Source organism: Sciurus vulgaris (assembly GCF_902686455.1).
Source record: "Sciurus vulgaris genome assembly, chromosome: 1".
Classification (NCBI taxonomy): Eukaryota; Metazoa; Chordata; class Mammalia; order Rodentia; family Sciuridae; genus Sciurus; species Sciurus vulgaris.
The window spans coordinates 100238473-100382651 of NC_136461.1; the positions used below are offsets into that span (position 1 = coordinate 100238473).

General features: G+C 40.7%; 5 protein-coding genes and 1 long non-coding RNA gene across 7 annotated transcripts in view; 3 read left to right on the top strand and 3 right to left on the bottom strand.

Annotated features, from left to right (window-relative positions):
• Positions 1–21968: 21968 nt before the first annotated feature.
• LOC306666561 lies at positions 21969–83342 on the bottom strand. Of its 2 annotated transcripts, none has more exons than XR_013765330.1 (3): positions 83303–83342; positions 64069–64155; positions 21969–22104 (listed from the first exon to the last, which is right to left on the bottom strand). It is a non-coding gene; the product is annotated as an uncharacterized lncRNA (long non-coding RNA). The 2 variants fall into 2 exon arrangements; XR_013765331.1 differs by lacking the exons at positions 21969–22104; positions 83303–83342 and adding exons at positions 74259–74377; positions 83094–83252 and having other exon boundaries at positions 64051–64155.
• On the top strand, positions 27051–73380 carry LOC306666548 (acidic mammalian chitinase). Its single transcript, XM_079148703.1, has 12 exons — positions 27051–27098; positions 62016–62095; positions 63408–63437; positions 63965–64166; positions 66922–66978; positions 67689–67854; positions 70195–70319; positions 70498–70621; positions 70910–71095; positions 71579–71698; positions 71784–71925; positions 72658–73380. Exons 1-12 carry the CDS (start codon positions 27082–27084, stop codon positions 72918–72920), a joined length of 1512 nt encoding a protein of 503 aa, XP_079004829.1. The 5' UTR covers positions 27051–27081; the 3' UTR covers positions 72921–73380.
• Positions 74382–91290, top strand: CIMAP3 (ciliary microtubule associated protein 3). Its single transcript, XM_079148715.1, has 6 exons — positions 74382–74577; positions 83739–83878; positions 84872–84970; positions 85723–85853; positions 88221–88338; positions 89410–91290. Exons 1-6 carry the CDS (start codon positions 74412–74414, stop codon positions 89476–89478), a joined length of 723 nt encoding a protein of 240 aa, XP_079004841.1. The 5' UTR covers positions 74382–74411; the 3' UTR covers positions 89479–91290.
• Positions 91291–111874: 20584 nt separating this feature from the next.
• OVGP1 (oviductal glycoprotein 1) lies at positions 111875–122329 on the bottom strand (the record flags this gene model as incomplete). Its single annotated transcript, XM_079146112.1, has 11 exons — positions 111875–112501; positions 113433–113568; positions 114687–114803; positions 115991–116176; positions 116276–116384; positions 118106–118230; positions 118671–118836; positions 120099–120155; positions 121188–121392; positions 121759–121788; positions 122311–122329. The coding sequence occupies 11 exons, from the start codon at positions 122327–122329 to the stop codon at positions 111984–111986; spliced, it is 1668 nt and encodes a 555-aa protein (XP_079002238.1). The 3' UTR covers positions 111875–111983.
• Positions 122330–127324: 4995 nt separating this feature from the next.
• WDR77 (WD repeat domain 77) lies at positions 127325–137894 on the bottom strand. Its single transcript, XM_079133963.1, has 10 exons — positions 137620–137894; positions 137187–137372; positions 136102–136243; positions 135760–135809; positions 133210–133280; positions 133066–133120; positions 132546–132617; positions 131929–132037; positions 131338–131406; positions 127325–130697 (listed from the first exon to the last, which is right to left on the bottom strand). Exons 1-10 carry the CDS (start codon positions 137732–137734, stop codon positions 130538–130540), a joined length of 1029 nt encoding a protein of 342 aa, XP_078990089.1. The 5' UTR covers positions 137735–137894; the 3' UTR covers positions 127325–130537.
• A 91-nt stretch (positions 137895–137985) lies between these two features.
• ATP5PB (ATP synthase peripheral stalk-membrane subunit b) overlaps positions 137986–144179 on the top strand; it is an 11004-nt gene continuing 4810 nt past the window's right edge. Inside the window, exons 1-4 of the mRNA XM_079133964.1 lie at positions 137986–138134; positions 138405–138441; positions 141973–142118; positions 143742–143905. Of these exons, the coding sequence (XP_078990090.1) occupies positions 138095–138134; positions 138405–138441; positions 141973–142118; positions 143742–143905 (387 nt within the window). The 5' untranslated portion in view covers positions 137986–138094. The remainder of the gene's footprint in view (positions 138135–138404; positions 138442–141972; positions 142119–143741; positions 143906–144179) is intronic.

Sequence of the window (144179 nt, forward strand, 5' to 3'; positions counted from 1 at the left end):
GTGTATTCACTAGGTGATTTTTATTTGCACTGTACACTCAAGCACTTCTCTTTATATGTATGAGACTTTCCTTCAAAAATGTTTTTTAAAGTACTCATTAGCTAGGACATTCAGGTGACATGAATGACAATAGTGAAATGGAAGCAGAAGTTGGTTAAGAATGAAATGGAGAATGATTGGGATTTGAGGAAATGGAGTTAGCGAGCACAGTCCACATTTTTGCAAAGTATGAATAATAAGAAGTTGTTGACTGGTCTAGAGTTAGGGGGAGATTTGGGTTTAAAGTGGTGAGGGGCTTGGTAAAGATCAGAGTTTATTATGGGCAGAGAGATAGGAACCAGGGTGGAGGTTTAGAATATAAGAGGGTGTGCAAGTGGAACCAAGGTCTGCAAGGAGAGCGAGGAAGTGCCATCAGAGGCTTAGGTAGGCTTTAAATAGGAAAAAGGATCTTTAGCTGAGGGGGCAAAAAGCTGACAATGAGGACAGCACTGATAAATGTGTGGATGAGGAAGTGGGAAGGACAGCACAAGAGGCCTCAGTCTCTGCTGGGAGAAAATTTCTTTTTCTTATAGCTTCCATTTCTCACTCTGTCCCTGGGACTATTCTCCCCAGTCTTGCCATGGGGTGGCAGACAAAAATCCCAACCTTTCTTTTTTGAAGGTCTTGTGAGGATACCCACAATTGTTTCCTTCAGGGAGGAAGCTGACACAATAGAATGAGGTCAGGCACCTGAGCCACACCTGGATGTGAGCCCCACTCTGCCTCTGACCTGCCCTGCAGCCTTGGGTTGGCACGTCCCTGAGCTCACTCTCTTGAGATAATAAAATCCACTCCTCAGGGCAGGATTGGAAAAAAACATATTCATAATCCAATTGCCGAATTTCTCATGTCCCTTTAGTCCTCAGATTGCTGTGGTCTCAACTCCACCTCTTTTAAATGCAAAAAGTAGTCCTATCAGGTTTCTGTCTCCAAGTTTCTTCCTGTTTCTGAGAAACTCCAAGAAGCACACCCTCTACAGACCAGTTCTGGCAGTTACCTGTCACTAGAATCCACCACTGGGATCCCAGTTATTGTTTTCTCCCATCTGCAGTTACACACATTTGTCTTGAGACAGAATGTTCCTGTTCTGCCTTCTGCTGTTTTGGACATTGACCCTGTCTTCAATTTCAAACAATGATAGTTGAGATCAGGAATAAGGTTTGCAAAAACTTTGCTGAGAGTTTGTTAAGACTGCTTTGTAATAAAAGCAGCACATTAGAAAGGAGAACTTAAAGCCAAAGTAATACCACTTCTAGGGGCTGCACAGGGGTCCTTTCCACCTATCCCTAGACTTGTCCCATGTTGCTGCCCTTACTCATGTGGAAATGCCCTGGAACCCAGCCCTGCCTCAGCATCCACATATTCCAGAATGAGTGACAGTAGCAGTGTTTGCTCCATTCAGAGGTAACCGTGTCCCAGACATAGGCTCCAATCTGGTCCTTAGACACAAAGGCACTAGAACAACAACAATGAAAACTATGTTCCCTCCTCCGGGATGACATCATCGACAGTGCTGTACAGTGCCTTTCCTCTTGAGAGCAACAGAAGCATAAGCCCTGATTCCTTCAAGCATCTCAAGTCTTGGCTTTTGATCTCCTCTGAGAAACAACTTGAACAGTAACTTACACATCTGCCAGGAGTGATCAATGACATCCAGAGTTAGGAAAGAACATCTGAATATTGGAAACAAGGATGACCTTTTACACGGCAACAAAGAGATCCTGAAGCCTATGCTCTCAAATGTCTCACCTAGACGAGAGCCTAGGTTGCTCTATGTTGGGTAAATAACCTATGCCTTGAACGAAGTCTTGATGTAACTTATCTATCCCTCGTTTCTTCTCTGGCCTCATCTTGTGCCACCTTGTCCCTCCTTATACCATCATCTTTAAGTGCTATGATCTTTTCAATCCCAACATTTTGCATATGCCGAGCCCTCCACTCAGAATGTTCTTCCTCAAAATGCTCACCTCCACCACCTTTCACTCATTCTTTGTATCTTGCTTAAGATATCCTTTCTGAGAGGAATTCCTTGACTTCTGTCCCCGTTCAATCAGATCCTCCCAATCACACATTTCCCCCAATCACACATTTCCTTTGTTTCATTAAAAGCATTTATAATTATTATAATATATCTAGTTCTATATACATTTCTTTGGAATTACTACTCCCTCCTTTTCTGGAATCATTCCCAGGAGGCACAGGCTATGTCTCTTTTGTCATCTCTATGACCTGTTGCCTAACACGGGGCCATGCCCACATTAGACCATTAGTAGACACTGCTGAGTGAGTGAACCAATGAAAGAACGAATGGATGAGTAGTCTACTGTAAGCATCTATCTCCAAGCACGGCACCTCCATGCTGCATCCAAACATAAACACACAGAGTATATGAATAAAACAAGTTCACGGTGCAATTCCACTCCTACCATGTACAAGTTGGGGTTTCCATTCTATTATTGCATTTTAAAAACTATGCCATTTGAGGCATATTTTTAAATGCTCTCACCATCCAAAATATGTGTTGTACTCTGCAATTTAAAACACTCTTTGGTTTTCTGGTACCTTTTCTGTAAATGTTGGAGTAGACCTTCCTGAGTTGTCATCTCAACTCTGCCAGTTATTGCTTGTGTCACACCAGACAAATTTCTTTGCTCCTCTGTGCTCATGTGTATTTGATGGGGGTAATATTAGTACTTAACCCAAAGAACTAAATGACCTACTACACATAAGCATTTGGAATAGGAAGCTGCTGGGAGGTCTAAACAGAATATTGACATGATGCTACAAAGATGAGCAAGGAAGAAAAGGTCCATCTTCATGGAACCAGCGTTCTTATGGGAGATATATAATATGGAGGTACTGGGGTCAAGACAAGTACAGAATAGCCCTGGATCATGGACAAGATGCAGGCATCCAGCCTGAGGAATCAAATATACTCCAGGGAGACAAAATAAACTGTGAAAATTCTGCTTACTTTTTTATTTAACTAACAGACTAATTTTTAGAGTATTAGGTTTACAGAAAATGTAAGGGAAAGTGCAGAGTTCCTATATCTCCCTCACCCTCACCCCCACACATTGTTTCCTTTATTGTTAACTTGCTTTAGTGTGCTGCATTGGTTAAAACTGATGAGCTAATATTGACACACTCTAACTAATTAAAGTCCACAGGCTGCAGTAGGACTCACTTTGTCTTGCACATTCTATGGGCTTTGACAAACATGATGATGTTTATCCACCATTACAGTATTGTATGGTATAGCTTCACTGTCCTGAAAGTCCTCTGTGTTCCTCCTGCTCATTCCCACCCTACCTCAACCCCCAAGCTTTTCACAATCTCCATAGTTGACCATTTTCCAGAATGTAATATATACTTGGAATCTTGCAGTATGGAGCCTTTTCAGATTGTTTTTTTCCGCTTATAAATTTCTACTTACCTTTTGTTTATTTATTTCTTGGTACCAGAGACTGAACCCAGGGGCACTTAACCACTGAGCCCCATCCCCAGCCCTTTTTATTTTTTCTTTTGAGACAGGGTCTCACTAAGTCGCTTAGAACCTGGCTAAGCTCCTGGGTTCAATCCCCAGCACCGGAAAAAAAAAAAAAAAAAAAAAAAAAAGAACCTAGCTAAGCTGCTGACGCTGGCCTTGAACCTGCAATCCTCCTGCTTCCGCCTCTGAAGCCTCTGGGATTACAGGCTTTCACCGCCATGCCCAGCTCTCCTTTCCTTTTTAAACCCTCTGTGAAAGCAGAATACACTCATAAGAAAAGGTCCCAAGAGCAAAAATTTCAAAGTGCATTTTTCAGCATTATTTAGGGCTTTGAGCAACCAGTAGGAATAACCAAGTCCCTTCACAGGAAACTGCTTAATAAATATTTGTTTAACAGATGAATGAATGAATCCCCAGCTTTATGAGTACACTAGTAGTAGATGATCAATATGTATCTGTTGAACTGAACTGTATTCCCACCATCTTGATTGCACTTAGGGGATTCCCAGTGCTCCTTAACCATTCATGGAAGAGAAACAGTCCTCATGGGAAGTGTTTTACAAACACTATTTCAAGTCATCCTTACCAATAATCCATTGAACTAGATATTAGTATTCCTGCTTTACAGAGGAGGAAACAGGCTCAGAGATGTTAAGGAACTTGCCCAAGGTCACCTAGCAGGCAAAGTGAACAAACCAAATGGAAACCTTATCTCCAGATTCTTGGAAAACTCTGACGAGTCCACCAGGACTTGTTGTGGAATCTTCTGCGCAGCTGAAAGTGGTCCAGCACTGAAAGCTGCCTGTGAGGACTTCAAATAGATATCCTGTTTGACTACAGTTGGTTCAGCCTGCTCACTGCCATTTCTATTTTCTACCCTGAGGAATTCCCCCCCAAAGGGTGGAGTTCGCTTTGTCTGTTTTGTTTTTGGTCCTTGCGTGGGGCACAGGTTCATCATAACAGGTGTCACAGAAGCTGAAGTCCTTAGAGAGGCACATGACCCCTAGAAATAAAACAGACGCCTCATTTTACGTTAAACTGGGGAAATGAGCACAGCATTCAGCAGCACAGGAGGAAGGAAGGAGCCAGAAGATTATGCGGGATTTTGTGAATTCATCAGATTCTTGGATATTTCTATTTACAATTAAAAAGGTAAAATGCCTGGTTTTCTCAATATTTCAAACTTACAGCAGAGAAGATTTAACAACCTGAACAAGAAAAATCTTTGCAGGTATGTAAGCAAGTTTGTCAAATGAATAAATTTTCACCTGCAAAACTGTCAGCAGAGACCATTGTTTACCTGAGTGAACACACTTGTCCACAAGTACCGATCCCAGAAGAAGGACCCCAAAAGCAATTTATGATCATCTCTCTGCTTATCTTTATGATTTCCCAGAACTGCACGTTGCTCCTAGTCAGACAAGAGAAATTTAAGCACCAACCCAGGCTCATGATTACAGTAACTGAAATTCCAGAGTCAGGATTTGGTTTGAGACTCTGATCAGGAGAACAAGGCTCAATTCCAAAATCATTCTAGATGAGCCATAAGCTTACCAACTGAACCCTCCTTCTGGTAATAAAACTTCCTAATCCTATAACTTTTCTTGCAACAGACTGTATCTTTAATTGCCTTTTTTATTTTTTTGAACAATAACACTTTTACCAAGATGTTTGTTTGTTTGTTTGTTTGTTTATTGGTATTGGGGAATGAACCCAGGGGCACTTTACCACTGAGCTACATCCCTGGCTCTTTTTAATTTTTTATTTTGAGACAGAATCTTACTAAGTTACTTAGGGCCTCACTAAGTTGCTGAGGCTGGCTTCAAACTTACAATCCTCCTTCCTCAGCCTCCCCAAGTTTCTGGGATTACAGGCTTGTGCCACCACCTAGCTACCCGAATTTTAACTGACTAATATGAATTGAAATTCTCTTCTCCTTACTTGAGTTGCAATGAAATCTGTTCATTGCCTGCGTGGTTTCCACATCCTCTGTACTTATGTGTCTCATTAATCACCATAGTCCTGCCATAGTCCTGACAAAAAGAATCTAGAACTGCAGAACAAGAAGTCAGAGGGACAGTGTCAGAGGCAGTCATATGCCCCAGGCTGATGGTGCCATGTGCTGGGAGCTCCACAGGGCATGGCTTTGGCAATGGAGAAATAGCTGCCATAAACACTTAGCACCTGCCAGCCCCTGGCCTCCCTGAGGGTGTGAAGCCTCATCCCCATGCAGCCAGTTAGAGGCTGTTAGGCTGGAATCCAGGAGATATCTCTGCCCAAGCCTCTGTCTTCAACCCAAGGGAGGGCTCTGCTGGGTACCCGCCTTCTGCGATTTTCTTCCTTTTCACTCCATGAGCAGAGACAGACAACAGACAGCAGACAGCTGTTGGCACAGGCCTAGAACACAGGAATCAGTAGATCCTTGTCAGTTAACTAACACCCAACCCTTCTCCAGGTTCAGCCTAATAACAAAGGCCAAGAAGGCATCACACCCATGCCCCCATGCCCCGCATTCCCTTCTTTCCTTCTCGCACCCCAGTCAGGAAGGAGCTGTGCTGAACACTCCAGCTAGAACAGTTGCCTGCTCAGTGACGTGGCATGCCGAGGAGACCAAGGAAATGACTAGAAGCATTCTTTCAAAGAACGACAGGAAAAAAGAGGGAAGGTTCAAGTGAGCAAAAGCCTGGAAGGAAGAGAGACCGAGGGCAGAGAGGCAGGGTTGACATCCCGTCACAGCTGAGGTGCCCATGTTTCAGAAATGACTCTCTCCTCCTTCCCTTTTGGCTGCTACAGAGCATCATTCCGTCTTGTGTTCTATGTCTTATTTAAAGAGACGATGCACTTCATATGTATATATAGGTCCCCTGAGCCTATTTAAGTATGTGCACCAAATTAACACCTGTCCCCAAATTGAACTCTGGTGAATACAGCCTCTCAACTCCACGGCCTCAGGGAGCTTGCACTCGGAATTCTAAACCAACTAGAGGCCAAGGAGCAGCCTCAGCCTCCCCGGATGATCTTAGCTGACTTTTCTAGGAGCCCCAAATGGCCAGCCCACTCTGTCATTTCCTGCTTCTTTGTTCACCTTTATGTCTTTTTTTTTTTTTTTTCCCGACTGTTAACAATGTATTTATTCATCAGTAACATGTGGACTAAAACATAACCAGAAATTGAAACATTGGAATTCCAGGTTATCAAATGAGTTCTATGAATTTTCTTTTTCTCTCTCTCTTTTTTTTTTTTTTTCAGGGAGTGCGGAGAGGGACAATGTTTTTTACTTTTACTTTATACACCTATGTCTTACCCTAAGAAGTCTGGAGGCAGCTGTCATTTCCTGAGTATCACACGGCAGGGTGCTGGGATTGAACCACACAAACCTGCCCTCAGCTCCAAAAAGGTATCGTCCCAGCCCTCCACGGAGTCTTCACATCCAACAGAACTTGCAGAGTTCTTGCAAAGATCAAGGGAAATTTTAAATAGAAAAATGCTTTAAATTATTAGAGTCTTTGAGCTAATATTATTACCCTATACGACAATGGTTTATTCAACAAAGCTTACAAGAGGCCTAGCAACTGAGAGGAAGCAGAATGTACTAGTAATTAGCTTTCTGAGGCCACATGAGGGGTAGGAGGTCTGAGCATCAATCAAGTTGTAGATAATGTGAGAAATAGGGAGCATCAAGTTTCCGGGGTGAATGGGCTATGCGGTGCTAATAACTGTTTTGTTTTGCATTCAAAGGAAACCAAATGCAAATTGGTACAGATTGTCTAGGACTCAGATCAAGAGATCAGATCAAAGTTCTCAGTTGGCCTAGCAACAGAGGTTTGGTTGCATTACACTCAGCTGAGGGACAGGGTTAAGGTTGTTTATCAGCTTATTCTAGAGAAGGAGGTGGAAACATCACCCACACCACCAACCAGCGGAAACGGCCGTTCCCAAGGTGGTTGTGGGACTTCCTGCCAGCATGGTGAGCCCTCACCATTGTCTCTATAGGTAGAGATGGGGAGTCAGGAGGGCTTGCGAATCATCAGCAGGCTTCAGCCAACTCTTCCGGGTCGACACTGAGCACAAGGCTTTCAGTCAGGAATTCCTGTGTTTAAATCCTGGCCTGCCTGTTAAACTTCTTCCATGTACAAAGGGGAGAGGGTGTTATGTGCAGGAAATGCAACTTTCTCTCCCATTGCTTAAGTACTCCCCTTCCTTCCCAGTTCCCAGGATCCCTTTAACCCTCCTCTTGTACTAATAGCCAGAACTTAAGATTCTGCTTATTTTATTTTGCAAAACAATTTAGTTTTTTGTTTGTTTGTTTGTTTCCTTGTTTCTTTCTTTCTTCCTCTGAAGATCAGATCCTGGGGGCATAACTTTTCAGAAGTAAGTGATCATCCAAATGTTTTTCCAGACAAACAAAATGATCTCTAAGGAGAATTCTGCCTCCAGCTATAACACACACACATCCCCCCCCCCCCCCCCCAACGTGTTAGTTTCTCACCAAACGCCCCTTGTTGCTCCAGGTAACCAGGCTGATTGCCATCTTCTACACAGACCCTGAGGGGCCTGTCTTTCCAGGCTGTCCCTGCCGCTCCTGCGTCTCAGTCACCTTAATTATGAAGTCTTCCCTAATCACAAGGCCACTGTGCCAGCATCCTATCAAAACATTTAAGGTGTACATCCACCAAATATGGGGCAAGGAGGAGCTATTTTGGAACAAAACTGCAAAAAGCAGTCAATGGTAAAAATTACCCATTCCCAACTCAACATCCCTCCTGCCATTTCCAGGTCACTTCTTCCCTGCTAACAGGACCCCTGTTTGCAAGAACCAGTAGAATCCCCTGACTTCCAGGAGGAGAGAAATGTAATTCACCTACATCAGATTGTCAAAGGACAGAATTACAGTTTAAAGATCCTAATTTGCCTTACTCTCAGTTCTACAATCGAGCCACAGAACTTAAGTGTTCTCACAGGCTGGGCGGAAGAGATTGGTTATATAGACAGAGAAGGGCTGCAGAAAGCAGCAACAAAGAACAGAACAAGATTTGGTGGTTTCAAAGTGACTTTCTTGTAAGTCAGAGACAGGAAGGCACAGCAATACAAAATAACTAATTTCAGGTTACTCTGCAAGTAAAGATTAAGGCAGAAGAAACCTTGTCATAGTGCCAACTGAAACTAGACTGGGAATTTTAACTGTTATCTCTTTTCTGATTTCTTGGAAAGTAAGATAACAGTTTCTGTTTGACTTTAGTTTGGGTGACTCCATTTTAATTTTAATCTATTTTATTGGGACCCAGTGTAGGAGATTAGTCTAAAACCCCACCCTCATCATTTTTAACAAAACATACAAATGTTATCCTCCTAAGGTTGGCCACATGACCCAGTGAGTTATGACAGGGAGTTTGCTGCATGTGCTTCCAGTAAAGTTTTATTTTCTGGATAAAAAAGGAAAAAGCTTAACTGGATGGGCCACCTTTGTCTTTCTGCAATTTAATTTTTCCTGGAATACTACCATTACACCTGGAAGTACAGCAGCAATCTTGGGACCAGGAGGCAAAGGAAAAAGGACAAAGAAACAATCTGTTAAAGTATGATTTAGCAGAAAGATAGCGAGAGCTTCTAGCAATCTTGAGTAACTGAGGAGCCCTGGCCTAGCCAGGTATGAGATGGGGAAGCTTCAGCTCATATAAGTCATTAGTTGTGTTTCCTACTACACATTACTAAAGTGCATCCCTAGTTCTTGCCCTCCAGAAATGACTAAGGCCTCAGTATATATATATAGGCATCACTTCACTCTTGTTCCAAAATCCAGTGCATGATCAAATCCTATTCACCCTACCATCCAACTATAACCAGATTCCAACCACCTCTCACTGCTCCCCTTGTCATTAACCTGATCTACACCACCAACATCTCTCACTCATAGTAATACAGTATTAATGTCCACTTATGTCAACCCCTTTTCCCTTTCATTTTAATCTCAACACAGTAGCCAGAATTAGAATTAGTCCATCAAAATATGAAGCAGATGGTATTGCTTCTCTCATAAACGCTCTCCATGGTGCTTCTGTTACTCAGATTGGAGATCGAAATCCTTAAAATGATCCACAGGGCACATAAATAATTTGCATCTGCTCTGTTGAGTTATTTTTTCCCCCTCGATTGTTTGGGTGTAGGTAGTTTCTATTACTTTGTCTTCATATTTACCAATATCTTCTGCAGGAACTACTCTTATGAAGCTCATCTAGTGAATTTTTCATTTTGGACATTGTATTTTTCAGTTCTTTTCCATTTTTTTGGTTTTTTTTTCATAATTTCCATTTCTCTCTTCAATATGTCCATGTTTTCCTTAAATCCTTTAACATATTTATGACAGCTGTTGCAAAGTTCTTGTATGATCATTTCTGTCATTTCTAGGCCTATTTTTATTGACACATTCTTCTCCTGGTTATGAGTCAGCATCCCACGCAATATTAGAAGATAGACAATGAGAAGTTAATTGAGGGTGAAGGGGATACTCAGAGCAGCTCAGCTGGGGAGAAATGATGTGATTTGAGCAGCAAAGAATAGTTTTGGGGATGTAGAACCTGGACTCTACTGGTAGCTTTGTCTTTTTTAAAAAAATTGTTCTAAATAGTTATACATGACAGTAGAATGCATTTTAACACATCATACATAAATGGAGTATAACTTCTCATTCTTCTGGTTGTACACGATGTAGAATCACACCAGTCATGTAGTCATATATGCACAAAGGGTAATACTGTCTGATACATTCTGCTATCCTTCCTACCCCCAAGCCCCCTCCCCTCCCTTCACTCCCCTCTGTCAAATTCAAAGTACCTTTATTATTCCCTAGCCCACCTCCCCTTGTTGTGAATCAGTATCTGCATATCAGAGAAAAACCTTTCATTTTCTGGGATGGCTTATTTTGCTTAGCATGATATTCTCCAACTCCATCCATTTACCAGAAAATGCCATAATTTCATTCTTTTTTAAGGCTGAGTAACATTCCATTGTGTGTATGTACCACATTTTCTTTATCCATTCATCTGTTGAAGGGCACCTAGGTTGGCTCCAAAGTTGTCTTGGGTTTTTTGTCTTTTGTTTTCAAAATGGAGCATACCTAGAATATTTTTTTATTAGATGCTGAATGCAATAAATGTTATATAGTTGAATGTATAGATTTTGTTGCCAGGCAGTTAATTTACTTAGGACAGGTCTAGAGTAGTCTTTACTCTGGGGCTGGTGTCCTTTACTAAGGTTCAATCCTTCTTGGGCCTTTATATTTCCTACTTGCTCAATAAGGACTTTCCAGGGCTGGGGAGATAGCTCAGTCAGTAGAGTGCTTGCCTTGCAAGCACAAGGCTCTGGGTTCAATCCCCAGCACTGCAAAAAAAAAAAAAAAAAGGACTTTCCATTCTGACCGGTCTAAAATTCAATGTCCCCCAGACATACCTCTTAGAATTCAACCAAAGTTCTAAGGGGGGAGGCTGTGCAGGTTTCTAGAGCTCTTTTTCTGTATTGTTCCCTTCTCTCTGGTTTCTGTGACACAGTTTATGCACATCTCAGCCTCCTTAAACTCAGTCCTTGTCTCCTCAGCTCAGTGGGACTTCCAAGCTGTCCCTGGGTCTGTCTGCCTTGTGCTGCAGTGCAGACATTGTCCCAAGGCAGAACACTGGGGTAGCGGTACGACTCGCCTCATTTGCTTTCCTCCTGTCAAAGGCCACAGTACTGAGCTGCACGTTACCCAATGGTTTCATAACCATGTGTTATGCAGTTTTCTGGTTTATGCTGTGAGGCTTACTCAGTTATGACTGACGGTGACCACACCAAGTATGTGAAACATTTCAGCCTCTATGCTAGTTACCAGGGTGAGAGAACACAGGCTTGTGGTAGAAGAACTGAAACCCAGGGCAGGGAAAATAATTTGTCCGCATCAAAGCTGTTGTTGGGACTCGGAGCAGAGTCCAGGAGTTTTGCATGCTCCTGTTCTTTCCCTGATCAAGTCACATCATCTCTTCCCCAGGGTAGCTGCTCTGAGCTCCCCGCCCCTTCTTCTCCTCAGTTCCTGTTTTCCAGCATCACAGGGGATGCTAACTTCTTCAGCCAGGCTCCCCGCTGTGCTCCCCAGGCCCCATTCAGACTAGATGGAAAGCGTATCAGACCACTCAGGACTGACATCCACTGGCTGCACCGTGAGTCAGTAGGATGAGCTTTCTGCCCACTTGGGCTCTGCCTCAGATTGTCTGAAGGCCCCTCACCAACACGCAACCTGTGACCACGTCTGTGAAAGCGTGCTGCAGACGTGCTCGTGACCAGCCGCACGGGAGGAAACGGGATTCTTCAAAGAACAACGTGAAGAATAAACATCCGCCTCTGTGCATCAGGCCCCAACAGGCTGAAGGTCGTGAATAAAGATGCCTCCATAAGGAGCAGCCTTCTAGAAACTTGTCACCCTGCTGTGGGGCTGCTGTTATCAGAAAGCCTCCTGTTTTTTCAGGGTCTGCCTCTAGCGTTTCTATCCCCCTTGCCTAGGTCAGGCCCTTACCAGGGTAGACCATAATTGGTTACTGAATGAGGTTGGGATATAAAGGCTCAGGAATTTGAGACTGAAGTGAGAACTTGCTCTCGGATGTCACTTGCTCTAGAACTTCTATGGAGGTTGGGTGAAGCTTTGTTAAAACTGCCTCAAAACTCAGCTTCTTCCTGCCACCCAGTCCTGTACCCTCCCTTCCTTTCACAAGTGATGACTCCTGATAAACAGCTTGTGTTCACACTCGGAATCCACATCTGCTTCCGAAAAGCCCAGCCTGTGACACAGCGAGTGACCACTGAGCTGTGACAGCTAAGGTCCAGCCCAGTTTCCCTGCAGCCAGGGAGAGGACAGGCAGTCGACTTCTGCTCCTCACGGTGCTCCACCTTTTTTTCTTTTTAAATGTGAACATCTGTAAATTCTTGGAAAATAATATTAAATAGTATTAAGTAATAATCATTGAGAATATAGTCTGAACTGGGTACTAGGATAAATGCTTCATGTACCTTATCACATTTAATTCCCTCCAATAGTCCTACGGGGTGGGGTACTTTTAACATCCCCATTTTATCCTAGCCTCTCTCTTGGGAAGAGCTGGGGCAGGGTCACGGGAGGATGGTGGATGGGTCCGGCCCCATCTCCTACAGCACAAGTCCCTGTGGGCGGCTGCATTCTCAACACTGGCTGGGGCTTACATCCTCTTTTTCTCCCTTCCTCCCTCAACTCTCAATTTTGCAGATCTGGCAACCCCTGATGAGGCCCCACTAACAGATCAGAGATATTTTCAGTACCCAACCCCCACCTTCAAAAATAGGAAGAGGAGATGCTCTCAGCCCACATCCTGCATTTAAGCAAAGTTCCCACAGGTAGGTCAACCCAAGCCTTTTTGAACATCTTTCAGCTCGCAGTCAGTTTAGCAACCACACAAATTATGCCTCCAACAGCTCACCTATTCATTCACCAGCAATAGACTCCCAACCATGAACCTGTTGTAGACAGCGGTCAACTGGAGGTGCACAAATGAATGATCCATTCACTTATTCTTGCACTTGTTCATTTAACAGTGACTTACTGAGACCCTATTTTGTTTGAAGCACAAATCCTGAAGTTATGGCAGGGACCAAGAAACAGCCTTGAGCTCACATTCCACTTAGTGGAAGAGAGGAGGATTAAAGTTCATTAATAAACAACTTTTTAATAGTCAAGCCATGCACACACAAAGTCCAAAATAATGTTTACAAGAGCTCTGAGTTCAGGTTTGGCAGGAACTGCTCATTTATAAAGGGTTCTAAGACCAGCTAGGCCTCTGGGGCCTCCTGTAGTTTTTCCTCCATCCCTTGGTTCTTTACTGGGCCTGGTTTTACTTAGACTCTCTGGGTGACTCACAGGCCCACAGCACTCATCAGCTCTCTGAATCTGCTGCTGTATCTTCTATCCTCACGTGATCCTTAAGGAACCTGGCCCGTTTGCCCCTCCCTCTGTGTCTTGCCTTGTAGGTGGTCCTCTTAGCAGGTATCCCAAGTGCTCCATGCTGACAAATGCTAAAAGAGCCATCTCTGCCTCAGCCTGGAGGCTCATGAACAAAATCCCCTTTCTGTTATACCAAGCTGAGGCCTGAATCAGGTCCCAGAAAGCAAGACAGGAGGTTCCAAACCTTAGGAATGCAAATGTGTTAGGGCAAACTAGAAAAATCCACTTTGCCATTTCTTCTTACTTATTTTTCCCATTTGATCTTCCCATTTGATGCTTCCACTTTTTTTTTGTTGCAATCTATTTCCACAGGGAGCAAGGTCATGACGCAATTCCTCTCCCCCTACCCATCCTTCCCAACTTTTCTGAGACATCCCCCTGCCAGGAGAAGGAGAAGTTGGAGGAGACCATACCTTCCCAGAACACTAGCGCAGAGCAGCAGGTGTTGAGCTGCCCACCAATCACCACCAGAGGGCGCTACTCCCCCACGTCTCCTGCTAATGTGTTGCTCGCTGGAGCGGTTCAGACTCTGGACCCAGAATTGTGTTTCGATCTGTGACCGTGACTAATAATTAGCCACCCTTCTCTGTTATTTCCTCCCGTGACAGAATCAGATTCCGATTTTTCTCTTCAGGTTAAACCTTAAAGCATATTTCTGAGCTAACCTTGGATAATAAGAACAGTTTCTCTCACCTGGGTCCTGAACAGAGCTAGAACTTGCCTTCTCAGGCCCCTTGTAAATCGAGGTGACCCAGGGCTGGCTTTTAAATCTGATATGCCAGGAAGTAGACATCCTGTGCCCTCCTCATTTGGTCAATCTCAGTTCCCACGACGCCCCTATTCACACGGGTACCACTGTTCTCCTCTGCCACAGGTAACTGTTTACCACGCAGCAGTTTCACTGCTGTCTGGCTGCAGAGGATGTTAGCTCTCTTCTTCCTGGCCAGAGTCCAGACTCTGGACCCAGCTCAAAGCTTGCTTTCTGCAGGAAGCCAGCCTGGATCCCACAAGGGCAGTGAAGAATTTCCACTCAGCACTGCTCTATGTTCTGCCTGCACCAAGGCATTGTTTAAATTTTAATTCTCTGCTCCTTTTTCCTGCCTTTTAGGTAACCCTCACCTATGTCCTCTTTCCCCAGCCAATGGAAGAAGCTTTAGATGAAAATGGACAAATTGTACTACATCAAAAACACTTTTTAAAATTGCACAAAGACAATATAAGCAAAATAGAAAGTTTTTTTTTTTTTTTTTTTTTATAAACTGGGAAAGTTTTAATTCTAGAAAATTATAAACTTGCCCCAGAATGAAAAGAGGAAATGTCAATCGGATTTTGACTTTCATTATCAAGGTCATGGATTTTTTTCAGACCATTCTAGTAAAGAAATGTCTTACAGTAAATATGAGAAAAGATTAATTTATATAACAAACTCCTAAAAAGTTATATCAAAAAGATGTGCAATAGAAATGGACAAGCAACTAGAAAACAAAGAACTAGTATTGGCCATAAATTGTGGAAAAGATAGTTGTGCAGCTTTTAATTTTAACCAAAATTAAAATAAGGCATTCTTTTAACAGAAAAGCTATAAAGACTAATAATATCCATTATCTATGGGGGAGGGGTAATAGGCATGTTCCACACACAGTACAAGGGAGTACAAACCAAAGCACATTTTGAAGGGAGGGATGGTAAATAAATGTTCTTTTATACAAATTCATCCTGCTGCAGCATTATCTGGGGTTGAGAAATTTGGGAAAATTGAAATATCCAGTGGAGGATGTGGCCATTGAAAAAGGGCACACAGATTGATACATCTATAGTCACGCATCACTTAGCAATGTACTTGTTCTGAAAATGCATGGCAAGGTGATTTTATTGTTTTAAGAACATCATAGTATCAGGTATGTGTCTGTCACTGACAGAAATATTATGCAGTACACAACTGTGTTTTCATGACATGAAAGAATGCTTTGCCATAAATCCTTGAGTGTGTGTGGAGAAAGAGGCGGGGTGGCAGATGAGCTAGGAATGATAAATAACAAAGTGATGAGGATGTTTCTGTAAATCAAGCTCCATGTTGACTGTTAAAAATGACTGAGTCCAAGCTCCTCTCTAATTCACAGATTGATTTTGTAAAGTGTTATTTTTCCTAGGGCACATTCAAACACTTTTAAAAGTGACATTTATTGTGTTTTCTTCCTGATTGCAAAAGTAGTTCACTGTCACAAAAGAACACATGGAAATTATTGGCTTCTGAATTCCTTGAAGATACCAAAGGGCAAGTCAATTTTCCTCTTCTGAACTCTTCCACCCTGCCTGCTCTCAAGATTCAAGATGGATCTTTCTGCCTCCTGACCTCTCTTGATCCAAGTGTGACTCCAAGAAATAGCTTAACTTGTTGACCTCTACACGAAAACTACTGCCCTTTGTGTGCCCTGTCACCTACAAAAACCTGATGAACTCTTAGGTCATCTTTAGCTTTACTATTCTATGATTTGCTAACCATACAAAATGACTCAATTAACACTTCATTGCATTTAATTATTTTGGGGATATACATCATATTTAACTCTTTAGGGAGTTCCCATGCAAAAGAAAATGTTCTCAGGAAACCTATAAGTTACCATAGAACATTATACCATTTAGAAAGCAGAAACAAAGGTATATATGAAATGTGCCTCAATGTCAAAATACACAAAGAACAGAATCTGGGGACAAAGAATCCAGAAACTTACCCAAATAAGTTTGCCATTTGAATGTGGCATTTTCAAATTAGTAGGGCATGGATGAGGTTTTAATAAATGACATTGAAATATCTAATTAGCTCTTTGAAGAAAGTTTAATCCCGTTTTTTAAAAAAATTACAGATAATTCAAAGATTAAAATGTCAAAAATAAATAACAAAGTATTAGAAGAAAATCAGGTGACTTTTAAGAATATAATCTTGGATTAAGAAGGGGCATACATATATCAAAATATTATTTTGTAAACTATAAATAGATACCATTTTAATTTATATTCATACCTTAATAAAATAAGAAAGGGAAGTTGGGAAAAAAGAAAAAGAAGGTGCACACACGTTTAAGCAAGATAACAAAACCAGAAGTCATAAAGAAAAAGACCGACAGGCTGGGGGGATGTAGCTCAGTGGTGAAATGTCTGCTTGGCATTCACAAGGCCCTGGGTTCAACCCCTAGCAGCCCCCAAAGACTGATTGTTAACTACATATACATTTAAAAGCACTATGGGGAAAAGTAATAAAAACAAAAGATAAACAACCAGTTCAGAAAATTGCATCATCTTGGACAAACTTCTGATTTATTTACAGGGCTGAATGAACTGTTCTTCCAAATAACAAAAGAAAAACCCAGCAGAGCAAAGGATGTATATAGGCAGCACTCTAAGAATTACAAGTGACTCATAAATATAGACAATCATTTAACATAATTCAAAGGAGAACAATGAGGCAACAATTTTTTTACCTGTCAGATTGGCAAAGATAACAAAATCAAATGATGTAAAATCTCTCTGGAAGACAGTTTTGCAGTAGCTTCCAAAATTTAAAAAATCAAATACCTTTTGACCCATTGATTCTGCTACTGGCATTTTGCCTATAGATTAAACTCTGATGTGTATAATAAATGCAAACGCTCAAAGATTGATTGAATGTTGCATCAGCCCTGCTTCCCCAGCCAGGCCTGCAGGACTGCCATTGCAGCCTCCTGTCTTCTCCCTTCCCTTGCCTTACCCTTCCACCCCTCATTTTCCATCTTGCTTATTATTTCTGAACCGGCTTTAGCCAAAGCAAGAGGAAAGAGAGGAGTCAAGAGAGGAATAGGACACATGGCACTTGACTGGATGGTCTAAAGACAGCACTAGGGCTCCTGGGCCGGGAAGCTGCTTTAAGCTGCCCTTTCCCTGCTGGAAGAAGATTTGTAGGTTCCTCAGAATCGCCTCTCCCACGTGCACACCGGAGGTCATTGTCTGCAGTGAATTTTCCTTTTGCCACTGTTCCACATCAGTATCTGCTTTCCTGGCACATCCCTCCAAATAGGAGACTCTCTGTTGGGGTTCCCTTGTCCTTCCTCAGGCGGGATTTAAAGAGGATCCAGACCATTTTTTTCCCATGGAGCTAATGCCTGAGAAGTGAAAACTCGCATGAAAGTCTGAAAGGAGGCTCTTGGGATCAATGTCAGTGAGAGAACAGAAACAGAAAAAGTGAGAGAAAAGCAAAGACATAGAAAGAGCCAGCCATACAAAGGGAAGCTGTAGAGGTAGGCAGGGACCAGAATTGCTCACAGCCTTGAGGATCTGAATCTTTGAATCAGGTACAGGTCCATTCCAACAAGTTAAGGGAGGATCTTTAATAGACGTTTGTTGAGTTTCTTTGTTTTTGTTTTATTTTATTCTTTCATTTCATGTAGTTCTTGTACTTAAGAACTGCACAGTCAAGTTGGGGCAACAGACATGTATCCCAATACTTTACAATACAATGTTGAAATGGAAAAGAACCAAGTAACACCATTGTGTTCTGACCCGACTCCATTGTATGCTTGCTTTTAATGTTTTCCTTTCAGCCTCCTGAAGCTGTATCTATGATGACAGCACAGTAGGACCTTCCCACATCCCTGATTGTGGCCCTAATGTACAACAAAATGACTCTGAAGTGTATAATCAGAACAATTCTCTCATGTAATCAAAATATCTGTCTCCACAGGGTCTCTCTGACCTATATGTGCCTCAACTGTTCTTGTGGGTTTTGCCTTTATAAACTCTGTACTTCCAAAATTCAGGGGCTGGGAGTTCTTTGAGGCAGTAGCCTGCTCCCAGTGGCTTGCCTGGCATGCTCATTAAAGGACCTTTTTTTCCCCCGTTTCAATCTGGCTCAATATGTGAGGTGGTTTGTAATTCTCGCACACTCAGTGACAATGTGAAGATAAATAAAGACACAGAATGTGCTGTGAACAGAAAAACCAGCTTGTTCCAGTCAGGGGAGAAATGGACAAGGCTATAGAAGTATCATATGGAGGTGCCAGGTGAAGAATAGCTGCCGAGTGGGACAGCTGAGATGGAAGCCCTGTCTTGTTAAATGACAAAAAACAAACAAACAAACAACAACAACAACAACAAAAAAAAAACAAAACACAAAAACTCTCCAAGAAGAACAGGGCTGATTTGAGTACAGAGAGAGGTGAAGGAAAGAAGAAGAAAACAAACCTTAGATAATGGGGAAAGGCATTTGGGGGCTGGAGGAAGAGACAGGGTGGCAAAGTCAAAGTATCACTTCCCTTTTCAGGGACAGGTTCCTTCAAGGTGAGACTAGATGAAAGAGTCCCTTCAGTGTCTGTTCACAGTGGCTCTTTTCTGACAGATTTTAAGTATTGGCACTGCTCAAATATGGGCTTCTTTACTTGGAAGTTTCATAAGACAGATTTGCCAGGGCAAGTCCCCGGAATCTTCTGGACTTCTTGCTTTCTTCCAGAAGACCAGGCTGTTGAAATCTTAGAATATAATATATGTGTATATACTGTGTATTCCAGAATAAACTGGCCAGAAAGACAGGAAACCACTATGGGCCAGAAGTCTTTCATGGGGCTGATAATTCTGCAGGAGAGTTAGGAAAGAGAGGTCACGCAGACCTGTGGAGGATCCAGCTTTTTTGAGTCTCCAGTCTCTCTTCATCTCAGTATTGAAAATATCAAGCTAACACAACTGTCCTGGGGAACTATCTGACCTTTCCCAAGTGGACAGGAAATCAGCAGTGGCCAGAGTTAGCAGATTGTCACAATCACAAGATTTGAAAGTCATCAGCCTAAGAAATGGCTATTTGAAGTTGAAGTACACAGTGAAAAGTGAGCAGGGCCCAAGACAACACCCAAGGACCTCCTGCACCTTCACCTGAGGGTATTCAGAGGAAGAGGATTCCATTAAAAAAAAAAAAAAAAACCTGACAAGGAGCAAAAGAGCAATGAGAGAGACAGGAGGGACAGGCAGCTTATAGGAATGACAAGTGTTGTCCTGCTGATTAGACCATCATTTCTCCCTGATCCTCAATCTGGGGAAAATTCTTTCAAGCCTAGGGGAAACTAGAAATCTAATAAGAAGTCAGCTAATAGAAGCTCTGGGTCACTCCTGTATCCCTACTAGATTCTGTGGAAACTAGAAATAAGTAATTCTCTATTCTTTCTCAAAGTTTATCATACAGGTAGACAGAATGCAGACTATAAATATAACAAATGGAGGATTAAAAACAAGACAAATGTAACATTCAATAAAAATACAGAGGTATTGCAAAATAAGTTGTGATTAAGTGGTCAATGAGTGACAATGGAGGCCATAGGATCCAAGATGGGTGACCAGAGAAGCCTCCATGGAAGAAGAGAGATTTGTCCTGGGACAGATGGAATGGAGAGGAGTTTGATCAGGTTGAGAAAGGGGTATAATCCTAAATCCTGGTCTCCCCTTGTAGCCCTAGCCTGCCATACCTTGCATGCCTTGGTTCTGTCATGAGCCCATGCCAAGCAGCTTGGCATCCACTGAGGTACCCGCCAGTGTAATGCTCAATCTTCCCTCACCTCAGGCAGGGGAAAAACTGAAACACCATCAATTCACTTGGAAAAGGAAAAGAGGTATCGGTCGTCATGGGAGTCCTAACTAAATCTCAGGATGCCTGAGAGATTGGAGGGGGCAGAGAGGCTGACCCTTCTATCCTTGGGTAGTCTTAGGTCAACAGCAACAGCACCTTAATATTAAGGGACAAAAGAGGTCATTGCTCATAATCTGGGGTCAGGGTTTTAACATGGACCACTGGCTATACACATCCCCATCTCATGGAAAGTTCAATTTGATTGTTCAATTTCTTACCTCAAGTCATTATAACTTTGATAAGTTGATATTTGCTTAAATATTCAACTTTCATTTTCTGCTTTCATTGGGGTAAACATAAAAATGTAAGTAATTAAAAATTAATTTTATATGTGATGGTAAAATTTTTTACCCTGAAGATTTATGTTTTTAGTAGCTCTTACTTATGCTAACAGGAAAAGATAGTAGCTATGACAGAATGGGAGATCTCAAGACAGGGTATATTGGGAATGGGAGGGGACAAAGGGGAAGTAATGGGGTTGAAGTGCGAATAAGACACAGGTAGGGAATGAAGTGATGGTCGTCATGGTGCTTCACATTTGTACGGAAATTTACTATTTTCAAAAAAATTATACATTAGTTCATTTGATTTTTGTTGTTGTTGTTGATCCGGGGATCAAGCCTGGGAGCTCTTAACCACTGGGTCACATCCCCAGCCCTTTTTATATTTTACTTAGAGACAGGGTGTCCTTAGGGCCTCACTAAGTTCCTGAGACTGGCTTTGAACTCACAATCCTCTGACCTCAGCCTCCTGAGTTGGTGGGATTACAGGCCTGAGCCACCACGCCTGGGAGTTTATTTGATCTTAACAACAATACTGTAAGGTAGGCATGTAGGAGGCATTAGCATAATTATTTCTACTTTTCACATGAAGAAAAGGGAAGATTTATTGGTCAATGTTGGGGTCTGATCTGGAGCGGAAGGATTTTCTGACTTCTAGCTCCTTGTGACTTCTGATGAGTCCTCAACACAGATATTTCCCAGTGATCACCTTGCATCACCCATTCTGTAAGATGTATGGGGTCATTTCTCAGGTGTGATTCCTAGGATGAAGAGTTGGATATTTTCCCCAATTCCCTAATGGCTAAAGTGCCCTGTCTATCTCATGATGTCTCAAAAAGGTCCATTATTTACCCTCTTGTTCCTCTTTCCCCCACCAAATCTGCCAACTTCTGCAAGGAGCTAAGATCACAAGGCTCTGGGATCAACAGGTTCCCTATGCAGTCAAAGGGAACCACTGGTGAGTTATGAGGATGTAGAAAATGTGCAGACCAAGGTAGGTGGCAAGGGGCTCTGGGACAGGGATGCTCCTTTGGGTGGAGAATGTGAAGTATGGCAAAGTGCCTCAATGTTCAAACAAAAAGCTCTGGGGTCCCAGACTCTAGAATGATATCCAGCATCCTCAATGGCCCAAGACTAGCAGTGACCCTAAATCATACTTTGGGAGCAGCTGTGATACAGGCAATAGAGTAGAAAGAACTCAAGAAAAAATTGCAAATAAGTGGAAAATTGAGGAGTGGAGAGAAGGGAGGAGAAGGGAAGGGGAACACCAGAGACATTGCTAATTACGCAGTGTTCATCACCTTGTCGACTCTCCAGCCCTTCTCATAGGTTAACCATCCAGGAGGATTCAGATTAATGAGTGAAGGGTTATGGAAAATAATATTCCTACAAGACAGACCCCAGGAAGAAATGGAAAGAATGGGGAGGAAGGAGGGGAAATTAGCCAAACATTAAACCTCTCCCAGCAAATCTTTTCCCAATAACTATGGGCCCCTGAGAGGAAAAGCAAACTTACATCCCTTCCTGGCTTCATCCCCAGCATCTCCACCAAAGCAAACATTCACCCCTTCTCAACCTCAGTGGGTCCTGAAAAGAGGAGGCGTATGCTGAAACGTTGGGCCCTGGACTTTTACCCTTTCCCATTGAACAATGAGTCCTGGAAGGAGAAAAGCAAATAGTGAAGCTCTAGGTAACGATGGGTCTCATAGGAAGGAGAAAAGCAATGGGCAGGATTTGAGTATTCATCCCTTGGGATCTGAGCTCCTATCTCTCCTGGAAACATTGAGTTTCAAATTTTTTACAACTGCCTTCCTGAGTTAAAATTTTAACCTGCACAACTAGGTCTCTGACTGTCCAAACAGCATGTTTGCAGGTTCCAATGATTAAATTCACCCTCATTGTAAACTATAAAACTCAGACTCCTTCTGTAACCCGCAGACCATTTCCGGACCCAGAAAATAAATCCTCCCGTGCCTGGTTGATTCCGCTGCAGAATTTCAAAAAGCTTGCTGATCCATTTGAGGTCTACTTCTGTCCCGGTTTTTTGTATTTTCATTATGGTGCCAAACTGTGTTGGTTATTTTTGCTTATAATGAGTTTACCTGTCTTAGACCTGGGCAGTACATTGGTTTGGCTTAGGGCATGAAGGAGGCAAGAGTGTAACAGACAGCCTCTAGGCGCATGCCTTCCTAAGGGCTTCCTAGTTTTTACCCTTATCTGGAGAGTTTTCAAAGCCACTAAGAATACTGGACCTGAACTGAGCAAGAGTGAGAGGTAGTTAATGATGAGTGGCTGTCTCCTTCTCTCCCTGGGCCACCTTTGCTTCAGGGAATCTCTAACTTCAGAAACTAAATAAGTCTGATGCTGCATTCTAAGCTCAAACCCCCATTTGAAACTAACTTGATCATGGACATTTAAGGCCTCTTCTAATTTCCGTTATGTCTCTCTCTGCCTCCCACAGGTTCTATTTCTAAAGAATTTAAACCTTGGAGGGGCCATGATCTGGTTCACTGACCTGGATGACTTCACTGGCAAATCCTGCCTCCAGGGTGCCTACCCACTTGTCCAAGCTGTCAAGAGGAGCCCTGAAGGTAACAGAATCAGGGGCTGGGTGGGAGCAGGCAGAGAGGCGGGCAGAGTTGGGCACAGGAGACAGGGAAGGGAGACCATCTTCACAGATTTGGACTAATCCTTTCTCATGCTCCTTTACATTGGCCTTGTTTTCTTATCACTCAGGCTGGCCTTTTGGTAGGTATCCTCAGGCTCTTAGGATAACAAGAATAATAATTTTGGCTCCTGTTTATTGAGCAGTGTGCACTAAGGACTTTCCTGACACATAGAACGGGGATAAATATTGATGCCCCCACAGTTTTTGGTAGCAAAAACACCAGCCTATTTTAATTCTAATTTCCTAAATCAAAATAAATCTGAGGGGCTGGGATTGTGGCTCAATGGCAGAGCACTTGCCTAGCATATGTGAGGCACTGGGCTCGATCCTCAGCACCACATATAAATAAATAAAATAAAGATCCATCAACAACTAAAAAAAATTAAAATAAATAAATAAATTTGCCCCAACTCCTCTGGTTGATGAGAAATCTATCTCAATCATTACCTAAGGCTCCCTCCCCCTACTCACAATTGATCCTACTCAGTTTAGACAGTTGGGAGGTCATGGTCATTAGTGATGTGCTCTTGCCTGAGCCTACCTACTACCCTGAAGCTGCTCCATCCCTGAGCCCCAGGCTCCTGGGTGCATTGTGCAGCCTCCTGTGGGTATGACGGTTATTATTGGCCAACCAGTCATGCAGAGATTCATTGGTTCAAGGGCAGAAGGTGGAGAAGCAGAGGGCCGCAGCCCACCCAGAAGACAACTGACGAGGACCAACTATGCTGTCCAGATGAAGGGGCCAGACCATTTGAGAAATCCTGGCTAAATAATTGGGTAACAGCCTTCTACCTCTGAGAAGCCAAGGTTTAGCAACTCGATTCAGGCATCAGGTTATTGAATTGGGCTTTGGAATTCTCCTCTTTTTAAAATGGAGCAGGCAAGGTGACCTTGCTATCTGCTGCCTCTGCAAGAATTCTCCTGTGGATTTCCACTCCACTCTGGCCTCCAGATCGCTCTCTTTCCAGCCTTTCCTGACTTTATCCCAGACCTTGGGAAGTCTTTCCTGACTTTATCTCAGACCTTGGATTGGCCCTGGATTTGTTTTCCTGCAGCTGTTGACTTGTTGCCCTGCAGCACAATTAAAAAAAAAGCATTTTGCTCCATCAAATATGACCTCATGTGTACAGTCCTTGATGCTGTGGTATCAGATTGTCCTACCCCTTACTATTTGTGAGGCACAGGGATACAGTACAAATGGAGGCTTCCTATCATCTGTTTAAATATTAAAAAAGCTGTATACTATTAAAATATGGCTCACATTCCTACATGAACAAATTTGTGCAACACCCTAGAAGATCAAGTTTGACTTTTTTTTTTTTTTTTTTTTTTTGGAGTAGACAGAGGTTTATTTAGGAAATAGATACATATTCAAGGTCAAGTTTTAATTTCAAATTCTCAGACTGCATAATTCCACACCAGAATGTGACACCACTGCCCTCAGCTGTCAGTCTCCACACAACCCCCTTCTCTTCCCACCTTCAGCTCTATCTCACAGAGCAGGTGCCTCATGCACATACTTGTGGACATCTTGAACTTTGTATTCAAGCTTCATCTACACCTGACCCTTAGCCTCACACACACACACACACACACACACACACACACACACACACACACAGAGCCTCTGGGCTAAGTATGAGCACACCAGTATGTGGTCCACCCTCCATGATGATGGACCCAGGGAACTTGTGCAGACCCTGGAAAAAGCACAGTTTATTTGTGCTATTAGGGTAGGAATCCTGGGTACCCAGAAGAGGAAGCCTGTGGGTTACAGGTGGAAGTGCCCCTCTCCCCTTCCCCACAGCCTTCTCACCTCATGGAGAGGGGTGCAACTGCAAGACCTCTGAAGTAGGGCTCAACAAATTATGGCCCAAGTGTCAAACCCAGCCCATTGCCTGTTTTTGTAAATAAAATTTTATTGGAACACAGCCCTGCCCAACTTATTTACCTATTGTCTGTGGCTGTTCTCTCTCTATAATGGCAGAGTGAGAAATTGAGACATTTGGTAAGGACTGCAAAGCCTAAAATATCTCCTACCTGGCCCTTTACAGAAGTTTGCCTTCCCTTTCTCTAACGATGGTGACAGCAGGGACCAGTCTAGCTGTTTCTAGAGGTGGACAGCTTAATTTCAGTATTACTTGTCTTCCTCCATTCTCCCACTTCTCTCCCCTCAAGGTATGGAGCTGGCTGGAAGGAGTGTCAGATCTGCCCCTTGGAAATCCTCCACAGCAGTACAATGCATGGCTCTGAGGATACCAGGTAGGCCACCACTATCCATCTGTCCAGTTGCAGGGCCTGGGCTGTCCCCACTATCTCCAGCAACAAAGGGCAAATGAATGAAGTCCTCAGTCTTTAAATGTTGCCCACTCTTCTTCCCATCGGTACCCACTTGCTTAACTATCATTCTGTCACCACTCCATTTAAAAAAAAGAAAAAAAAACTGCTATCAGAATAATCATCTGAATTCAACCTGTGTCTACCATTATTAGCTGGTAGCAACATTTCATGAAATGTTTTCTATTAAACACTAGATTTTTGCAAGCTACTAATAAACTAAGCACATTTTGGGAAAGGCCATACAAATGCTATGCATGGACCACAAATTTGGTTCTGTATTTCTGATAGCCAGTGAAAAATAGGAAATGAAAGTTGTTACACAATTTATAATGGCTAGAAACTGACAAGCAGAACTTATTTTAGATTTTAAGACCAGAAATATACTTCCCTCCAGAATTTTTATAACCAAAACACTGTATAAGTGAGGACTGACTTCCGTACACAAAGACCTGTTTTACATGTGGATGCACCCTACAGAGCCCTAAAAAGAAAGGCAGGGCGTAAGTCCAGATGCAACCAACCAAGGAGACTTATGGGAAGCTTATAAGATGAAAGGCAGGTTTTAGCTTTCTTTTTTTTTTTTTTTTTTTTTTTTTTTTTTGTGGTACTGGGGATCGAACTCAGGGCCTTGTGCTTGCAAGGCAAGCACTCTACCAACTGAGCTATATCCCCAGCCCAGGTTTTAGCTTTCTGATGGTCTCTCCAGAACTGTATTGTCCAATATGGTAGCCACTGGTCACAGGTGGCTACTGAGCACTTGATCAGTGACTAGTCCAAATGAAGTTGTATTATAAGTGTGGAATACACACCAGATTTTGAAGACTTAGTAACTAACCCTTTTGCATTAGTTAACTTTTGCAGTGTAACAAACCACTCCAAAATAGAATGGCTTAAGATAGCAGCTACTTCACATGCTAAAATATGGATAAAACCTGACTGAAATAAACCAGTTACAAAACAACTAATACTTTATGATTTCACTTTTATGAGATATCTAGATCAGTCAAAACCTTAGAAACAATGTAGATTGGTGATTTCCAGGAATGGGACTAGGAGAAAATGGGGAGTTGTTTTTTGATGGGTATAGAGTTTTGGTTTTGCAAGATGAAAAAGTTCTAGAGATCTGTTACACAACAATGTGATCATAGTTAACACTTCTGAACTATACACTTAAATACAAACGGGGAAATTTTATGTTATGTGTTTTTTAAACACAATATCAAAAAATTTAAGTCAAAATTTTTAAAAAGTTAGCAACAACTTATTTAGCTCACAATTCTGTGGGCATGCAGTTTGGGCTGGGATGAGGTGAACATTTCTGGCCCCGAAGAGGCTACTCATGCATGTGTGGTTAGCAAGTGGTCAACCAGATGGCTTGACTTCTGGGGATTTCCTGGCTGTCAGCTGAGATGACGAGGCGCCACTGGCCACATGTTTCTCATCATCCCTCAGGCTAGCCCTGGTCACATGGCAGGCAGTCTTGGCTTCCAAGGGCCTAAGAGTAAACGTCACACAGCCTCTTCAGGGCTGGGCCCAGAACTCACGGTGTCACTTCAGCCGCACTCTGTTCATCAAAGCATACTATAGGGCCAGCCCAAATTCAAAGGGAAGCAGGTGCATCTTCCAATGCAAGGAGCTAAAAAGTACTGTGGCCATTTTTTCTAATTGCTTACACTTGTCCTGTAGTCCCTTTCCCCATAATAATCCATTTATCCTCTTTCCTATATTTTATACATACAGAAGCCTACTCTTTTGTACCTTGATTTCTTTCACTTCCTCAGACATCTTTCCATCTCATCAGCATATCAGAGGCATTTTGTCAGTTTTAGTGGTGAATTTTTGCCTTATTTTTCCTGGTTGCCCATGTATCTCTGCTGTTCTCATTGTACCTCAATATCATTAAAAAAAAAAAAAAAATCCTCTCCAGAAATGTTTTCTTAATCCTCTGCTCCTACCTCTGACCATTTCCTGTGAATCCCTTAAATCTAGATACATGGCTACCCACTTCTTATGCTGGATTCCTTCTCTCTGGGACTAACTTGCCCTGTAGCACTTAATTCACCTGATCATAATTTTCTTTTTGCCTATCTATACCAGTCATGATGAGCACTGTTTCCTGATTGCCAAGCACCTACATGGTACCTGGCATCCTTAGGTAACTTAGGTAAGTATTAAATTGATGAATGAACATTAATGAATAAATAGTTTGATGTAGATGCGTTTCTATGGGGTTTACTATATCCAACTGAAACGGGGACTGCACCTCCTCCTCCCTCCAACTAGTGACTCACCTTTTACCAAAAGGATGCCTTCTTTTAATATCTCCTATCTGATTTATCATTTGCAAATCAACACTTTCAGCTTTATTTTGTACACAGGTATGAGTACTACCTGCTAGATTCTAGGTCCTCATTAGAGTATCTTCCATCTGTATGTGCTCTAAATGATGCAAGCTCTCTGAAAACAAAAGCCCTTTCCTCTTTCATTCTTTCATGTGCATTTGAAAAGAATTGTATAGCTATGTATATAATGTTTATGCATCATTTATTAATGATGTGCTCAGATCTAGACTTCTACTTTGTTCTAATATTGTGAGAGGTACTTTAAAATCCCCTGCTGTGATTGTGAATTTGTCAATTTCTGTCCCTAGTTCTGTCAATCTTTGCTTTATTTGTTTTGAAGCTGTGAATACTAAATACAAAGAAATTTAGAATTGTGTTCAATTAGCCCCTTATTATTATGAAATTTCCTTCTTTATCTCTTGGGATGTTTCTTGTTTTAAAACTATTTGTTTGATATCAGTGTAACTACACCAACTTTCTCTTAGTGTTTGCATGATATATTTTTCCATTCTTTTACTTCAGTTTTGCTCTGTGTCTTTGAGATATGTCTTTTATAAACAGCATGTACTTGAATGTTTCTTAAAAAAGAAAATGCATTGGCAATCTTTGACTTATAATTACAGTATTTTGCCAATTTCGATTTCATATAATTACTGGTATATTTAAGTGACTTTCTTAAAGCTATCAGCACCTTAATGGTAGAGCTCACACTCGGCATTTCCTGATGCTTTCTCCTTCATTTCTCATACTTGAGTTGAAGGTTGTATTCTATGCCTCTACCTTTACCCCACCACTGCTGTGGTCCTAGTCCTTCAAGTCCTTAGAAGGATAGGGGAAACATAGCTTTGGAATCAGAGCTTGGGGTTCTGCCATTACCAGTCAGAGAGAATTTGGAAGAAAAAGAAACGTTAATAGCTTCCATAGTCTTTCTAGAAACCCCAACAGGGTTGGGAGACTTTCAAAGAACAGCTCCACTACTGACCTGGCATGAACTGCTGTGAACTTCCCTGAGCTCACATGAGAATTCTAAGATCCAGGAGTAAGTTCAGAGTCAGAAACTCAATGCAATTCTACAGATTTGGAACTGAAAATGAATTAGAGGTAGAACAGAGTCCATAGGCAACAGCATCGTATGTGGTACTGCTAGTGATCCCTAACTCATCTGTTTTTCTTTTAAGGGCAAAGAAGGCTTTAAGCATTCTGAAATACAGGGAGGTTGGAGTAAAGATGAGAGAAACTGCTTACCTTTCCTGCAGGTGTACCTGGTGCACACAGTGCCTTGGTGCCTCACTCATGACTCTGAGCTTTACCACAGCCCTTCTCAAACTGCATACTCAACTGAAATTCCTCCTGCCATTCCTAGGACTTGAACTAAGAAAGGTAGAATATCTGGTCATCCTTCTACAGGGTGTGACTAGGAAAATATCAGAAGATCTCTGGTCCCCAAAATGACCTTGCACCAGTCTGTTTTATTTTATTGTATTTTTTATTGTATTTGTATTATTTTATTGTATATAATATACTTGCAACAGTTACTTCTACCAAAATCAGTTCACTTGGTGCTCAATTAATGTTTATTTGGGGATCCTATTTTTCCTAGAAAATAGATTTTAGGTGTGATATGGAAATTAACATTGGTTTAATTTAATTGGTTTAAGACTGGTATTCTTGAGGCTCTTTCAGTCCTACAGAAGAGAAGGCCCATGTACAAATATTCTATAATTATAATTATCATTTGTGGACTTTATTATGCTCTTAATTCTTAGAAATATTTTTAATGTTTAAAACTGTCCTGCAAAGTAGACCTTTGCATTTCACTTTTAGAAATTAGAAAACCGAGATTAAGGAAACTTTCCAATTCCCCATACCTAACAGGTGATGGGAAGGATTTGAATCTTGTCAGTAGAAAGGCCTTGAACCTCCATCCATGTGGCCCTTTCCACTGGTTCCACACTCATTCCTTCAAATGATTCCTAAAAAAAAGAAGTCATAAGTCATCTGAATGCTAAAAAGGGCCAGAGAAGCAGAAGTGAGGAAGGTGGTCCTCTTCATCTGGGATCAGGGAGGTTTCATCATGGAAAGCATTAGAGCTGGGTCCTTAAAGATGGTGATGGGAGGTTGGTACAGGAGGAAAATATTCTGCATTGTGTATTCTAGACGTAAGGAATAGTCTCTCAGCAAAAAGACAGAAATCAGACTGTTTTCAAGCATGGAGAACAGAATAATTTAGATACAAGGAGTTAAAAGGAGGTAAGGACAGAAAAGTAAGTTGAGGAAGATTGTAGAAGTCTGATGACAGGAAAGGTTAAAGGATTCTCTCTGTGAGGCAATGGGGCGTCATTAAATCTTACTCACTTATTTGGGACCACATACAGAATAGACTAAGAGAAGGAGACTATGACACACTTTCATAGTGATAAGCTCTAAAGGCAGCAGAGATTGGGGAGTGGAATGGAAGGTCCTGAGAAGAGGGGAGACTCCCAGACCAATGGTCTCAGTGACCCATGAGTTGTGGAGCTCAGAGGAAGTGGAGGAGTCAAAAAGTTTATTGTGGCAAGATCTTCAGTGATAGAACTATGAGGCCATTCACAGAAATAAGGGCAATAGGAAGAGGTGTTGGTCTAGGGTAAAGAACCACCTGGAGTGCCACCCACCAGGCTCGAGTTCTGGTGGCCATTGTGGTGGATGCCCTGAGGCCAACTAAACCCAGGGAAGTGTCATAGAAGGAAAGAGCCTCCTGAGCACCTAGGAAACCAGCAAAGATCAGCTCATGAGTAGGGACTGGGAAAAAGAAGGAGGATTAAGAATAGGAAAACTAGTGGAAGGAAAAAGGTAATGAATTTGGGGGCCAAAAGAGTAGGCCACGATCCCGTTCACTTTTGCTAAAGTAAGGATCTGTGTTTTCACAAGCGAATAAATGACTGCAAAGAATGAAAGAATGCAAAGTTTGTCAGTACTTCTGCCTGACAAAGCGTGAGTGAAATAGCCAATCAGTTGCCTCACTATCTAAATAGAGAAGATAACCCACCATACATAAAACATTTTTAATTATATAAGTTACTCCACAATGGAGCTTATATAAATATGGTTCCCAACCTTGGGTCCAATCAATTCTTCTTATAAAATAAAATCAAGATAGTGTTATTTCCCTATCAATAATGGGTTCTTAAATAGATTTGAACTTTGTGAGCACTGCCAATATCAACATTTAAAGGCAATCACAGCAAAGGAGAATCTGATAAAGTTCAGGAGAGGAGGGAATATGAAAGCAAAAAGGGGTGAAGTAAGAGGAGGCAGGCATTCCCACTGAGGCAAGATAGCTAAACTCACCCTCCTAAGTTAAAAGGATTGGGACCAGTGGCCTATAACTCCTAAAGCTAAAACCAATTAGATATTGTCTTAAAAATTAGTGACACAATTAAAAGAAAATAACATGGTGAGGCATTTTTGTGGTTCCTTCTGCTCTGTGAAAGCATTTTTAAACCCATCATCTTATGAAATCTTCTTCATAAGGTATACAGGAGAGGCACCAACACCCCAACTCACAGATCATTTAAGCATGGGAGTGATGAGCCATACGACTTGCCCCATGTAATATAGGGAGTTCATGGCAGAATCCAAACCAGAAGCCAGGACTCTCTGGACTACTGGTGGACAGCTCATTTTCCTCTGGGAATTGTGAAGGGGGAACACAGTTACAAATGCTAAGTAGGTTTATATTCTCATTCTTTCCGTGTCTCAGTTTCCAAATGAATAAAAAGGGAAAAGAGTAATCCTTACCTTATAGGGTGAGGACTAATGAGTGAATGTAAGTAAATTTCTCAGAAAATGCCTAGTACCTAAGTGCAAAGTAAGCATCAGTCATTGCTATTAGCATGTAGAGGAGTCTAGAACATATCTAAATGAGGGGTCACCATCTTTACAACTTAGAGCTAAAGGTGATGATTTCTAAAAGGTGATGATTTCTAAAGTTCTTTACTTCTCTCTTAGAGGAACAGAGATATCTCTAAGAGAGCTCTTCATGCCTGAAGTATCTCCTAAGAATGAATTTACTGTAATATACAAAGTTCTCATGTTCATCTTTACCTTAGACTTAGACAGGAAAGTTGCTAGGAAATGTATGGTTTCTTAAGAAACCCATGAACTCCAGGGAGGTTCTGGGGTGATAGCTGCTCACCATTTTCTGAATAGTAGGCTCTGCCTACCAGCTGATATGCTCCATCACCAATTGGGCCCAGTACTGGCCAGACCTGGGGGCTTCAGGCCTGATGATGACCCCTACCCACGGGCTCACCTGACCTATGCCTTGGCTGGGATGTGGAACTATGAGATCACCACTGTCAGAGGGAAAGATGTGACTCTCTACCAAGCTTTCAGGGATCTGACACACAAGTAAATAATGAAAGAAGTGAGGTACAAAATATTTTAACCTTCAAGAACAGTTTACACAAAACACCGCTGCCTTCAGTGGGCCAACAAGCATCACATGGGTATCTGCAGGTTCTTGTTATTCCTGGAACAGGATGAAGATCACAGGGGGGAAGTGCTAGCTCACAGGAGGAGGCTGCCAGTTGGAGTCCAGCTTGATGGCCGAAGGAAAGCTAGAGAAATCTGACTACTGGTAAACTCAGATAAAGATATTCTTCTACTGGAAACAGTCCATAGCTGCTGTAGATGAAGTACTCAGCCTCCTGTCCGGAGCTTCACTCCTAGGGGAGTAACTACAACATTAAAACATACCAACCTTAGGTCACATGCTCCAACCATGCACAGTGCAGGAAATAAGAACGAAGCTAAATCAGAATGAGAAGCTGCATGTGTGGGGGGAAGGAGGTGCAAAGATGTGGGATGGCCACAAATGGCAAGTGCTAATGATAGAAATAGAAGGACTGGAGCTACTAGATGTGTTGCAAGTGAAAGCCCACTTTTGTACTCCAGAAGAATTCAAGAAAACTCTCAGTTGAGATACTATAACTCACGTGAGTAGTGAGGAACACCAGGACGACACAGATCTGGCCAGATAGACACACAAAGTTTTACACAAGAGAGCACACCACCTGGAACAAAATCAGATTTAAACATGATGGGCTACTTTTCCAATTTTCCCTTGATTACCACCAAAAGCACATCTCTAATAATCAAGAACAGTGCAACTGGTCTGAAGAGCTTCATCTTAGGGTTTTGAAGACAAGAAAAGATGTATTGAAGTCTATGTCAATTTAATCATGTTACTTCCCCCCTCTTCTTTGGTAACTTTCACCATTTTTCTTCATACTCAATGTTCTGAAGTTTCATTATTTTAGTTTTATGTTTAGGCCGACTCCTCCTCCTCCTCCTCCTCCTCCTCCTCCTCCTCCTCCTCTTCCTCCTCCTCCTCCTCCTCCTCCTCCTCCTCCTCCCTTTTCCTCCTCCTCCTCCTCCTCCTCCTTTCTTTTCCTCCTGCTTCTTCTTTTGCTTCCGCTTAGTACTTGGAACTAACATTTTTTTTTCAACTATCAGTCTTTATCTCTTTTTAAATTTAAGTTTTTGATGGAAATGATAGATGTACATGAGTAAAACATCAAACAAGACTACATTTTTACAAAATAAAAACAGCAGTTCTCTAGAGGGTTCATTCCATCAGCTGTATTTCTTAGTGTTTCTTTGTTTTGCAGGGCTGGGAATTTAACCGAGGGCCTTATGCATGCTAGGCAAGTGCTCTCTCACTGAACTATGTCCCCAGTAGTCAGTATTTATTCATATTATAGAAACACTTGCTATTATAAGTACAAGTGAAAGAATAGATAGCCAGGCAAACAATTTGGTAAATCATAGTAAAAATTGTTCTTTTTAACAAAACATATATTTAATTTTTAAAATTTAAAATAAGAATATAAAAATAGAGTGCTGAATTTCATATATTATTCAACAATCAACAATACATATTAAGCATCTACAATCTTCCAGTCACTATCCTTAATATTTGGACCAGTGGCATGAAGGACATGAGAGAAAGATCCCTGCCCACATGGAACTCATATTTAGCCACCTTGCCTTTTCCATCCTCAGAAGGAATATGATATAAACCATCTATCAGGCTGGATGCTGAAAAGTGCTATAAAAAGTGTAGAGGAGAGTAAGGGGGCCTGGGGAAGCCAGTGAAGGAGTGGCAATTTTTAAAGGGTGGTCACACAAGCTGCTGACACAAGAGGACATGTGAACAGGGCCAGTTTCCTGGGCATGCGGCCTGAGCACTTGGTTTAGTGCCATGTCGTGGTGCCTTAGAATTCTTAATGATTTTTGAACAAGAAGTCCTACCTATGCACTGGGCCTCACAAGGTACATGAAAAATGTAGGAAGGAAGTAAAGATGTTAGCCCCGTGGCTACCTAGGGGTTGGCGTCACTGACAGGGAGAGCTGTGCAAGGCCCAAGGGAAGGATTCCTGACACTTGAAAGGAATAATAGTAAGAGGACAGGGTGGTTAGAGAAAAGAGAGCGGAGGAGAGGAGTGGAGGGGAAACGCATGGAAGACGTGCTCAGCAGAAGGCTGGCTGGGGCAGAGCTGGGCAAATGTTTTCTGGAAAAGGCCAGATATTAAACATTTTAAGTGGGGACCATATAGTTTCTGTTGCAACTAATTAAACTTCGAATAATTTTTGTGTGTGACAAATTTGTTTGTTTGATTTTTTTTTCACCCATTTAACAATGTGAGGTTATCAATTCAGTGATAGAGTCCCTGCCTGACATGTATGAATTCCTGGGTTGGACCCCCAGACCAAAAAAAAAAAAAAAAAAAAAAAAAAAAAAAAAAAACCACTCAAGAGACTGAGGTCGGAGGATCTCTCTTGAGCTCAGGAATTTGAGCCCAGATTGGGTAACAGAGTGAGACCCTATCTCAAAAATAGAAAAATAAAAATAAAAATGTGTCTTAGTCAGCTTTTTTGCTGCTGTGACTAAATGATCTGACTAGCACAATTATAGAGGAGGAAAGGTTTATTTGAGGGATCATGGTTTCAAAGGTCTTAGCCCACAGAAGGCTGGCTCCATTCCTCGGGGCTCAAGGTGAGGCAGAACATCATGGCAGAAGAGGGTGGCAGAGGGAAGCAACTGGCATCATCAGGAAGCAGAGAGAGAGTCTCCGCTCAACAAATACAAAATATATACCCCAGAGCCATGCCCCAGTTCCCACCTCCTCCAGTCACACCCTACCACTAATTGGGTTAAGACTCTTAAATCCCAATGATTTCTTAAATCCCAATGATTTCTCCTCCGAACCTTCCTGCATTGTCTCACATGTGAGCTTTTGGGGGACACCGCACCTCCAAATCATAACAAAATGTTTAAAAAAAACACTCTAAGTTCACAGCCTATTGTACAAAAACTAACAACAGGTTGACTTTAGCTCAAGGACCATAATTTGCTGACTCCTGGTTTCAGGCCATGTAAGGCACTGTAAGAATTTTTTTGTTTTTCTTGGAATTAATAAGGAACTTTTGAAAGTTTTTAAGTGAACAAGTGATTTGATCTGATTTAATTTTCAAACAATCATTGTGGCCAATCTGCTGAGAATGTACAAGCAGGAGGCAGAGATGGAGTTCAGATCAGAGTGGAAGTGACCAGAAGTGATGGATTGCAGGCAACATTTTTAAGATTAAGTTAGCAAGATTTTCTTCTGGATTATATGTAGAGTGTGGGTAGGGATGGAGATGGAGTAAAGTATAATTCCAAGATTTTGGCTTAAGAAACTGCAAATGTAGAATTGTCATCAATGGAAATGAGAAGAGTGAGTTTTGGGAGAAGACAAGGCGTTCCGTTTGGGACATGTTGAGTTTAAGATTGTCACTGGCCTTCTAAGTGGAGATAGAGAGCTGGGCACAACATTTTTGGAGGTGATTGGTATTCAAAGTCAATGGCTGGGATGAGATCATTAAGGAAGCGAATATAGATGGGCAGAGGAAAGTGTGCAAAGACTAAGCCCTGGGCATTTGCCATTCAGAGGCTTGGGAAAAGATGAGGAACCAAGAGAGACATGGAAGGAAATGTGTCAGGGAGGAGAAAGTGAGTGTCCACTGCCTGGAATAGCTAAGTCAAGTCAGAAAAGGTCTGAAAATTAACCAAACCTTAAAAAAGGGGGGAACAGTAAAACACCATGTCCCTGAAGGCCCCCTTTCTGCTCCCCAAAACCTAGCCAAGCTAAGGGAACAATGAGAGCCAGAGTAAGCCAGAATATCCAGATCCATGTTATACTGGAGGACACCAACATTTTCTTAGGCTTACCAGGAACTATGGCAAGTCAGTGGTCTCTGCAGAAAGCTCCATTCTCGCATGTACTAGGGGAGCTAATGCTTCTGCAGTCTAACACATACAACTCTGAGTGGTAAGTGCAAGGAACTGAGCGCACTGTGGATAGGATTTGCGTCACTCCTCCAGCAGCTGCCCCTGGACAAAGCACCACGTAGGGCAGAGCAGTGTCACAGGGAGGGAAGTTCTACTTGGTGAGGCACCGTGAGGGGGAAGTGCTACTGGTTTAGCCTGTTGCCACTGATCATTTCTTGGAGCAGTCACTGATCTCTTGCAAGCTTTCCCCATTAAATCATATGTCTCACATGCCATCTTCAGGTCTTTTGTTTGGCCTTTCCACAACCCACCCCTGACCTGACCCAACTGGGAGGTGGACATGACCATGAGATTTAACATGTAGATCATCAATGACTTGACAAGAGTAGGTTCAGTACACAGCTTGTGGCAAAGACCCAAGTGGAACAGGTTTAAGAAAAAGCAGAAAGAAAAGGATTGAAGACAGTAAAAATTCACATACCTGTCTGATGTGCCTAAGAGGGAAGCAAAGAAAGGAGGATAAAAATAAAGATCATGGCCCATTGCAGTGCTGCACATTGGGAGGCTGAGTCAGGAGGATCGCAAGTTCAAGGCCAGCCTGGGCAATTTAGCAAGACTCCTGGTTTTTACATTATTATTTTCACTTGATAAAAATCTTTAATATTACTTGTAAACATTTTCTTTTATATTCTGGCATTGAACATTGAACTAGTTCTTTCTTATGGCCTTTTTAAAAAAACATTTTTGGGGGGTGATGGCTGATTTTGTAATCAGATTTTCAAGTCATTCTGTGGCTGCTTCAGTGCTTAAGTCTCTTCACATTTGAATGTCTACCTATTTCCTATACTTTATGAAAAGTATACTTCAAATGCATTATACTTGGCAGGGTACAATAGGGTGGACTCATACTTCCTTTTCCCCAGAACTCTGTACGTATAGACAAAACTTCCCAGCACCATTTCAAATCCTTTCTGCCTCACCCTTAATTCCAGCTACAGCCACAGAGAATTCTGACCATGCCTCAGTCACCTTCATGGAGTTCTAGTACCTTCCTCAGACCTGTGCATGCACCTCTAGACTCCCTGGTTCTTCTCAGACAAGGCTCCCCCCAAGCAGGGACAACCCAGATATGCAGAAGAGTTAATATCCCCCTTGGGGATCTGGGGACCTATGTTTTTTCTTGTGCTTTTCCTTGCAGAGTCAAAAAAAAAAAAAAATCATGAGACTTTGCAGACAGACACAAAGGATTTAGCGTCCAGTTTTTTCTAGCAGTGGCCACTGTGACAATACATTTTTGTATTGATCCCCTCTTTCTTATTTCACTCCCCTGTGTCTTAGTCCTGCTCCCTGGATTCCACTCCCAAACAAATACTCTTACCTGAGCTACTTCCAGATGAACTTAGCCTTAGAGAGTATGCAAGCGAGCGTGCGCGCGGGCGCGTGTGTGTGTGTGTGTGTGTGCGCGCGCGTGTGCGCCGCGCATGAGCCCCAGGGATAACCCAGGGGCACTCAACCACTGAGCCACATCCCCAGGTCTTTTATATTTTATTCAGAGACAGTGTCTTACTAAATTGAATAGGGCCTTGATAAATTGCTGAGGTTGGCTTTGAATTTGCCATCCTACTGCCTCAGCTTCCCAAGCATCTGGCATTACAGGCATCACCACTGCACCCAGTGGTAGTAGACATTTCTTTATGTGTTCTGGCCTTTACCTGTTAAGTTATTTTGATATTCTTTCCTTTCAGTGGCTGAAGAATTAATCACTTTTTTTTTCTCTTGGCGGTGCTGGGGATTGAATCCAGGGCCTTGGCAAGCACTGTATCAACTGAACTATATCCCCAGCCCCATTAATCACTTACTCTTGAAGTTAAACAGCTTAGCCAGGATGTGCCTTGGTTATGACACTTCTTTGTTAATCTCTTCTAGAAGACTGTTGGAAGGCAGGTTAACATGACCTACAGACTGGCTTCCTGGAGAGGAAGTTGTCCTGCTGCCTCTGGAAACCAACTATATTCTGTAGCCTAGGACTTAATGCAACCCCTCCTGGGAAAGAGCTGACATGGTGGATCAGGTCCGCAATCAAGATTTTGCCAAGTAGGGAGGAATCACATAATCAGAGCTATAGTAACAAAAATGGCATAGTATTGGCACCAAAACAAACAAAAAGACCAATGGTACAGAATAGAAGACACCAAGACAAACCCACATAAATACAGTTATCTCATACTAGACAAAGGTGACAAAAATTTACATTGGAGAAAAGATAACCTTTTCAACAAATGGTGCCAGGAAAACTGGAAATCCATATATAACAAAATGAAATTAGGGCTGGGATTGTGATTCAGTGGTAGAGCACTCGCCTAACATGAGCAAGGCACTGAGTTTGATTCCCAGCACTGCATGTACATAAGTAAATAAATATAAAGGTCCATCAAAAACTAAAAAAAAATTCTAAAAAAAACGAAATTAGACCTCTGTCTCTCACCCTGCACAAAACTCAACTCAAAGACCTAGGTGTTAGACCAGAGATTCTGTGCCTACTAAAAGAAAAAGTAGGCCCAACTCTCCATCATGTTGGCTTAGGAACCAAATTCCTCCACAAGACTACTAAAGCACAAAAAATAAAATCAAGGATCAATAAATGGGATGGTATCAAACTAAAAAGTTTCTTCACAGTAAAGGAAACAATCAATAACATGAAGAGTGAGCTTAGAAAATCTTTGCCACCTGCACCTCAGAACATTAATCTCCAGGCTACATAAGGAACTCAAAAACTTAACACCAAAAAATTCACAAATAACCTAATCAATAAATGGGCTAAGGAACTGAACAGACACTTCACAGAAAAAGAAATATTATTGGTCAATGAATATATGAAAAAATGTTCAGCATCACTAGCAATTAGAGAAATGCAAATTAACACTGAGATTTCATCTCACTCCAGTCAGAATGGCAATTATCAAGAATATAAGCAACAATAAATGTTGGTGAGAATGTGAGGAAAAAGGTAGACTCAAACATCACTGGTGGGACTATAAATTGGTGCAACCACCTTGGAAACTTAGAATGGAACCACCATTTGACCCAGTTATCACTCCTTAGCGTATACCCAAAGTACTTAAAAATCAGCATACTATAATGAGATGGCCACATAAATGATTACAGCAGCTCTGTTCACAATAGCTAAGCTATGGAACCAACCTAGGTGTCCTTCAACAGATGAATGGAGAAAATGTGGTACATATACACAATGGAATATTACTCAGCCATAAAGAAGAATGAAATTATGGCATTTGCCAGTAAATGATTAGAACTGGAGACTATCATGCTAAGTGAAATAAGCCAATACCAAAAATCCAAAGGCTGAATGTTCTCTGTGATACATGGATGCTGACTCACAATAGATGTGTGGGGAGGTATGGGGAAGAGTGAGGAGTGGAAGGTCACCAGATTGAATGGGGGGAGTGAGGGGAAGGGAGGGGGAATGGGAATGGTAAAGACAGTAGAATGAATTGGACATAACTCCTACGTTCCTACATGAATACAGAGTGTAACTCCACATCATGTACAGTCACAAAAATGGGAAGTTATACTCCATGTATGTATGATATGTCAAAATACATTCTACTGTCATGTAACTAAAAAGAACAAATAAAAATTTTAAACAAAAGAACTAGCTAAAAAATTAATTAATCAATTAATTAAAAACAATATTCTGCCAAGCAGTAATGATCACAGGGATTAGATCACACCAGGGGAAATCCACCTGCTCTCCTAACTGATGCATACTGACGCAGCAGATGAGACAGAAAGCCCTCGTTCTGCTGCATTATATATTTCCTATTCTTCAATCTCCCTAAGGAAGAGTTTTGATCTTTTATGATTAAGAAACTTAAAAATTCCAACATCCAAGACCCAGGGTTTCTCTCTCAGAGCTAAATGTGTGCTCTGCTAGATTGTGCGCTGCTTGAAAACAAAGTAGTCATCAGAGGATCACCTGCCAGTTATTGCTTCAGACTCTGGGCTTTCCCCCAATAAATGATGTTTTGGAGCTTAATCATGCTGCTTGGCCACTTGCCCTCAATTTCTTGACAGCTCTTGCAGGGAACTGAGTGTCAGACATAAGGTACCCACCATGGTCTTCTAGAAGTGAACCAAGAGACTCAAGATTAGAAAAGACTTCCTTGGGTGATATGGGCCATCACCTTCAGAAACTTGTATCTTGGTCATGGAGACAAATCCCTAAATTCCTAAGAATCCAGAATGATGAAGAGAGAGTGAGTGGTTAAGATCACCTGGCCTCGTATTGTATGATTGTTGTAACTGGCCTTGGAAGATGTTCCTCAAAGCAGGCAGACTGAGGAAGCCTGAGTCAGCATTTCTGATAAAACTACAATTCAACTTCATTTGAATGTGAAATGACTTTTATATGATTTTAGTAAGCAGGATAAAACAAAAAGGTTATTGCCTCTTTTCCTCTGACTGGCAGGGTCAGTTCAAGATGGCAGAGGTCATCATGTTATTAGGGTACAGGCCCCAGTTAAAGTGGGGCAAAGGAGAGGAAAGACAAAGTTCCTCTCATAGTCCATGAAGTAGATCACCTAAAATAGGGCCAATTGTACAAACAGAACTTTAGGAAGGACTCCCATGGAAGCTGCATCTTTGAAAGTCTGTGTGAGAATGGATTCTAAATAGTTATGCGTGATGAAATTAATGATGACCCCTGTCTCATCCACAACCCAGTTGTGCCAGGGAAGTGAGACAGGTGGAACAGGGGCAAAGAAAATGCCCTGAGAGCATGGGGACATGAGGATTACTGGGAAGAGCGAACAGAAGATCAGTGACTGCTACTGAAAAGTTCAGGAGTGACAGGCTGACAGATAGCAACTCAGTCCCTCATAGTGCTTTACCAAGTACTGCCTCCTCTCCCTCTTGGTGGTTGTCCAGTAGCAGCCAACTGGACAGGAGACACATATCCTTTCCACAGGCTCCTTTCCCTCATTCCATGACTGTCCCCACTCAGAGAGGAGCATTGTGTGTTAGTCTGCAGAAGCAATGCCATTGTTGGTATTAGTTTGTTTAGTTTGCTTATATGACCAGTATCCCAAGAAGCAACTGTCCTGGTGCATTTGCAAGAAAGTAGCTTTTTATAGATGACACTAATTTGCTCTAGTTTCCAGTGTGCATAAGAAAAAAACAGTGTCCTTCATGATAATATGCATCTGGATAGTCCAGCTCAGGTTCCCTCTCATTGTTTCCTTTTGTTGGATAGGGTTTTGGGAATAGAGAGGTAGCATTCAGGACATGGTGTTTTACTGTCCCACTCTTCTTTAGTGATGATACAGTCCCTATCCTTGTTTATGAAAAAAATATATACTACCCTGTAGGGGTCTACCCAGTGATTGCCAAAGGGATGGGTGCATCTGGTCACTTAGTGGGAAGATAGAAGATGAGGGAACTTCATATCCACAAACATGGTGATGAGGAAATCAAAATTGAACCCAGTTTCTATAACATTAGAAATAAAGTTATTGGTCAAACAGGATAGAAGGGGGGTGGGCGCTGAAATAATCAACCTGGGAAATTCTTAATGAGTTAGAGGCATTAGCTTCCACCTGGAGCTAGCCTTCCCACGTGTAAAGCATTAAATAGATTCTTCTATTTTTATTATCACTCTAAAATTTAATCTGATAGCTATTCCATGCCTCCTACTAACCACAGAGGATGAGGGCAAGAGAACACTGGAGTGGTTGAACCAAATATAAATTGCTTAAGCCTGGTGTTTCCTTCCAGCTAGTGGGACAACTAGATTGCTTGCCCAATGCTATAAATGCCCTGAGTAGAGCTATTCCTAACAATAGTCCATCTATTCTCAGTCATTGGTTAGAAACCTAGGAGCCTGAGCAAAGGAACCTTTCTAGTGCTGAACATTTATGATTTAGGGACCCAATACTGTGGCTGTGTCCATTACTTTTTCTCTACTCTGAACCCAAAGCTCTGCCATCCATGAACATTAAGCAATTATTCTTACCCAGGAGCTAATGCAAATGAAGTATTGCAACTATCCCATGAACTTGAGCATGAAAAAAATGTGGGTGATGGCCCCAGATATGAACAATATGTCAAGGGTACTTATGGAAGAAGAAAGCGCCTTGCCAGGTAGGAAGGAAACATCTGAAAACAAGGGTGGTGGTGCATTCTCCCTATCTTGCACTTACATCTCCCTGGGAGAAACATCACTTAGTTTCTTAGGTGCAACTCTCACAGGTGGTGGACTCCTCTTAATTTTCAGGAGTTTGACCTGCCATTTAGAATGTGTGGAGTCAGGAACAGCCAGTGATCACTCTGATGTGCTCTCATGCCACTATTCTCCTAGAATATTCCATTGAGTTATACCACTTAGTATCTGTCAATGTTAACCGATTGTCAGTGAAGGATCCTATGTCCCAAAGCCTGGCAGGCCATGCAGGAACATTTTTTCCTTCTAGTTGGCACAGGCTCCCTGGCTATTGCAGCAGACAAGGGACCAACATTGCAGTCATTTGCCTGTTGTTTCCTACGCTTCGTACTGAAGCTTCCAATGATGGTCTTGTTGAAGTCTGTATAATACTTATGATTACTGGTAAGGAGGACAGCTGACTGGTGGACCTCGGATATACATGACACTTTCTGGTCTGTATAATGTTCTGCTCAGGGGTTCTTTTCCTTGTAAACAAATATCTGCTCAAGCCTCAGGTGAATAAGTCCTGTCCCCTGCAGAAGATTCACAAAACTGTACTTAGCTTTCTGGATCCCTATGGCCATTTTTTGTCTTGAGTTCAAAGAAGTCACCTTTTGGTGTGTCAGGAGTCACAGTATTCTTCAACTTTACTTGCAGTGTCATTTTTGGATGACAGATGGCATAGGAGTTTACTCAATATGATAAATAAAAATAATAATCCCAAAATATGCTATGGATATAGAACAATGGTCCAAGAGAGGAGAAAAAATTAAATACATACTCATCAGTTTCTGTATTTCATTTCAGTAAAGATAAAATCATTGCACATTTGTTGATTGATTCCTAACTGCCCCTGGTGATGAGGAGTTGGAAAGAACAGTGCCTGCCTCCAAGGAGCTTACCATTACTAGGAGAGGTACACTGTAAACAAATGGATCACAAAGCACAGCGCTGTGTAACCAGTCCAACAATAAAAGTTTACATGAGCAGTCATAAAAACCATTTCCCAAACACACAATGAGCCCGTTCCATGTGAGGGACTCCACATGAAGCAACCATATGACAAAGCTGCTGCAAGTGATAATGCAGATTTACACTGCATAAGAGAAACAGATTACTAAGCAAAGGGAAAGAAACAGAAACAAAATAAAAACTGGATTAGGAGTCAAAGGCTCTGAACCCTATTGCATATCTGATTGTGTAACTTGATCAAATTCTCATTCTCAGTTTCCCCATCTGTATAGAAACAAAGGAAAAAGAAAGTCTAACTTACTTTCCCTTTTACAGAGTAGAAAGAATCAAATAGGTTAACAAATTCTTGAGAAGCAGCAAATCCATTGTCCATGGACCTCAGAAGCCCTTCCAGTGTGACTCAGCTGAAAGAAGCCTGTGCTTAAACACCTCCAGAAAGGAGATTCACCACTTTTTGAAGAGTCCGTTCCCTCCTTACCAGATTCTAACTGAAGACCTCTTCAAGTATGGGGAAATTTTTCTAAAACAAAAACTACTAATATTTTATAGTTTCTTCATTGCAAGGACACAGAGAACAGTGTTCATAATTTTCTTTCTCTGTGATTCAGGAAGTATATAGCAAAAAGCAACTGGAATTTTCACATGAATTGAAATGTTATTTAAACATATGTATTTTTTAAAAATAATGTAATAAATTCATAACTGAATCATGTCCTTTATTTAATCCTTACACAATGTTTGGTGTGCAAACTCCCCCTTCTCCCACAATTACTTTTCAGCTACCTAAGAATTTGAGGTCCTCAGTTTCAAAATAATAACATTATCTAAAATGTATTAAATAACCATTATGTGCTGCGCACAGTGCTATATGTTTACACAGATTATCTCATTTAATCCTCACAATAACCTCATGAGACAAGAATAATTATTTTTAGATTAAAAATGAGGCAATTGAGGCAAATGGGTAGAAAACTTTGTGTAAGGAGATGAGTCATCATTAAAATCCAAATCTGTGATTCTAGAATCTACTCTATTCATTATATGGAAACCACTATGTCATGAAGGTATGGAGAATGCTCTGTGAGACTGACTAGTATTGGTTATTCTGCCAGGTATGTCCCTATTGGTATGTAAATAAACTGGTATTCATTGATTAGACTGCATTGTTCTTTTTTTCCAATATTTTTTGTTGTGTATATATATATATATATATATATATATATATATATATATATATATTTTATATATTTAGGGGCTAGGGTTGTGGCTCAGTGGTAGAGTGCTTGCTTGCCTAGCACTTGTGAGGCACTGGGTTTGATCTTCAGCACCACATAAAAATAAATAAACAAAATAAAGGTATTGTGTCCATCTGCAACTAGAATTTTTTTTAATAAAATAAAATTTTATACACACACACACACACATACACACAGATAAAATTTACCATAAAAACCTGGATTTTGGGGGGGGTTTTTTGGTACCACAGATTGAACTCAAGGGCACTTAATCACTGAGCCACATCCCTAGTATTTTTTATTTTTTATTTTGAGATGATGTCTTGCTAAAGTTGCTTAGGGCTTCACTAAGTTGCTGAGGCTGACTTTGAACTTGCAATCCTCTTGCCTCAGCAGCCCCCCCCAACCCAACAACTACTGAGATTAAAGGTGTGCACAACCCGACCCTGCACCATCTTAACCATTTTTAAGCATACAGATCAGTTGTATTAAATATGTTCATAATGTTGTTCAACCACCACCACCATCTATCTCCATTGCTCTTTTCGTCTTATAAAACTCACACCCTATAGTTACTAAACATTGTCTCCTTTCCTCCCTTAGACCCTGGAAACACTCATTCTACTTTCTGAGTCTGACTCTATACCTCAGATATGTGGAATCTTACAGTATTTGTCTTTTTTGTGACTAACATTTTTCACTTAACATAAAGCCTCAAGGTTCATCCATGTTGCAGACATGTCAGAATACCCTTTGGGGGCTGAGTACTATTCCATTGTATGTATACAATGCAGTGTGTGCTTGCTCAACACTTGGGCTGCTTCCATGTTTTAGCTATGATGCACAACGCTGCTGTGAACATGGATGTACAAGTATCTCATCCAGACTCTGCTTTCAGTTTTTTTGGAACCAGAATTGGAAGTGGAATTGATGGATTATTTTCTAATTTTTTTAGTAGTCATTGTAATTAGTATGAGATGATGTCTCATTATAGTTTTGATAGGCATTTCCCTAATGATCATTGATGTTGGGCATATTTGCATTTGCTTATTGGCCATATTATTTTTTCTTTGCAGAAATGTCTATTTAAATCCTTTGCCCATTTTTGAATTGGGTTGTGTGGGAATTTTGTTGTTAAGTTTTAAGGGTTTTCTATGTATTCTGGATATTAAATAGATACATCCTTGGAAAATATTTTCTCCCATTCTATGAGTTACATTTTCACTTCATTGATATTTTATTTGCTGCATATACTTTTAAAATTGTTCTCAAGTTCTATTTGTCTATTTCTTCCCATTTTTTTGCCTGTGTCTTTGGAGTCATATCCAAGAAATCATTGCCAACTCTGATATCATTAAACTTTTGCCCTATGTTTTCTTCTGAAAGTTTTATAGGCCTTACATTTAAGTCTTCAATCCTTTTGGGGTTAATTTTTGTATATGTTGTTAGATAAGAGTTCAACTTCATTTTTTTGCACGTGAATATCCTGTTTTCCCAGAATCATTTATTGAAAAGACATCCTTTTCCACATGTCTATGTGGTATCTATCATTTTTCTTGCTGTTGACTTCCATTATAATATGATAGGATACATGGGGTTATATCAATATAATTGCATTTTTCAAGACTTACCTTGTGACCTAGTACATGGTCTATTTTGAAAAAGCTTCCATGAGCTGCTGAGAGGGTAAATTCAGCTGTTTGTGGGTGAAATATTCTGTTGTCTATTAGGTTCATTCGATTTGTAGTATTATTTAGGTTGGAAGTATCTTTATTGACTTTATTGTTTGACGACCTGTCTACTGGTGACAGGGTGTGTTGAATTCACCCAATATTATTGTATCAGGGTCTATCTGAGATTTAATGTCTAGGAATATTTTGTGTGTGTGTGTGTATTTGGATGCATTTGGGGCATATATATTTACCATTGTTTTATGTTGTTGTATTGTTCCCTTTACCAGGATGTAGTGTCCTTCTTTGTCTCTCCTGATTAATTTTTGCTTGAAATCTGCTTTGTCAGATGAAAAAAATTACTCCAACTTGTTTTCAGACTCCATTTGCATAGTTTTTTTCATCCTTTTGCCTTCAGTCTCTGAGTATCTTCACCAATGAGATGACACTGCTGCAAATGGTATACAGGTTAATAATGTTTTTTGATCCATTCTATTAATCTGTTTCTTTTAGTTGAGGAGCTGAGAACATTTATACTCAGTGTTAGTATGGGTACGCATCTGTGGTTTCCTGCAATTTTGATTTTTTTTTGCTATTTTTAATGGTCTTGATTCTCAATTAGTTGTCTACTCTTCTATTGACCTTCATCTATTTGGGAGCTTGGGATTTGTTTTGGGGTTTTTCTGTGTGCAGTTTATCTATCAGTATTATTTGTAGTGCTGGCGTGGTAGTCATGAATTCTTGACTTCCTTGTCATGGAAAGTTTTTATTTCCCCATCAAATTTGAAAGGGGAGGTTTTCAAGATGGCGGACTAGAGGATGGCTGCATTTCATGTTGCTCCAGGACTCAGGATTCAAAAGAGGAGATATTGAGAGACTTGGGACCAACTCAAAGCAGCCGGGTGAGTCTCTCCCGTTGGGGAGGCATCCCAGATGGGGCGGTAGTCCCGGAATGCAGGGAACTTTGTGAAGTAGAGCTGCCCTGCGAGACACCCCTCCCCCTGCTGGAGCAGTGAACTCGGACAACTGGGAGCATCGTAGAGGAGGCCGCTCAGCACAGCACTTGGACTCGGAGCAACCACTGGGGCTCTGGGCGGCGGCCCAGAGGAGGAGCTACGAGGAGAGCTGTTTGGACTCAGAGCGACCGCTGCTGAACACCGGGACCTGCCCGGAGGAGGAGGAGGAGGAGGAGCATAGCCACTTGGACTGGGAGTGACTGTACCAGAGCTACAGGCGGTTGCCAGAGGAGGAGCTGCGCGGAGAGCTGTTTGGACTCAGAGTGAATGCTTTTGAACACTGGTGGGCTGCCTAGAGGACGGGGGGGGGCTACCTGGAGGAGGAGGAGGAGCGCGGCAAGTCACTTGGATTCACAGTAACTGCATCAGAGCTCCAGGCAGCTGCTCAGAGGAGGAGGTGAGTGGTGAGTTGTTTGGAATCAAAGCAACCACTCCTGAACACCAGGGGGCTGCCCGGAGGAGGAGGAACAGGGTGGGTCACTTGGACTAGGAGTGACTGCCCAGGGCTATGGGCAGTTGGCAAGAGGAGGAGGCATGCAGTGAGTTGCTTGGACTCCTAGTGACCGCACCAGAACACCGGGCAGCTGTCTGGAGGAAGAGGCGTGCGGCGGGTTGCTGGGACTAGGTGCAATTGTACAGGGCTCCAGGTGGCTGCTCAAAGGAGGGGCCACATAGCCAGGTGATTAGGTACAGAGCAGGGTCCCAGGACCTAGGAGGCTTCTTGGTGGAAGAGCTGCACAGAGACATGCTTAGGGGCAGAACGAAGGTTCCGGGACTGTGGGCAGATTCTCTGAGGAGAGGCAGCCTAAGAAGACTCGTCTCGTCTGCGAAGGGCGAGGCTCCCAGGCCCAGGAGGTAGGTCTGGGCCCCTGGGAACATTGCAGAGGAAGGCAGCCCAGCCCAGGCGATAGTTGTGGATTGAGGGGAAACTCTAGGAGGGGAAATGACCAGTGAGACCTCCCCACCGGGTAAGTTTTCCTTGCCGGGTGAGGTTTTCACACAAGAACGGTAAAACCAGAGACACAGGCCCAAACAGGCCTTGCCTCAGCCCGCAGCCTAGTTTCCCTTTGGATGACCATTGGTCAACAAGTGGAGGCACCTCTGCCCACTAGCAGGGAATATACCCCACCTGAAAGCCACCACCCCTAGAGAGGCAGCTTCCTTGTGGAGCACCGCACTATCAACTTCCTCCAAGACTTCAGCCCACTGAAGGCTAAGAGGGGATATACTAGAAATCTTCAGGGACATTATAAGTCAATAGAGGAAATCTGCAATAGGTCAGCGGTCCACTGATACCTGAACAATATGAGAAAACGAGGGAAGAAAATGCCCCAAACAAATCTAGATGTTACATCAATAAAACCCAATGACAGTATGGCAGAAGAAATGACAGAAAAGGAGTTCAGAGTGTACATAATTAAAATAATCAGGGAAGCAAACAATGAGGTGAAAGAGCAAATGCAGGCATTGAATGATCGCACCAATCGACAGTTAAAAGAGCAAATACAGGAAGCAAAAGATCATTTCAATAAAGAGTTAGAGATATTGAAAAAAAACCAAACAGAAATCCTTGAAATGAAGGAAACAATAAACCAAATTAAGAACTCTATAGAAAGCATATCCAATAGGATAGAACACCTGGAAGACAGAACCTCAGACATTGAAGACAAAATATTTAACCTTGAAAACAAAGTTGAACAAACAGAGAAGATGGTAAGAAATCATGAACAGAATCTCCAAGAACTATGTGATATCATGAAAAGGCCAAATTTAAGAATTATTGGGATTGAGGAAGGCTTAGAGGAACAAACCAAAGGAATGAACAATCTATTCAATGAAATAATATCAGAAAATTTCCCAAATCTGAAGAATGAAATGGAAAATCAAGTTCAAGAGGCTTATAGGATTCCAAATACACAAAATTACAACAGACCCACACCAAGGCACATTATAATGAAAATGCCTAACATACAAAATAAAGACAGAATTTTAAAGGCTGTGAGAGAAAAGAACCAAATTATATTCAGGGGGAAACCAATACGGATATCAGCAGATTTTTCAATCCAGACCCAAAAAGCTAGAAGGGCCTGGAACAACATTTTTTCAAGCCCTGAAAGAAAATGGATGCCAACCAAGAATCTTATACCTAGCAAAACTTACCTTCAAATTTGACAATGAAATAAAATCCTTTCGAGATAAACAAAAGCTAAAAGAATTTACAAAAAGAAAGCCAGCATTACAGAACATTCTTAGCAAAATATTCCATGAGGAAGAGATGAAAAACAAAGAAGCAAATCAGCAAAGGGAGGAATTATCCTGAAGGAATTGTCAAATAAAGAAGGAACCAAGTCGTGTCAAATAAATTAATTAATTTAATTAAATTAATGAACCAAATGACCGGGAATACAAATCATATCTCAATAATAACCCTGAATGTTAATGACCTGAATTCATCAATCAAAAGACATAGACTGGCAGATTGGATTAAAAAGAAAGATCCAACAATATGTTGCCTGCAAGAGACTCACCTCATAGAAAAAGATACCCATAGACTAAAGGTGAAAGGATGGGGAAAAACATACCATGCACATGGACTCAGCAAAAAAGCTGGAGTATCCATCCTCATTTCAGATAATGTGGACTTCCAGCCAAAGTTAGTCAGAAGGGATAAAGAAGGACATTTCATACTGCTTAAGGGAAGCATAAATCAGCAAGACATAACAATCATAAATATCTATGCCCCAAACAGTGGCTCATCCATATACGTCAAACAAATCCTTCTCAATTCCAGGAATCAAATAGACCACAACACAATAATACTAGGTGATTTTAACACACCTCTCTCACCACTGGACAGATCTTCCAAACAAAAAATTGAACGAAGAAACCATAGATCTCAATAACACAATCAATAATTTAGACTTAACAGACATTTATAGAGTATACCATCCAACCAAGAGCGAATACACTTTCTTCTCAGCAGCACATGGATCCTTCTCTAAAATAGACCATATATTATGCCACAAAGCTAATGTTAGCAAATACAAGAAGATAGAGACACTACTTTGTATTCTATCAGATCATAATGGATTGAAGTTAGAAATAAATGAAAGAGTAAAAGCAGAAGCTACTCCAACACCTGGAGATTAAACAATATGCTATTATATGATGAATGGATAACAGAAGACATTAGGAAGGAAATTAAAAAATTCTTAGAGGTAAATGAGAACAAAGAAACATCATATCAAAATCTCTGGGACTATGAAAGCAGTACTTAGAGGGAAATTTATTTCATGGAGCGCATTTAATAAAAGAAGTAAAACTCAACAAATAAACGACTTAACACTACAGCTCAAAGCCCTAGAAAAAGAAGAACAGACCAGTACCAAAAGTAGTAGAAGACAGGAAATAGTTAAACTCAGAGCTGAAATCAATGAAATTGAAACAAAAGAAACAATACAAAAAATTGACAAAATAAATAGTTGGTTCTTTGAAAAAATAAACAAAATTGATAAACCTTTAGCCACACTAACAAAGAGAAGACGAGAGAAAACCCAAATCACTATGATTCGGAATGAACAAGGAAATATCACAACAGACATGATTGAAATACAAAACATAATTAGAAGCTATTTTGAAGATCTATACTCCAACAAAATAGAAAATTTCGAAGACATCCACAGGTTTCTAGAGACATATGAATTGCCTAAACTGAATGAGGAGGACATACACAATTTAAATAGACCAATTTCAAGTACTGAAATAGAAGAAGTCATCAAAAGCCTACCAACAAAGAAAAGTCTGGGACCAGATGGGTTCTCAGCCCAGTTCTACAAAAACTTTAAAGAAGAGTTCATTCCAATACTTCTCAAAGTATTCCATAAAATAGAAGAGGAGGGAACCCTCCCAAACTCATTCTATGAAGCCAATATCACACTGATACCTAAACCAGACAGAGACTCATCAAGGAAAGAAAATTTCAGACCAATATCCTTAATGAACATCGAAGCAAAAATTCTCAACAAAATTTTAGCAAATCGCATACAAAAACATATTAAAAAGATAGTGCACCATGATCAAGTGGGTTTCATCCCAGGGATGCAAGGTTGGTTCAACATCAGGATATCAATAAATGTAATTCACCATATCAATAGACTTAAAGTCAAGAATCACATGATTATTTCAATAGATGCAGAAAAAGCATTTGATAAAATACAGCACCCCTTCATGCTCAAAACACTAGAAAAAATAGGGATAGTGGGAACATTCCTTAACATTTAAGGAATTAGCATAAAGGCCATTTATGCTAAGTTCATGGCTAATATCATTCTAAATGGTGAAAAACTGAAAGCATTCCCCCTAAAAACTGGAACAAGGCAGGGATGCCCTCTTTCACCACTTCTATTCAATATTGTCCTTGAAACTCTAGCCAGAGCAATTGACAGACCAAAGAAATTAAAGGGATACGAATAGGAAAAGAAGAACTCAAACTATCCCTATTTGCTGATGATATGATTATATACTTAGAGGAACCAGGAAATTCCACCAGAAAACTTTTAGAACTCATAAGTGAATTCAGTAAAGTAGCAGGATATAAGATCAATGCACATAAATCTAATGCATTTTTATACATAAGTGATGAATCTTTGGAAAGAATAATTAGGAAAACTACCCCATTCACAATAGCCTCGAAAAAAATAAAATACTTCGGAATCAATCTCACAAAAGAGGTGAAAGACCTCTACAATGAGAACTACAGAACACTAAAGAAAGAAATTAAAGAAAACCTTAGAAGATGGAAATATGTCCCATGTTCTTTAATAGGAAGAATTAATATTGTCAAAATGGCCATACTACCTAAAGTGCTATACAGATTCAATGCAATTCCAATTAAAATCCCAATGACCTACCTTACAGAAATAGAGCAAGCAATTATGAAATTCATCTGGAAGAATAAGAAACCCAGAATAGCTAAAGCAATCCTTAGCAGGAAGAGTGAAACAGGGGGTATCGCAATACCAGATCTTCAACTCTACTACAAAGCAATAGTAACAAAAATGGCATGGTACTGGTACCAAAATAGACAGGTAGATCAATGGTACAGAATAAAGGACACGGATACAAACCCAAATAAATACAATTTTCTCATACTAGACAAAGGGGCCAAAAATATGCAATGGAGAAAAGATAGCCTCTTCAACAAATGGTGCTGGGAGAATTAGAAATCCATATGTAAAAGAATGAAACTAAACCCATATCTCTCACCATGCATGAAACTAAACTCAGAATGGATTAAGAACCTTGGAATCAGACCAGAGACCCTGCAGATTATAGAAGAAAAAGTAGGTCCAGATCTTCAACATGTTGGCTTAGGACCAGACTTCCTCAACAGGACTCCCATAGCACAAGAAACAAAAGCAAGAATCAATAACTGGGATAGATTCAAACTAAAAAGCTTTCTCTCAGCAAAGGAAACTATCAGCAATGCGACGAAAGAGCCTACAGAGTGGGAGAAAATCTTTGCCAATCATACTTCAGATAGAGCACTAATCTCCAGAATCTATAAAGAACTCAAAAAACTTTACACCAAGAATACAAATAATCCAATCAACAAATGGGCTAAGGAAATGAATAGACACTTCACAGAAGAAGATCTACAAGCAATCAACAAACATGGAAAAATGTTCAACATCTCTAGTAATAAGAGAAATGCAAATCAAAACCACCCTAAGATTCCATCTCACCCCAATTAGAATGGAGATTATCAAGAATACAAGCAACAACAGGTGTTGGCAAGGATGTGGGGAGAAAGGTACACTCATCCATTGCTGGTGGGGCTGCAAATTAGTGCAGCCACTCTGAAAAGTAGTGTGGAGATTCCTTAGAAAACTTGGAATTTGACCCAGCCCTCCCACTCCTTGGCCTATACCCAAAGGACTTAAAATCAGCATACTACAGAGATACAGCCACATCAATGTTCATAGCTGCTCAATTCACAATAGCCAGATTGTGGAACCAACCTAGATGTCCTTCAATTGATGAATGGATAAAGAAACTGTGGTATATATACACAATGGAATATTACTCCGCCATAAAGAATGATAAAATTATGGCATTTGCAGGCAAATGTATGAAATTGGAGAATAGCATGCTAAGTGAGATAAGCCAATCTCAAAAAACCAACGGACGAATGATATCGCTAATAAGTGGATGATGACACATAATGGGGGGAGGGAGGGGTTAGTGTTAGGGTTAGAGTTAGGGTTAGGGAGGGGGGCAAGAATGGAGGAAGGAAGGACTGTATAGAGGGAAAAGAGGGGTGGGAGGTGTGGAGGAAAGGAAAAAATAACAGAATGAATCAAACATTACCCTATGTAAATTTATGATTACACAAGTGGTATGCCTTTACGCCATGTACAAACAGAGAAACAACATGTATCCCATTTGTTTACAATTTTAAAAAATAATTTAAAAAAATTTGAAAGGGATCTTTGCTGGGTATAGCTCTTGTTTTGCAATTGTTTTCTGTTAGTGGGGAAATAGTGAAGAAGGGGATATAAGAGAATCAAGAACCATGGTATGAACAAACTAGCAAATGTAAAATTAAAACCACTTACACTCTGGTATAATTATACCCAACCTGTCCAGTCAAGGCAAAATAATAAACTAGTACAAAAGAAAATAATGATATGAATATATATTTTTTTCAAACCTATCTGCACAGTGAGAATACACACACCCATATACACACATCCACATGTACTCACACAAAATCATGCAAGATGGAAAAAATAAAAAATAATACAATATGGTGAAATGATATTTCATAAAATGCCTTAAAAGTTAATATTTTAAAAGCAAATAAGAAAAAGTAAATTAAAATGGGAATGTGGGGGAAATGCAATAAAAAGAGAAAAAAAATCATAATAAAAACCAAAAGACCTGTTTCTGATGTAGTGGTTGAATCAGTTGGCAAGAATGAATTTTCATTCTTTATATTCATTTTTAGCTCTAAAACCTTCGGGTCAAGAGCTGGGGATTATTAAGTTCAATGCCTTTTTGCTCCTCTCCTAGTTACCAGCTGAGTGCAGTACCTCTCAGCTTCCAGTCTCTCCATATAGGATAGAATAGACTTGGCAGTGCTGATGAATTGTGTAATCTTATAGTGGGGTGATGCAGAGTTCTGAACTGGATGTTCCAGTAGTTGGAGTTTAGTCTCTGGTGAACTTTGGAACTGTTTTGGTGGGTATTTGAGATTTGATCCATGTCCCCTTCTGCTAGGAAGATGCCAGTGGTCTCTGTTAGTTGTCTGGATCTCTGGGTCCTCTGTTAAAATTCATTTTTACCACATACAGATTAACCCTGCACAGATGTCACCTTCAATGCTATGAATATGAATAATCGAATATTCACCCTGAAGGGCAGACCCTCCTGTATGGTCGCTGCGTGTCTTTTCAATGACTCTCATTGGGCACCAGCAACAAAGGGAGCTTTCTCCCCTTGGGATCCAGAGCCTGAATGAGCCAGGTATAATTCTTTTAGTGCCTATTTCAGTCCCTCTGGTTCAGGCACACTTTGCAGGTCATATATGAGAATGCTGGCTACTTCCTTTACATGTTCCTGATCTGTCTCTGCTCACTTCCAAACAGCATTTATACAGAGTTCCAAGGCCATACTCATGGTCATTTTCTGGGCCAGTGACCTCAGTTCCCTCCAAACTATCTGGCCAGGGGCCCAAGTAATTTTTGGCTGGTTTTTCTGAACCACTTTCCCCACCAACTCCATGTTTGTTAAGATCAAATTCCCTCTCAAATCCACAGGTTCCCTGAAGTCAAATTAAAAAAAAAAAATTGTTATACACTGTTTGCTGTTATGCTGTGTAGTCTCCCCCATCCCCTCAGCGGCTGCCACCAGTCAAGGTGGTGCATTGCTAATGTGTTATTTCTTATATTCTGTTCAAAGTTTCTGACTCTCTGTCTCTATAGTTTCTTTTACAGACTAGTATTAAGTTCCAGTGAGTTCACTTAGTAACCTACCTCACTGAGGAGCAGTCTTCCCGCTTTGTAAGTCTGATGCTGAGAAACTCCTGGAAGTACATTCTTCCTCTAATCTGCCATCTTCTCTCCCTAAACATTTAAAAAATATTAAATGTTTCAATCCATGAAAATGAATTTGTGTCTTTTTAAATTTCTTTGAACAGTATTTTGTAGCTTTCACTGCAAAAGTCTTTCAACTCATTGATTAATTCCTTAGTATTTTATTCTCTTTAATATTATTATAAATGTACTTGTTTTCATAATTTCTTTTTCAGTTTGGCTGTTGTTAGTGTATAGAAATCCAATTGATTTTGTGTTTTGGCTTTATAAACTACTATTTTCTTAAATCTACTACCTATCTCTTACACTTTTTTTGTATATAAAATCCATAGGGTTTTCTACATACTAAGGTCACATCTGCAAACAGATAATTTTAATATTTCACTTCCAATTCAAGTGCCTTGTGTGTCTCTTCATTGCCTAATTGCTCTGGTTAGAACTTCCAGTACTATGTAGAATAGAAATGGCAAAAGCAAGCATCCTTTCCTTAGTCCTGACCTTGGGGGAAAAGTTTTCAGCTTTGCACCATTGTGTATGGGGTTACCTGTGGGTTTGTCATATCTTGACTTTAATACGCTAAGGCACTTTGCTTCTATTCCTAGTTCATTGAGTGTTTTTATCATAAAAGAAGGTTGATTTTTGTCAAATACTTTGTCTACATCAATTGAAATGATCATTTTTTTCTTTAATATTTAAAGAAATGTTAAATGATTTATTATGTTGATCAGCTTTTATATAGTGAACCATCCTTGCATTCCAGGAATAAATTCCATTTGATCATGGTGTATGATTCTTTTAACATGCAGCTGAGTTCAGTTTTCCAGTATTTTGTCAAAGATTTTTGAATCGACGTTCAGAAAATAAATTATAGTTTTCTTTTCTTGTAATAGGCTATGATATCACAGTAACACTGGTCTTACAGAAGAGTTAAGAAGGGTGCCCTTCTCTTCAACTGTTTTAAAAAAACTTGAGAAAGAATGGTTTTGGTTATTCTACAATATTTGTTAGAATTCACCCATGAAGCCTTAGGTCCAGGGCCTCTCGTTACTGGGAGATTTTTGATTACTGATTCAGTCTATTAGGTTTATTTCAATCTCATATCTTCATGATTTTGCCTCATAGGTTATATGTCTTTAGGAATGTTTTTATTTCACCTAGATTATCTAATTTGTTGGTGTACAATTGTTAAAATTGTTCTTATGCCTTTTCATAACCCTTTTTATTTCTGGTAGTAATATTTTACTAATGGTAGCAATATCCCCATTACTATTTTTATTATTTTTTATTTTAGTAATTTGAACCTCATTTCTCTCCCCACCCCATCAAGGTGAATGTTTAGTCATTGTTTTTAATCATTGGAAAGAACAAAATTTGTTTTCATTGATTTTTCTCTAGTTTTTAAATTTTTATTTCATTTATCCCTGCTTCAATTTTTATTATTTCCTTCCCTCTGCTAGTTTCAGGTTTAGTTTCTTTCCTAGTTCCTTACGTTGTAAATGTAGATTGTTGACTTGAGATCTTATTTTTCATTGTGTTTATAGTTACAAAATTTTCTCTTTAATTCTGCTTCATGTTGTCTTATGTTCTTTATTTTCATTCACCTTTAAGTATAATCTAGTTCCTCTTCTGAATTCTTCTTTGATTCATTGGGGTTTTTTTAAGTATGTTATTAATTCCCATGAATTAGTGATTGTTTAGAGGTGAAATGATTGGGTTATTGGAATTTTAACTTAATCAGTGAATTAATCCACTTGAATGGATTAATTGAGGGGTAACTGTAGGCAGGTTGGGTGTGACTGAAGGAGGTAGTCTCTGAGGTTGCCATTGGGATATATATTTTGTCCTTGTTGAGCAGGAGTCTCTCTCTACTTCCTGGTGGCCATGTCCTGAGTCATTTTCTTCCACCATCTTTTTCCATCATGATGTTCTGCTACACTTTGGGCAAGGAGCAATGGAGTGGCCATCTATGGACTGAGACCACTAAAACTGTGAGACCTAAAAAAACCTTTCCTCCCCTAAAATTGTTCTTGTCAGGTCTATTGGTCATAGCAGGGAAAAAAATGACTCAAACACTTACTACTAGAGATATTGAATATTTTTTCATATATCTATTGACCATTTGTATTTCTTCTTTTGAGAAGTTCCTTTAGTTCTTTTGCTCATTTATTAATTGGGGTTTCTTTTGGTGTTTTTTGAGTTCTTTATATATTCTGGTTATTAATCTCCTCTCTGAGGAGCAGTTAACAAAGATCTCCCATTCTGTTGGCTTTCTCTTCATACTCTTCATTGTTTTGTCAGAAGCTTTTTAGTTTGAGCAACTTTAAGCTTTGGATATTCATCCAACTTTTTATCAATAATTATTGTTAATTTATATCCATAGATCCTGTTATGGTTTGAATGTGAGGTGCCCCCAAAAGCTTATGTGTGAGACAATACAAGGTTTAGAGAAGAAATGTTTGGGTTGTGAAAGTCTTAACCCAATCAGTGAATTAATCCCCCGATGGGGATTAACTGAGTGTTAATTGAAGATAGGTAGGGTGTGGCTGGAGGAGGTGGGCACTGGGGGCATGGTTCTGAGGTATATATTTTGTATGTGGTGAGTGGAGTCTCTGCTTCCTGATCATCATGTGAACTGATTCCCTCCACCACACTCTTCCACCATGATGTTCTGCCTCTCCTGGAGCCCCAAGGAATGGAGCCAGCCTTCTATGGACTAAGATCTCTGAAACTGCTAATTTTTTCCTCCTCTACAATTGTTCTTGTCAGGTCTTTTAGTCCCAGCAGTGACAAAGCTGACTAAAACATCTCCAGTAGACAAATCCACTTATCATTTGTACATAAATAGCATATGGTTAGTTTCCAACTTTTCCCCTAGAAAAATGCTTTTCATTAGAAAGCATTCCTATACATGCCTCCAGGCACACATTTGCAAGAGTTTCTCCGATGTTTATTCCTAAGAGGGAAATTGCTGTATAAAACAACATATGAATATTAAAATATATTATTTAGATATTTTTTCCAAAGTAGCTTTATCAGTTTATACTACAAGCAACAATGTCTAAGAATTCCTACTATTTTATTAGTATTAGTATTGTCAGACTTCAAAATCAATCTCATCATGGCTGATAGTTTTAATTTATATTTCTCAGACTACTAATGGGTACAGCATTATGTTAATTGATCTTCCATTGCTGTGACAAAATACCTGAGAAAGTCAACTTAAGGAGGAGATATTTCTTTTGGCTTATAGGAAAATTTTTTAACATCTGTTGGTCACTTTTGTTTCCTTTTGTGTGAAATGATTGCTCATGTCTTTTGCTCATTTTTCTATTAGATGGTCTATGCGTTTATTTTTTTCTATAGAAGATCTTTATTCAGAATTATAATTGTCAGTTATGTGCATTGAAGATTTTTTCCACTCAATGTTTTATCTTCACTATATTTATAGTATCCTATGATAAAAAATTTTTTTAGATTTTAATGTAGTTCAATATATACTACTTTTTCTATATGGCTTGTCTCTTGGGGTACTTTATTTAACAAGTTTCCTTTTACCTTGAAGATGAAATTTTAAAATATTTTCTTCAAAATTTTGGAATGTTACTTTTTTAAAAAAAATTTCAGCATGTGACTTTATTTTATTTATTTATTTCTATGTGGTGCTGAGGATCGAACCCAGTGCCTCGCATGTGCTAGGCAAGTGCTCTACCACTAAGCCACAACACCAGTCCCAAGATAATATTATCTTTTCTATACTAGATGATGAAACAGCATTTTCATTTAAATATTTTTCATTAAATGTACATCTAAACTTATGGGTATAATTTTTTTTTTTAAAGTTTGAAGAGACTAGTAGCTTTTAAAACAAAGTTTAAGGAGACTAAAATTTACTAGCTTATTGAAAAAATAATATGGGGCTGGGGATATAGCTCAGTTAGTAACATGCTTGCCTTGCATGCACAAGGCCCTGGGTTCAATCCCCAGCACCACACACACACACAAAAATTAATTAATTAATTAATTAATTAATTAATTAATTAATAATATGAAAGGATACACAGTGCTGACAAGTTTAAACCTTTATTAGCTTTATAACTTGGGTGGAAATTCCCAACTCCAAGTGCTCAAATGGAAAGCAAGTGTGATAGGGACTCTCTTGTCTCAAGTTTGAAGGGAACTCCTCAGGAGTTACTAAGGAGGAATGTTATTTATCGGTCAGGTCATTTACTTTGAAGGATCTGAGGTGCCAAATTCAATAGAAAATACTTCACTAAACAGAAGCCGTGGCTAGAACTAATAGTGCTGATTAGGATAAATCCAGGGCTACTGACCTTGTTCACTTTTGCACATGCTTGACTTTGATTTGTCATAATTCTGGCTCTTTGATCCATCGTACTCTTCTAACTACCTCAAGAAAATGCCTCACCCAGGTGGACCTGGACCACATACTGACCTTCTCCACACCAGGAGACAATGCAGCACAAATATTAGGTTTCCACACTGGAGGCAGTTAGTCTTGGCACTGAATCCTTGCTCTGATGATTAATAGTTGTTTGATCAATTTTCTTATCTGCAAAATTGGTGTGATAGAAATATTTCTCTTTATAGGCTAGATGAAATAATGGAGTAGAACTTTCTGATGAAAACTTTGGTTTTTCATTTACTATTAATTCTTTTAAACATTCATTTTGTGATCAGTTCTGTTGGAAATGTGAATCTAAGTGTCCTGTCTTTTCCTCATTGAGGGTCTGGTGCTGCACAACCAGACTATTTCTGACAGGGCCTTGAATTCTGTGTGCAGGTGTTCATGGATGGAAAATACAAGTCTGATTCATTTAACCGAGGCCCTATGCCACTCCCTCACCTGGGAAAGACTTGATTTCTGTCAAATCCAAGGGAGGTTCTATATTCTCATCTTTGGTTCAATGAGCTTCCTCATATCTTTCTATTATTTTAATATTGTTAGAGTTGGTTTGCACTTGCAAAGTGCTAGAAGCACCAGGTACAACCTCTGTCACATAATAGGTATTTATAGAGTTAGTTGATATTATTTGTACAATAAAAATCTTTTCCAGCAACAATTTTACTAGACTTTCTCTGTTCCTGGAAATGGGAACTGTTATGGTTTGGATATGAGGTATCCCTGAAAAGCTTCTGTATTGATACGGGAGGTGAAATGATTAGATTATGAGAGCTGAAGTCTAAGAGTCCATCCTCGTTTAATTGGACTAACTTGTGGTAACTGTAGGTAGGTGGGACGTGGCTGGAGGAGTTGAGACACTAGGGATGTTCCCTGAAAAGGGTCAACTTCCTGAAGCCCCTCTCCTTTCTCTCTTTGCTTCTGGGCTACCATGAGGGGAGCAGCTTTCCACTCTGTGTCTTCGAACATGATGCTCTGTCTCACCCTAGGCCCACAGCAGTGAAACTGGTAGCCATGGAATGAACCTCTGAAACCAGACCCTCACCCCCAAATCTTTTCCTCCTCTAAGTTGTTCTTGTCAGGCATTTTGGTCACATCAATGAAAAGCTAACTGGCACAGAAATGAAACACTCCAGACCTAATGATCATAGAAGGAATGGAAATAATTTAGTTTTCAAATATAATAATGGACAAACTAGTACAGACTTAAAAGAAAAAAAACACCACTCTGCTAAGGTGCCAATGTCCTATGATGGACATCCATATGCCCACCAACTGAATTCCAGGAATTGTCACAAGATAGTACCAAATAAGCTGAACAGGAAACATGTGCTGGAGCACATAGAGAAATTAAAAAGAAGTGGAGATCATTCAAATACAGAGAGGATCTGATCTGGATTTGAAAGAATTGCTAAGATTGGGATAGGCAGGGAGGAGAAGGAGACACTTCAGGCAAGAGGTGGAGAGACAGCTTGAGCAGAGGCATGCAAGTTTTGAGGACAATGAACAGACCACTGCAGCTGAAATGGAAATTCATCGTAGGATAATGATAATGGATGATGTTAGGAAAGGGCACATTGGCACTAATTTTAACGGGAGAATACTAAAAATGGTCAATTTCCAAATACTTCTGCAAAAAGAAACTCATTTCAGTATCATCACCATCTCTATCCATCAGCAACATAAAATGGAATTCTTTTAGCATGTCCTGAATGCAATTTGAAAGTATGGAACACTAGAGGGTTCTTGGTGGCCTGAGAGGAAACATTTCAGGAACCAAACATTCTTGATAAAATTATCACATAATCATAACTTGAAGTCATTCCAAAATAAAATGTTCAAAAAATAGCACCTGCAAAGGGCAAGCATCTTAGGCACTAATTATACAAATTCCCTATGACTAATTCCATGAGGAAGAAAGGTTGAAAATAAACTAATAACTTCTAAGGGTTTTATTATTTACTTTCCAATAAGAACGTGCTTTGATATCAGTCACAAAATGTACTCAAAATAAAACCTAACCACAGAATAAAAACAGATGTCTATCAGTTATTTTGAGAACTGCCAGAAAAGCTATTAGGCCAGTGATTTCTACAGTGATGGTCTCCACCTCCCTGATAGGAGATGTGGCTTTGTTTCCTCCTTCTTGGACAGGGAAGGTGGTACTGCTGCCGGGAGGTCCAGGGGGTGGTGTGCTAGGGGAGGAGACTTGTTGACATACAGATTAGCTAAGTGACACATCCTGGTTTAAAGCTCTCAATTTACTATTCAGAGACCCAGATGGTATAAAAAGCAAATCCAGGCTCTGCTGGACCAGCACCAACAGCATGGCAAAACTTATTCTCCTCACAGGTGAGTTGCAATGAGAAATGGAGCCTTACTCTTACCTGATTTCTTTTTCTCTTAGGATCTGACAACCATGAGACAGTCTTTATGTGACACACCTATGCTTTTCCATATTTGATCATTTCATATTTTCAAGAGAATCCTGATGTATAGAAATGTCTGCCTCTCGTTCTCCTACCTCATTTCCATAGGTAATGAAACAGGCATGGTCCTAAAAGAAAGGCTCACTTTCTTCCAGTGCTTGTCTATATTTTTCATCTTTCACTGAATTCCATTTCTCCTCTCATCTTCATGCACCACCTAATTTTAATTGGCATTAGTTAATTGACATGCTCATGTCTGGAAACTAGCTTTCTCAAGGGGAGAAAATTAGTAGGAAATGAAATAATATAACTATGTAAGTTGTCTTTGTTCTATTGTTTTCAGGATTATTTCTCTTTTGTACTCTACAGTCCTACTGAGTTGATGATGGACATTTAAAATGTTGCTCTTAGAATTTCAATCATTACAAGAAGTTGATTGATAGTTGTTCAAAGTCAAGTCATATCCAGAATTTTTTTTTTTTGGGGGGGGGGGGTTACCAGGGATTGAACCCAGGCGCATTTAACTGCTGAGCCACATCCCCAGTTCTTTTTTTAAAATATTTTTCATTTAGATACAAGGTCTCACTAAGTTGTTTAGGGTCTCATTAAGTTGCTGAGGTTGGCTTTGCCTCACCCTCCCCAGCAGCTGGGACTATAGGCACGCACCACTGCACCTGGCCTGGCAGAATTTATTAGTTTCTCTAAAGCCATGACTTACAAACTTTACAAAGGTTCCGAGCCTTTTCTAAATGAATCCTCAAGTTCTTCTCTCCTCTTGCTGAGTGGTTCCAAAAAAACCCTCCTAAGGCCCAATGGATCCTGAATTCCCCACTTTAAAGGATGCTTATGCCTTCACTGGGCAGGGCTATACAGATCCCATCTCAGGGAGATGAGGCATGTATGAATGTGCAGTCATTGAGTAGAGTGAGTCTGGGGTCACTGTCAAACAGTGCACCTTTCATAGACGGTAGCCATGCTTGGCTATTGTGAATGATGCCACAATGAATATGGTAGTAACAATATCTCTTCAATAATACTCATTCCTGACACAGAAGGTGGAAAAAGGAACCATGGCCATTTTGATTAAGTTATGAAAAAAATAGGTCTGTTGGTGTGTTTGTTGCACTAAGTGTAACATTCTGTGGCAAATAAGATAGCACCCAAGGCCTCAGAATTAGATTCCATAAGATACAGATAACAGGTTCAGAATAAATTTTTTTTTTCTTTTTCTCCAGGACTGGCCCTTCTGCTCAATGTTCAGCTGGGTAAGTCATTGACTGTGTTAGACTATTGACAAAATCTTTTCCTACCCAAAATCTCAAATCCCCATGAATCATTCATGATGCAATATCTGTTTAAATATTACTTTTTTGAAAAAAAAAAAATGTCAAGAGATAAATCATACTAAGGAAAAAGATGGGTTTGCTTCATGGAAAGTATACTGTTCTGGGTTGGCTGTCACTACAGTCCTGGTCAGCACAATCACCTGAGAGCTTTAAACTGGCGTTCACTGGGCTTCATATGACTACTGTGCATTTTTTTTTTAGAAGTTTTCTAAGCTAATCCAAAATCTCAAAATGAATCTGTCATAGGTAAAAATAGCCAACTGCAGGTCAGTAACTAGTTCCTGAGTTGACATCTTTGGACTCATCTGCAAGTGTTGTTCATCCCAGTCACTGCCACGCAGAGATCAGGCAGCTGAGGCACAGGGAGGGAAACAGGGGCCAAAACTCACACCACAGTTCAGCAACACCTAAACCAGGCCCTTGTCCTTCCTCTCTGCAACCCACAGGTTCCAGCTACCAGCTGACATGCTACTTCTCCAACTGGGCCCAGTACCGCCCAGGCCTGGGGAGCTTCAAGCCTGATAACATCGACCCCTGCCTGTGTACTCACCTCATCTACGCCTTTGCTGGGATACAGAACAACAGGATCACCACCATCGAATGGAATGATGTCACTCTCTACCAAGCTTTCAATGGCCTGAAAAATAAGTAAGAGAAGGGGGGATATCAATAGTGAGTCAATAGTTAACAAACATCAATGTTTCTTAAATGTAATTCAGAATCAATGAGCTTGAGGTAGATCAAGACAGATTGTTTTCCTTTTTAATTGACAAAATTGTGCACAACACAATGCTTTGAAATATGTATATATTGTAGAAAGGCTCAACTGAGCTTTATCTCACATACCTTTTTTGTATTAAGAACATTTAAAACCTACTCTCTTGGTGATTTTCCAAAACACTGCTTGTTGTTATTAACCATAATCCCCATGTTGTACAATGGTGTTTTCTTGTCCTCTTGTCTCACTGAAATTTTTTATCCTTGAACCAACATCTCCACAAATTCCCAACCCCATCCAGCCCCTGGTAATCACCATTCTACTTTCTACTTTTTCAAGTTGAAGGTTTTTTCTTTTCTATTCTACTTTTAAGTAAAATCTTGTGCTATTTGTCTGTCTATGCCTGGCTCATATCACTTAATTTAACATCCTCTGTTTTCATCCATGTTGTTGCAAATGACAGATTCATTCATTTTTATGGAGAATAGCATTTCATTGTGTATTTATTAAAAATTTTTGTTTATCCACTCATTCACTGATGGACACTTGGGTTGATCCCATATATTGGCTATTGTGAATAATGCCACAATGAATATGATAGTGCCAATATCTCTTCAAGACATTGATTTCATGTCCTTTGGCTATAAACCCAGCAGTGGGATTGCTGGATCATATGGTAGCTCTTTATGTAACTTTTTAAAGGACCTCCATACTGTTTTCCATAATAACTGTAATAATTTACATTCCCACTAATGGTGTACAAAAATTATCTTTATTCCACATCTTTGACCACACTGGTTATCTTTCATATTTTTGATAATGGTCATTATAAGAGGAGTGAGGTGATAGCTTCTTGTGGTTTTCATTTCCATTTCTCTGATGAGTAGTGATATCAAGTATTTTTCCACATACCCATTAGCCACTTTCTTCTTTTGAGAAATGTCTCTTCAGGTTTTTTAAATCAGGTTATTTGTTTTCTTCTTACTGAATTGTTTGAGTTCCTCATACATTTGAAATATTAATCCCTTATCAGAGTTTGGTTTACAAATATTTCTTCCCATTCCATAGGTTGTCTCTTTACTCTATTACTCTGCACTCTATTGGTTGTTTCCTTTGTTATGCAGAAGCTTTAGCTTAATGCAAACAGATTGGTTAATATTTGCATTTGCTACCTGTGCTTTTGAAGATACATTGAAAAGAATCATTGTCCAGATCATTGTCATGAAGCTTCCCTCCACAATTTCTTCTAGTGGTTTTGTAGTTTCAAGTCTTAAATCTTTAAACAACTTTGTGCAGATGTTTATGTATGGTGTGAGATGGGATCCAATTTCATTATTCTGCTTGTGAATAGGATTCTGCACTTCCAACAAACCCCTCCTAGATAATGCTGATGCTTCTGGTTCATAAGACACATATTAAGTAGCAAGAACTTAGATAAAAATAGTACCTTGCCTGTTATAGTACCTATTCAAAAAATATTAGTTCTATTTCTTACCCCAACCTACAGCTATGTGTGTGTGTGTGTGTGTGTGTGTGTGTGTGTGTGTGTGTGTCCCAGGAAACTGAAAACCATCTTGGCTGCTTGCATCAGGGAGTAAGGTATGGAGAATTATTGAAATTTAAACATCATTAAGCCCAAGAATGAGAAGGACTTTCAGTATTTTAAGAATTTGTGTAAATAAGTCCTGCTATCTTGTAATTAACACTTTCACTCAGTTTAGTCATATTTGAGATAAGGAAGACTTTAGAAGATTGCTACCATCAGCAATAGCACTACCACAAATGCAAATATCAGAATTTAGTTATGATTCACAATAGAAATAAACTCCTTTAGAATGTTGTTTCTGCAGTGTGGCCCATTGATTACTTCTATCAATATTACATACAACACTTGATAAAAATGCCAGACACTCCCTGCCCCATTGCAACTGAAGCAGAATCCCTGGGAAAGGGACTATAAATCTGGAATTTTAATGTTGTCCTCCTCAACTCTTGCTCTTGTTTTTCATGTAAAGTTATATTTGAGAACCACTATTCCAGAAAATGTGTGTCATTACAGTCCATGAATTTGTATTAATTGTCACAGATGCTGAGGAAATAATGATGCTCAAACAACATTTATCATTTTATCTGATGGATTAGAATATGAGCTTTGAGGTACATACATGACACATGTTGCTGATACATTCTTAAAAACAAAAATGTTCAATTGTGCACGGTGGCACATACCTACAATCTCAGCTACTCAAGAGGATGATACAGGGAGTATCACTAATTCAAAGCTAGCCTGGGCAACTCAGCAAGACAGACCATGTCAAAATAAAATTAAAAATGGGTTGGCATTGGCAACCCATTGGCAGAGCACTTGCCTAGCACATGCAAGGCCTGGGTTCATGTCTCAGTACCAATACACACACACACACACACACACACACACACACACACCCCTTTCATAATTTAAAGCTCCTTTAGGGACCCTAAGCACAGGGTTATGATGATAACAACACGAAGAATTTTTCTAGAGAAAGTGTTCACTACTGGAGGAAAATTGCTATCATATATTAAGGCGAAACTAAAGAAGATGAGTGGGACCAGTACTAAAAACAACAATATTATATTTAAAAGGAGGCACTTGTGGATTTTGAATTTTCTTTTTCTTTTGATTTGTTATCTTTTGCTTTAAAGGAACAGCCAACTGAAAACTCTCCTGGCCGTTGGAGGCTGGAACTTTGGAACTGCCCTGTAAGTCCTCTATGGAGGGCCTTTTGTTCATCTGTTATTGAAACAAGTTAGCCCAATGTGATCTTTAGACTTCAGACTAGACTTTAGATCTTAGTCCCTTTAGACTTCAGAATCTAAGGCAGGGTATAAAGGATGTACATTGAACAAAGAGCATGCTAACTTGATAGCTTGCTCTCCCCAAACTTCAATATTAAGTAGATACATATTTAATTTCATACATTTAAATTTGGCTGCATATTCTAGGATGCCATCCATAGGTTTAGTTACCTGCATGCATAACAATCACTCCTTAAAGTATTTCAAGAGTACAAGACCTGAGGAAAATCTTGTACACCTTCTATTTATCTATTGGGAGAAGAAAAGAGAAAGTCATGAACATAAGCAAGAAGACTCCTTTAAGGACACATGAATTTGGGGAACTATTTAGAGACAGAACACAGTGACCTGAGTTACCTGGGTATTCAAAGCAATAAGGGCAATTTGAAAGAAGGATTAAAGTGGGAATATGACAGAATAAAAGGGGACACTGAGGCACCACAGCTTGGAAGAGTAGTGGTGATACAAGATGGCCAGGAGAAAACAAGGAGCGTGTTTTCATCTGGGATAGGGGTCCTGGTGAAGGGCTGAGGCAGAAATTGAGGAATCCACTGTTGATATTCCAACGTGTTGAGACCATGAGGCCATGTCCTGCTTTTGGGGGTCTCCCTCAGTTTCACCACCATGGTTTCCACTCCTGAGAACCGCCAGACTTTCATTGCCTCGGTCATCACGTTCCTGCGGCAGTACGGGTTTGATGGACTGGACTTGGACTGGGAGTACCCTGGATCTCGTGGAAGCCCCCCTCAAGACAAGCATCTCTTCACCGTCCTGGTGCAGGTGAGGAAGGACGAAACAGGCTTTAGTCCTAGATTATTTAAATCTCTTCTTTCCAAGGAGAATTGGATAGCTGCATAAAGAAGCTAAATCTTAATTTAGAATTATAGGACCTTAGCATTGCAAAGATTCCTAGATACCACACATTCATATGTCAACAAGCATTTAATAACAATAACTGTATGTGTGCTATGTGCCCAACATCCCTCTACATCATGTCTTAAGAATCATAATTCATTTCGTCATTGCATGTACTCCAAATTGTAGGTACTATAACTATGATAATATTTATTCTACTGATGAGCAACTAAGGTATAGATAGGTTCTAAGTAAATTGCCCAAGGCCACACAACTAGTGTCATAAACGCCCACACTGGCAGTCTACAAAGTCCACCACTTTTAACTGTTACAGTTGACCAGACTGCCTTTTATTACTGAGCACAAAGAGGCTTTATGCCAGATACTGGTTTAGACATCAAGATAAAAATGAGACATAATCCTTGGCTTTAAAGAACACAGAATCTGAGGTGGAAGACTTAAACCTAACAACGATTATAGTAATTTTGAAAATGCCATGATAAAGGTCCACAGAGTACAAAAGTAATACAGAGAGAAGCTGCCTAAATCTGCTCTGGAGCAAAAATCAGAAGGCACTTCCTAGATGAAGTGATGCTTAATTTAAAACAAAACAAAACTGGTATTAGCCAACTAAGTGAGGACAGGACAGGCAGAAGTGAAGACATGCAGACTCATGTGAGTAAATGGTAAGTGCTGGGATTGAGAGGCTGCATAGGTGCCAGATCATATGGGGACTTTATATTAAAATAAGGAATTTGGAGTTTACCCTCAAGGTAATGAGGTAGCTTTGAAGGATTTTAAGTAGTAGAGAAATATGATAAAATGAGTTTGGGAAAGACTGCTTTGGCTTTAACCTTGGAGGATATATTGGAAGGAGGTGAGGAGACAGGGACAGGGTAAGGCACCTGTTGGGGTAAACCGAGCAGGAGATGAGGAATGCACAACAGTGGCTGGAACACCAAGGGAAGAAGGCTGTATGCAGGGGGTATAAAGATGAGGAAATCAACAAGAATTAGGGATTAAGGACAAGTAGAATAGAGAGAACTCCCAGTTTTCTGACTTTGGGGACTGGTTTGATTGTGGTGCTGTTATCTAAGATGGTAAATACAGGGAGAAGCTTAGATCTGGAGTAAGGACAAGGACTGATTAATTTAGCTTTGAAGAGGAGAGCAAGGTATCTGGAATGCCGAGAAGGCGTTGGATGAATACCCATCTGGAGTGCAGGGCAAAGACGTGATACACTGTGCCAAAGCCATTCGCAAGGGTAGATGATCACCACAGAAATGAGTGGAATGATAAAAAGTCAGGGACTAAGGATACTTTGAAGATTTACTCTCACAAGACAGACTTTTTACTCCATACACGTGGTTGTCAGCCATCCTGTGAAGAGTTTCAATGTTAAGTAGCTCACTACATAAAAGTTAGTTTACTTATTTATTGAACAGGTCTGATGAGCAGAGCTAGCATCTCCCTTCTTAGCTGAAACGTGCCTCCAGTCATGCAATATAACTTTTCCAGTATTAGGTCTTTAGTTCAGTGGTCTGCCCACTGAAGCAACAGAGAATAAAACCTCACATTTTGCCATACCTGGGTTCAGTATTTCAAGATAGCAATAAAACCCTGCCTATAATTCCTCTTCATCCAGTTAAATGTCCTATTTCCTTCAACCAATACCCATGTGGCAATTTTCAGAGAAACTCCTCTGGAACACACTCTGGCACACTGCAATTACTAGAACTGACCCTAGTACTCCAAATGAGACTAGAGTCACACAAAATACAGGCAAGTAAGCCTCTAGTTCTGAATGAGGGCCTCTTAGCTGGCAGTTACCACCTTCCCCAGTGACCAGTTCAGCACTTCATTTGATAGGGTGTCAGTCTTACTAGTTTACCTACAGAACAAATGGAATCTCTACACTACTAGAAGCAGGATGCAGGTTACTTCAGCAGCTGTAGCTTCACAGTGTCATGATACAACTGAAGCTCCAACTGGTCGCCTAAAACCCAGATTCTGGTCATGAACTAGCTACTAACTTGCTGTGGGACTTGAAGAATTTGTCTAATGTTATGCATAGTAGATAGCTATGAAACTAATTAATACCACCTAATCTATCAACCTCGATCAGGGATGCTGAGAGAATAAAGTAAGAAAAAATATGTGAAAGCATTTAGAAAAAGAAAAAAAAGTATGCAAATATACATTGATTGATATTTAAGGAGTAGAAATCAGCTCATATGTGACCTACTATACCTTTTTATTCTGTAGGAAATTCGTGAAGCTTTTGAGAAAGAGGCCAAGGAGACCAATAAGCCCAGGCTGTTGATCACTGCCGCAGTAGCAGGTGGCATCTCCACCATCCAATCTGGCTACGAGATCCCCCAACTGTCCCAGTAAGTGATGCACCTCAGCTCAAACTCCTGTAGGTGTCCCTGAGGCAGAGTACACTTGTCCTTGGTCTGTTGTCTTGTTGAGGGACTTTGTTTAGGAGACCTCAAAGAGGTGTCTGCTGCTTGTACAGGTGTGGGAAATGGCCATTGGAGAGTATTTTAAATCATTTACCCACTTCAGGTACCTGGACTACATCCATGTCATGACCTATGACCTCCATGGCTCCTGGGAGGGCTACACTGGAGAGAACAGCCCCCTCTACAAATACCCAACTGACACTGGCAGCAATGCCTACCTCAATGTGGTAAGTCCCTGAACAGATGCAAATGCAGATCAGAAGTGAATGGAAATCACATGAAGATTCAGGCACAAAATAAGCATGAATTCTGTAAATGTCTCACTTAGACAAAGTCCTCATGATACTGATCATATCTCAACTACATTTCATCAAAATGTTTTGGGAAAAAAAAAACACTAATCCATTAGTCATTAACATCATGCAATTTTATAGAACCGGGTACTAACAAACTACTAAACTCAGCCTTGGATCATCAGCTGATTGGGCCCTGTAGCTAACCCAGTGCCATTGCAGGATTACATCATGAAGTACTGGAAGGACAATGGGGCCTCAGCTGAAAAGCTCATCGTTGGATTCCCAACTTATGGGCACAACTTTCTTCTGAGCAATCCTTCCAACAATGGAATCGGTGCCCCTACCTCCGGTGCTGGCCCTGCTGGGCCCTACACCAGGGAGGCTGGGTTCTGGGCCTACTATGAGGTGGGTAGTTTGGCCTACACAGTTCTCTGTGAATTCCATGCACTATGCTGAACAGTAGTAGCCTTAGTGCTTTAATCTGCTGAAATTGTGAATGTTCTTTCTGCCTACTACTCACCTGCTCTGAGCAGTGTTACTCCAAAATTCTTTAAGTATTTTAATAGCATACTTATTAACTTAATCCATTTAATAATAAATATCTCATCAAGCAATAGATTTAATGTCATTTACATTAGCACACAAAAGAATAAAATAAATGCACCTCTCATGTTACTTTCTACTCCTCAAATCAAGCACATTGAATTTGTGCTTGACAGGAACAACACATGAATATCTGAAAAACAACTTGATCTTCCTTATCATAAATAGGTAATTGAGGAAAACCCAATTAGAGACAAGAAAGGAAACAAAAATCAAAGACATAAGTGTACATTTTCCCTCCATGGAATAATACTTAAAATATTTGAATCTCTTTAATTATTTAAGATCTGCACCTTCCTGAAAAATGGAGCCACTCAGGCATGGGATGCCCCTCAAGAGGTACCCTATGCCTATCAGGGCAATGACTGGGTTGGCTATGACAACATCAAGAGCTTTGATATCAAGGTAAGGTCAGCCCTCTGATGTGCTAAGATCCATCATGGAGTCCCAGGAAATTGAAGGACTCCTGTTGTTCTCTATCCTTACACAGGCTCAGTGGCTTAAGCAGAACAACTTTGGAGGTGCCATGGTCTGGGCCATTGACCTAGATGACTTCACTGGCACTTTCTGCAATGAGGGCAAGTTCCCCCTGATCTCCACCCTGAAAAAAGTCCTGGGTCTGCAGAGTGACAGTAAGTGACAGCAGGGGGTACCTGGGGTATATAAATTGTCCTCCTTAACTCAAAGGGCAGCCTTGACATCTGCTCACCCTGAGTGCCCAGGGAGACTTCCCATTTCATTATACTGTTCTTGCCAAAGTAAGAGACAGGTACAGTCCTTCCCCTAGCCCTGAACCTTCACGTCAGGAATTTTATTCTCATACGGAAAACCAGGCCTACCTGGGTTGGTTTTTGCACTACTAACTCTTAAAGGTGCGTGAGAGCCCACAGAAATTATACTGATCTTCAGTGTAAAAACCTACCTATCTAGAATCCTTTATTCAAAATCTGTTAGCCCACCTGGAGAGATCCAGCAAGAAATCCTCACTGCTGCTCTCATGTCTCTAATCTGCCATTCAGGGGACATACCAGCTCTCTAAATTGTTACCAGTTTTTCTCTTTTTATTCACCACTTGTACCCACATCCTTAAAAAGTGGTTTATACAGACTAAGGGCACAATAGGTACTTTTTTAATGACTGATGTGATAAGAGATGAAAGGCTCGTTTTTATGGGAATTCAGGCTGACTTGACATGACAGCTATTCTTAATTCCTAAGTATGGGTTTCCTTCTGATCTTCAAGTGGGGGACTCCAAAGTTAACTGCAACCCATCTCCAGAACACATGCCCATGGTTTTCACCTCTGGACAAGGCCCAGAGGCTCTCCCAGGCTTACTGGTCTGATCCGTATGCTGTATGTTTCAGGTTGCACAGCCACTGCGCCCAGTGAGCCAGTCACTACTCCTAGTGGTGGCAGTGCAGGTGGCAGCTCTGGTGGCAGCTCTGGCGGCAGCTCTGGTGGCAGCTCCGGGGGCAGTGGATTCTGTGCAGGCAAAGCCGATGGCCTTTACCCAGTGGCCGATAACAGAAATGCCTTCTGGCACTGCGTGAATGGAATCACCTACCAGAATAACTGCCCAGCAGGGCTTGTCTTCGACACCAGCTGTACCTGCTGTAATTGGGCATGATCTACGTCTCCATTCCCCAAGGTTCTGACCATCTTCTTTGCTTCTCAAAGGACATCTTGCTTCTCCCTAAAGTTCTATAATAAAACTAGCAGTCAAATTGAGTGTCCTTGGCTTAAAATTATTTGGGTGGAAACCATCTCTAGATGTGAAAATGTCAGGTGTGCATGGGGTGGAGTGGCCAAGGAGAGTGTGTGAGCAAGAGGTGGAGAAAACAGCACCGCAGTCTTCTGTCTGCCTGTGTCCACCTGTGAGAGGCCACAAGAAGGTAATTTGAATGTTTGGTGCAGGGGTGGGCAAGGGTTTGAAGAAGCTAGGCCCGTAGCCTGGTGACCATGCCCAGGAAGGAGCCAGAGTGATTCCTGGGTATAGACAGAGGAACCTGGCATAGGCAGGGCCTAGGCAGAGCTGCTTGGTTCACCAGGACCAGGAGGCCAGAGCATTCTCTCCACTTCTGCAGAAGACCCAGAGCTGATCTGAGCAAGAAGACTAAAGTAAAGTCACAGAGGAAAGCCAGGATGCAAGATGGAGCAAAAATGCCTCCTGATGGCTTTTATCTCTTGATTCTAGTTCCTTCCTGAGGTCCAGATGTCTTTCTGTCTTTGGATTTTGTAAAACCTCCCTGAGTATATAATTAATTCCTATTTGCTGCTTCAGATGGCTCTAGTTTGCTTCTTTTATTTGCAAATGAAAGAATCCTAACTAATGTAATGAGATATATGGCTCAGTGGTACATGTCTGTAATCCCAGGAACCAAACTCAGAGACTGAGGCAGGAGGGGTTCAAGGGAGTTCGAGGCCAGCATCAGCAACTTAGTGAAACCCTGTCTCAAAATAAAAAATAGAAAGAGTTGGGCTGTAGCTCAGTGATAGAGTGCCCTGGGCTCAATCCAGTGTCAAAAAAAACAAAAACAAAAACAACAGAGCTTGACACATGGTAAGCATAGCAGAAAAAAAAAAGGCTCCTTTTCTTCCTGCTGCATTTACTTTGTTTCTCCCGAACACATCACTACCTGACATACCACATGTTTTATGCATTCTTCGTGTGTGTGTGTGTGTGTGTGTGTGTGTGTGTGTGTCCATATCTATCACCAGAATTAAGCTCTACAATTAGGCTGGTGGATTCCCACAGCCTAGAGTAGTGCCTGGCACATTATTATGAGTTTAACAAGCACTTACTAAATGAATACAGGAATGAGGGTTTGAAGGAAGTTAGGAATTAGCCAGCTAAGTATTCCAAGCAGTGGACAAGTTATGTAATATAGGCTCTCTCCTACATGGTGAATATTGTCCCTATGCTGCAGAGTGAGGAAACAAGATTTTGCAAGGATAAGTAACCTACCTTTCCAGCTCCCTTTATACCACAATGCTGCCATGTAGAAACCAATGTCACAATAACTTGAAGGGGAACTTCCAGGGTGGGGCAGTTGCTTAGCAGCCAGTCTTATAAGCACTTATTTTCTTGGTTAAAGTCCACATAAGAGAGTGTTAACTCATGGAGATAGTGTATGAGAGAGCCACGCTTCTTGAAAATCTCCCAGATGAACTATTCTTGTCCAGACCTCGGAAATCGACAAATTCTAAGTTAGATGAGCTACCTGGGATTTGGAAATTCAAAACCTTGCTACAGCAACAGCCATTCACTTGGAATTTTGGTCATGGTAATCTCTTTTTTGTCTAGTACATTCATGAAAATTCATCCCTTCAGTATTGGAGTCTAATTGGAAAGAGGTGGCATGTGCACAGGATTACCTGAGGAGCCTGGTCCAGGGCACGGATAAGAGGAAGCATTTTTTAAAATAATTATTTGCATGAAGATACCCTTAGAGCCAGTCGCAGGCCTGGCATGGAGGTGGAAGATGGGAAGTGCATTAACATTGGTTAAAGGCGAATTATAGGGTAACCACTTGTGCAAGATTTGGCCGTGTTAACTCCTGAATTCTCAAGGCAGCCATAAGAAGAAATGATTAGTGCCCCTTTATAAACAAACCAAGGCTTAGGTAACTTAAGTGTCTTTCAAAATATCATACAGTTAGTAAACACAGATCAACTTGTTAAAACTCATGTTCAAGAGGCTTCAAAGTTTACTCTATGCTCTCAGATGGGAGCATCGAATGTAAGAAGGTCTAGAAGGTGGAATTTAGCAAGTCTTTTTCTGCCCTGTCTCCCTTGTCCAGACACACCTTCCCAGGGTTTTTATTCCCTGGATCAGGTAGTCTCAGCCTTATTCAGATCCAAGACCTGTTTTGAGTAAAAAAATTATTGTATTATACCCCCTTTATTATCCTAAAATTAAATTCATAGATAATGTAACCTATCACACATGATTTCACAAACAACTCATTGTGGTGCCATAACTGTAATGTAAAGGAGAAAAACTGATCTCGGATTTTGTTCATATTCATTGCTAATATAGTAGTCATTTATATAAATATTCCACAATTTGCTTTTCCATTCTATTGTTTATGGACATTTTTGTTTCAAATTTAGGAATATTATGATTAATGTTGCTTTTAATATTCTTGTACATGTCTTTTGGAACACAAGTGCGTGCATTCCTGCTGAGGAAATACCAAGGGGTAGAAATTAGTAGGTCACAGAGATGTTTATGTTCAGCTCTAATAAAGACCATCAGACAGTTTTCCAAAGTGAGCACATTGACAAATTTACAATTCCACTACAATCGGAATGTTCCCCAAAGGCTCATGTGTTGAAGGTTTTGTCCCCAGTGCAGCAATGTTCAAAGGTGGGATTTTTTTCAAAATTATCATTTTGAAATAGTTTCAAACCCAAGGACAAGTTATAAAAAGAGTAAAACAAAATCCTTATCTTCTTCACCCAAATTCCTCAACTGTAAAATCTTGCTTTGTATTCTATTTCTCTCTTCCTTTATACACACTTTTTCTGACTTGTTGCCCCATTCTTCCTAACAACTCCAACATAACCATCCAAAGATTCTCTCCTGCATTGCACCAATAGAGCTCTACCAACTGAAATTCAGCATCAATATAATAGTGCTGTTCAAACTCTGCTAGCTAAGCCAAGAGTGATTTTTCCTGTCTCATGCAGGATCCCACCCAGGAATCATGCCACTTTCTATTGTCATGTTCATCCATATCCTTTAATACTGTTTTAGTTAGCTTTTTCTCTGCTGTTACTAAAAGAACTGACTAGAGCAATTGTAGAGGAGGAAAAATTATTTGGAGGCTTATGGTTTCAGAGGTCTCAGTCCATAGATAGCCAGGCCCATTCTTCAGGGCTAAAGGTAAGGCTGAATATCATGCAGAAAAGCATGGCAGAGGAAAATAGTTCACATGATGATCAGGAAGCAGAGTCTCCACTTGCCAAATACAAATATATAACCCAAAGCCACGCCCCAATTCCCACCTCTCCAGTCATAGTGGACTACTTCAGTTACCACCCAGTATCCCTATCAGGGGATTAAATCACTGATGGGGTTAAGACTCTTACAACCCAATCATTTCTCCTCTGAACCTTCTTGCACTGTCTCACACATGAGCTTTTGGGGGACACCTGACATCCAAACCCTAACAAATATAGAATAATTTCTCAGCCTTTCTTTGTCTTTCATCTCTTTGGTACTCTTAAAAAAACTTTCAGTAAAAGAATTCTTAACCTGGATTTGTTTCAGATTGTGGGGGGTTGGCTAAATCAATCCAAAATTGAGGCAGGCAACCAGAAAGGGAAAACCAAAGGCAAGCTTCGGGGACTGAAGTTGTTGTCAAGGGTGGAACCTATTCTTCCCTGCTTCTGCTCTCTCTTCAACCCTACCTTTAAAAACCTTCCTACTGTTTAAGTCATGCCATCCAGATTACACTAAGTAATCTCCTTATAGTCAAGTGACTTAGGATTTTGATTACATATACAAAATCTTTTCACAGTAAAACCTAGAGCCATGTTTGAATAATTAGCCTAGCTAGGTCAACACATCAAAAAATCTATCACAGATAATGTCCCTATACAACACCAAAGAAACGGTAATGTCCCTTATAACATCCCTACTCAGCTACCTTGGCATCTGTGCATAACTTCTTTTTGTTCCAACAACCAATATGTCAGCTACCAAATGATTATTTCTTCACTCTGTGAGTACTTTTCCTTCTTATTTTTTTAATGGATATTAATGTGGACTTGTGTAGTCACGTTTTATTCAATGGATTATCATATAGTGATAGTGGACACCCTTATCTTGATTTCAATCTCAGGAGAAAATTTTTTAGATTTTCATCTTAAGTGTATTCTATACAAGTTTTTATAGATAATATTTATCAGATGCATAAAGTTATTCCTAGTTCACTAAGAGATACATTTTTTTAAATTATGAATGGATATTGAATGTTATTTTTTAATTCATTGAGATAATCCCTTTTTTATTTTGTTAAAATAGTAAATTATATTCATTTTATTTTCAAATGTTATATCAAGCTTGCATTCTTGAGATAAATACAACTTCCTCTTGAAATTACCATCTGTATTTGGTTTGCTAAATTTTGTTTAGGATTTTTTTTCCTTTATATCATAAGACAGATTTTTGTTTCTTATAACATCACTAATTTTGCTAGTCTTATATAATAAATTTGGTAATGGCATCTCTGTTTATTTACTGGTTTATACAGAGTTGGTGTTGTTTCTTTTTTAAATAATTGGTAGAATTCTCTGGTGAAGCCCTTTAATTTTATGATTTTCTTTGTGAGAAATCTTAAATCATAAATTCTATTTCTTAGTTTGGACGTGATAATTTTCTAAAAATATATTCATTTTATATGATTTCAAAATTGCTAAGTAATTTATAATTTCCAGTGATTTAAAAATATAAATTTTTAGTATTTATAAAATCAGTAAAAGTATCTCCCTTTTCCTTTCTCATACTGGCATTTTGTACCTTCTCTTATTTTCCCCCTAAACATTATTATCAGTGATTTATCAATCCTATTTGTGTTACTTTTTGGGGGGTACAGGGGATTGAACTCAGGGTCACTTGGTCACTGAGCCACATCCCCAGCCCTCTTTTGTATTTAATTTAGAGACAGGGTCTCACTGAGTTGCTCAGTACCTTACTTTTGTTGAGGCTGGCTTTGAACTCACAATCCTCTTGCCTCAGCCTCCTAAGCTGCTGGTGTGTTATTTTTTAAATGCTTTTATTAGTGTATCAGAGTTATACATAACAGTGGGGCTCATTATGACATATCCATAACTACCTATAACATTGTTGGCTCCATTTTCAGTCCCCATCTATTTGTGTTCTTAAAGAACCAACTTTGGGATTTGTTTGTTTGTTCACCTTCTTTGAAATGGGGATCTCACTGTGTTGCCCAGGCTGGGTCAAACTCCTAAACTCAAGTGATCCTCCTGCCTCAGTCTCTTGAGTAGCTGGGACTACAGGTGCGTGCTACCACATGACTTTTGATTCTAATGATTTTTTTCATGTATCTATTTTCATCTTCATAAAGGGTCTATTCCTCCTGAAATTCGTTAAATATTTATAACCCACACATGGGCAGTTTTGGTAAATGTTTCCAAGGACTTAAAAATAATATGAATTCCTTAGGTATCAAAGCAATGCTTTTTGGGTGTCAATTCAGTAAGTTTGATAGTAGTGTTGATCAAATCTTCCAGTAAGTTGTACTTACTAATAATTTCTGTCTTCTTACATTATCCATTACTGGGAGTATGTATTAAAATCCCCCATTATGAGTGTAGAATGATCTCATTTTCATTTTATTCCATCAATTTTTTGCTTTATAGATTCTGATGCTATTTTGTGAGATGGATGCATATACATTTTTAAATGTTACAGGTTCTAGGGGTGTTGACTTTTCACTACTTAAAATCTCTTTATCAATGTCTCTTGTTTCATTTTGTCTGATACTAGTAGACATACATACATTTTTTATTAATTTTCTTATGGAATTTGTATTTCTTTTTTTTATTTGTTCTTTTTAGCTATACATGACAGTAGAATATATTTTTACTTATTATATATTTATGGAGTATAACTTCCCATTGTGGTATAGAGTTACACTAGTGTATTTCATTCTTTTACTGTTTTTTATCTCAGTACTTAAAGACACTATTTGATTGTCTCCTGGATTCTATTGTCCTGTCAAACATTAGTTATTAGGCTTACTTTTGCTTCTTTGAAAGTAGCGTGTCTTTTCTTATCTGTTTTCAAGATTTTCTCTTTATGGTTTTCATCGGCTTTACTATGATAGGACCAAGTGGTTTGCTTTGAATTTGTCTTACTTGAGGTTGTAACACTTTTAAATTTTTTTATTTTATTTGTTCTAATTAGTTGTACATGACAGTAGAATGCATTATACATTTTGATAGATCATACATAAATAGTGTGTAATCTCTCATTTTTCTGATTATACATATTGCAGGATCACATTGGTCATGCAGTCATACATGTACATGAGATAATAATGTTTGTTTCACTCTACTATCAATCCTTCCTCCATGCCCCTTCCTCTCCCCTCACTTCCCTCTACCTAATATAAAGTAATTCTGTTCTTCCCAATCCCCCACACACACTGTGAATTAGCTTTCACATATCAGAGAAAACATTCCACCTTTGGTTTGGGGGGTTTGGAGGTTGTAATATTTGTTCAGTTTTTTCATCAGTTTCTGAAGTATTCGCTGCCATTATCTCTTCAACTCTTGCATCTACCACATTCTCCGTCTCCATCCCTTGTGGAACTTCAAATACAAATGTATCAGAACTTTTCATTGTTACTCATTGTACTATGATTGTACTATCTCTTACACTATTTTATGTATTTTCTACTCTTTTGCTTCTCCGAGCTTAAGTCTGCATACTTCTGATCCATTTTTCATTTCATTAATTATTTTGTTCAGTTTTTCTAATCTGCTATTTCATGCATTGAGTTTCTACTTTCAGTGGTGGTAATTTTTTTTATTTCTACAGTTTTTTTCTTTTTTATTGCTTCTGATATTCTCCATCTTGTCACTTTCTTGAATATAATCATATAATCATTTTTCATACTCTAGGCTGGACTGATTATTGTTTAACTCAATACATTCTTAATGAGTCAAATCTATTTAAAACATTATACTAAAAATTACGTCTACTTATTCCCATTCTTATTCTTAGACTTCTGCAACAGAGCAAGTGGCTCCCTGGAATAAAAATTCTTATACTGGCCTCAGAAATATTCAAACAAGGAAAGCAGTAAGCAATCTTATAAAACTATAAGAGTCTCCATAAATATCTGGCATCTTGTTGATGCTATAACTACAGTTAGAAACGTACCTGATGGGAACTGCTTAATCTTAAGGTCTTCATCAAAAGTGGCCACAATATCAAACTTTGTCTTATTATTCCTCAGTACTAAGTAGTTAACTACATAGACTCCTTTGCAAATGGTTATCATGCAAACATTGGATCCTTGATATTCCTTAGCAGGATCTAAAATTCTGTATTAGCTTCTCAATTTTGTCATTACACGACTGGTTATACAGGGGATAAACAAGGTATATAGACAGTTCATCTTTGAACTGTGTTCAGATTGGCTCTAATGAACTATTGATAAATTTGGCATCAAACTGGATGTAGGTGGGCCCATATTGGTAACATGAATTGGAGGTTAATGAGGAAGTTCTCTTTCCTTTATTACACTGGAAATTTTATGGACTTTGTTTTAGGGTCTGATTTTTTTTCTTTTAGCATCTTACCTCAGAAGCCATGCATTTACTTCAGGGTCACATATTTCCTTGTTTTCTTTTGCTTCCATATGTTTGCCCAACAGTCCTGTTGCTTTCATCAAAATTTCAAGCCAAGCGTGGTTGAAGTCCACATTTACTGGAATTTGAATTTCCTTAGGGTCTATTTCTACTGCTCATTTTATTGATTTATTTTGGTATGAGCAGTTATTTTATATTGAGTGCCAAACATTCTGCATGAAAAAATATCAGTTCAGGGTCTCAATGTTATTATCTTCAGAGATGATTTACTTTTGTCTCTTGCATGCAACAAGGGAAGAAGCAATTACTTTAGCACAATTGGGGATTGAGTGATGCAAAGCTGGATTTCAGGGGCTTTTGAGAGCTCATCTATTTCTTGTTTACCTTTATTTCCAGGGCTTATCTCTTTAGAATCCTAGGGTGTTTTCCAGTCTCCCTCTCTCCACAGCCTGCCTAATTTTTTTCCCCAGTTCTCAAACCATCTGTCAAAAGCTCTGCTCAAATTTCTGCTTCTCCTCCAGCATTTTAATTAGCAAATGTCCAAAGAGAACAGCAGCACCAACTGTTGGACTCACCCCTTCGGGTTCTCTTCTCTCTGGGATTTAGGCCCTGCATTTTTTTTTTCCTTAATATCTCTGATAACTTGAAACATATATATTTTTGTTTTGTCCAGCTTTTCTACCCAGCTTTTCTTAGCTACAAGATTAGTCTGAAGTAAATCAGTCTATCAGTGTAGGAATTGATTGCCATATTTTCAGCATCCTTTATGAAATGCTTCATGACATTAATAACGTAAATAAGATTTTCAAAAAAACCACTGAGAACCTGCAAACATTAATTAATATTACCTAAAATAATAGTAAAAGTGAAAATTATAAAATCAATACCAAATCTCTTTACATCCTATATACCATTGGCATTATCATAGTCATATGTTGAGTAACAGAATACTTGGAGTAAATTGTACAATGACTTTGAGATTCTACCTTCATTCCATTTAAGCTTGGCTCCTCCTAACAACTTTCTTTGTTACTGGGCTTTCTACATTATCTCTTGAAAAACAATTTTAGTACTAATAATATAAGTACTTCCAAAGATTTTTGCAGAGACCAGCAGGACATTTGAATGTTATATGGGACATGAAACAATTCATTATATAACTAGACAGTGCACTGCAGGATGTTTAGCCTCCTTGACCCATTGACCAGAAGCATCATCTTGTTAATTTTTTAAACAAAAATGCTTTCCCCAACTGGAAGAAAGTTTTTTTTTTTTGTTTGTTTGTTTTTTGTTTTTTTTTGGTACCAGGGACTGAATCCAGGAGCACTTAACCACTGAGCCACATTCCCCAGGGATATAGGGTGTTGTTAGGTTGCTTAGGGCCTCACTAAGTTGCTGAGGCTGGCTTTGAACTCTCCATCCTCCTGCCTCAGCCTCCTGATCTGCTGGAATGACAGGTGTGTGCCATGGCACCCAGCTGGAAGAAAGAATTTTGACTGTTCTAATTACAAAGAGTCCATAAGTGTTTGAGGAGAAAGATATGCTTACCCTGATTTGCATATTACACAATGTAAACATGTACTGAAACATCACATGGTAACCCATAAAAATGCAGAATTATGTGCCAATTTAAAACATAAATAAATATTTTAAATGCAAAATAAAAATAAATAAATGCTTCCACAATTTTATAAAATATCCTCCAGCCTTCAGTATCACCCTTTTGGGAAACCCTTCATTAGATCTATAAAATTACCAATGAAGATAATGCCAACCCAGAGTATGTGTGGATTCCTGGTCATCCTTAAGGGAACAAAAGGTAGTCTGGACCAGTTACATTATGTCTTCTGTTACCTCCCACACCTGGACAACTCCTAAGGCCAACTTAAAATCTAACGAAACAAGTTTGTTAACACCCAGGACAACTTAAGAAGTCAACAACAAACACCCTGACGTTTTTTCTTGGTTAAGGTGGATGGATGTGCTCATAAGCTAGATGGGCATTATCTTCAGTAATAATAACCTCTTGTTTGATCAACTACAAAGTTGATCAATGCATTGTTTTGATTCTATTACCTTAATCCTTTCAGTATCCCGACAGAAGGTTAGTATTAGTCCAATTTTAGAGGTGAGGGAAAGGGGGCTTAGAAGTTAAAGGACTGCCCAAGAATTTTTAAAACTATTAAGCGCTTCTATGATTCCACTGCACTCTTACTGTTCCACTCAAAGCCACCAGTCTTTTTAAAGATTCATGCTGGTCTCCACCTTCTCACCATCCCACCGCCCCACTCCCCCACCGCCCCGCCAACTTTCTCCTCCCCTCCCCCGCCCCAGTAAGGTAGAAGGGGGCAACCTGATTGGAAGGGCTTGAGAAAATAGGAAAATGGGCCTAAGAGGGTCCTCGTACGGAACTAGCTCTCAGCTCCACTGCTTCTCCCACTCCCCTCCCCACCCTCCTACGCCATCCACACAGCTGCAGCGGTTTTCCACTTTCTTCCATCCTTGAAGTTCGATTTTCGGGTATGGGGAACCCCCTCTCTGCCTCTTCAGCAGTTCATTCCTTGTGGCGGTTTCCAAAGCCCTTTGCCACCCGCCTCGTCCACGCACCCCTCCAGCCAGGCGTCTAAAGACCTCCTACCCTAGCCCAGCTGCTGAACTCACGGCCCCCTGGTTCTCCGCCCGAGGTGCGGGCTCCCACCGCCGCAATACTGGCTCTGGGCGCCGCCACTAGCTGGCAGCCGGGCTCCGGCGCTCGGCGCCCGAAGTTCCCCGGCTGGGGCCGGGCAAGCGCCTCCGTTCCCTTGGCAACGGAGTACACAGTGCTAGCGGGAGCTGGGCGCGATGTGCTTCAGAGATGATGGTGAGCGGGATGCGGAGGAGTCCAGAACAGAGGAAAGGAAAAGGATGGCGAGGATGGGAAGGCTGAAGGGGAAGGAAGTGCAGTTCCCCCTGGGTGGAGTTTGGTGCGGTTTTTCTAAGAATTTGATGGAGCCCAGCCCCCTCTGCTCTACCTGTCTGGTCACTCCTCTCCTCCAAGGAGCTCGCATAGACCCCTGTGCCTTCCCTAACCTGGAGTTTGTTCTTTCTTGATTTTCAGGGAGGGTGGATAACTACTCCTTCGGATCATGTCAACACAGAAGGCTCTTTCCTCACTTCTATCCCCCAAACCGGTTGGGGAACAAGTTTCTTCCTCTTAGGGGATTTCCCCACACAGGGCCTGGATGTTACATAACAGATGTGAGTATTCGCTTTCCCTTACAAGGATCTGTTTCCTGAATATGGAAGCGAGACCCGGGTTTCCTGGAAAACAAACTCTAGGATGTGTGATCTTATGGGTCACAGCATGAGAAAGTGCCTAGTGGGCAACCCAGCTGTTCCAACCAATGCAGAGATTAAACGACCATGTTTTCACCATAGGCAGGCAATTCTTGTCTCCATATAGTCCCACCCATCCCCACCTCAAAGACCTCTGAGCCAATGCCAGTTTCCCTCCCGTTAGTCCTACCCTCAGGCTGCCTATTGTAACTGGAGCAAATTCAGATCTCCTGAGATTCAGAAGATTGGATTTATTAGAATGCACAAAAAATGTCATTTATTCTACCTATCCAACCACATCCCTGTTTTAGTCAGTTTTTTCATTGCTGCTATCAAAAGACCTGACAAGAATAATTTTAAGGACGAAAAGTTAATTTTGGAGCTCATGGTTTCTGAGGTCTCAGTCAATAGATGGTGGGCTCCATTCCTTGGGCCCTGAGGTGAGGAAGAACATGATGCTGGAAGAAAGAGACTCAGGACATGATGATCAGGAAGCTGAGAGAGAGCTCTGCTCACGAGGACATAATATAAGCCCCAAAGGCACACCCCAGGGACCCACCTCCTGTAGCCACACCCTACCTGCCTAGAGTTATCACCAAGTAATTTCTAGCAGGGGATTAAAGCACTTATTAGGTTATGGCTCTCATAACCCAATTATTTCATCTCTCAACTTTCTTGCATTGTCTCACACATGAGCTTTTGGGAGACACCTCATATCTAAATCATAACACAACCCTTTGCAAAATTACATGTATTATTTATGCAACTATTTATGTAATTATTTGTGTGGTTTTGACCTTGAAGGAGTCAAGACAAGAATATCTCTTACAGAATAGTTCAGATGAAGGCTATTCACTGTGTTATTGATGTTTTTCTTTACTCTCTCTCTTTTTATACATATATAACTGCTCGAAGTGGTATGGCTTGGCATACAACCTAACTAAGATTCCGACCAGTATAAAAGGATATGCTATTGGAGCCAGAACAGCTATGAGGTTTAAACCAGTCCACAAGGTAAAATTCTGGGATTTTAGGGTGATCCATGTGACTGTATATAAAGCTTGGGCATTAGTTTTGCAGAAATGTGGAGCGGGGATAGCAAAAAACAGTTCACTGGGGAAATACTCCCAATGAAGGATTTTAGTGCTGAGATGTGCAAGGTCAAAATACTGGAAACTGTGTTTATACACATCATATTATCTTATCAGTTAAAAAATAACTTTTCTATCCTTTTGTGAGATTGGATTTTAAGTCTAATCTTTAATATAAGATGCTAATATCCTCTCTCTCTCTCTCTCTCTCTCTCTCTCTCTCTCTCTCTCTCTACCCCCTCTCTCTCCCTCTCTCTCTCTCTGTGGGTGGGGATGGAACCCAGGGCCTTGCCCATACTAGGCAAGTACCCTATCACTGAGCTACATTCTCAGCTCAAGGATCCTAATCTTTTTTGGATGTTTTCTTCCATGGAAACTCAAGGGATACTGAGTCTCAAAATTTCTCAGTGGATCTGTTGATATAGTGACTGCAAAACTTTTCTTGGTTCCCTACTCAGCTTAGGTTTATTACAACCTGTGCACTACACATCCTGGATGACTGACTCACACCTATAGCTTGGTTTTCTACCTACATAAGTCTATTTGTATATCTTGAAGTGACTGAACCATAGCCGACTTATAAATAGGAAGAGAACGATTCTGGTTTTTTACCTGGAAGGCTTTCTGTGTATGTATATCTCCCTTTAACACATTGACTTTTTTTCTTGGTAATAGGAATTGACACTTCACCCAGGCTTGTACCAGAAAGTAAAGAATTGGAAGGAAAAACCAAAGCAAAATTTTGCTCCATTTAATACCTTGGTGCCTCGATTTCAGAGCTGTTTAAAGGACCCTTCTTACCCTGGGTATGTTTCCTCTTCTCTAGTACAGTTCGACAAAAAGCAATAGGAAAAGAAGTATACAAATCAGTGATTATAACCAAACTAAATAAGCAGTCGCCCATCTTTAAATATTTAACCTCTTATCTCCCAGGTCTCTTGTGTAATTGCAAAATCACAATTATTCATTCAGTAAATATTTATTAATATACCAAAGAGTTTGGGTTGGTTCGTTTGTTTTTGTTTGTTTTGCTTTCCCAATACTGGGGATTGAATCTCTGAGCCACATCCTCAGCCCCATTTACTTTTTTATTTTGAGATAAAATTTCACTAAGTCACCTAGACTGGCCTCACACTTGCAGTTCTCCTGCCTTAGCTCCCAAGTCCCTGGTATTACAGATCTGTGCCACCACACCTGGCTACTTTGTAGGTAGGTTGTACTTTGTGGGTTGCAGAGTTCTTGCAGTAAACCCACCACACAAGCCTCTGAGCTTGGACTCTAGAGTCCAAATGGATGAGAAGTAGGTATACAAGAAAATATCAATAGTAGTAAAGATGGTGACCATGTATTTTATCAAACTGTGATACTAATGAGAGTGAAAGGGAAGTAGCCATAAGCTAGGGCTGTTGTGGATAAACCAGGAAGTACAGTGACCTGGAAAAGTGCTGTGAGGAAAATAAAACAGGACAATGATATGAAAGCTATGGGCTGAGGCAGCCTTAGATAGGGTTGTTAAGGAAGGATGCTCTGAGCAAATTACACTAGATCCGATTTTGATGACAAGACTGGAGCAGCCCTGGGAAGATCTGGAGACAGAGAATCCCAGGCAGAAGAGATAGGAAGTGCAAAGACTGTAAATTGGGAAGGAAATTGGTATGAAGAAAAGAAGGCTTCTATGGCTAGAGGGCAGTGAGCAAGGAGGAAGAGTGGAGACAGGGGCAGGCTGGAGTAAAGGCCTTAGGGGTCACGGGGCTTATGCTAAATGTGTTAGGAAACCATTCAGAATATATGAAATTGTAAGTGACATGGTCACGGTCTTTCTTTTACTGATGAGAAGTCCAAGAATCATAGAGTGAAAGTAACTTCTTCGAGCTTGCTTTAAGGAAGTTGAAGTGTTAAGTCTTGAACCCCATGTCCACTCTAAGCATATTTCCCCCATGGTAGAATCAACACCAAAAGAGTTTTTTTTTTTTTTTTGTTAATTTTATATTTGTTCTTTTTTAGTTATACTTAACAGTAGAATGCATTTTGATATATCATACATACACAGAGTATAACTTTCCATTTTTGTGGTTGTACATGGTGTGGAGTTACACTGGTCGTGTATTCATATATGAATATAGGAAAATTATGTCTGATTCATTCTACTGTCTTTCCCATTCCCATTTCCCCTCACTTCCCCTTATTCCCCGCTGTCCCAATTCAGTGAACCTCGCTCCTGCATCTCCCCACCCCACCTATTGTGAGTCAGCATCCACATATCAGAGAGAACTTTTGGCCTTTGGTTTTGGGGATTGGCTTATTTCTCTTAGCATGACAGTCTCCAGTTGCATCCATTTACCAGCAATTGGCATCATTTCATTCTTCTTTATGACTGAGTAATATTTCATTGTGCAAATATACCACATTTTCTTTGTCCATTCATCTGTTGAAGGGCATCTATGTTGACTCCATAGCTTAGCTACTATGAATTGAGCTGCTATAAACATTGATGTGGCCATGTACCATGTTCTGCTGATTTTAAGTCTTTGGGGTATATGCCAAGGAGTGGGTTAACTGGGTCAAATGATGGTTCCATTCCTAGTTTTTTTGCAGAATCTCCATACTGCTTTCCAGAGTGATTGCACCAACTTGCAGCCCCACCAGCAATGTATGAGAGTACCTTTTCCCCCAAATCCTCACCAACATTTATTGTTACTTGTTTTTTTGATAATTGTCATTCTGACTGGAGTGAGATAAAATCTCAGCGTAGTTTTCAAAAGACAAAATTTTAGGAACAGAGGCAATTCTAAAGTAATCCATGGCCAAGAAATTTAATTGGTTCTGCTTTTCATGTCCCTAGATTACAAATAGATTATCTGGGCATTTTAATCAACAACTTTCAGAACTAATTTATCACTGTCATGAATCTCTTCTATCACCCACCTCTTCTGTGATCTTTTGGTCTTTCAGTTCAGGACACAGAATTGAAGAAATAGTTTTTAGAGTCAGTCTGTACCTTACCTAATAAGAAATACCTTAACAAGTAAAAGAACCCCATGCTTGCCCAGCATTAAAAAGTTAGTCAGACCATTGCTTTTCCCAAGGGGTTAAGTCAAGTTCAGGGATAGCCATGGAGTGTGTCTTATGTCACTGACTCATTAGATATAATTTTTGTATTTTTTCATTTCTAGTCCTGGTACATACAACCCGGAGAAGAAACCACTCCCAAAAGTTACTTGGCCAATGAAATTTGGATCTCCAGACTGGGCTCAGGTTCCAAGTCTAGAGAAAAGAACCCTAAAAGCTGAGGTATTACGATTGGATTTCTGTAGATCACTGTCTAACATATTCATATATATCAAGGGTTCATAACCAAAAGCCTGTAAATGAAGTTCATGGTCCCCTAAAATTATATGTAGTTTTGTGTGCATATAAATATGGGGATCCTATTTGAAGACTTACACAATTTCTTAGATTTTTAACCGTGTATAGGACTGACTAAAAGTCATGTTTTCTTATCTGTTCCTCAAGTAATCTTTTGGAATAGATTCAGGAGAAATATCCCTCTAAGACAATGGATGACACTAGAACCCAGAAACATTCATTCATTCAGCTGGAATCCAGACCTTTTAGCTCCTAATACAGTTCTTTCTGAAAACACTTGAGTGTTAAATGATTGGAGAGCTATAGAGCACTCTGATTAGGAGCATGAACTCAGGATTATACTGCCTGGGTTCAAATACTAGCTCCAGTGTAGACTTGCTGTGTGATCTTAAGCAAGTCCTTTAATTTTTCTAAGCATATGTTTTCTTATCTTTAAAATGAAATAATAATAAAATTGATCTGATATGATTGTAGAGATTCCACACTGAGAGAATGCAGAAAAACATTTAACACAGTAATGTAATGTATGCTCAGTCCATGTTAGCTATCATAATTCTTGAGGTGCATTTCTTTCCTAGTAGAATTTAGGATTAATACCACAAATATTTTCAAAAGCCTAACATATTAATATAATTGTGCTTAGGCATTTAGATAACATTCAGGAATTGAACATATAATCCTTGTCTTCAAGAAGGCAACCAACTACTAGAACATCTACCGAGTAGCAAATATTTCAGACTATGCTGTTCATCATAGAAAGATAATAAAGGGTAGATGTACACAGATGTTGAGAAAATGACTAAGGCTAGATTACTTTGAAACTGGGGCTTACCTGGGTCCACACAGCTGGAATGCATGCTTCTATTTTGCATGCAAGGCCCTGAGTTCAATCTTCAGCGACACACACACACACACACACACACACACACACACACACACACACAGACGAAGACTAGAACCAGAGGATTCTCATCAGAACATTGTCTTTCATTGCAGCTATCCACAGACAAAGAATTTAGAAAGCATCGGAACCGTGTGGCTTACTTAAGCCTATATTACGATTGAGAAGTGGTCACTTCCTTCACATACTTCTCCTGATCACAGAATCTTCAGAATAGAGGACAGAGCTGCTCTTCTTCTGCATTACTGTGGCCCACTTGTCTTTCAAGCTGGGGCCCAGGGCGTGTTAAGGGGCTCACAACTGCAATTTGCCAGTATAAAGACTGGTTAAGTGTCCTGTCTCCTGCTGCTGGTTTATGATCTGGGGGTTCATGGTAGATGGTTTCATTTGAGTGAAATACTCTTGGGTCCTTGCCCTTTATTCATAATTTCCAGATACCAAGCTTATATGTTCTACAACAAGCTCTGGTAATAGGTAGCTGGTATCCTACACATATCAAGAGCTGGATAGGATATGGGCTTGCTAGATATAAAGGATGCTTAAAAGCAGGTGAAAACCTTCCTAATTTAGGAGCTCTTCCAAGCTTTAATGTAGCGTAGGAAGGCCCTAATTTGGTTGCCTTTCCCAGACTGACATAAAACACACAGAACCAAAAATATCCCCCCTTCCCATTACATCATCTATTTAATCTGTCAGTCAACATACATATTGAATTTATTACTCTCTGTCTGTCAGTGGTAGGCACTGGGAACATACTAGAATTCAACATACACTAATGTACTAGTTCCTTGAGGCCTGCCAGAAGTCTGAGACTTCCTCAGGGTGAGGAATGCATTGGACCTGCCCTCAGTCTGAATGACCTCTGGAGCCTTATACCTAGCCTGGGGATATTAAGGTCAGAACCCACAACAGCCATGTGTAAAATACTTATCCAGAAACTCTGGCCTGGTAAGTAGGCTTTTAATTTCCAACATTAACTGACATAACTCACGAATATAGTTTGTTCAGGATTGGCATTAAGAGTGGTCTAACTTAACTTTTTTTTTTTTCCAATGGGAATTGCTGGGGATTGAACCCAGGGGCACTTTACCAATGAGCTACAGCCCCAGTCCTTTTTGTTTTCATTTTGAGACAGGGTCTCATGAAGTTGCTGAAGATAGCCTTGAAATTGCAATCTTCCTGCCTCAGCCCTCCCCAGTCACTGGGATTACAGAGGTGTATACCCAGGGGTCTGGCTTATCTTTTAATGGGTATGTCCTTTTGTACCCACTTAGACCTCTTAGTAATTATCCAAAAAGTGGAAAATCTGAAAGGTCTGGGTTTCAAAGAGTGAGAAGCTGACAGTGGCCACAGAAAGGCTCCAGCCCACCACAACCCTGAGAGCCACCCCACAGCAAGTGTTAGCTAGAGAAAATGATAGTAAGAGACAAAAATCTCCTGGGTGAATGACTTGGAGGAGCCTAATTCCATAAGAGTCAAGATCTTCTGAAATAATTATGGTGAAGGTCAGAAAAGTCTCTACTGAAAACCAAACTGGAATATTAAAATAAAGATACCTGAAGTTAAAAACTTGCCCCGTATATAGACGTCTTTTAATCTGATGATTGAATGATTCTGTTAACTTGTCAAGAAGCATTTATGACTCAAGAATCATGATGAACTGTTACCATCCCTCCTACATGCATCCCTCCCTTTTCTGCTGTGGATCCACACACATGCAGACAATAAGTTAGCATTATTTTTTCTTATTCAGTATCTTTTGCCCCTTCTTTGGAGTTTATTGACAGCAAGTTGGAACATCTTTCACACTATTTGGTCCATATGATCAAAGTTTTTCCCAGGGAAGGAAACTCTCTTTCCTAAAATAGTAATCTGAGGCTGGGGGTGTAGTTCAGTGGTGGAGTGCTTGCCTAGTATGGGCAAGGTCCTGGGTTCAATCCACAGTGATACACACACACACACACATACACACACACACACATGCGCGAGCGCGCACACACAGAAAGAGTGAGTCAAAAACACATCCTATTCAATAATAAAATAATAATGACGTGACCAAAAATAAATTGTAATATAACTTCAGTTAATCCTCAGGGTTCCTTAAAATGCTAAGCTGCTAAGAAATGGCACAAATACTTAAGAAAAAATACCATAAGAGCCGGACGTATAGCTCAGTAGGAGAGTCCTTACCTAGCATGTGCTAGGGCGGGGATCTCCAGTACTGCAAAAGGAATAAATAAATAAATAAATACAGTACCAAAGAGAAAACATTGTGGGTCATATTTATTTTATATCTGGATTTGTTCAAGGGGCTTTACAAGATTGGGTTAATGGAGTAAAATCACAGTACTTAGTGACGTAGGGCTTACAATATAACAGAAAGATTGATTTAGAAACTGCATGAAATATGAGAGGCTGTAGCTTGACGTGCAGCACCACAGAATCTGTGACAAAGTGGAATTTAATGGCCAATTGCTGCAAATTGCAGCAAACCATGCACATGTACTAATAGAGATCCATACTCAAAATTCGGAAATCAATTTAAATAATATTAAAGCCTTCCAGTGTATGTCAGTGTGCTCTATCATATATTAAACATTGTATTATTAAATACTAAATTGTATTTAATCACATTTTTTCTGCCTTGAGGAAAAAGTAATAATGAGGTTAGTCTACCCTTCCTCTGTGCATATTAAAAGTTTGATACCACAGATCTTAGGAAAACAGTTCCCTGATGAATGCAGGAGTCAAAGCCAGAACTGTAATTTATTCAGTGCCCGCACCTTATACTGGTGATTCTCAGTGTTGTCCTAGCCAATCCACTCAGTGCCTTTGTCAGCAGGTGGGACTTTTGGTCTTCAATCCAGGCATTTGTGGTTCTGCTTGAGAATGTGTAGATCTATAGGTGTGGGGTGAAGAAGGTAAAGAGCACTTCACAGACCAATGTCATAATGGAGGAGAAATGACTTAAATGAGAGGAAAACTAGGAAGAAATGGGAAGGAGATGGAAAAGAGTACATCATGGAAACCACATTAATCTCATATATTTCATAAAGTGGAGAGACAAATTTATGTGACACCGACCTACGGACATGAGCCATTCTAACTAATCTGTACCCAGAGGTTATTTGGGCAATGGCGAGCATGGCCAGATGTGATTAGGTGCTTCTTCCCTCTTGGGTCTTTGGCCAACACTGCTTGCTAGTCATTCACCTTTCAGCACAGTATTCAAATAAACACAATCAATTCAAGTTGGAAGGGAGATCAAATTATTTGAAATCCTTCTCTAGTTATTTAGAAGAGTATAATTGAATTTAGTATTACTTTGGGGTTATGGGGAAAAAATGATGTTTTAAAACCTGAAAGGGAAATTCAGATAATTTTGTTTCTAAGTAAATGTTCTGCAGCCATCAAGCTGCTTATGCTCCCAGTAATGAGAAACCAGGGCTTAGGAACACCAGAGAAGAGTAACACAGTGACTTAGCGAAAGAATTTCCCCTGATGTATTTTAAGCTTGGTTAATTTATATATAATTAGTTAATTTATAGTAAGCCCAGGGGTAGCCTCACAGGTGAAAGGACCAGATGACTGTGCTTCAGAGACGGGGGCACCAACTGAGGGGTTAGAAGTACTGAGCTGGAAGGTCCTCCATAGATGGGGAAACCTGTGACCAACCTTTCTGCAGGGACCCCCTTGTCTTTCCAGTAGTCCATGGCATATTCTGGGAATGGCAACACACCTTAGTTCATCAACAGTGCCTGTGCATTTGATGACCAGTCTAGCAATTGTCCCCAAAAAGAAATCCCTAAGCAAGACTCTCCCCAAACCCTGCCCATCTCCTCTCTGCATAAGACTCATGGCTTTCCTTTCTCACATGATTGAAACAATGCCTGTCACCTCGATCCTTGAATCCTATGTTCTGTCATTCACCTATCAGGACAGGATTCAAGTAAACACAATCAATTCAGGTTGGAAGGGAGATCGAATTATTTGAAATCTTATAGTATTGAAATCCTTCTCTAGCTATTTATGAGACTATCATGGAATTCAGTATTGCTTTGGGGTTATGTGCAGAGGACTGTTGTGCCCTGTGGAATGTGTCCCAGCTACCAAGGCAGTTACAGGTCATCATGCTGGTGAAGTCAAGGAGTCTGGAACAAGCACCAAAGGAATCCTCAGGGCATTTTTTCTTGGATAACTAAAGAGTAAGATACGGTAGCAGTGGGAAACCCACAATGCCAAGTAGAGTCACGTGGTCCTGCCAATGTGGCTTCCTGGAGCATAAGACTCAATGTGGGTTGTTAGAGCATGTGATCTCAATCAGGGATCTGTAGGACCACAGAAATCAGGTGAGTAGTTCTATTATTTTGTCAGTAATAGTTTTCATGATCATACAGCTTTGTTCAAAAGAAATCACTAATGAGGATTGCCATTATAAGGATTTTCTGGGGTCTTGAGTCTCTTTCCCCCGTACAGTGACTACCACCTCACTATAGTGACAATTTAAAGAGATCATAACTTTATCCCGGGCCACCAAGTTCCCAAACTTCTTTGTCTTTGAAGGTTAAGTTACATTCACTTAACTATTTGGGATGCTCTCCACCAAATAGTTTAGGAATCTCTGCTGTAGGATTTGGAGAATCCAAGAGACCCAGTGCACTCCCCAGGTTCTAAGCCTTAGTGGTTGCCTTGCCAGCAGATACTGTGAAAAGCACACTGGCATATACTATTTTTTTAGCCACTTCTTCAAACCTCTCCAGCATCTCCTGGAAGGAGAGAGGGTAGATTAAAGTGACTGTCTTCATTGTCTGTTTCCTTCCCTATAGTAAGGGGCTCTTGGGCTGCTTTTCAGCTCACAGCAATCTCCCTTTTGTAGAAATAACCCTCAGTATACAAGTATGACAAGTTTTGGTAAAGCATAACTTGAAACAAAGAGATACTAAAAGTCAAGTCAGAATTAATAGTAATACCAAAAGGAGAGGGGACCAGGAACTCCAGGCAGAATTTCTTTTTCTTCTACAGCTCAAACTTTTGTGTTTAGCAGGACTAAGCTCTTTTCTGTCTCCAGGCCTTTGCTGATACCATTTCCACTTTCTTAGAACACCCTTCTCCTTGTACTCTATGTGGTTGGTTCCTTTTCATTCATATCACAGTTTAAATATTACTTCCCCTGAGAAGACTTCCCTGACCATCCTACTTGCCTTCATCCTACCTTTTACCTCAAATGGAAAATATTTGATACATTTTTAGTTTTTTTAGTCTGTATCCTCAACTATAAGGCCCATAAGGGTAAGGATCACGTTTGTCTAATTCACTGCACTGTCTATAGTGTGTGCACAGTGCTTGGACTGGATCACAATAGGTGCTCAGTAAGGACTTTCAAAGGAGTGATTAAAATAATGAATGGTTTCTTCTTTTCAACCCAAGAATTTCTTCCTTGGTGTTATGGTTATTTCTTCCTTGGTGAGGTGTCCCCCAAAAGCTCCTGTGTGAGAAAATGCAAGAAGGTTTACAGGTGAAATGATTAGGTTATGAGAGCCTTAATCCAGTCAGTACATTAATCCTCTGATAGAATGAACTGTAATACAAAACCGATACTCCACACTTCAGGTGCAGCCATTTCTCCCCGCCTCCCAACCACTTGTCAATCTGTGCTCCGCCCGCCTCTTACATTACAGGAATTTCCAGCCTACACTACAGTCATTTTCCTGCTTCCCACATTAGGTCCTAACATGCTAGCTAGCTATTGGTTCATCAGTCAGCTTGCAAGTATTCTCTGCTATTGGTTCCTTCCAGCCCAGGAGATTCCAATATCTGGGAGAAGCGTCCAAGCCATCTTTCCCTTTTCCTTTCTTTTCACCCTGGAGCAGACGCGCTATTCGTCTGCATAATAAAGTCTCTTGCGTGAGGCCCTGTGTCTGCTGTGGATTTTTCTGGGAGCTACTGTCCAGCCACAACTGATATGGGCGTGCGCAGCGGCAGTTCCGCCGGGAGGGGCTGGAACTGCTGCAGGTCCCGAGCTGAGCTGCATTTTTCCTTACATTAACTGTAGGCAGGTAGGGTGTGGCTGGAGGAAGTGGATTCCTGGGGGTGTGCCTTCGGGGTTAATACGTTGTCCTTGTTGAGTAGAGCGCTCTCGTGCTCTCGCTCTCTCTCTCTCTCTCTTTCTCTCTTTCTCTCTCTCTCTCTCTGCTTCCTGGTACCATGTCCCCAAATGCTTTCCTCTATCACACTCTTCCACCATGATGTTCTACCTCACCTCACCTCTAGCCCCAAAGGTTAGAATCAGCCAGCTATGAGCTAAGACCTCTGAAACTGTGAGCCCCCAAATAAACTTTTCCTCCTCTAATTGTTCTTGTTAGGTCTTTTAGTCACAGCAGTGACATAGTGGACTAAAACACTTAGGTTCGTGCAGATATCTATATCCTTCCAATAAATTCTCTTTGAACTTAGAGCTAGACAGTATGTTTCTGTTGCTTGCAATCTCCATGTACCTTAACCAGTGTACTGTCTGAAGGCAGAACCTTCTCCATTCCCAGGAAATGCAGCTCTCACAGAAAATCCACTAAGCCTCCTGCTTCTCAACAAAAACAGAGGTAGGGCTCCATCTTCACCTTAATCATAATGGCAAATTGCTGCTTGTCTTCAGTTGGATTTCCCCAGAACTCTGAATGTTCAATGTCCAGGCCATGCCATCAAATCCATCTTGACAAAGGAGGTCAATGGCAGAGCTGATAACAGTCTTACAGTCAGCCACTGTGGAGACCATGGCAGCGAATCCAGGGAAAGGTGGTCTCTGTTAGCATCAGCAGACCCCAGAATCATCCCACACTAGCTCTGATATCAATTTTTATTATGTATTTTATAGCCCCTCCTGGATTTTTTCATTTGAGATAAATAAATTCAAAAATATTAATGTAAATCAATGGATAAGTGATTTTAATTTAAAATTTAATTTAGCAGTATTTTTGACTTTTATTTATAACACCAAAGGACCATGTACAAAAGTCAATGTATCCCTAAAGGTGATATGTGTCAGGGGTCAGTGGTTCAGATATGGTATTTCTTTGATTCTTGGTGTTCATTTTTTTATACAACTGTTTCCAAAATCAAGACGCAACTTGCAATCTGTACATACATTTGATGAAGTATTCTTGCCCCCAAGAATGTGCTATTTAACTTATTCTGAATCCTATATCTAAAGGTGTCTTAGTATCTAGAAATTTAGTTCCTCTGCCATAGTCAGCAGTTTTATAGCTTGTGAACACGTATTTAAACATAGTAAATCTGTGGTTTTGTAAACTTGGTCACAACCTCCCTAATTATCTTGTTTTTGTTTTTGTTTTTTAAGCTAAGGTATTTAATAGCTAGTAATCTTTTTCTTTTTAAATAGAAACAAACTAGTACAAATGTGATAAAATTAAAATGAATGGAAAAGATGCTGTTTGGAGCTTGGGGCAATTAACTGGCAAAGATTGTCTTACTTATGTGATTAAGTTGCTTTTTTTGTTGAAGAATTTTGTGCTGATTTAGAATAATAATGGGAATGCATTACCTTAATAATTTTTAAAGTAACTTCCCACTGACTTGGACAATGTTTTAGGTATAAATCAAGTCTGATTCACCATTTCCTTTTCCATCTCTTATCCCAATGTCTGTGAGGCTGTCTGCCCTTTCTCACTGCTTCCCAGCAGCAAAGCCTAGGACCCAGCCCAGGGCTCTTGCATTCTTCTCAATGGACCAAAGCTCTTCCTCATCACCAATCCCTTCTCTATCAAGCATCATCCTCTATGTTCTTTTGAGTGTTTGATTCTCTCTATATCGTTGTGATTTCTCCGTCTCTGCTACAGCCAACCCTTCCACCCAGAGACCTCAGAGTCTCCTTTGCAAGTCCCAGTCTCTTCCCCTGACTCCATCCCCAGAATAATACATTTTTACTTCCTTCTCTGGCATCACTGTTTCCCAGACTTGGGAGCTCTTTCTCTCCCCTCCCATCTCCTGGGCATGGGAAGTCTCTTAATTCTCAGTGTTGAAATTCCACGCACTAGTGGCCACTAAGTTGCTGCAAAAAGAAACTTGGTCTGTATCCACAACTATAAGGCCCATAAGGGTAAGGATCACATGTGTCTAATTCACTGCTCTGTCTGCAAAAAGAAAGAAAAATGCCACATTTGAACTGGGCACAGTGGCACACGCCTGTAATCCCAATGACTCCAGAGTCTGAGGCAGGAGGATCATGAGTTCAAAGCCAGCCTCAGCAACTTAGTAAGACCCTAAGCAACTTAGGGAGACCCTGTCTCTAAATAAAATATAAAAAGGGTTGGGGGTGGCTCAGTGGTTAAGCACCCCTGGATTCAAGCAAAAAGAAAAAAGAGAAGAAAGAAAGAAAAGAAAAATGCCACATTTAAGGGAGAACTCTGTGAGCCTGTAGGATGCAGACATTGCAGAAAGTGACTCTCCTTCCACTCATTCTTGACTCCCTGGGGAAGAGACAGCTGCCAAATACAATCTCACTGTGTACTCTACGTTTGTGTCAGGAGTCCGTGTATTTGTTTCAGGAAGAAACTATTTGCAAAGAACTTTGCCTTTCAGAAGAAATTAGACACGAAGCTTGGGTTCTACATTATCCTCTCTCTCAGTCCTTGTGGACTCAGTTTCTGCTGACTTTCTTTCGAGGTTCAGAACCTGAGGATTCAGAAAAATCAATATCATTTCATTCATAGGGAGTAATCTTGTCATTCATGGTGACAAAAGTATATATCAGGGACGTGTCCAGACACGGATCCCCATTCTTAAGGATGAACTTGGCTAGTTCTGGTGAATACTGGGACCCATTGGTAAATTTACACAGTAGCTTATAAGCTAAGCCTGAGAGCAGAGAGGGGCAATCAAAGTGATGGGAGACTCCATCTCATTTTTCTGATGAACTCTTTAAGGGAGAATAACCTAGGAGTTAGTATAACATGTACTAGCAGATGCTGCTCCATGTCTTCCCTATGTCCATGGAAGACCTTGCTAAACAGTCTCATCTGAGTAAAACCTAAGCACGATTTGTGATCCAGAAATCTTTAAAAATCAATTAGAACCAATTTATAAAATAAAATCAATTTGTCACTACTGAAGCAAATGGTCAAGGTAATTACGTTCCTCAAGTACTATACAAAACTTCACATATACATACTGTTCAAGTTCATTATTGATAAAATATCTCTCACTTGTAAATGGCATACAATGCGATTGATGCTTTATACGGAGGCTTTAAACATGTTATTTTGATTAAATTTTAATTCTCACAACAATTCTAAAGAAAACATTAGTATCCTTATTTGTAGGTGAGGCTCAGAAAACCTGACTTCTTCAGGAATGCAAAGTTGAGATTAATACTAATTTACTTCTCCAAATATTTATTATGCACCTACTTTTTGCCAGGCAGTTTTTTTTTTTTTTTTTTTTTTTTTGCGGTACTGGGGATTGAACTCAGGGCCTTATGCTTACAAGGCAAGCACTGTACCAGCTGAGCTATCTCCCCAGCCCTCTGGGCAGTATTAACGTTAAAGCTTATACTTTTCCCACTCTCCTCTCCTGGGTCCCCTTTCTGGCTTTAGTCATGTCTCATGTCTATAACCCAATGCCCAGGAATGAGAAAAAATGTGAGGATATGTGGGGGAGGAGAGACAAAGAAAGTGTAGAGTAATAGGCAATAGAGCCTATACACTCTTAGCATCAGGACACAGGTGTAAGTGCTGATGCTGAGTAATGAAGCACAAGTCACTTCTCTCTCTAGTTTTCTCACCTATAAAGTGAGGAGTATGAGATCAATGATCTATATGCTCCCTCTCAGCCTGACCTTCTGGGATCCAGAAAAACAAGCTGGGGACTTGAAATTCTAGTCTTAATTTCATCATGGAAGGGGAAGGAAATGCAGAGCTAGAAGAAAGCAGAGACAGGAGATAACTAGCAGGAAGACTGGAGTAAGGAGGGGGGTTGTGCCTGTAGCAGAACAGCAAGTTGGAAACAAAATATTCAGAACAAGGACCTCCTCAGGACGTCTTGGCATCTGCTGCTACCTGTCAGAGTCTGCCAGAGTTTCAGGGGCATTTGGATTTTTCAGTGGCTTTTCTCAAGGCCCCATTTCATCAATCCCAGGCTTAGAGCTCAAGTCCCTTTACTCAGCCCAGAGCATGAGAACTTCATGCAGAAACTGCACCGAAACAGACACCTGCCCTCCAGTCTCATTCCCAGGGACAGCCCACAACCTGTGAAAAGGAAAAATGGAGGAAAAAAGGGTGGGAGACTCTCAGGCCCAGAGCAGCAGCATCCCCATCCTGTCTCTGCACCAGCCACCTTGTCTGGCGTCTTGGTTCAACCTTATATAGAGAGACCCCCGTTATCACTTTTGGAGCGGCACAGTTGCCACCTCAAAATCACAGGTCCCAAGGTTAACACCTTCCTATCTCCACCCATCCCAGACTTACCAGAGCAAACATCCACCCCACTCCCCACCTCCCACTCCCGGTCCCAATCAGAGGGAGAGAAACTAGGCAAAGCTTCCTCCCCAGCACAGTAGGACAGCTCCACAGAACTGCTTGCAGTGAGGGGCCCTAGGTAGGCCCTGAGGCTGAGTCCCAGGACTTGGAAATGCAGGGAGAAAATGAAGGGCTCGGTGCTGGGGATTAGGGCCCCAAGGTTCAGATTCAGGACCAGGAAAGCATATGGGAGGTACAGCTGAGATATCAGAGCATTCATTTAAAGCACATAGTGTCCCACCCACAGGATGGAGCCCAAAGCCAATGGTAAGGGTCTTGGAAGGGAACCAGTTCAAGGGAGGAGTGCTACTGGCCTGCTCATGCACTCCCATTGTCCCCTTTTGCTGCCATTGCTCTGGAGAGAAAGAGCAGGGGCAGCCACAGGGGCAGCAACTGCCAGCCCCCTTCCCTTATCGCACCCCAGGGCAGACACAGGGAGAGGGCAGCTGCCACCAGAGGACCCCGGCCCCAGTCCTCACCCTGAGGTACATGGGGGCAGTAGGGTATAAAGGACATCGTGACTTCTGCTGGAACCTGACTCTAATAGGCTAGAATTGGAGGAGACAGAGAGAAAGAGGCAGGGATTGCAGGTTCAGGCCTGTTTGATCTCACCTTGATGCCCCCAGGAGGTCACTGCCAGCCGCTACACCCCTCAGAACTGGGGCTAAGCCAGGTAGATAAAAGTGGACGTAGGGACAGGGGCAGTTACCAGCCTCGGCCTGAAAAAGATCCTCAAACTGAATCAAGAACGTCCTCAGTGCATCTAGCTTCCTTTCAGTCTGCTCAGGAGGGAGATGATTCATATCCCCTGAGTGCCAGGCTCATCTTTGGATCTCTGGCGCCTGGCAAAGACGAGGCATTTGGTAAGAGGATTGAACAAATGTCTCTTCCTCAACAGTTCTGATGCAGGGCAATCTTCAATCACCATGCTATTTCTGATGCTATTGATTGTCTTAGCGCCGTATGACAAATTACTCCAAAGCTTAGCTACTTACCACAATAAGAATCATGTATTTCACATAGTTTCTGCAATTCAGGAGCAGCTTAGCTAGGGGATTCTGGTCTTGATCATTTCATAAGGTTACAGTCAAGCTGTTGACTGGGGCAGTCATTGAATGTGTAACTGAGTCTAAAGGATCCACTCTAAAAATGACAACTCCACATGTCATTGCTGGCTGTTGGTGGGAGGACCTATTATCTCCTCTGCGGACCTCTCCATAGGCCCACTAGAGTGGCATCTGGCTTGGATTAGTTGGTACTTACTTACCAGGTAATCACTAAGTAATCCAAGAAACAGCATGATAGAAATCACATTCCATCATATCCACAATATCCTGTGGTTACACAGGTCAGTCTTATTCAGCATGGGAGGGGATTCACAGAGCATAAATGCCAGGAGGCAAGAATCCTCGAAGGCTATTTTGGCCCTGAAAGCAGTTTTCCACGCTAACATGGCAGTTTTTAAACAACCACGGTATTAAGGATTCTGTAGTCCCCATCCCTGTCCTCGCTTCTCTCCAGAAACTCAGATACTAGTTGAAGAGATCAAGGCATTAGGGAATGTCATGGAAGCACAGGCAGGGGTACCAGGCCCATCCTGAATTGTTTAACAACAGACTCCCAAATTTTGACCCACCCAACTAGAATTTTTACTAGAGTGTCAGATTTTTGTCTAACCCACTGATCTTCAGGAACACATGACACATGGAGAATGGTCAATAAATCCTTTGTTTTACTCTTCTCCTTTCTCCAGTTCTGATTCCTGCCTCAGGCCCACTTTATTAGTGGGGTCATGATGGGTTTCACCCCCTCAGTTTGCTGACCTGGCTTCACCCAGCTGCTTTACTGTCCTTACTGTGTCCTGTGCACATACTGACAACTCAGCACAAGACTTGCCTGACTACGGCCCATGTCTATGGTGCCTCCATCAACCAATTACTCCCAGATAATGGGCCAAGCTACAACTTTTAGATTAAAGTTGTTGACTCCCTCTTCTTTACTATTTTTTGCTGGGGATCAAACACACATGCTATATAGGCACTCTACCACTGACCCACACCTCCAGCCCTTCTTCAGTTCTTCTTTGATGGTTAAAATATACATTGACCTACAGAAGTGCAGATAATCCATCTCAAGATCTTTCTAGGAAATTAGTAGAGTCTTACTAAGTTTATAAAAATTAGTCCTCAAGATCCACAATATTCTCCTTACTACTTGTTTAACACCTAAGATAGGGTTGTTTATTCCCTTGAGAGAAAGCCCCCCTTTCATTTCACAGGCCAAAAATTGACCTGGAAATATCTTAGATCCCCTGAAAGAGAATTTATCATTCACCTCCTCCTTGCGTCACTGTGAGAACCCAGTAGCCTGATTGGCGTGAGCACTGAGTCACACATACTCATTGACACGATGGGAAAAGGAAAATAGAATAGCATTTAAGGAAACCTAATAGTTTGAAAAAAGAAAACCAGTCAGGAACCACGGCATACATCTGTAATCCCAGCAACTCAGGACACTGAGGCAGGAAGATCACAAGTTCCAGGCCAACCTCAGCCACTTAGCGAGACCCTCAATGACTTAGGGAGACTCAGTCTCAAAATGTAAAATAAAAAGGAGCAACCCTGGGTTCAATCCCCAGTAACAAAATAAACAATAAATTAAAATTAAAAATAAATAAAAAATTTAAAACATATATTTTCTTGATTGCTCTCACTAATGTATTTTTCTTGATGAATCTTATCATCAATTTGTTAAAAGGAACATATCTATGTCCCCACCCTGTATTTGTCTGTTTTCTGTTACTATAGCAAAACAACTGAGGCTGGGTACTTTATAAAGAAAAGAGCTTTATTTTTCTCACACATCCAGAGACTGAAAGTTCAAGATAAGGTGGCCACACTGGATTAGCCTCTGGTTAGGGCCGAATGGAGAATGGCATCATGGTGGGAGTACATGCAAGAGAGAACAGTGTCATGATGAGATAGGAAGAAAAAGAGGCTAGTATCACAAAAGAACTATGTTAATATTTTCCAAAGGTATGCCCCCAGTGACCTAAGGTCTCCTACTAGGTCCCACCTCTTACAGATTTCACCACCTCGTAACATTACCACACTGAGGACCATAAAATGCTGAGCAACATACTTAAACCATATTCAAAACATCACACTTTCCTTTGAGAATTTCAATATATTATTTAGTGTTTAATATGTGAGAGCTAACATATTTATAATATTGAGTTTTCTCACCAAGAGACACAATTCTTTTTTATGAATTCTAAAAACCACAAAGAAAAGAATTTTATATATCTTGTTGACCTCTGAGCCCCAGAACATAGAGAATGCCTGGAAAATAATATATGCTCAAAAAATATTTGCTGATTCCTTATCAGGTTTAGGTTAAAGGTTTATGAATCATGAAAACATTTCTATGCTCTGAAAATATTTAATTATTTCTAAATGTTTGATAGGGCCACCTGGTTCTGCTAGCTTAGGGGGACTGGACACAGGCATCTCACACGTTAAGCAAGTAAGTGCTCTACCACTTAGTCACATCCCCAGCCTTAATTATTTTTAATGGAACTTTCAATATCGTCCAGGGTTGTTAGTCTGATTAGGTTTTCTATCTCTTCTTATATCAATTTGTTTAATTCATATTTTTCTAGAACCTGTTTCCTCTAGACCTTTTAGTGTATTTACATACAATTTTTGTAGTGTCTGCTTATAATTTGAATTACTTTTGTATTGATAATAATCTCCTTAAAGAAAACCACAGACTAATTCCACATTTGGATATGGCTAGAGTGAATTCATCACTGGAACAGTATAGACCACAAATACTCTGGAAATCAAACTGATCAGGGAGATAAAGGTACTTCCGGACCCAAAACAGAAAGAGTGAATCATGGCAGACATGCTGGACCTGGAATCAGATAAGTGCATCTTTAAATGTCCTCTATCACATATTAGATATGTGACCTTAGCCAAGTCATTTAACCTCTTCAAGTTTCAGTTTTTCTGTGTGTAAATGCCGTTTTTACAAGGTGGTTGTAAAAATTAAATGTGCTACTTATGTAAAATGGAGTTTAGTTATATAGATACAAGAAAAAATAAAGTGCTCAGTAACTATTATGATTAAGATATATTGTTAGATGATTTCTGGATTTGGTGAGCCAATGGAAAGAGATATATATATATATATATATATCTTATAAATATATATATATTTGTAGTTTTAGATGGACAGTATGACTTTATTTTATTTGTTTATTTTTGTATGTGGTGCTAAGGATTGAACCCAGTGCCTCACACATGCTAGGCAAGCACTCTGCCACCGAGCCACAGCCCCAGCCCTGGAAAGAGTTATTTTTAAAATTTGTTCCTGAAGCCAGGTGCAGTGGTACATACCTGTAATCCTAGCTACTGGGAGATTGAAGCAGGAGGATCACAAATTCAAGGTCAGACTGGGTAATTTAGTCTGTCTCAAAATAAAAAATAAAAAGGGGTGGGGATATAACTTTGGTGAAAGAGCAATTCCAAGTACTGAAAAAAAATTGTTCTTGCAGACTCAAAATGAAGGTATTTGACCATACAAAGACTCTAGAAACTATTTCTCAAGGCAGCAAATCAGCATGAACTTGCAGTGTGGAGGAAAAAATGGATTCCAATGACCCTAGAAATGAAGACTAGTGGAGCACATTGTACAAGAATAAAATAATAAATAATGTTCATTGCAGTTGCTATATGTGTAGATAAACTTTTTTTTTAATTATTAGCTGAGTCTCTCAGCAGAAGTTGAGGGGTATGGAAAAGCCATGGAAAAGCATTTATAAAATGACTTTGAGGAAGTTAAGATGTTAATAACTAGAGCCAATATTAGCATGGTTGAGCATAGGTCAGTATTGTCATGAAAGACCTTGTGCAAAGGCAAAGAACATGATCAATGAGCTTGGATCTTAAGCATTCTCAGTGGGTGCGCACACACACACACACACACATACACACTCCCCAATGGCTATTAAGTTCAGGGTGCTCAGAGAAAGGCAACCAACTCTCCAGGAGGCCTGCAGAGGACAGCCTCTCTCTTCCTGGCTCATCATGCTCCAGGGTGGCGGGGTGGGGGACAGAGGGGGTTTGGAATTCACAATGAAGCTGAATTCCAATACACACCTTCCACAGCCTCTGAGAGGTGGAGACAAACCAGGACCCAGCCAAGGATCTTCATGGTGCTGAATTTCAACCACCCATCAACATTCAGGACACAGTGCGAGAGCCAAGGGTTGGGGCACACAGAGGAAGCTTGAGTGTCATTTTATACCCTACAGTTCCTGCACTTTGAGTCTCTAGGTGTGGGGGCACTCCTAACTTTGTATCAGCTTATGTGCCTACACATTCACGGATTGGGTGTTTTTCCCTCTGATATGCAACAAGGACTTTCACATCCACTGTGTAGTAAATTTACAAAGCAAATAGAGACTTTGTTGATGGAATCTAACAATTAGAGTTTGATCACAAATATAAAATGCAGGAAAAAAAGATCCTGGTGTTTGGGCCTATTGAGAAATGGTTGCTGGCAGCTTCTGCCAGAACAATGGAACTATGTTCTCTTTGACTCCAAAAGACAGGTGATTTTTTTGAGATCTACAGTCAGCTCTACTTCTTCCCCTCCTCCTCTCTCTTCCTCTGATTATAGCCCCCCAAGATCACACAGTTAATGAAGGTGGAACTAGGATTTCAAGGCTGGTTTGTCTGAACTTGGAACCTCAATCTAAACGCAGCCTCTTTCAGGCCTGGTGTGCTGAAACTGTCTTTGCTTTCATGTGAGTGAAGGTATAAAATTTAATGATAATGCTAAAGAGATTTACATTTGATTTATTTTTTTATAATTTTGATTATATTTTTTATGATTACTTTTCTCACAGTTTTCTTCCAGCCACCATAAAGAATGGTAACCCTGTATGCTGCTGCCACCTGCTGGTAATATTCCTAACTTACAAAAACGTGTTTTTGAAGTTGTTATCAGTCTTTTATGTGACTCTTGAACGTTCAAGGCAAGAAATGGCAATAGCTCATAACTTCCACATGACTCTTTCCTAGACAGGGACCACATGCGCCTGTTCATGAGTCTGAGCCTGTTCCCTGCCCCCATTTCCACCCATGTCAAAACAATTAAACCATCACCTTTCCAGCAGTTCTAAAGACATCTCCCACCTGACATCTTTTAACACTCCAGGCTCTCTTACTGAACTTAAAAAGTCTTCCTTTCAGCATCATACTATATATAAGCTCCCTAAGCCTGTTTCCTTGGCATGAGATGAAATAATGCACGTAAAAAGCAACCTGTGAATTCTCTCAAATACATCATTGAAATACTTGTCTTATCTCTCATTAGTTTTCTAAGTCTTGAAGGAGCCTGGTTCCTAACATATCATCCACTGTATTTAGTAGTGAGTTCCATGTAGTAGATACACAAAATCTTATATATAACTATATGGAATGAGCCATGAATCTTACATTTCTACTTCAGTCTTTTGCATTTGATAACTTTGCATTAATAGGCTAGCAATGACAGAGACAACTCCACAGATGGGAGAGAACAGTCAGAATTCTAAGTATTCTGTTAAAAAACACATATTTTGCTTGTTTAAGTTCATTAAGGAGCTCTTATTCTTTTGCCTGCAATTTAAGTTTTCAAATAACTGGAAATGGAGTGATCAGGCTGCACACATTTTCAGTGAGAATGAAAGGAGGTAGGGACAAAGTCCTAAGCAACTGATGATTCTGGGAAGATCAGCAGGGAAACTATCTGTGGAGTCACAGGAAGGAAGGTGACAGAGTGAAACACTGCCTTTCTAGAAATGAGGAGAAGCCTAAGCCCTTTGCTATGAGTTCACTATTAGACTACATTGATTCTAAGGTTTCCACATATCAACTGACATCTTGCCTTACCTCTTTCCTAAATAATTAAATTTCACTTGTGCTTCCCTGCCTTGGTCTTTTTCTAGAACCTGACTGTAATCAGCATTCCTAGTTATAGCACCAACAACACTGGAGTATTGCAAAAATAAGATGCGCCAGAATGTTCCCACACCAGTTGCAGAATTTCTGGGCATCTTTATGTGGGAGACAGAAAATGCTAATTTCTACACCAAGAACTATGGCTCTATAGGCATCCTATCAAATATTTTTACCAGAGGAAGCCCCACGGTCCTCCCATGAGCATTCTGTACAATAAAAATTCTGTTCCTGAACAGATTAGAATGGGCAGAAGTTACTCAGGGAAATTCCTGTCTTCTTGTAGAATAAATTGTTGGATATATTAGGAAGGGGTATGTCATGTGTCTGAACATGGTTTTTCCAACAAGATTATCATGAACAGAATCACCCCTGTCTTCTCTCCTTGTTGGTATTGATAAGGTTAATTGTAATGTTTCTTCTGAAACTTTTTTGCCAACTCCATTTTGAGCAGGAACCCATAAGCAGACTTGGTAAACAGTGATCAGTTTTACTAGAAAATACCCTCTAAAAGCAAATGAGAGACACACAGAAACCCATACTTTAGCTGGGTGCGATGATGCACACCTGTAATCTGAGCTACTCGGGAGGCTGAGGCAGGCAGGAGGATGGCAAGTTCCAGACCAGCCTCAGCAACTTAGCAAGACCCTGTTTCAAAATTTAAAAATAGAAAGAACTGGGGATGTAGCCTAGTAAAGTGTCCCTGGGTTGAATACCTGGGGGGCTTCAGGGGAGAAGAAAAGGAGAAGAAGGAGGAGAGGACGAGAAGGAAAAGAAAAAAATCTGTCATAAGCAAACTATGGTATTAACATAAACCAAACACATTCTGTGTCTTAAAAATGTCAGGATTTAGTGAATAGCAATAAATTCATAGCCTACACCACTTTCAGTTCACCTGATAGTCAGAAGCTGGGCCAACACAAGTTTTTTATTTCCAATACTAATTTCCAGTATGTAAAACATTCAAGTCACACATCATACTTGACCCAATTTACACACACACACACACACACACACACACACACACACACCTTGTGTTCATAGATATACAGTGACAAAGCAGGGATGTGATGGTATGGAAAAGTAAGAGAATGAAATAGTAATACTTTTAAAGTTCCTTTCCATCATCTATTTTGTTGATCTCTTCCTTTATTTTCTTTAACATAATCATAGTTATTTTAAAGTCTATTTGCATGTCATGCTAGGAGTTCAGTCACCTGTAGTCTGTTTCCATTGTGTGCTTTCTTGATCTCTTCCCTCCCACTTCTCATAATATTCCAGGATATTTCTCCCTCTACACACACATTCACACACACACACACACACACACATATAAACACAGTTCTCCTGTATACAACAGCCTCTGCCTCAAAAGGTCTTTCTCTTTATCATTTCCACGACTTAGATTCGGTCACATGCCTTCCTCTTATCTATTCATAAATGCTACCATTAAGGAGGAGCACAATTAGTAGCTGTTGTGATTTGGAAATGAGGTGTCTCCCAAAAGCTCCTCTGTTAATACAGGATGAAATGATTTTATCATGAGAGCTGTAGAATCAGTGGGTTAATGATTTGAATGGACTAAGGGTGGTAACTGTAGACAGGTAGGGTGTGGCTAGAGGAAGTAGGGCACTGAGTTTAATTTCCCTGGCACCTCACTTGCTCTTTCTCTGCCTCCCAGATGCCATGAGTTGAGCAGTCTTTCCTCCATCACACCCTTTGTCCATAATGTTCTGACTTACCTTCAGCCCAGAGCAATGAAGTCAGCTGATCTCTAAAACCATGGACCCAAAATAAATAGACTGTACATTGTCCAAATTGTTCTTGTCAGGTATTTTAGTCACAGCAATGAACACCTAACTAACACAATAGTTGTAAAGGGAGCAACATTACCTTGGAGGAGTCAGCCCCAAATTCTCAGGCAATGCTTCTCAGGGTGAGTAACTTCTATATTTTTAAAAAGAAGAATTTACTACATAACTAGCACTCTAGAAGTATCCTTGTACTCCTTTCTACACACTAACCCAAGGGCAACCATTATACTGACTTAGTAGTTTTGCCTGGCTTTGTACTTTATAAAAATGGCATCATGCAGCTAGGCATGGTGGCACACGCTTACAATCCCAGCTACAGGACGCTGAGGCAAGAGGACTACAAGTTCAAAGCCAGCCTCCGCAACTTAGCAAGAACCTGTCTCAAAAAAAAAAAAAAAAAAGCATAGAAAGGGCTGGAAATGTAGCTCAGTGATTAAATACCCCGGATTCAATCCCTGCTACCAAAAAAAAAGAAAAAAATGGCATCATACATGTACTCTATTGCACTAGTCTTCTCTCAATCAACGTTATATTTTTAAAATTCATCCACATAGTAGTTGTCAATGATTTATTCTTTCGGCATGTGTAGTATTTCACAATGAAAGTATACTATGATTTGTTTATTCATTCTATTGTATATTGTCATTTGGGAAGTCTTAGGTTTTCAAGTGTTAATAATAGTGTTGCTATTCTAGTGTGCACTGTACAATACGGTAGCCTCTAAATATTGTGGCTATTGAAATTTTAATTTTAATTAATCAAAATTAAATAAAACTTAAAATTCACCTCCTTAGAGTTTCATTAGCCACATTTCAAGTGCTGTTTATAAAACACCACCATTGCAGAAACTTCTATTGACTAGCATAATTCTAATGCATGTCTTTGATTGAACATACATAATTCAGTTCATTTTTTATGGATTTTAATTCTCTGGTGAAATTCTCAATTCTATCATCTATTTTGTTGATCTCTTATTTTCTTTAACATAAGAATCATAGTTATTTTAAAGTCTATTTGTATGCAATGCTATGATTCCAGTCATCTATGGTCTGTTTCCATTGTATGCTTCTTCTCTTCTTTCTTAACAATATTCTTTTGACTCTTTGCATGTCTTGTCATTTGTAAGTATATATAAGTGAATTAGAGGCTCTGTATTTGACCTTCACCTAGAAAGTGTTCTCCTTTCCTCTTATGCAAAGAGGACAATGAGGATTGAGCTGGGTCAGAGTTGAGTTCATCTATTCTAATTTGCCCCTGTACCCCTGTACCTCTGATATGACTCCCTTGGGATTTTGTTTGAGAACCAGTAATACCAATTTCATAAGTCCTAAAAGATGGAAGGGAATTCAACTCTCCATCTTCCTGACCCATACAGCTGCAGATCCTAAAGTAAGCACATGTTTCAAGTAGATCCCTTCTCAAGGTATGGCTTTTTTTTCCTTAACATCATGAGACTATAGAATTCACTCTGCCTTTCAAAACTTTTGGTGAGGTTTGCCAGTCTCCTGCACAACTCCTAAGCCTAGCAAATGCCCTTTTAAGTTTTCTATGACATCCTGATTCCATGTGACCTTTAAATATTTTGCTAACATCTTTCCTTAGCTATCATTTTTTTCTTAGCTACATCCCAGCCCGTGTGCAGAATTAGTAAATGCCTGCAGACAATAAAGATGACTGGTCATGTTCATCTCACCTCAGAAAAGTTCTCCACTCTCTGGTATTTTATTGGCTTACCTCGTCCCAGTCACCTCCATAGCACTCAGATACATTTAACAACATGGTAGTTATAATTTAGATGACTTTTACTAGTTATAGTAGGAAAAATATTTTCTTTTGCGTGCTCAGAATGGAAGCCCTCTTGTCTCTAGTAGATTTTTTTTTTTTTTTTTTGCCTTAAAATGTGTTTTTGTTTGTTTGTTTGTTTTTTGCGGTGCTGGGGATTGAACCCAGGGCCTTGTGCTTGCAAGGCAAGCACTCTACCAACTGAGCTATATTCCCAGCCCTAAAATGTGTTTTCAATAATATCAATGTAGTTCAAATGTTTTTCTTTAATACTTTAATAGTATATTTTCACACCATTCTACTTGCAACTTTTCTGTATCTTTATAGTTTAGGCCCCTATAAACAAAAAGGTAGGCCAGGGGCGGAACACTAAGGTTTTAAAATAGTTCATATTCTCTAACTCACATGTTGGAATTTAATACCCACTATGAGGTTTTAAAAGTGTGTGAACTAAGTCTGACCATGGTGTTTAGAAGTGGGGCCTTTGGAAGGGATTAGGATTTAATAAGGTGCAAGCCCCATTGTTGAGCACTGGTAACTTTATAAGAGAGACAATTCACAAGATACATACACATACAAATATGCACACACCCTGTCTCTCACTGTGTGATGCCCTGTGCTACCTCAGGACTGCCAGCAAGAAGGTTATCACCAAATGTGGCCTCTTGAACTTGGACCAGAACTGTGATCCTAAATAAACCTCTTTACTTAATACTTAATCCAGTTTGTGGCATTGTGTTATCAGCAAAAGAAAATGGACTAATATGCAACATCAGTGATAGAAATTATACCCACTCTGTGAGGCATTGGCTCCTAGAAGTGAAAAGCTGGAACCCGGTCCTGTCACTACAGTAATTGGTGAGAGTCACTCAGACCCTGGGAAATGCTCCCCAGGCAAACTGCTGTGCTTAAAGTGTGGGAGTCAGTGTCTCTGGAGGAGACCTAGGAGCAAGGTACTAGTAAAACTATAAAATAGTTTAAAATACTATTTTGCCTTCTCAACCTCTTCTCGAGGAGAGATCAGATGGGGGTATTTTTCCACCTATTCTCTGCTTGATTTTACCAAGCAGAGAATATAACCGGAAGCCTCAATTTCCCCCTCCTTCTCCCAGCTCCTCTTGAGGACTGCGGGAAACCCACAGTCTCCTGAAGAAATTCTGGCTCTGACCAACAGCGAAGTGAACAGTTGCTAATGGAAGGAGGAAGCCCATAATCAACACTAGAAAGCATTATTCTAAACTAGACACAACCCCCTTTCCAAAAATAGTACTAGGGGAAATGACCCTGAAAGGAGGAAGCAGGACAGGTCATTTTAAGCAAAGAATCTCAGAGACCTCAGGTGGATTCTTGTGTTTTCACTTTATTCAATAGAAAAGACACTGACCCACTGTGGCTTTGTTGCCTACTTCACCCCATGAGCCACCGGGATCAAGTGGCTTCTATCTAAGACAAGGGTTTTGCCTAGTTTAAGCTTAGGCTCCTTGATCCACACTAGTGTTCTCTTCTTTTAGAGAGAGAGCACTTGTTGGAAGGGTCACTAGTTGACATAGGAATTGTTCCCTTTAGTGGGAATAAAGGGATTGTCAGAAGCAAGAGGAGTATGTCTTGGGAGCCGGACGATGGGGTTAGAGGACAGCATCTTGTTTTCAACTTCCATCTTTAGACCAGTCTCACCCACCCTGGGGTCAGTTCCCACTAAAGAACTCAAATTCTTCCTTTGTACAATCAAAAATTGCTCATTATGGGTGACTGGCATCTTTCTGGTGGGGACAGTAACCTTGTCAGGGAACACAGACTTTACACTAGGGGTCATTGTCTTCTTGCTGAGAGTCTCTGTCTGAAGATGCACAAGGGCTTCAGTCGTCCCTGCAGTGGTCACAGACTGATGGTTCACTGAAGTCAGAATCTTTGTCCCAGGGACCTCGGTCCCTCGTAGAGCTACAGTGTGATTTCCAAGGGATGCTGTTTCCCTTCCAAGGGTCATGACTCCACTTCCAGGACCTGAAGTCATATTTTTATGCCTTCCATGGACCTCAGGGGCCACAGCTTCTCTTCCTGGGGACAAAATCTTAATAATATCAGTGTCTAATGCCTTTGTCACAGCCAGCCTTTCAGAATCAGATACTGAAGAACTCACAGCAGGTGAGAACCCAAATTGTGGTAAAGGAGTTGAACTGAACTCTAGAGAAAATCATCAGCAAAGGATGAGATTCTTACCTCTCCCTCCCTACCCTGCCCTACCAGCAGGACTACAACCACTCCAGGGCAGAAGCACCCTGCTCCAAAAATCCAGAATTGGACTTCCGATTGCATGCCCAGCAAGACCTGCCCCTCAAGGCCTTATTCCTTCCTCGTTAAATCCTCAAGCAGAAACCTCCTATGTCTGTACATTGTAGAAGGCTCCAGGAACAACTCTGAGGATAAGGAGCTCTAGACAGCATGTTGTGAACAATTGAGCTGGAGTCCACCTGAAGACCTGACCTGCCTGAGCTCCAGTCTTGTCCATAAAGTGAGGATTATAAACAACCCCTAAGGATTTGCAGCTCTTACATGCTAGGTTCCATCTCCTAATTGCCAGGGAAGCCTCTACTTTCAAAAAGAGATATCCAAAGAAACCAAACTCCCTTTTCTAGCCCTTGCCCATGAAAGCAGAAGAAGGAACAGAGAAATAAACTAACATATATATTTTGAGTGCTAACAATGAGCCAGTGCAGTTTTGATTCCATATCTTATTTAGTTCTCCTAATGATGTCATGAGTGTAAGGATTATTTCCATTTTACAGATTGGACAAAGGAAGTTCAAGGAGATCAAATAAAGTCCAAGTGTCCCAACCAAGATTAGAGAATACACTGGCTGACATCAAAGTTTACTGTCTTCCTTCAGTTTCATGTCACTTCATCAAAAAATTTAGACCTAGCAGAATGAACCAACCCAGTGCCTGGTTATACAAATTCCAATCACAGTTCCCACGTCCTAGTTACTTACCTTCTTGCACCAGGAGGTAATTCAATGTGTACAAAAGGGGGAAAGGGCCACTGCCACAGAAAGCTCCCTTGACATCATCCATGTCCAATGTCCACACCATGGCCCCCCCAAAATGCTCTGTCTTCACAAAATTTGCCTGTAAAAGTAACAGTCAGTCAACATCTTGTACTAGCCATCCTCCAGACTGGGTACAACAGCAAAACCTGAACATGAACTGTCAGGAGGCAACACAGCAGGTGGCTTAGGGGTGTAACCTGCGTTTAACAGTAGCCTCTACCACTTCTTGGCTATTGATGTCGGGTAAGTTACAAAATTCTTATGTGTCTCAGTTGCCTCATTTGTAAAAAACTAAAAATTAATAATAACAATTTTAGGATAAAAATAATTCCTACATACACATACTACAACATGGATGAAAACTTGAAGACATTATGTTAGTGAAATAAGTCAGATGAAAAATGACAAATACTGTATGGATCTACTTCTATGAAAGACTTAGAGGAATCAAATTCATAGAAACTTCTGAGTCATAGACCTGCTCAGAAACGTCCCCTTAAAATGCCCACAGGTTGAAGACTAAACTTCTTCACCAGTATTTACATCCCTTCATTAAAAAAACCTTTGCTCCACCTAAATTCTTATTTTTTAATTTTTTTATTTGTTCTAATTGGTTGTATATGACAGTGGAATGCATTTTGACACATTATACACAAATGGAGTATAACTTTTCATTCCTCTGGCTATAGATGGTTGCTGAGTCACAACAGTAGTGTAATCATACATATATATAGGGTAATAATGTCTGTCTCATTCTACAATCCTTCCTGTCCCCTAAATTTTTTAAACCTGTGACAAACTTTCTACCCCACCAAATCTTTCCCCCGTGCAATCTTCTCCTCCTCCAGCTCACCTCCCTCAGGAAGCCCTCCCTGACTTCCCCATCCTTGCCATATGTCAGTAATATCCATGGAGTGCTTAGGATGATCTACCCTGTGTTATCATGCAATAATCTGTTCCAAATTGAAGAGATTGTCACTAAAAAGCTTTGTGACTGAGAAATATGTATTCCCTCAGAACTGAGATTCCTTATTATCAAAATTAGAGGACTGGACTAGATGGGATTATGAAATGCTGTACACATAACATTCTCATTCTCTCTCCCTGTCTCCCTCTCTCTCTCTCTCTCTCCAAATGAGGGCCCATGGAAGCCAGTGGGAACCTATATGCTGGAGCAAGAAAGAAGTAAGGTCTCACCTTCTCATGGAAGCTCCTGATGTCATCATAGCCAACCCACTCCTTCCCCTTGTAGGCGTATGGGACATGCTGATAGACAATCCAGTTCTTTCTTGCTTTCTGAACAAAGGAGCAAATCTGCCAGGAGGACCACAGGTGAGTTCCATGAAGTGCCGTGGAGAGAAGCACCACGCCCTGATGTAGAGAATGCCGGAAGCCCTCCCCAGGGCACGGGAAGGTAGCTCGCAGAGGGAGTGGGAAAGCCCCTCACGAAGGACCTCCTCTCTGTCCTGACTTTTCTTTTCCTCTCTCTCTCTCCCCTGAGTAAGTTTCTCCCTTTACCTGTTCCTTCCTTGGTGTCCATGAGGAAAAAGAGAACAAGGACTGTGAGGTACCTAAGAAGCCAAGCCTGGGTTTGGTGAATAATACCAGCATCAAAGTTCTAAGAGGAACATACCTGACCCTGGACCAGACCTGTGCCTTTTTCAAAATGTTTTCGTAAACAAGTCTCTCCTCTGTTCATTTGCTCTCAATACAAACTTGCCTGATAGGCAGCTATTAACTAGCACTTGATCCTCTAGAGTTAAGGTCTTGAAAGCAGGGACAACTAGGTTGTTACACTCTATCAAGCACTTGAGTACCTGCTAGATGGCCAGCATTGCGCCAGAAACTATACTGCAAGGAGGTAGAGGGGTTTAAGTTGTGCTACAGTTAATGTCAAAGCCACTTCGTTTTTCTTCAGTGCTTTAGATCTTCTGTCAATCAAAGTCTCTGATTCATTATGCCCTTCCAAAACATTATTACAATTATACCACCACTTATAACCATGCATCACTGGATTAAAAGAAAAATACCTCCAGCCATCCAGCATAGAGCAGAGCTCAGAGGGATGCTCAGCACCTCCACTACGCCCCATGGGAAGGTTATAGTTCTGCATCTGGTGCCCTTCACACCTGGACCTTTGTACCCCAGTCCTGTACCTGTGCACCAGGATTCTCCTGTGCTTCAAATCTGCTCAAAGTCCACTTTTCTAGATCTCTATTTGCCACACACTCAATTGCCTCTTAGTATCTCCTCTCATGTCTCACATTCCCTTAGGTGCATGTCTATTTCCTCTACTCCACTCCATGGCAAGCTTTGTTAAGACAGAGATTAAGGGGGGAATTGGTGTAGAGGAAAAAGAAGCTGTAATAAAAGATTCTTGGAATTGTCTCAAAATAACCTTCCAGTGGGGAAACAGGGAGGCAGAGAACTGAGGTGAAATAAGGCTGGCCTTGGATTAATAATTGAATTGGGAGCTAGACAGAGGGTCCTAACCCCAATACCTCATAATAAGCCAAGATGCCAGCTTGCTTGGTGTACTTCCCTGGAGACGCTGGTCCTGTTGCTGCAGCCTGCAGCCCATTTTCAGAGGCTTTGAGGAGGCGAAAGGTGCGCCCATAGGTGGGGAACCCCATCATGAGCTTCTCTGAAGGCGCCCCAAGCTCCCGCCAGTAATTCATAGCATATGCCTAAAGGTAGGAAGAACATAACCCTCCCTGTTATTAAAGGCTAGTGTCCCAGGCTCAGCAAAATATGTCTGGGCCACCTGAAACCTTCCCTTCTCTTACCGAAGATTTGGGGTCTTCAGGAAAAGAGAACAGGGGGCTATTATGTCCTGTGAACTTTTCCCAGCTTCCATGAAAGTCATAAGACAAGACATTGATAAAATCCAGAAGTCTGTAAGACACACAGGAGCAGATACAAAGATTGGGCCAGGCAGAGTTTCAAGTCAAATCATCACAGTGCTAACTAGCTAAAGAGGTACATGTTAGTCACCTGGGCTTCCCTGCTCTTCCTGTCTATGGGGCTGGTCCAGGCTGTGCCAGCCCCTGAGAGACGGAAAAAACCGCTTGTTAGGGACAGCTGTGCATCAAGTTCTATGCATCCTGAGAGTATCTGTGGAGTTAGCCAGAAATCAGAAAAAACAAACACATGCAGGCCTGACTTGTGCTAAAAGAGGTCTGCAGAAATCACCATGAGAAAAAGCAACACTGTTCCATAGCAGTAAAAAAAATTTTTGTCCTTCTACCACTCCTCCAGAAGACTTTCATAATGATCAGGAGGACATGGGCATGTGCCAGGTGAGAGGTATAAGGATTTACCCAGATTTCCTAATTTAATTTTATCTGGTCAATTCCCTAAGTACCATGCCTTTTTCCATTTTAAAGCAGAATTTGAAACTCAGATAGGCAATTAGTTTGCCTAAACTCACCCAGTTGTATGAAGGCAGAACTCTCAATCCTGCCTAACTACAAGATTCATACCAACCAACTCCAGTCCCACTGGGTCCTTCATCTCTCCTCCCACACTGAAACAGCCCTCTAGAGCAATCACACTCAGAAACACCACATACACATACTCTCTTTTTCTGCATCCATTTCCTTATTTGTAAATACTTAGCTTTTGAGATTCAAGAAAATTAGCACACAGCCAGCTTGACCAGAAAGATTTATGTGCTATTCATGTCTACCTTTTTAACTTTTTTTGCAAAGGAGATCTGAATTGAAAATTGTGTGTGACTGGGAATTCCTGCTTTGGGGTTTGTGGCTTATAGTTGTCAGCTCATCTGCCCATTGCTGCCAGCATTTCCTGCACAGTGTTTGTTTATAGCTCTGGGGAGGAGGAGGTCCGGCCCATGACATTTTCTCCTGTGAGACCCAGCAATGGGCCATCAGAAGATTCTACCCAAGATAATGTTGTTGAGGTTCAGTGCTAAGCACCTCCCTGTGTTCTTCTAAAGAAAGCCCCAGGGTATGTATAATGGAGCTGACTCTTGTCCTCACCTATGATCCTCAGCCCACCCAAAACCTCACAGACACCAGGACAGGTACATGGCAAGCTCAGGGACAGTGCTTATTATGGTTTAGATATTAAGTGTCCCCTCAAAGCTCATGTGTGAGACAATGCAAGGAAGTTTGGAGATAAGTGATTGAGTTATAAAAGGTTTGACCTAATCAATGTATTAATCCCCAGATAGGGATTAACTTGGTGGTAACTGTAGGCATGTAGGGTGTGGCTGTAGAAAGTGAGTCCCTCAGGGTGTGTCTATGGGGTTTATATTTTGTTCTGGTGAGGGGCTCTCCCTCTCTCTCTCTCTCTCTCTCTCTCTCTCTCTCTCTCTCTCTCTCTCTCTCTCTCTCTCTCTCTCTGTCTCTCCTCCCTGCTGTGATGTCTTGTGCTGCTTTCCTCCATCACACCCTTCTGCCATGATGTTCTGCCTCACTTTGAGCCCCAAAGAATGGAACCAGCTGTCTATGGACTGAGACCTCTGAAACAGTGAGCCCCAAAATAAACTTTTCCTCCTCTGTGTTGTTCTTGTCAGGTCTTTTTCATCACAGTAGAAAAAGCTGACTGAAACTGCTTGAGCAGCTCTGAGGTCCTAGGCTCAATCCACTTACCTCCCTAGAAGGGGTACATCATAAGATGTTTGGATGATGTTTGGGGCACCAGAGACAGCAGCAGAGAGCAGCAGCCTGGGACGCTTGGTGAGCAGCGCCTCCTTCTGGAAGGCAACGAGGAGCTCCTAGGAAGAAAGAACCAAACAAAACAGTCGGATAGAGAAAGCATCATCCAGGAAACATTGACCGGGCTCCTTGAGCATGATCTGGGGACAGGTGTGAGGAAGACAGATAAGCCAGCAAGGTAGTGATTTGCCAGAAGGGAGGCAAGCGAGCTGGGAGAATCCAGACTGACGCTGCCTGAGGAAGACCAGGAGACTGCACCAAGAAGGCGTCACCCAGGCTACAGGGCTGGAGCAAGAACTTCACACAAACAGAGAAAAGAGCAACCACAGGACCTCTGCTCAATAGCAAGGTGGCCCAACAGCTCCAACGTGATGGCATTGAAAGAGCAGTCTGTTTCTTCTCTCCTGCCCCTGTCCTTTTGCTCCCCCTCTGCCATGAACCCAAATATGATCAAAAGTAGAACCATTTCTGGATTCCAAAGCTTCCAAACTGGCCTTACTTCAATTAAGAAAAGAAAATTCCATCGGTCACTCATGGGGCTGTTCCTCAGTCCAGGGTACAAGAAGAAAAGGTCGAGACCATCGAAGTCATGTGTCCTCAGGAGGGATATAACTGAATCAATAAACGCTTCACGGTTGGCGAATGTGTACAGCATGTTGGTGAACCTACAGGGAGAGCCGGGCTGAGGCCAAGAGCACTGTCCACAGCAGCACAGCCCCCTTTGGGGCCCCTTGCAAGTTTGCCTGCTGGCCTCTCTGCTGTCTCCTCAGTAACTACTCAATTCCCACCACCTGTTCGAGCCCTGACATTCTTTCTTGGACTGGACTGGGGAGGAGACATGAGCCAAGGGCCAGCACTTCCAGAAGGATCAGTGAACTAATCTGGGCCTGGGCTGCATAAATTGACAGAAGAGATCGGGGCTCTGATAAGGGGTTCCTGGTCCCTGGCTCCTTTGTTAATTTGTTTATTTGATTTTCTTTTTCCCGTTTTAGTTTAGTGAAGATACTCTGGGGAAAATTAGATCTTATAGAAGCTGAATTTCAAGCAATTCTAGGATAGCCCTGTGGACAATGATTAGAAAATAACCAGACTCAAAGATAGACGGGCCTGGTTCCATTGTCTGTTTGCCACCTCTCAGCTGGGTGCGCTCTAAGGGACATTTGGGAGAAAACTGGCAAGTTCCTTAATACCTATGACTCTTCTTTTTCTATCATCTTGGTATACAAACAACCACTTCATAAGCTTTTCCCCCATGGTTAAGAGATAATGCCCTAGCCCAGCATCTGGCATATGGTGTGTGTTCGAGTGGGAAAGGAGAAGCCTAGGTTCAGGCTGAGCCAGTTGTTAGCTCACACCTGAAATCCTTTCTCCCTCATATCTGAAGATCCCTGAAAAAGGACATCCTCACACACTCCAGGCCTCCCACCAGCTCTCCCTCTAAGGCGAAAGGCCCGCAGGCCTCAGCCCTCTCCACATTGCCTTGAGGAGAGTGCAGTGTTGACCGGAGCACTAAGACTGGCACTTCATTCGTTGCTTCCTTTTCTCAAGCGCTGCCCTTGAAGGTTGACACCACTGGCTCCATTTATAAGGCGAGGAAACCCAGGCCCTAGGAGGTTGCGGTTTATGCTTCTTGTCCTAAATAAGATTCCTCTCCTCAGAGACAAGCAAGACCTTTGCCTTTTATGGAGGACTGAGGGTTCTTTGTGAGTACCCCGTTTGTCTCTCATTTCCTTTCACCTCCTTTTTCACCACCTGCCAGGACTTTCTTGTTCCCAGCGACCTTGCATGGGCCCTTGAATCCAGAGCCAGATCAGGACTTGGGGAAGGGACTGCGCTAGCTTTGCTGTCTCACAACCAAGGTGGCTCCCACTCACTTCTAGCCCACCCACTCCACCTCCCAGAGAAGACGATGACAGCAGGGTCTTACCTCAATGTGCCAAAGTTCCACCCTCCAATGGACAGCAGTGTTTTCAGCTCCCTGTTCCTAGGATGTGGGAGAGAGGATTGGTAAGCTGGGTCCTCTACGCCAGCAGGCAGTTACAGTCACTATTGTTTTTTTTCTCCACTCAATAAAAGAACAACAAGAAATGGGGACTGGGAGACAGGGACAGGAAAGGGAGAAGGCTGGTGAAGGGAAGGAGAAAGAAGAGCACAGGACGGAGGGGAAGGAAAAGAGGGACTTGCAATTCGCCCAAGGGTCATCACAGCCCCACAGCTCCAAGGTCATACAAAGTTCACCAAATTCCCTATGTCCCACAATGTTTCCAGAACAAAAGAAAAGAGTAGTCGGAAATGTTTCTCTTCACTTATCTTCTTACCTGACAAATATTGATTGAGCAATGACTTAGTGCCACTGACTGTTTTAGGTGCTTGAAACACCACAGAGAACAACACAGACAAACAAGCTCCTCACTTTCAGGAAGCTTGTGACCCGGCCCATCTATAGCCATCCATACAGTGACAAACCTTCCCTTGGGCAGGGAAAGAGCCCAGAAGTTCTGGGAGGGGAGTACTTAAGCAAGCACTTACTGAACACCAACTCAGTGCAGGTACTGACCTAGCTGACTGACTGGGTGACCTAGAGTCATAGGAGGCACTACCCCTACCCTTGAGGACCTTGCAGCTTAGGGTTTGCAGGTGACAAATGATAATAAAAACACTAACATTTGTTGAGCATTTGCAATTGCATGCCCTCTTGAAGCACTTTAACATCATTAATATCAGAAATCCTCACAACTGGATTCAGGGTGAATAGGGGTTTGCCAGGCAGAAAAGAGAGAGATGACATTCCAGGGGGAGACAACAGCAACTAGCAAGGCAAGGAGGCAAGAAGGAGCTCAAGACCCTTGTCAACAGGGAATTCTTAAGTTGGGAATGCTTGGGAGCCCCATTTGAGGATTGGACTGGAACAATCAGAAGAAAGAAAGTAACAGGAAGAATGAGCGTATATCTATATCTATAAAGTCTTACATCTATAAAGTTTGAAAATACAACCCCACCTCCAAAGTGAACAAACCTCTCCTTGAGTTTGTTGAACTGTGGGTAGAGAATTTCTTCATCCTGGAGATTCTCGGCAACAATTTGATTGTTGCTCATTGAGGCAAAGGCAAATATCAGGTGGGTACAGAGAAAGGGGTCCAGGTCACGGGGCAAGATGGAGGCAGAATCTGGGCGTCCATGTGCCCAGTTGGTGAAATAACACACCAGTTTGTAGGCAGCACCTGATAAGCGATAGCATGCATTAGTTGGCAAAGATCAAGGGAGTTGGGTGGGGCCAAGAGGCCACCTTCGCACCCACACGCCCCAAAGTCCCTTGAGCTCCAGTCGCTTCCCCACCACTGAAGTTTCGGGAACCAGGGGATGGGTTGTGAAATCCTGTTCTGAATGGATCCTCAGGTCTGGATTCTGACACAACAGTGAGTAACACAAACAGCAGGTGATCAAACTTCCTCTACAGACCTGCATGAAATCAGCAATCCCTGACCTAGGAGCCTGGGCAGGATGAAGCTATAAGGGACACTCAGTGCAGAGGACTTAACAACCAGAGAATCTCCTTGGCTCTGGAGGAAAGAACACAATTTTCTTACCTTCCTGATGTTTCAGTACAAGGAACAATGCTGCAGAAAAGAAAGAAAGGAGTTACACACAGATTCATATACACACCCAGAGTGGCATGCCCATGTACACCATCCAGTCAGCAAGTACCCCCACCAACATGTTACCATGTCCAGATGCAGATACACACATGGGGACACACACATCATTCACATATTTCCTCTCCTCTGAATTTGAGCCAGTAGAGCTAGACCTACATTCCTCTTCTCTCTAATAAAAACTACAGATATACACACACACTTTGCACAGGAACAATAAGTTAGACCTCCTAGCAAAAGTTCTAAGCCAGTGGTTCTCAGTCCTGGCTGCAAAGAGGAAGGTACTGGTATCCTGGCTCTTCCCTCAGAGATTCTGATTTCATTGCTCCAAAGTGGAACTTGGGCATAAAAATACCAAATATGCAGGAGAAAAACTGCTCCCATCCTTCTTCCTTGGTTATCGCTGACCCTTCACTATGTTCCAGCCCATCTCTGTCTAATCCAGGCCCCCAGAGTCCCAGTCAACAAACTCATGAAACTCGGTACCTCTTGGACCAAGTGACATTGCTGGAAACTATCATACTCACCAACCCATAGCCACAGCTTCCCCATCTCAGTGGCTTAACTGTGAGGCCAAAGCTTGGACCCATTTATAGGAGCAAGCTGTAGCACTGGGCAGCCCAGCCATACACACACACAAACACACACACACACACACACACACACTAGTGCCAAGACCAATGATTTTTCAGAGTCACAGTGACCCCAGTACCTCCTCTACTCCCTTTCCAGAATAGCTGTAGCTCTTGGAGCCAACAAAGCCACAGCCCTTGGCTGACACAAACTGAGTGACCACCATGGGCAATGGCAAGGGTAGGGCAGCATTCCTGAGCTCTACCTGGTTCTCAGTTCCACTTCCTAGTATTCAGCCTCACATGGACTGAGGATTAGGGAGAAACACTATAAGAAAATTGTTAAGTCTATAGTTACAAGTTTATTGGTTAGGGAAGCAGTGTATTATAAATTTTAAAAGCCTCAGCTTAGACTCAGACTTTGAATCCAAGACTGAGTCTCACTGTCACTGCTTAGAAGTTTCATAATCATGGACAAGTTACTTAGCCTCTGTGAACTTCACTTTATAAAATTAAGACGACAGCTCATACTAACCTTACAGGGTTTATAGAGATTAAAGATGTATGAAAATTTGTTAGTTCAGTGCTGTGCATATAGTAAGGGCTCAATGGTAGCTGCTGTTAGGGATGTCAAAAGGATTGCCCAAAAGAGCTGGGTTCTCAAACTCAAATGTTGACACTCACCAGGCAGGCCATGTAAACATAAAATGAAGCACACTTTACATTATTAGAATAGCAGTTAGAGCCCAGGGGCATACATCAATGGACATGAAGCCTCTTAGGAGACCACGGAGATCAGTATGACCAGGGGCCATTCTCTGAGCAGCTCCCAATGGTTGTTCTGTAGGTGAATGGACCCGATGTTGATAGAGTCTTTGATTTCTCCACAGAAGATGAAAACCTGAATTTTTATGAGTCAACAATATTTGAGCTAATATATGGGCCAGGAGTGAGTATGTATCATGAATCTCAAGAATATGATAAATATTAAAAAAATCTAAAATTCACAAGGTAAAAAAAAAAAAGAACATGTTGAGTATGATACTGGATAACTGAGAGTCAATTTTTTTAAATATATAGCAATAGTATAAAGATAAACAAAATAGGTCTGTAAGTCAGAGGCTTTTATGATTCATCAATTTTCTTTCTCTGATGCAGAGATTCTCAACCATATGCCCATCCTCTCAGAGATTGATGCTGCTAATCCACATGCACTGACACAAGGTACTGACCAGATGTTAGTGTAATGTGTGACACAGGAAATAATGACTAGCGATCAAATCCCCACAACATCTGTCTTCATTTCTAGTATGAAGAAACCAGGAAAGCCATTGTTTTAAAATCAGTAGTTTGCTTGGATATAATGGAATAAAGACAATAAGTGGTACAGAATGCTTGGGGTGGAATATTTCACTGAAACTCTGGGAAATCCTTATGGATTGTACCCAACAGAGATGGTATGTCCATTTGTTCATCCATCTTTGCCTTCCATTATATATTCAATAAACATTTCAACAAATATTCATTAGGCCTGTGCCAGGCCCTGCTGGGCACTAAAAACTCAGTTCTCCTTTCAATGACCTTGTGGTCTAGTGAACAGATGGATCACATCCCCAGGGCTGATGTGTGTCTTTTTGGAGAAGTAGCATTAGGGGTGCAGTGAGGAAAACAAAAGGAGTTTTCTTGTCAAACAGACTTGATATCCCATCACTGGGGCCAATTGAGTCCGACCTGTGCCTTCCATTCCAGTGGCTACTAAGAGCCTAATAAAGAGATGATAATTACACCACCTGAGGCCAACACTGGGTCAGAAGTGGCAACAACTTGTACCACTGGGGAGAACACTCCTGGTGTGTTTAGTAACTCCAATGACAATGCTCTTACTTCTTTTCAATTCCTACCTGTATGCCCTAATTCTTGTTACTGGGTCTGTTTGGACATCTATTCCTATTCTGCAACCATTAGCACACAGTTGGTTCTTAGGGTCTGGGGCCTAAGTCATGCCAGACTCCCTCTACTGTACAGCCTAAGACCACTCTCAGTCTTTTAAGTCCTTCTTAATCTGGAATGCCTGCCTCTCTCTACTTCTCAGGCTCCCTACCCCACACTGCGCCCCCTGCCACCAAAGATTTCACATCACTGAGCTTCCCTATTAAGTTTGTGCTCTTCCACTCACACTTCAGCTAAGGCCAGCTATTAATGCTCTATCTATCACGGAAGTTAAATTTTCTTGCAGATCTGAAGCTCATTCATCTGCACCTGAGTAGGTTCTCTGGGCTCCTAATCTACTGCAGTGCTTGTGGCTGCATCTCAGACCTGACCTCTCCCTATCTGCAAGTGACTGATGATGCTAAGAATGCCAAAATCTAACAATGGGTGCTCAGGAATGACCTCTGCTTAATTCAGGCCATGCCAGAATTTGCAATTACAACTTTGTGTGTGTAGCAAATGATGAATAATAAAATGCTGAATGAGGGTTATGTTGAAAATCAGCGTGTCGTGTCGCTCTGTTTGCACAAATTCTCTCCCTTGAGTTCTTGCTGTCAAAGGGAAGAATAAACACAACCAATGCTTTTTGTTACACACCCACCCAGATACTTGGAAAATATCCCTCCTTGGTGCTTAGCCTGTTCTCATGACATTTACAAATGTCTTTTACTTGGGAACTAAAGAAATTCCTAAAGCAGTGTGACTTTGTATTTAACAAGACTCATCTAAGATGAAAGAAATAACCAAAGCATTTGACCAAATCTTTCATGATATTCATGTGGATGAACTGAAGAAGTATGATTGAATAAAATCAGTTAGTTGAATATTATATGAATCCAAAGACTATGCTGTGGTTCAGGTAAGCTTGAAAGAGCCTTTCTAGTCAAATACCACATCTTTAAAGTAAAGGATTTCCAAACTGGGTAAAGATGATTTCTGGTTGTGCATGAAGTATTTTTAAATTTTTTATATTTAATGTTTTTTGAATGTGGACTAGAAAATATAATAAAGTGAAACCATGCTTTCATCTTATTTTTATTTTTTCATTCCAACATATGTAAACTTTTTCACGAGATTTAAAAATTATAGAAAATGCTTCATTTATGAGCTCTTTTAGTGAATGATCCATGATTGACTTCTCTTTTTTGACCCCAGAACCAATGAATTAAGTGGTCTGCCTTTGGATGAATGAACTGAAAAAAAAAAAAAAAGAAAAAACACAACCAAGGAGGCACAGGTGGAAACCCAGTCAGTGTCAAAATTTCTGTGACAGACAAGTTGCAGAGATTGCAGAACCAGAAGTTAATTTAGCTTATACACATAAAATGCATTTTTTAATGCAACCTTCATTACTTAGCTGAGATCCTAGAGTGAAAATTTTCAGTTCAGAACTAAAATTGCTAATGTTTATAACTCAGTATCCCAAAGTGAAATCTTGACTGGAAGCTGGCATCCCATCATCACAGGGAGAGATGAAATATATCTGTATTCACTGAAGAAATTTTCAACAATGACAGAATATTTGGGGAATAAATGTTTCCTTTACTTGAGCATTTGAATTTTGATGATTCATTCCTTACACACTAAAGCTGCAGAACATCTTTTACAAGACAGGAGTGTTTCCACAATAGGGGGAGGACCACATTAAACATACACTGATCGCAAGACTGTAGGATCATCGATTGTTGTCTCTACCACCTAAGAACACAAGTCAGCCCTTCCTTTCCAGGTATTCACTCCTTCCTCAGCCCTCTGAACTGTACTTGTGCTGTGAACATGTAAATGAAGACAAGACTCCATAACTGACCATTTTGAGTGAAGAATTTAACAAGAAAATATGTTTGGGGTTCCGTGATCTACTTACTAGACACTTAAAAAAAAAAAAAAAAGTCTTACAGGCTGTAGATGAAGTTCTTAAAACATATTTTAGTTAGCTCAAAACAGGCTAAAGCTTACTTACCCTTTTCCAAAGCACAATAAATTTCCTGTTCAAGGGATTCTAAATGATTTGTTCAGTGTGACCCACAGATTGGAAATAAGCAGCTCTCGCCTTACATATGTTGGTTCCCCTTAGATGCTCTAGAGCTTTCCAAAATGCATTAAAACACTTTATTTAGGCAGGAGATAGAAGTTCATTGGATTAGACAAATAGGAATGAAGGGAAGGAAGGGAGGATGAAAATAGGAATGACAGTAAAATGAATTGGACATAACTTTCCTATGTTCATATATGAATACATGACCAGTGAAACTCCACCATCATGAATAACGACAAGAATAGGATCCTAATTAGAGTAAGTTATACTCCGTGTATGTATGTCAAAATACACTCCATTATCATGTATACCTAAAAAGAACAAATTTTTGAAAATAATAAAAATAGCCTGGCACATCATGCATACCTGTAATCCCAGCAGTTTGGGAGGCTGCGGTAGGAGGATCATGAGTTCAAAGCCAGCTTCAGCAATTAGCAAGGCCCAAAGCAACTCAGCAAGACCCTGTCTCTAAACAAAATATGAAAAAGGGCTTGGGATGTGGCTCAGTGGTTAAGTGCCTCTAGGTTCAATACCCAGTACCAAAATAAATAAATAAACAAACAAAAACATTTTGTCTCTTACTCAAATGCTTAAGTAAATAGATTTCGGCATGTCTTTTTTCGATTTTCATTTAGTTTGTAGACCCAAAGTTAAGCCAAACTACTAAAATACAAAGAAAATATAAGACATTGCACAGATCATCCAAATGCAACAGTATCTTTTAAAAAATCAGAGACCTTAATTTTGAGGTCTAGATGTGGTAAGAACATTTTGGAGCCCTCTGAAGTTGAATCTGACTTTTAAAATACAGGGCTGGGACCTTCTGGGTAATTGAGGCAGCAAGCAGGACCTGCCCTTCACACCCCAATTCTTATGATCAAGTCAAAGATTTCAGACACGTTGCTCAGAGTAACAAACAGGCATGTGTTTATTGAAGGGGTAGGAAAGAGAAAAGGGACATTCTCCAGGAACAGTGGGTCCTCTCAGAGAAAAGAGGGACAATGTGCCTCTTCTGCTCTCATTTTATTGGGGATCCCAGAGAAATTTCCATCCATCTCTTGACTTTTGACATCAGACTTTCAGGTTACCACTACCATGACTTTAGGTCACTTAGGCCCATGTTCACTGGTTCTACTTGGATTCTTAACTATAAATTCTTACAGATTGTACGGTCAGGATGAATTACCATTATCTTTGAGTTTTAGGAGCTGGTTTGTGAAAAAGGTCACAAAAGTGTCCCCCTTCAGTGTAACTTGGGTTCCTCTTATTGACATTATTTGGGGCCTGTATTTCTCCTGCAGCCAATTGGTAGTTTGCTAAGGAATATGACATATCCTGTCCACTTAAGCCAGGCAGGGCTGCAGGTAAATTGTTTCTTGTAAAAGGAAGCATGTGGAGGACCAGCCCAGTGAGCTGCTTATACAATTATTCCTTTAGCCTCGTTTTCCCGCTGTTGACATGTCTGTCCCCTAACACCTACATCTCCTGTCCTTTCTAACATGCTGTCCTGAGGAAACATGGCTAGAGATCCAAAGCAATTAGCGCTTGGGTGTTTTTGATGCTGCAATGGGATTGTGAGCCAGTAATGTTCCCTGAATCTAGTGAGATCCCTCCAGATTCAGCTCAATGTCTGATACCAACTGAATCTATAGGTAAACTTTCTCCAGTGTTCTTGTGGTTCCAAATACTACTCAAGGAGTGAGCCTCTTAGACCTTGCCAGGGATCAGCAGGGAAATACAGTGAATCAGGCTAATAATGGACTTTGGAGTAAGAATAATTAACTTGGGAAATGGATTCACTTCCATGTTCAGAAATTTGAACCAGTGAAATTAAATGCAAGATGTGTATTTTTTTTTTTTTTTTTTTTTTTTGAGAAAAAGGAAAAAAACTAGTTTTATTGCTTTTCTAGTAAAGGAGAAACATTGAGGACTCCTGTCGCAGAGTCTGTGATTCTGCCCATCAAGGGAGAACAGGTTTTTAAAGAGCTGATTCAAAGGCTACACTTCCCTCCCCACAACCATGTACCTGACAGGGGTTAAAACTCAGTGGTTAATTTTGGAGATTTCTATTTCATGTGGTGGGTGTTCTCTAGGACAGATTACTCAGCCTAAGATGGGGAAGAAGGGTAATCCTGCCCCCTCCCAAGATCAGGGTGCTCTGTTTTAAAACAAAATTATTCCATTGCACTGTCATTAGTAAAGTCCATGCTCTCACTACTAAAACTACTCTCATGACAAAGACCTAGTGAACTGCCCCATGGGATATCACATTTGTGATTATTTTGAGGTCCCCTTCTATTTTGAACTATCTTCTTTGCTCACCACAACCTACATTGAAAATTGTGCTGGTCCCTCCTGTTACTTTGCTTATGTTCACATGTCTTGTGGCATCATCAATAGATGTGAATTACTCCTTATGTAACGAATCAGTATTTCTAATTCTCTCCCTGATGCTGGATTTCAAAATGGGCACAGATCCACCTGAAGCCAGATATTGTTCTTCTAAAACTGCTTTCTTTCTTTAGTGTCATTTTAACCACTCAACACATATACATTTCCCTGGAGTCTCATCTCTTTCACTTAGTTTTTTCTTCCACTGTTCCTAAGCCCAAGAGGAAAAGAATCCTGCAAATATAATACCCATGTTATGTCCCTTCCTTACTTCCTCTAAGTAACCACAAAAATTAAGCTTTTATCTCTCAGAAGCAGAACTTAATTCCACTTAATCATCCTACTCCTCCCCAGGAAGTAATAGTTAAGAACAGTGGAAGAATGTATTCCTTCCCTGCCCCAACCCTGGGAGATCACTTGACTACAAATTCCCTTGAGAACAGAGTTCAGGATTAGCAAGGATGAAATACAGAAGGTTTACCTAGAAATATTTTGCCCATATTCAAACTCTCCCAGTTTCACATGATTTTCCCTAAATTAAATTTGCAAAGTTCATTCATAATTGATTATATTTTGTTTCAATATAAACAGAAATATATCTGTTATTTTAAATGGCAGTGGCCAGTTAAAACCAACCTGAGTAAAGAAACATTACCTTAAGTTCTAATTAACTATTTTGGGAACTAAGGAAGTATAGAAAAGATTGTAGGCTAAGACTGACACTGATAATTCACAGAAGTGAAATGTGTCTAAATGCAGATAACACAAAAGCATCAAAAAAGACAGGCAAACAATGCCTAAACTCTTTATTTCACCAATCAGTATTCTAATTCTCTCCCTGATGCTGGATTTCAAAATCTTAGGAGTCTATAAATACAGCAGACACCCTATATCCAGAGAAAGGGCCCAGAGACAGGGGGTCAGTTCTCAGGCTATTTTGGGGTAGCAAAAGTGACAAATATTTCTGTTAATAGTCTGTGTCAGTTTTCTACTTCACTGAAATGCTTTAAGCTCTCACCACCTCTAAACTTTGCTCTGTGAAGCTATGCCAGAAAAAAAGTTATCTTTCATACATACAAAGCCTTAGGGGTCAGGGGGACATCACACAAGCACTGGCCAAACTTTTTATTCAGCCAGAAAAAATGGATTTCAATTCAGTTTAATGGCAAGGAACTGTGCAAAACTGTGGTTAGTGTATCCTACCTCTATGTCAAAGTAGCTGGGCTGGATTTTTGTGAATGGAAGCATTTCCTGTGATAATGGTAAATCAAGCTACATTTGAAAAATTAAAAGTTGTACCCATCTTTATGAGTAGCTAAAGAGTTTCTTCCAAGAACCCAGGGATGCCTACATCCCATACCCCATTCAGACATGGCCAATTCTTTGTAGAAAACTACACGGGAAGCATAAAACCTTTTTGTCAATTTTTGGGGAGAGAGCGAGGTGCTTGAGGAAGATGGAGGACAATTCTTTTTGGTTTCCTCAAAAACTACAGATCTTCATGTACAGTGAGGTATACACACATATCCATTTTCGAGAAAGTTTTTCCTCCCTGTAACTACAGGATACCAAAATTTAGCCTCCCTCACACTGAGAAACAATGTCTATTAACTGCACAGATCTAGTATATCAAAGTCCAAGGCTCCTCTGATGTCTCAAAAATTGAGGGGTCAGGGGCAAAGGAGTGGATTCTCATGAGGGGTTTACTTTCTTTCTTAAATCCAATCTACTCAGCAACACTCTCAGGTCCAGGGGCTGGGAGAGGTTCTGTGGGCACAATATGGTGAACAACCTGATGGTCCCAGCCCACTGTGGTGAGGAGGGAGTGATTGAGCGGAGACCAAGTAGCATCTCTCACAAAATCTCTATGAGTTCGGTTTCTAAACCTAGAACAGAGAAAAGGGGAGAAAAAATGTTTGCATTTGGCTGAGACAAGAAGAAAAAGCAGACCTGAAGAAGAAAGAGAACCCAACACCCGGGGAACATTTTTTGATGTATTAGATACATTTCACCATCTGTATGGCCTCATCATCAGGAGAGCAGTGTAGCTATCCACAGTGGATGTCATCAGTCATCCAATCCAGTCCTCTATTTTCATAGATGAAGAAATGGTGGATAGAGCGAGGTAGTGATGTAGGCCAGCATTAGGCAGCAAATCACGGCAAAGAGGGATGTACAACTCAGATCATCCGTCCAGTGCCTTTTACCCTAGAGCAGGATGCATTTCATATCCATGTTCTCCACGTGAAAAGGGTAAACTGCCCCGTTGTGTGAGAGGGCTGGAATGCTACTTAGAAATTCCACCCACCACCCGCAGTCCTCTACCAGGGACACAGCTGGTTGTGAATCAGCCCCAGGACTAGGGAGGTGGTCTACAGTGTGCCTGCTCCAGCACCCAGTCCCCTTGGATACAGTAGAAGAAATATCCCTCCAAAGAGGCAATGCACTTTCCTGAAGAGAAAAAGGCCCTGCTTGCCCACTGCATCCCCTCCCTGATGTGAATGAAGCACTCCTCTTCACACTTACACCTCAGAAAGGCTCGAGTCCAGAACAGCAAGTGCGCAGTCTTCACTGAGAGAGGCCAGGAAAGGAACACTAGCAGAGGGCACAAAAGGTAAAGTCCATGACTTTAAGACAAAGGCCCAAATGGGCAGGTCCCAACCCATTTTAAACTGACCCAGAGGAGAAGGCAGCCTGATCCCCACTTTTGGTTAAGGTCTGGCTACCAAATTCCAGGGAAAGATAAGGGAAATGGAGCAAAGCCAAGGTTCACAATCATCCTTTCAATGAATCATCCCACCTGGTCCCTCTACTGCTTTAGCAAGAACCCAGGAACACAGGCTTTTTCAACCAACTGTCCTAGAACCCCACAATATTAATCATTTTGGGTGTTGAGCAAGAATGAGACCACATTTTGGCCATTTTCAGACAGACTGTACAACCCAAATAAGGAACCCACAGTCTCAAGAGTTCTTTGATACTTGGAAACCTCAGGTAGAGCATAGCCTGCTTTATGGAACAATCAAATCATCTAATGCTTTGCCAACATATGCATCCCCCTACCCCCATCACTAGCCCATTCACATCCACCCAACCTCTGATGACAAAGAACAGTACCTGTGTGCGGAGTACACCAGCCTAGTGACACACTGGGAGTGCACAGCTGAGCTGAGGGCACAGCTTGCATTCTTGGTGTCCACAAGAGAAACAGTTCCATTCTCATCACCTATACAAGAGAGCACGTCACAGTGATTAAAAGCATGGGCTTTGGTGTGAGGCACAGCTAGATCTGAATCCTACTTTCTTAAGCTTGAGCAAGTTAACCACTCTGAGCTTTGGCTTTCTCTTTTGCAAAGTGGAAATATTAAGTCATTGAGTGATCATGAAAATTAAGATGAAGTAGTTACGATTTTAATCACAAATTGTTACAATATGCAAACCTCCATACATCACAGCACTATACTCACCCACAGTAAAATAGAATACTCTATCTAGCAATCCACTCTCTTTGTGGCTAATTTCTAGCCATGCCCAGAACAGGGGAGCCAGAATAATCAAGAATCCAATCAACTGGGAAAAAAACCATTGTCTCCAAAGTTAAACTAAAATGAGCACAATTCATCTAGTGCCCAAAGAGTCGATGACATCAAGGAGCAAGAGTATGTGAGTATGGATTAGTTCTTCCTCATCCTCCCCTTCCCAGAGTCAATATGCAATCTGACATGCTGCCTTACCAAAGACAAAGACTTCACTTTGTTGAGGATGCCAAGCCAGGGAGGTAGGAAGGTAGCCAGAGGCATTGCAGCCTGCAAAGAAGAAAAGGGAGGTTTGGAACAGAACTCAGAACTCAGAAGAAGTAATTTCTCAAATGCAGTCAACTTTAAATCCCAGGAGCACCATTTTTCATTTTCCAAAACACTCTGGCAGTCGTGTCCTCATCCTTGAGTCTAATAACCTATATTTATCCATCAGTTTTCTACTCTTTGTGGGCATGAGTTACAGGCAAGTTTTAAGCACAATGCATAAAATAACAATTCTAGCCCCTTTGCTCAGCTTTACAGAGTAACCAGACTTTCTTGGTACTCATTGCACAGAATGGAGTTAGCAGAGCCTCAGCAGGAAAGGAGATTATATCACTTATATTGCTGTGACTGATCACCTGGGAACACAGATTTCATTCTGGCAAAAAAAAAAAAAAGCCTCTTCCAGGTAGCTTCATAGACCCAGGCTCCCACTATTGGCTCTCAGACTCACCGATCTGTGATGCTGGCTTGGGACAGCGGGTATCCCATAGTAAAATTCTATTATCCTAGGAGGAGAAATAGAAAAAAGAGCTTCACAATCCAAAGAAGCAGCTGTTGGCCAAGTTGTGGTTGGGGGAAAGAGATTATGTCTCACCTCACTGCAGGAAAGAAACACGGCATCCTTGTGGGGCGAGGCAGCAACACAGGTGACCTGTCCAGCATGAGCTATAAAGGACAGAGGACATGACAAAGAAACAGTGAACATTATGAGGCAAGCCTAGATAAAATAAAGGGGCAGTAGGGTGTGAGAAACAGGCCTGGTTTCATGATCCAATTGAACAAATTTTGTGGGAGTTTATGGATTAGACAAATCTGAGAGGAAAGGTTGATAGAACTATAAATCCAAAACGGCTTGAGAAAAAAGAGAATTAGGTAAGATGATGGAGAAATCAGAGGCTTGGTAAGAATAGCAAGGGCATATGCAATTAGGATCTCATGAATGCAGGAGCTAAATAATTCTAGGAAAGCGGTTTTCATATTGGAGTACACATACCTCAAATAATATACAAAAACTTTTAAAGGAGTTGTGGACACTGAGAGTTTTAAGCAAATCAATTTCTCCAGTGTTCTCTTTCCTAAAATTGAACTGTCTGTACACTATCACCTTTCAACCACTTTATAAAGGAACATAAATATACCTCTTGCCCAGCTCAAATCTTCCCATGGTACAACGCTCAGGTGTATAAAAATCTAAAAGTCCCAAACTAGGGTCAAAAGGAGCTTTTCCCTAATAGCCAAAGAGCAAAAGAAAGAGGATCTAGGTAAAACTGAGTAAAGACGACTGATCTTATTTCAGTTACATCACAAGTAATAAGAAATGAAAAATAGATAGTTGTCATAAGGACACATCTACCACATTTCTCTATTTACAAATGAAATCAGATTTTTTCTGATAGAAAATATCTAATTTGGCCAACCGCTTTAACAATGCATATTGGTTTTTGCCATTAGGCTGTAGACATTTTACATAAATGGGTTTACCCTACAAATCCAAAATTTTGACAAATGCATGCTTGGAATAAGCATACAATAAATCATATGCCAGAAATTATCTTCTTTGCAACTACCTAAACTTAAAATTTTCTAGATATCAATTTAAAATATAAAAGGAAGTGTGGCTTTTAATCTTAGGAGGTCTACATGCAAAAAATTTTCAAATCACTGCTGCTTGTTAATTAGAGGATGTAGAAACCACCATCTCTAAAGTCATTTAACCAGAATTTCCAAGGTAGTCTGAACGTATCCTTGTCTTAAGGATTAAACTATCTTCCATAGTTATTTCCTAGCCCTAGAACTCATGGAAGGACAACAGGATGGTTAAGTTAGAAAAGAAATATATTGCTCACTTGAAAAAAGCAAAGCTCTCAGACAAACAACACAGCAATATATAGGACATGAAGAATATATGGTTCTTCTACTTCCAAAGACTTGGAATTCACTGGGGAAATAAGACATAAACACAAAGAACGGATGAAGAAGACTAAATGGAGAGTGTGTCCTCAAAAAGTCAGCATTAACCAGGATCATGCCATATGTTCCAGAAACAAAAAGCAAGCTGGGTGTGGTGGCACAGGCCTGTAATTCCAGTGGCTCAGGAGGCTGAGGCAGCAGGATCAGGATTCCAAATTCAAGGCTAGCCTCAGCAAATTAGCAAGGCCCAAAGGAACTTGGTAAGACCCTGTCTCGAAATAAAAAAAAAAAAGGGGGGGGGGGGGGACTGTGGATGTGGCTCAGTGATTTAGCACCCCAGGTTTAATCCCTGGACTGAAAAAAAAAAAAAAGCAAGTACAGGAGACTTTGGGCACTAACATTTTAATATTATTGTTTGACTACAAGAAGAACAGGATATGTATGAGTGTGTGATTTTATTTTGACCCACTTAGAAATCAGAAATGGAAGAGAAAGGAATTAAGCCATTGAAGAACCACTATGATTAACCAGCATCTAAATTCATAGTCACACATATATTAAAGCCCTAGCCATTATCTTCATAAAGAATGGCTACCCAAACAAAGTCAACTGCTGACACTGTTAACGAAGAGGAACATTAAAGAAAGTGATGATACACTCCAGAAAAATGGATTATTTATAGTCATGAACATTCAAAAATTCAATATTCAAAATTCTCAGGGTTTATCCCATGAGAATGAAGTTATTGCAGAATTCTGGAAGGAGAAATGACAGCAAAAGGGTCTGAATGCCCTAACAAGAAAATGGGATTTTAATCTGCAAGAAAACAATGATGGACGAAAGAGCCAAAGATTATAGATGGAGAGATGAATACCACCATCTGTAGGAGGCAAAGCCTGAAACTGAATGGAGGATAAGAAATGGATAAGAAGGTAATTGATCAAATTGAAAAAGACTCAAAAGACCGTGGTGACCACCTGATAGTGGGAAAGTAGGAGGAGTAAAAGAAGACTGAGTGTGAACCTTAGGTAGCCATAGAGTAAAAGACAATCAAGAGAAATAAGGTAACTGAGAAAAGGGCAAGGGGCAGGTACTGCAGCCTGACTGTAGTTTTAGGGAAAAAACTTCCTGGCAGGAAAACAAAAAGCATCCTAATATCTAAGCAAAGTACAAAGAACCCAAATGAGAAAATAAAAACAAGACAGTTAAGACCAGGCAAGGAAGCAATATGTACCTCGATATGAATTCAATACCATCTGCTGAGCAAGGTCCCAAATCTTGATGCTAAAAAGCAAAAAGAAACAGAAACCAGACATTTAACCTTGACATATACTATCAACACAAAAATGTTTTCAAATAAGAACTTCCTTTAACCAACATGTCCCATGTCTTTGCCTCTTGGATTCCTGACATGTTCTATTTACAACAAATTACCAAATCTCTAAGGAGACCTTATAGACATGCTATAAATTAATCATTGAGTTCTTATGAAGAGCCTCAAACATTATTTAATAAGATTAAAAGGATGCTGAAGACACCCAAAGAAAGCTTAAGAGACAGGAGAACTGGGACCCACCAGAAGTCTTTGCTACCACTGACAGCTTGGGTGCCAGAGCTGAGGACACTGACTGTAGACACAATGTCATCATGCTCATACTTGCAGAACTTGCTGACAATAAGTGTCTCATTCTCATCCAGTTCCCACAATTCAACGGCACCTGTTGGGGATGGAGTGAGGTGAGATGAAGGGGTGAGGGATACATGAGCTTGGATAATACAAAGGCAGCAATTCACTTCTAGGACTCAAGCAGCCATTGTCACTAAACTAACAAAGAAAGTTATTCCTATAACAGCAAAGTTCATATCAAGGATTTAGCTATCCTGCTTCAAGGTCATTTGGTTTTATCCTGCCTTTCTGTTTTGCTAATGTGGGAAAAGTTGCTAGAAAAAGGCAGGGAATGCTGAAATCGCCTGTAAAATCCGTTCTTCTGCTTCCATTGAGAGCACACTGGAAAATGGGTTCCCAGGGGACAAAGGTGAAGTCTACATAATTGTCTACACAGGCCACAAATGTTAACCTTCCCAATTAACCAGACACTGATATTTGCTGAACTACTTCAATAAATGTCTTGCAGTCTTCAGTTCAACTGTCAGAGATGCTCAATCTTTATTGTCATACTTTTCCACTTGCATTGGAACAATGCTTGTCAACTTCTAAATTGGCGTTTTTAAAATGCCAAACCCTCCACTGCTGAGCCTGACATTCAAAACAAAACAAAAAGTAAAAAATTAATTAATTAATTAATTAAGAGCAGAATGAAGATAAGTAAAAAGAAAAAGGGAAGAAATGGGAAGACAGTACACTCTGCTTTAGCATCATCTTCACAAACAAGATTATTCTTGGTCTGGGTTGCAGAGGTCAGAGAGATTACAAACTATTTCTTAATTTTGTTATGGATTTTTCTAGGAACCCCCATCAGGCAATTTTATAACTGGGAAAACACACTTTTCACCTACATTAGAGTTCGCATTTGGGGCATCACTCTCAGCTCCCCAAGCACTGAGTACGGGGCATCAAAGATGGAGCCTGGCGGGCTCTGTATCCCAAGCCTACATTCCATCTGGGCGGGGCGTGGTGGTAGATGAAGGAAATGACCTCACCTGAATCAGAAGCCACCAGGATACCTCTGTCCCCCACCCAAGTGAGGTCGGCCACTCCGGCCTCCGTCTGGACTCCAGCGGAGCAGAAACCTTCGTTGGGGGCAGCACATGGGTCCTTGAACAGCCACAGAGAGCCAGCCCAGCAGCGACCACTCAGGCTGGAGGCCCCGAGCAGAAGCGCCCCATCTATGGGGGGTACAAGCTGTCAGCGTGACAGGGGTGGATGGGCTCGTCTCCATGGTGACCGCACCGAACAGCACGCGGGCCGGGTCTGGATCTGAGCTTGGGTATGTAGGGCGGGGTTGGGACAGTTCGAAGGCGCGAGGCAGGGATCAGGATAGCACGTGGGGCGGGGCGGGTTGGGAGGGTCAGTCCGGGGTGGGGCGCCCCGATCCGGGGCGAGGGAGCTCCCAGGCCCGGGATCTCGGCTCACCAGACCGGTACCGCGCAGCCTCCAACTGTCGTTCCATACAGGCGGGCGCATTAGGGGGAAGGTTCCACTCCCGGGCAGCCGGGGGTACTAGGGGGGGCGGCGTTTCCTTTCGCATCTCCACGGTTCCAAATCCAACCTAAACCCAAACTGTACGTCTGTACGATTCAGTTAGAGCAGCAATACACACGTGGTGCGCCTCTGGGCCTCCGCCCCTCTGGAAGCTACAGCAACACTACTTCTCGCGAGAACTGCTTCTATGCCTCCATCCCGCCTTCCGTCGACCACCCTCCAGCAACAAGTTCTGAGTTTTGTGCCTCTTCTCGCGAGGAAAAAAAAAAAATCGCCAGACGAAAGCAGAAGAGGACGCCATGTTCTCTTCTCGCGAGACTTGTGAGCCGCCATCTTCCTCTTGCCCCGGCTGTCTGCGTTCGGGGTCACAGGGACGCTAAGCCTGCTGCCTGGACGTCTGCTGACCATGCTCTCACGGGTGGTACTTTCTGCCGCCGCCACAGCGGGTGAGAGGTGTAGACCCTAGTCTGGGCTAGCTTGGGTGATTGGGAAGAAGAGTGTCTAGGGGTCACAGGGAAGGGGAGAGTGGGTAAGAAGGGCGCAGCGACATTTGGGCCTGAGTGGGCAGTGATCAGCGCTACTGGGAAGAGAGCACAGGGTCTCGGGGTACGGGAAAGTGGTGCAGGGCCTTTAGTGTTTCGGCCCCGCGGAGACAGAGCACCGGGCAAACTAAATTTCACATTGACTTTGCTTACCTGCGCCTTGTGTATCTGCAGCCCCCTGTCTCAGGAATGCCGCCTTCCTAGGACCAGGGTAAGTGTAAGGAGTGTAGTTTTCCCTTTTGCCCTTGTTTACACTCTGTTTATTTCTCTTAGCTTTAAGTCAGATGTTACCTTTTTACATAATTTTGGGATACGTTCAAACACGTTCTTGTAACTGCCAGAAAAATCATCATATCACCTAATAACAAAGACTTAAGTAAAGTATCGTACTAGACCAGAAACTGGTTTTGATGTCTTCTACGCCCCGCCTCTCTGACCTTCAGCTACACATAGCTGCCACAGCCAGAATCAGAGTTACTCGATAACGGTACCCTAGCCAAATTTTGTTAAATAAGACAGTGATTCCTGTTGTTTTCAATGGCTCCCAGATTCCTACATTTTACCGCTGGATCATAAGAGTCAGAGAAGTCATTAATTGATTCAGTAAATGTTTATTTTGCCACTTCATAACCATAAATAATGTAAAAGACTTAGTGCCATATTTCATGAAACTCAGGCAGTCTAAGCATAGAGGCAGCGATATAGTAGGGATTTAGAGTGAGTCCCCTAAGGTAGAAAAGGGTACACTTGACTCACCACTTACTAGTTGTAGGGCCTCACTTTCCACACCTGTAAAATAAGAGCTAATACATTATAGATTAGGAGAATAGGAAACTCGATTCCTGTGTAACTCTAAAAATGGTGCTTTGTACATAATATGTGCTTAGTAAATATTAGCACCTGTTAACTGTTAAAATTATTTCATCAAAATAATTTAGGGATGCAGCTCAGTGGGAGAGCCCTTTAGCATACATAGGCCCTGGATTCCATCCCCAGCACCACCAGAAAAATGTCAGTTTTCTTTGAGATTTCTTTTTTTAACTCCTAGACTTCATCGTAAAGCTTGCAAAATTTGATAACCACCCTCTGACTTGAAAATGTGGCTTTAATCTATTTGTGGTTTTGTATGCAACAACGTAAGACTGTAATTCACCACTTCCAACTTATCAGAGAAAAAGAACCCAACATATTAAAAAATAATTGTGACATAGATAATAGGTTAAATAACTGTATATAAAGATAGAAAGAACATCCTTCATTTTCTTTCAATGCTCCATCTCATCAGCAAGCCTCTTCATTCCATAATTTTCACCTAACCTATTTTCAGCATCTTCTTAATTTGTTTCATTTCTATATTCCTTTTTTTTTTTTTTTTTTTTTTGGTTGTACTGGGGATTGAACTCTGGGGTGCTTTACCACTGAGCTACATCCCCAACCTTTTTCATTTTTATTTTGAGACAAGATCTCACTAAGTTGCTGAGGCTGGCCTCAAACTTGTGATTCTTCTGTCTCAACCTCCCAAGTCTCTGGAATTAGAGGTGTCCACTACCACACCTGACTTTGTGTCACCATTCTTGTCCCAGTAGAGCCCATTCTTACATTAACTAGAGGGATTATGTCAGTCCCTCACCTCAAACATTCAGAGCTTTTATTCTACTTGAAATAAAAATGCAAAATGAGCTTAACCCAGAAAACCCAACATGGATGAGTACCATCCTACCTCTTGATTTCATCTCCTTCCATTTTCCTTTTAGGTCATTTTCCGGTTATATGGGCCTTTCTGAACTACCGAGCTCATTATTGCCTTAGGGTCTTTGTACGTGTTCTCTCTTTTCCCAGTTTACTGGCTCAAATGTCATCTCATCTACCATAAAGTTTTTTCACTCCCTTGCTTCCTATCTCCTAACTTTCCATTTTTCTTCACAGTACTGATAACTGTCTGAAATTGTATAAGGACATGCACACAATTTTCACATCCCCATGAGAATATTGAGGGCTAGAATTTAAGTCTGTTCGTTACTATGTTCCTAGTGCCTGGCATAAGAAGGAAGTCAGTTAATGTTTTGTTGATTAAGTGAATGAATTTTAGCCCGGGTTTGGGGAAGCCTTGTACAAACTTGAGATGTTCTGAAGATTGGTTGATTTGGGCAGTCTAAATAAAAGGCATACCAGGCAGAAGGAGCAGCATAAGGCAAGTGTTTGGTTTTGAGAGATATAAGTAGTTCCATATGGATCAAGGTAGAAAAATGAAGGAAGATAACAGGTATTGGGTTATGTATGCTATATTAGTTTATTTTCTGTAGGTAGAAAAGAGCCTGTTGAAGAGTTTTCAAGTCAAATTTGCATTTTAGAAACATTGGCAGTAGTGTGAAGGGGCTAGATCTAAGGGATATTTGACAGGAAGCAGAGAGAGATGATTTTGGATTGTTTTGAATAGTTTAAGAAAGAGATGATGAAGCCTTCAACCAGTGTAGCCAGTTGGGGAGAGGATTCGTGTTGACCTGAAGCAAGTTCTCTAGTGCTATAATTTAGTTCAGTGATTTTCAATCTGGGGCACTTTTGGCAATATCTAGAGACATTTTTGCTTGTCATCACTGGGTGGGGGGTAGGGATGCCCTTGGTATCTAGTATATAATGACCAAAGAGACACTTAAAAGGTCAAAGGGATAGAGGTGGAGAAACCAGTGAGGTAGGTAGAAAGTGGGACAAAATCATACTGAGAACTTGAAGGAGATAGCAGATACGAATGACTAAAAAAAATTTATGTTATCAGAAGCTTCATGAGACATTGGTATGCTATAACTGCTAAAAATGCACTCTTAGGCTGCTTTACTGTAAGAATAGTTTACAAATCTATTAATAATAGTATAATGGTTCAAGCCCAGTGCTGGCAATAGCAAGTTCTCAATAATATCTGCAGAATGAGTAAATTATTCAAACAATATTTAGAATATTATGTTCAGTTCTGTGTACCTCATTTTTTAAAAAAACAAAAGTAGATTGCTTTTTGTGATAGGCAGTCAGGATTGTGATGGACCTGAAATAACCCAGATACGTGAGTGTTATCTTAACATAGACAAAAAAAATTAGAACCAATGAATTGAGGTTCCAAGGACGTAAGTAACAAGCAATTGAATTCAAAGATGAACATGATTAGAGCTACCCAACAGAAAAGTTCAGTTTCACATAGTTCACATTATTGCCCAACAAATGTTCAAAAAGTTCAGAGTTCTTATCATCAAGGAACTTACAACACAATAGGCATGGAATAGCTATCTATTTACATAGAACAGGCCAAGCATCAATCTAAGCACATTGTATATATTAATGCAATCCTCAAAACAACACTATAAGGTAATGTGTTTTTTCCCAGTTTACGTAAAAGAAAACTGAGATTATAAAAGCTTAAGTTACATGCTAAAAACAGTCAAGTGGCAAGTCTAAGATCTTAACCCAGAGATCCTAGCTGCAGAATCTACTTTCCTGTGTATTTTACTGCTAATAATAGACATAATAGACATACAAAGTGCTAGACAGGTAATCTATAAGACCTAGAGAAGGGATTCCAGTATTGGGTGCAAGTTTGCATTGGCTTTGAGTGTGATGAAGTCATTGTCCTCATCACTCCTAACCCACTTATTCCTAGTCTATTCTCTTCCCATTTTGACAGTGGGATATTGCCTCAGTCTTCATCCCCACTCATGTTTCTGCTGATTCTTCATACATTGTATTTTCTTGGAAGGGTATTGCAGGCAACAAGGATCTTTCACACAGGGCAGCCACGCCTTGCCCCTCTACCACCTCTTCCTGAATATGGAGGGAAAGTTCGTCTTGGGCTGATCCCTGAGGAATTCTTCCAGTTTCTTTATCCTAAAACTGGTGTAACAGGTGAGCATTTGTTCAGTGCGTAGAAGTGTATTTGTATGGTAGTACTAAAATCTGATCATTTTTTTTTTATTGTGAAGGTAATTCAGTGTGTCATTTAGTTGCTCTGATTTGTCTTTGGAATGAATTTATTTGGGATTTTAACTGAATTTTATAGCATTTCCATTTGTTATGTAACAAATTTTTTGAATGCCTACTCAGTGCTAAGCACTATTCTAGGCATACAGTGGTGTACTAAGCTAAATGCTTGCCATTATGAAACATACATTCTGTTGTAGGAAAGTAAATAAGACATGAGTAACTACATAATATACTGTCAGATAATAAAAAGAGCTGGACCATCATGATCAGTTCTTTAAAAAAGGCATAAAATTTCAAAACCTTACATTTTATAGTGAATATGACTTCACTTAATGTTACTAAAATCTTACAGGATTTCTATGAAGACATTTGTATTACCTGGAAGTACGAGAAAAATAATTTGCTGAGGCTCTACTATCTTGCCAATAACTGAGATAGACTTGAACCTAGGTTTCCTGATTAATTTAGCCTTCTGTCTATACTGCCTTTCTTTCTGTGTCTGATTAAGCTTAGGATTCTTTCTGTTACATGCACTGCCTTTCTTGCTGTACCTAAATATTGTTGTGACTGGAGCATTAGAAATCTGGTTTTTGGTTTTTTTAAAACCCTAGTGTTAACTGAAATTGTAAAAAGATCATCCATAGATGATTAAAATATTACATATGATAGGCCTTTCTTGCAAATTTCTTTCTTACATTTAAAATTTATGTAGTAAAGGTAATTTTTTTTTTTTTAAGAAACTTGAAACTTTGTATGGGCAATTGGTAAAATATATTTGAGACTATAACTTTTACTCTCATAATGTATCCTAACATTTTATTATTAGTGCTGCCCAGAAACACTGTAAAATGCTACCCTAAAGCCAAATGTATCCTAGCCTGACATCTTGTGAGGCACAGAAGAAAAGCCTAAAGAAATGTTTGTGTCCTAAACATGGTTTGTGCCCTTTCAGAACACATGACCTGGTGTGAGTTTTTTTCTGTTTTTTAAGATAATTGTATTTGAAACATTATTATTAGATGCTATAGAATTTGACCAGTTCAGAATTCTGATAATCTTTCTTTTACATACATGTTAGTTTATTGTAGTTGTTGCTTGTCTGTTTCTATGTCAGGTCGTAATTCAGTAAAATAGAAGAAAGGAGAAGATAACCTTTGTCCTGTTCAGTGTTCCCATTCAGTAAATAATGTAATTTACTGGCCAGATTATTTCAGAAAGTAAACTGATACCTTTGTAAAAATAGTTCCTGTTTGTTAGGTTATTGTGCTAAGTGCTTCATATACCTTCTATCTCACTTTCTTCAACCCTGTGAAGAAGGTACTGTTCCCTGTGAAAACTGTTCTTGTGAAAACTAAGTTCAGAGATTACTTCCATTGCTGTTTCAATTCTACCTCTTTGCTTCTCAGTCTGATGTTTTGTCTTTGAATATGATTATTTTAAATCATTACTAAATTTTGTTTTCAAATTATTAAATATAGAAGTATCTTTATATTTTCCCTGCTTTTAGGCATAGCATATCTTAATAAAAATAACTCTCTCTTTTAGGACCCTACATGCTTGGAACCGGGCTTATCTTATATTTTCTATCCAAAGAAATATATGTGATTACCCCAGAGACCTTCTCTACCATATCAATAGTAGGGTTACTTGTCTATGTAATTAAAAAATATGGTGCCTCTATTGGAGAATTTATTGATAATCTCAATGAGGTAAGAATCAAAACTTTATCTCCCACTTTTTGATATGAATGCTAGAGAAAGAACATATAGGAAAAACTGTGTTCATATTAGTTACTAATATGAGATAATTTTAAGTCTACCAAACTCTCCAACTTTTCCATACTACTGTGTAGCTCTTAATGGACAAGTCTCTTTAAGGATTTGTGTATTTCTTTTTGTTTCTTTTTGTTTTTGGGTATTTTCACATATAAGGGATACAACTTCGGGGAAGCATAAAATGAATCAATTCTTATAACTCTTAGAG

Coding starts and splice junctions, on each gene's coding strand:
- LOC306666548 (XM_079148703.1), top strand. Junction 63,438..63,964: donor TCTGCTCAATGTTCAGCTGG/GTAAGTCATTGA, acceptor TGCAACCCACAG/GTTCCAGCTACCAGCTGACA. Junction 70,320..70,497: donor GAGATCCCCCAACTGTCCCA/GTAAGTGATGCA, acceptor TACCCACTTCAG/GTACCTGGACTACATCCATG.
- CIMAP3 (XM_079148715.1), top strand. CDS start 74,412: ATGGAGATAGTGTATGAGAGAGCCACGCTTCTTGAAAATCTCCCAGAT. Junction 83,879..84,871: donor CTGGATGTTACATAACAGAT/GTGAGTATTCGC, acceptor AACTGCTCGAAG/TGGTATGGCTTGGCATACAA. Junction 84,971..85,722: donor GGTTTAAACCAGTCCACAAG/GTAAAATTCTGG, acceptor TCTTGGTAATAG/GAATTGACACTTCACCCAGG.
- WDR77 (XM_079133963.1), bottom strand. CDS start 137,734: ATGCGAAAGGAAACGCCGCCCCCCCTAGTACCCCCGGCTGCCCGGGAG. Junction 137,373..137,619: donor GGCTGCGCGGTACCGGTCTG/GTGAGCCGAGAT, acceptor TACCCCCCATAG/ATGGGGCGCTTCTGCTCGGG. Junction 135,810..136,101: donor AGTGGTAGCAAAGACTTCTG/GTGGGTCCCAGT, acceptor TTTGCTTTTTAG/CATCAAGATTTGGGACCTTG.